The sequence below is a fragment of the Delphinus delphis genome, chromosome 1, assembly GCF_949987515.2.
Source record: "Delphinus delphis chromosome 1, mDelDel1.2, whole genome shotgun sequence".
Taxonomy (NCBI): domain Eukaryota; kingdom Metazoa; phylum Chordata; class Mammalia; order Artiodactyla; family Delphinidae; genus Delphinus; species Delphinus delphis.
In genome coordinates, this window is record NC_082683.1 from 18,507,806 (window position 1) to 18,648,571 (window position 140,766).

General features: G+C 51.0%; 3 protein-coding genes across 6 annotated transcripts; all 3 read right to left on the reverse strand.

Moving 5' to 3' along the window:
* Nucleotides 1-4,512: 4,512 nt before the first annotated feature.
* Nucleotides 4,513-57,014, reverse strand: MYOM3 (myomesin 3). The gene is made up of 38 exons (XM_059998573.1): nucleotides 56,910-57,014; nucleotides 52,024-52,151; nucleotides 49,489-49,667; nucleotides 49,125-49,205; nucleotides 48,243-48,402; nucleotides 47,376-47,533; nucleotides 43,655-43,750; nucleotides 41,939-42,027; nucleotides 40,242-40,286; nucleotides 39,616-39,756; nucleotides 38,021-38,182; nucleotides 37,254-37,395; nucleotides 36,081-36,280; nucleotides 35,352-35,405; nucleotides 34,836-34,963; nucleotides 31,887-32,070; nucleotides 28,943-29,117; nucleotides 26,658-26,779; nucleotides 26,074-26,261; nucleotides 25,713-25,839; nucleotides 24,394-24,572; nucleotides 21,224-21,338; nucleotides 20,154-20,310; nucleotides 19,343-19,452; nucleotides 17,628-17,672; nucleotides 16,799-16,935; nucleotides 15,310-15,454; nucleotides 15,111-15,170; nucleotides 14,644-14,711; nucleotides 13,461-13,571; nucleotides 11,624-11,711; nucleotides 11,078-11,116; nucleotides 10,721-10,829; nucleotides 9,419-9,582; nucleotides 9,158-9,194; nucleotides 8,958-8,980; nucleotides 7,294-7,349; nucleotides 4,513-6,048 (listed from the first exon to the last, which is right to left on the reverse strand). The coding sequence occupies exons 3-38, from the start codon at nucleotides 49,647-49,649 to the stop codon at nucleotides 5,788-5,790; spliced, it is 4,317 nt and encodes a 1,438-aa protein (XP_059854556.1). The 5' UTR covers nucleotides 49,650-49,667; nucleotides 52,024-52,151; nucleotides 56,910-57,014; the 3' UTR covers nucleotides 4,513-5,787.
* Nucleotides 57,015-58,952: 1,938 nt separating this feature from the next.
* On the reverse strand, nucleotides 58,953-77,569 carry IL22RA1 (interleukin 22 receptor subunit alpha 1). The gene is made up of 7 exons (XM_060016196.1): nucleotides 77,492-77,569; nucleotides 73,251-73,383; nucleotides 72,182-72,360; nucleotides 70,300-70,475; nucleotides 65,231-65,369; nucleotides 61,232-61,353; nucleotides 58,953-60,291 (listed from the first exon to the last, which is right to left on the reverse strand). The coding sequence occupies exons 1-7, from the start codon at nucleotides 77,532-77,534 to the stop codon at nucleotides 59,338-59,340; spliced, it is 1,746 nt and encodes a 581-aa protein (XP_059872179.1). The 5' UTR covers nucleotides 77,535-77,569; the 3' UTR covers nucleotides 58,953-59,337.
* A 6,873-nt stretch (nucleotides 77,570-84,442) lies between these two features.
* Nucleotides 84,443-106,920, reverse strand: IFNLR1 (interferon lambda receptor 1). Of its 4 annotated transcripts, none has more exons than XM_060016208.1 (7): nucleotides 106,812-106,920; nucleotides 103,053-103,176; nucleotides 95,644-95,828; nucleotides 91,159-91,301; nucleotides 89,270-89,429; nucleotides 88,834-88,967; nucleotides 84,443-87,838 (listed from the first exon to the last, which is right to left on the reverse strand). In XM_060016208.1, exons 1-7 carry the CDS (start codon nucleotides 106,918-106,920, stop codon nucleotides 87,092-87,094), a joined length of 1,602 nt encoding a protein of 533 aa, XP_059872191.1. In that variant the 3' UTR covers nucleotides 84,443-87,091. The 4 variants fall into 4 exon arrangements, with proteins under 4 accessions (XP_059872191.1, XP_059872216.1, XP_059872207.1 ...); XM_060016233.1 differs by lacking the exon at nucleotides 106,812-106,920 and adding an exon at nucleotides 102,214-102,388 and having other exon boundaries at nucleotides 103,053-103,105; XM_060016224.1 differs by lacking the exons at nucleotides 103,053-103,176; nucleotides 106,812-106,920 and adding an exon at nucleotides 102,214-102,628.
* Nucleotides 106,921-140,766: the final 33,846 nt, after the last annotated feature.

Sequence of the window (140,766 nt, forward strand, 5' to 3'; positions counted from 1 at the left end):
AAATAGCTACTCAATAAATATGTGTTGGATGATTGACTAACTTCTGATTTGTGTCCCTGAGGGGAAGGCCAGGGTACTATCCGTTAGTTCCCTTCCACTCCTGCCGTGTAGCTAGTCTGCTTTTGACCTAGTAACTCATGTCCTTTGACTCAGTAATTCCTCTTCTAGAATCTACACAAGAGAATTTTTCAGAGATGCAAGCAAAGATTTATATATGAGGATGTTCATCCCAGTCTCATTGACTAGTGAAAAATTGGAAACTATTTCTGGGAACATGGAAATGATACAAGTTACATGATAGATAAACACTGGAATGCTTTTTGGTGATGTGAGAAAATTTTTATGACATCATATCACAGGAAAAAAACTCAGAATGTAAAATTATATGTAAGACTTCTCAATTCTGTTAAGACTGGTAGGAAATACATCCAAAAAAATGTTAACAAATGGTGTGTGAATTGGGAATGCTTTTAGCTCACAGGATGGGAAAACCTGACTTACGGTGCCTTAGGCATAGAGGGATTTATTTTTCTCTCATAAGTTGTCTGGGGGTCTGAAGGCCTGGCATCAGCAGCATGGTGATGTTGGGCTGGCATCTCTGCAATCTGCTTTTTATAATCACAAGATGGCCGCCCAGCTTCAGGCACCGTGTCCACATTTGAGGCAGGAAGGAGGAAGGGGGGTTGTCTGGGGCTTGCAGTGTCTGTCCCTTCTATTGAGAACGTAAGCCTACCAAAGAGCCCCAGCAGATTTCTGTTTATGTCTCTTTGACCAGAACTGTGTCCTGTGGCTGCCCCCAGCTACAAGGGAGCCCGGGAAAGTGAATATCTCGTTTTCCAGTCTTGAGAGTGGAGGTGGCAATGGGGAAGGGTTGGAAATATCTGTTAGGCTAGTTAATAAACAGTGTCTTCCATTGTATTTATTTCTGGTTGGAGGGCTTATGGATATATTTTTAAAAAATTTTATTGAAGTATAGTTGACTTACAATGTTGTGTTAATTTCTGCTGTACAGAAAAGTGATTCAGTTATACGTATATACATTATTTTTCACATTCTTTTCCATGATGGTTTATCACAGGATATTGAATATAGTTCCCTGTGCTATACAGCAGGACCTTGTTGTTTATCCATCCTATATATAATGGTTTCTGTCTGCTAATCCCAAACTCCCAATCCTTCCCTCCCCTCCCTGGCAACCACAAGTCTGTTCAGTTTATGAATATTTTTACTTTTCTTCTTGGTTCTCTTCTGTCTCGTCCAATTTTTCTACAGCAGCCATTTATCATTTCTATCATTGGAAGAATACAACAGATGCTACTTTAAAAATCCCTTGTGAGGTTGTGGACTCCTATCTCTGGAAGTGTCTGTACTGTCATCAGTCAGAAAAGTGCAGAAGGAACTGTTGAATTCTGTGGGAGCTGGATTAGTCCATCTATCTTCCCCAGCAACTGAGACTACGGGGAATGGGTGGGTGGGGAAATCTGTCATTTATTTCGATCCTCTCAGGCACCACGCTAGCTACTCGGCAAGCGTCCCCTCATTTAATTCTCACAGCAGCCCTCCTTTACAGACGAGACACAGAAACTTTAAATTACTTAATTAAGGCACATATCAAGTAAAGCAAAGCTGGATCTCAGATGATAGCACCAAGCTTTAAATCTGTATATTCCTGCCACATAGTAAGCTCGGGAAACTTGTGCTGAATGAATGCAGTCAGCAAATCAATTGGATGTATAACGTTTTTTTTTAAACTACAGCCACGACTTGATAATTATTTCTTGTAGAACATCTCTGGTACCATTAATTTTAATTAGTGTGATTGAAAAATAGCTGGCTGTATACATTGCCTGCCAGAGAGGAACGCTGTGCTCACTCGCCTGTAACTAATGTCCTTGACTAATTGCTGGATGAGTAACTCATATGACTCCAGATGAAAAGACTGCCAAGGGTTTGTCTCCCTTGGCAATGGAGTCTTTAAGTATTTTTATCATGAAAAAAATTCCAAACATATACGAAAGTAGAGAGCATGGTACCCATGTACCCATCACCAGCTTCAAGAATCATCAATGTTTTGCTAACTTTTTCATTTATTTCTCTTTATTTCATTTATTTCTCTTCCTCTTACTTTTTTTTTTCTTCTTTTTTTAAACTGGAGTATTTTCAAGCAAACCCAAAGTCTCATTTCGCCATGAACATTTCTATAATTGGAATGAAAAGGCTTTTGTGTGGCCCCGCGTTTCTCTTTCTTTAGATCTGCTATAGCACAGGAAGCGGTGATATAGAAGTCAGCCCAGGGGCACAAGGGTTTCTGGGAGGCCCAGGAGAGGAGGGGCGCATTCCTCACGGGCTGTGCAATTTGTTTTGCTCTCAACCCAGGGCACTTCTTGGCTGAAACTCCTCCCGCCTCAGAATTGAAACTTTTCTCAAATGCTGAAAATAAACTATCTGGCTTCCTCTAGCTAGAGACATCTGGGAAGTGATGCTTCTGAAACTATTTTTGGCATGAAAATGTCACCCCGAGCTGCTGGAAGTGATTTGGAAGTTTTGAGGTATTGAAAGCATCTGATGAGAAGTGGCGGAGGCCAAGTGAGTAGAGGTTAATTATTACACAGGCCAGGCGTTTCCCATCAGGGTTCTTATTCGTCATGCTCCTCCTGTTTACGGCTCTCAATTCTTTAGGCCAAGGATGGCACTGGGGTTGGTATGTGAAAGGTGGCAGAACAGGTGTGGGGAGGGGCGGCAGGTATGATAAAGGGGGAACACACTGGCTGGCTGGCCTTCCTTCAGCCTGCACGCCCTGCCTGGCTCCCTGGAAGTCCAGCGTGCCAGGAGATCCACGGAGGGTTCCTGGAGAATGCCAGGACCATGTGTTCGCTGATGGGTTTCACGAGATAAGAGACAAAGTTTCTGACTTTCTGAGTCCCATGCAGGGTACCAGGGATCAGGCTGGACCAGCTGAGATGCTTCCCAGGATGAGCCAGTAAAGAACAACACAAGGAGCAAGTGGGAATTGTAAATATGGAAGAATCAGAGGGGTCCAGAAATGGGGATGCTGGAAGTGGCCCAGGCCAGGGGCAGGAGTGGAGGCCACTGGGAACAGGCTAAGGAGAGGAGAATAAAGTCAAGGCCAGTGAAAGATGTGAAGATGTGGAGTCTGGCTTTGTTGGATGATGGTGTGCCCCCGCTACCTACCCTGGGCTCAGGAAATATAGAATAGATGAAGATGGGAAAGACCCCTGGGGAGGTGGTTGATTCATAACTCTAGCTGGTTTGGCTCACAACACTTCGGACACCAAATGCGTGGGTAATTTTAACACCAACAACCAGTTCTCCAAATATCCAGATACCAACTGGGTGTCCTACAATTCAATTCAATTTTTTTTTTTTTTTTTTTTTCTTTTGCAGTACGCGGGCCTCTCACTGTTGTGGCCTCTCCTGTTGCAGAGCACAGGCTCCGGATGCGCAGGTTCGGCGGCCATGGCTCACGGGCCCAGCCGCTCCGCGGCACGTGGGACCTTCCCGGACCGGGGCACGAACCCGTGTCCCCTGCATCGGCAGGCAGACTCTCAACCACTGCGCCACCAGGGAAGCCCTTCAATTCAATTTTGACACTAACCACCCACAGGTAGAGTCAGACTCCACAAGGCTGTCACCTGTACTTCTGACCAACCGGCAATAAGTCGAGGGTTCCCTGGGAATCCTGTTGCTTAGCAGTTTTTAATGGAGCTTTCAGCACTTAGGCATGATTCTTTAAATCATTGGCCATTGGGGATTAACTCAACCTCTAGTCTCTCTCCCCTCTCCAGAGGGAAGTGGAGGTGGCTGGGGGCAAAAAGTTCCAACCCTCTAGTCCTGCCTTGGCCTTTCTGGTGACCAGCTCCCATCCTGAAGCTATCTAAGGGCCCCCAGTCACGCCATCTTATTAGTATACAAAAGACGCTCTTTTCACCCTGGAGATCCGAAGGGTTTTAGGAGCTGTGTGTCCCAAACCAAGAGCAAAGACCAGATATAAAATTTTTTAATTTTATCACAATGTCCTTTAGCAAGGTCCTTTCTTCCACCTGAGTGGCACTTGGGGTTTACTTGGGATTAAGTGGGGGGAGCTAAGACAGAGAACAGCGAAAGGTCTCAGGGACCTCCATCCCCACTGCCCCACCCTGGACCTGCCCTGTCCACAGTCTTCCTAGGTAGGAGGTAGTGTCAGCTGAAAGGACCCTCAAAAATGACCTTTTAGACTTCTTGCTTTATAGATGGGAAATTGAGGCCCAGACAAAGGAAAAAAAAATGCCCAAGATCACACAGTGAGTGCTTGGCTTCAAGCCTGGGTGTGTTTGCCTCTAAGACCTGCGTAATCCTCCATACTCCTTCCCAGCCAGGGCACGGCAGGACACCTGGCCCCCTCGCCCCCCTCACTGAACACCTGGCCTGACTGCACCTGTAGCTGCTGGGGGTATAAGTTACCCATCATGCCTTGATGCGCGTGTAGGTGGTAAATGTAGGAGTGATTCATTCTACCTTTAAACTCAGAAATCATTTCAGAAATCAGAGGTGGGTGTTATGTTTTGATGTTGGGAGTACAGATGAGTTTTATTTTCTCCTTCAACATTTTTAAGGTTTTCCAAAATTTTACAACAAACATCTCTAACTTTATAAACCCCACCCCTCCCAATCTGATTTAAAAAAAGAAGGAAACTGGAGGGTGGTGAAATGCCCAGCTCCGTACAGAGGTCCAGTAAGCAAGGCCAACCAGTATCTGTCCCGCCAGGCAGAGGCCCTGAGCTGGAAGTACTGAAGGTCATCCAACTCTCTAGCCTGGCATCCGGCCACCCAGGCAGCATCACCCCTACGCCTCACCTTTGCTCTCACCATCCCCTGCTCCTGAAATCTCTTCCCACGACCATCGCCAAATCCAACTTATTTTTTCCGGGCCCAACAACCAATTCTGCTAGTTCCGTGAAGGTGTTTTAAAGCTCACCTTCCGTAGTTGGGATGAACACCTCTCTCCCTCCTCTGACCACCCGTGGAACTTTACGTGGACCTGCTTTATAATCCTGATCATCTGACTTGTCCTGGAGTCGTTTGCACCCAGGTCTGACTCTCCTCCTAGGCTGAGGTGTCCTTGGGGGCGGGGTCTGCATATCATGTATCTTGGTGCTCCCAATGCCATCCGCAGCCTGGCACAGGCTAGACTTCACGTGAATGTTCGTTGAACTTAAGTGAATTGAAAATACAGTATCCAAAGGGGGGTATTGTGATAAATCCGTTTATGGGGGCGGGGTACATCAACCTCGGCACTATTGTCATTTAGGGTTGGATTCTATGCGGTGAGGAGCTGTCGTGTTTAGCGGCATCCCTGGCTGCTACCTACTAGACGCCAGTTGTGACAACCCAAAATTTGGACACTGCCAAATGTCCCCTGGGGGACGCAACTGCCTCCTGTTGAGTATCACCGGTGTACGGTTTCAAGTGTTTTCATAAACAATCCCTAGGAGTAGGAATTCCCATTTGATAGATGAGAAAGGCAAGGCTCGTGGAGAGTTTAGAGTTGGAACAGTTTTGCACGTAGGTCTCCCATTCCAAGTCCAGTGCTGAGGCCTGGAGGCCTCCCAGAACCCCAGCAAGGTCTATGCTTCTCCACTTTGGTGTAGCTACTCCCCTCCCATGTCCCGGGTCCCACAATGTCCAATCCCCCCGCCCCGCCTCCGTGGCTTGTGCCAGGCTGTGAGCCACTGGTTGACCCTTGTAGTCCATGCAGACCAGACCTCAGGCTGTGCCTGAATCCGACCGTCACATCTTCAGCACCTTGTCCTCCTCCCCGTGCTTGAACACGCTGATGGTGACCTGGCCCTTCTCGGAGCCATATTTGTTCTTGACGAAGACACCATAGCGCCCGCTGTCCTCACTGTTGACCCTCTCGATGGTGATGGTGACCTCCAACCCCTTCACCTCCATGTGGTAGCGGTCAAGGAAGGTGACGGGCTGGTCATTCTTCAGCCAGGAGACTTCAGGGATAGGATCTCCTGAGATGACGCAGGTCAGGCACAGGGTCTGTTTGAAAGGACAGGAAGGGAACGCTCAGTCCACACGCTTGGAATAACCCTTGGTAAAGTGTGAAGCTTATAAACCTTCGCACTCCCAGGGAGCTCCCAGTATAAGCTGCTCCTTGTGGTAAGTTCATTATGTGTGTTTTATTGTGACCCATAAAGTAATAACAGTAAAGGGAGATGTTCTACTCTAACCCCACATCCTCCATTCTCAACATTTCTACGGGAACACTTAACTATTTAGACTGTCGGGCCATTATTACTTTAGCAATTACCTGCCCCAGAATGGCCTGGACTTTGCTTTAATGCTTTTATTGTATATTTCATTATGATTTTACCATGCAAATAAGGCTAGATTGCTTTTTTTTTTTGCGATACGCGGGCCTCTCACTGTTGTGGCCTCTCCCATTGCGGAGCACAGGCTCCGGACGCACAGGCTCAGCGGCCATGGCTCACGGGCCCAGCCGCTCCGCGGCATGTGGGATCTTCGTGGACCGGGGCACGAACCCGTGTCCCCTGCATCGGCAGGTGGACTCTCAACCACTGCGCCTCCAGGGAAGCCCGGCTAGACTGCTTTAACATAAAGATTTAAGAATTGAGTTTGAAAATTCTCAACAGAGCAATTCTCACTGCAGAGGCACTCTAGTGTAATGGCCGTCTGGAGCTGGGCTGCCAGGCTGTGAATCTCAGCTCGGCTCCTTTAAGCTGTATGACCTTAGGTAAGTCTCTTAACCTTTCTGGGCCTCAGTTTCCTCAGCTATAAAGTATGGCTAGTAATAACACACTATTTCATGGGGTTGCCTTGATGGTTAAATAATGGAATAGTGTCTGGCACAAAGTAAGCAACATGAAAACGTTAGCCATCATTTTCTAGAACATTAGGCTTGAAAAACTTCAGTCCTCAAAGGGCTTTTTAGGTATCATCTAGTCAAACGCCTGTGGAAACTGAAGTTCACACAGAGAAGTCCGTGACACCCAGGGCCACCTGGAGAGATGGGGTAGAACTGGGGTGAGCACAGGCCTGTCACCGCCCCCCCCCCCCCCCCCCGCCACGGGCCTGACACCAGGCTCAGCGTCTTTCCTTTATACTACATGTGACCAGTGAGGTGTGGTCACTCGGCCAGACTCTGGTGCATCCAGCCCCTTCGGCTCTGGAATCCACGGTGCTGCGTTGCTTCGTGCTCTTGGATGGATACAGGAGGGAACCCAGGGTGGGACTGCCGGCTGTGGGCTGGGGAACAGTCAGTACCTTATCTTCCATGATCGTGGCCACGTCCGGCAGGCCCCTCACCACTTTGGCACGATCTGGAAGGGAAAAACGAGACCCCCAGTGATGAATGTTTTCCTGCCAGCTGCTTCCCAGCAGCAGGTTCCACGAAGTTGAGGTTTATTTTGAAGCAATGCTTCTTTTTCTTTTTGCATCATTTTGGGTGGACATCCTTAAACTTGTGTTACGTTACTTCCTTGCCTTTATAAACACAAGATAGGGACGTAATGTGTTTCTGTCGTTGACCTGAGGTTATTATTATGGCTGGTGGTACCTGGAGGTGACAGTGAGGTGCCCCTCCCCTGAGGACCGGGAGAGAAGGTGATAAGGTTGCTCTGAGCCTTAAACTGGCAAAATGCACACAACAGGTGTGACGAACCAGCTCAGGGAGTGAATAGGAAGGGAGCTTCCGGGACACTGACTCTGGTCAAGGGAGGGGACCTGGTGGCCATGGCGGCTGGGCAGGAAGAGACTGTGGTTGTAAATCACTGAGCAGAAAGCCAGCATGTCGCAGTCGAGGCTGTGGGAACGGACCCTAGACCACGATCAGGGATGTGCCAAGAGCCTGAAGTGGCTGGTGTCTGTGCAACAGAGGTAGGGGAGGAGGAGCCTGAATCAGGGTTGAAGGGGGAGGGGAAGGACGGCCCCAGAGATGGACACTGTTGTGGGAGGAACGTTCACCAGGCCCATCGTGGCGGGCGAAACAATCCACTTCCCCTGACTCTCAACTCGGCCAGCCCTAGCAAGCACAGGTGGTGAGCTTAGGCCCCTGTGTTAGGGTCCTGGGGGGGTGTCCTGTGCAGAGACTCGGCGTTCCAGGATGGGGGGGCAGGTGATTAGGAGGTGTGACGGGCTGAGTCAGGTCTGCAGGCTGCGCTCCGCCCACCGAGGTGGCCGCCCGCTGCGAGGGCTCCTCACTGCTCTTGGACCCCAGATGGCCCCCTCCCAGATGGCTATTATGAACGGCCTGCACTTCCCGCCAAGTGGGGACACTCAGGGACAAGACGCCACATAGGGCTCATGCCCCCTCCTACCAATGGCCCCAAAGGGTCAGTTTCCCTCCTCACTGTCAGGTTGAACGGGGCTGCTCTGCTCTGCTGCCAGGAGGCTTCCCCTCATGGAAGGTCCTCCACTGACCGGCTGGCTCACTGAGACCAGAAAGCCAGCCTCCGGGAACTGGGTGCTTTAGAACTGGTTGCAGGGACCCGGAGAAGCTCCAGTGCGTGGGCCTGGTGGTCCCCCTGGGCAACTCAGAGGCTGTGTCCTGGATTAGATGAGGCCCTAGGGCCCCACAGCCAGAACCAGCTTCAGCTTTGCAGTCGTCCCCTCCCGGGCCTCGCTTGGAAGACAGGGCCTCGGTCCTGTCTGCCCCTGCCTTTGGAGTCCCACCGACATCGGCCGTGTGCCTCCTCGCCACCAGGCCCGCACCAAGCACGTCCACATCCACGGTCTCAGGTATCCTCGGACTCCTCATCCACCTGTCTTCACGCTGCCACCATCCGGGTCTCCCGGCAGCTCTGTGACGGCCCAGAGCCACACAGACCCCATGGGAAACCGGGACTCCAGCTACCTGCCAGGAGGCGTGAGCAGCTGGGAAGCCGCCCCAAACTCAGAAGTGGAAACAACAGAAATATGGCTGGACTTACTCTTCTCGATGATGGCCAAGGCTCTGAAAAACGGAAATGGGAAAAAGCCTCGGTGTTTCATTTGTTAAAGGACAGTCCTGCCCGGGTAGGGGGGAGGGGGTGACGGGGGAAAGGTGGAGCTGTCCGGCCTCCCAGGAAGGGTCCTGTGCTCGTGCACCCCAGGGGCCTTGATCACACTGAGAAACGCCGAGGACACTTACTTCAGTCTCTGGTGCTCAGCCAGGGCGTCCTCAAAAGCTACAAGAAGGAAAAGGGGAAAAGGTGCGTCAGGGCATCTACCCCCAATCTCCCCCCTTCCTGCAACCCACAGGTATAGAGCTCAGCACTGACTGTTCCTTCACTCTGTTCCAGCATTCTCTTGGGGGCAGTGCTAGGATTGGGTGGGGAGATGGGAGCCCCCCCAAAAGACCATGGGGTTTTCTAAACAGGTTTCACTGAGGACAGACAGGCGGAGCGCTCACCTTGCCCCGAGAGATCAGCTGAGAGCTGCCGGACTTCCTTCCCGGCCGCTATCTCTAGGGTGTATTTGCCCTTGTCTGAGTCTTTGGGGTCCAGGATGTGGAGCCAGATGTCATCCAGGGTGGTACCAGCCCTCACCCGATCACCACTCTCCAGGCGCTTCTCTCTGAACGTGAGGGCGAAGAAATGGTTAACACAGCTCAGTCCGGGACGGGCTGTCCGCCCGCCCATCTACAGGCACCCCTGCCCCAAACTCCTCTCCCGGGGTTTTGTTCCCAGATGTGTGAGCTGAAAGTGGTGACCATGCATGAGATATTTGATATATATCTATCCACTCATCCCCTCATCATTCATTCATTCATCAAACCTTGTGGCCGCGCTGAGTCTATATTTGTGACATGTCCTGCAGGCTGGGACTTTGAGGAAATGGTGCTCCAGGGTCAGTGACCACCTCCCCACACCCCACCAGTGGGAGCCGCTTCCTCACTTCATCCTTTTCCTCATCGTAAAACCTCCGAGCATTTCTTCCCACAATCACTCTTACGTAATTCTTATAAACTATATAAACTCCTTTCCTTTACTTAAATTTCATTCCTAAAGACACCTGGCCCATGTCAGTGTTTTGTCACAGAAGTGACACCTCTGGGCTTCGTCATGGGGCTCAGAAACTCTAGAGAAGGAGCTTCACTGTTCTGAAATTCAGCCTGGCCTTGGTCTCACTCACATGACCAATTTGACTAAGTCCGTCTAGCCTTCTCCATAGAATGGGTGCAGTAATGTCTGCTCCACAAGGCTGAGGTTTGCAAGTAAGAAGCACTGGGAAAATTCTGCTCCCAAACTCTCTGGGGTCCCTTAGCTCCTGGCGGAGTCTCTGATACCTGATCCTGCCTTCAGGGCCTGGCCCTCAGTTAGTCGTCAGCCCCCCAGGTCCCTCTGCCTGCACCTCTCCCCTCAGCCTGGCTGCCTGAGTTTGCTAAGGCTGCAGAGACCCACAAGGGCACTTGATCATCTGGTTCCCCATCGTTCCTGCATCCTTCTCTCCCCCAGCTCCCAGATGGTGCTCTAAGACAATGGTCCTTCTCTGCCATGGATATTCTGGGAAAGTGATCTTAGCGCCAGGGTTCCCACCTTTCCTGGGGAGCCTCCCTTCTGTGCCTGTAACAGCTGTTCCCTGTCCCAGACTCCCTCTGTGGACAGCAGGACCGGCGAGAGACCTGTCTCTGCCAAGCCCTTGGGACTGGGCTCTGAGGCGGGTGCTGGGCCCCCTCCAGCCTGGCTAGGGCTCCAGGGCAAGGCCAACCTACTTGTGGAACCAGGTGGTTTTCATGTAGCTCGCGTTGTAGTACTTGACTCTGCTGAAGAGCCGGATCCCCTCCTCGGTCCCCTGGATTTTCAGTGGGGTCGCAGAGAGGGCTGGGGAGGCATGGGAGCAGGGTGAGTCTTCCCCAAGGCCCTTTGGGCAGCACATCTGGGGGGCAGCCAGCTCGCCCCTGCTTTGGGGCGTGGTGGGGGGAACACAGTGTGGTGAAGAGGCAGGAGCATCTCCCCCCAGTCTTTGAGGCTGGAAACTAACCCCACCCCCAGCAGCCAAGGATGGCTAGAGGTCCCCCGGAGGCTCTGTGGCATCACGGCAGCGCTGAGCAAGGAGGGGGCTTGCTTACCACCAATCCTGCCCAGCTCAGTGAAGATGGCATCCAGGGCTGGAGGGAGACAGAGGGAGTGGTCAGCTGATGCACCAGGTGGGGCCGTCCTTGGAAAAGGCTGGTGGACCTTATGAGCAGCTCTCAGAACACAGGCTTAGGGGTGGGGAGGGGATCTGGGGCACTGCGTGACTGATGGGGCAGGGGGGCAACACAGATGGAGGACGAATGGGCCGACACGACAGTCTTCCTGCAGGCTGAGACGACCAGCCTGGTGAGGAGCCTGGGGCCCGCTGGGGGTGGGGGCGGGGGGCAGAGCAGAGAACTCAGGCTCCGGGTCTGGAAGCCTGGGCTCGCCGTGGGATAGTGCAGTGAACATGGGCACCAGCGTCACACAGACCAGGCCCTGCCACTGACCAGCTGTGCAGCCATGGGCAGGTCACTTAACTCCCCTGGGCCTCAGTTGCCCCAAGTGAGGATCCCAGACAGTTTCCCCACAGGTCACACTGCATCTCTTGGTTCAGTGTGAGGCCCTCCTGGCCCGTCTCTGATGTCGCCGGCTCCTACCTTCACCTGTGAGGTCCAGGATGGTGTCGTCCTCCCCTCGCTCATCGGAAACCTCTGCTCTGTAAATGCCCTTGTCCTCTTTGGAAAGCTGGAAAGAAGGATGTGAGAAGGCGGTGTCAGCATGAGTTCCAGAAGGAGCGATGGACAGCAAGTCAGGAGGCCTGGGCTCTAGGTCTGCCGCTAACTCTCCTCCCTGGGCCTCAGTTTACCCCCCTGCAATGGGTGATCTCTGAGGCTCCTTCCAGCTCCAGAGCCCTTTGATCCCAAGCCCAGGGCTTGTCTGGGCCTGGAGGTGGGGCGAGAGGGGGAACTGAGGGCAGAAACAGACGCCCCGCATGTGATTCTCAGGCAGCTGCTCTGAGCAGAGCAAAGCGAGCCCTCCTAGCAGAGCTGGGCCGAGCAGGGCGCACCCTCCACCAGCGCTGCCCTGCTTCCCAGGGGCCCTGGATAGAGGGACCTCTCTGCATCTCTCAGAAGGAAGTGTGCTTTCTTTTGCTCAGGACAAGGGGGTCCTTACTGGCACATGCTTGTCAACCCCAAGTGAAGCCCGGGTCAACACTCAGCAAAGCAAGAACTTGGGTCATGCTTTGAAAGCAAGGTCAGAAGTCCGCTGTGCCCTCTCATTACACAGCATCTCCTCCAGGGGCTGCGGGGGTGGGAGCGTGATATCTGCCTCCCTGTCCCCTCAAAGGGCCCCTCTCACCCCAACCAACTCTACATAGTGTGTTTTGAGGCAGGATTCAAGGCAGAAGCATCTCTCAACTGGGGTATCAAAGGGCTGAAAACCCCAACAGTCTTCTCCCATGTCCCCTGCCCCCTCCCTCAGTGAAGGCTCCGAAGTCCCAGCCAAATTCCGGAGACAGTGCTTGGAGAAACTTCCGGCCCCGCTCTCAAGCTTTGTATCTTGGTATTTAAACCCTCTGAGCCTCAGTTTACTCATCTGTAAAATGGTGGCATAATCCTTGCCCTAGCTACATACTATAGTTGCTGTGAAGATCAAGGGAGATAACTTCGGAAGCCAGAAAGTTCTGCACCAATACGCTGGATGATTATGACAAGACTCAGTAGCTATAAAGCACCTACTCGATGCCAAGCCCTGTGTGAAGAGTTTGCACTGTGATGACAAAGGCCAACTTGCTATCGTCTTGGCCGGGATTTGGGAGAGGACCCTGAAATCATTATTTCCTTCCTAGTCTGCAAACCTGCATCTGCCATAGTCCTCCTTGGCACACGGTGGGGCCACAGAAATCAGGGACAAGGCAGAAAAACATGGAATGTTTAAGAATAAGTCTTGCATTTCTACCTTAACCAGGTCACACTCCTCCAAGGGCCATGGGGAGGTCGTGGGTGGGAGAAGTGAGCTCCAGGCCCTGTTTTGCTCTGCCCAGACCTGCCTCGCACGGAGACCGTCTCCCTGTCCTGAATCTCGGGCTGCGGGGGCAGGAAGGAATCTCTGAGAGAGCATCCCTCTGACCCGCTTGTGTAACAGATGAAAACTGAGGTCAGAGAGGGACAGTGACTAGCCCAGGGCCATGCAGTCAGCGGCAGGGCCAGGACTGGAATCCAACTAAAAGGAAAAGTCAGTATTACTGAGCCTGTTTTTATTTAAAGTTTTGGTATTGTTTTCCCTCGTGGTCTTTTTTTTGGGGCATGAATTTTGATCCTTAAAAATACTGCGTGAAATACTATTTATCTTGAGTACTGAGCCTGTCAGCGCTTCCTGAGAGTTTGTGCGTGAGGTCAGTGCCTCACTTGCCTCACCCTGGTCCTGACTCCCTGCCCAGTGCTCCTGGCACTGCCTGGAGGCTGTGAGCCCTGAAGTCAGAGCTGCACTTACCTCTTCCATGCAGAGAAGCCCTGTTCCAGTCTGCGGGTCGTACTGACCATCTGGGAACTCTTTCTTCTGGAAGAACCACTGGAAGCGGGTTTCTTTCTTGGTGTTGGTCACCTGAGGAAGGTGGGGAGTGAGGAGACTCCTTCAGGCTTTCTCTTTTAAGTGAAGACTCAGATCATCAGAACTTTTTTTTTTTTTTACAAACATGACTCCCCCCCCACCCCCAGGCTAAATCTCAGCCAACCCCTTCCTCACACCATATGTCTCCTCTGATGGTTTCTGGACTCAGGACTTGTGCTAATGCTATTCCCTCTGCTTCTTGATCCCTTTCCTACCCTACTTTTTCTTGTAAATGCCTGTGTCACCTCCTCCAGGAAGCCTTCCTTTATGCACCCCAGAGTGTGCCCCATTGTGAGTAATCAATTTCCTGCATGTCTCCATCACAGCAGGAGCTATGATGTTTTCGCCACGATCTTGCTTTGGACTGTGGGATCTTACAGGCCTAAGGAGACCGCTTCTTCACCCTTGTATGCCCAGTGCTTGCAGAGTGTGTTACACAGAGTAGGTACTTAGGTTTGCTGAATGGATAGGCTTCTAGGAGTGCACCTCCCCTCCCCTGCCCTCCCCCAGGTATCTAAAAGGCTGCAGGGTGCTGAGAAACAAAACCCGCTTTGGAGTCAGGCGCATCCGGTTAAAACCTGGGCTCTAGACTCGGCCTGTTACCATGTAGCCTTCAGCTAGTTCCCCACTTGGTTTTTCATCCTACAGTGGGGATTGTAACACCACTCTCACAGATGATTGTGAGGCAGATGAAATAAAATAATGCTCTGAAGTGCTGAGAACAGTGTCTGGCAGGGCTACTGACAGACACAGGGACTACCACTCAACGTATAGAGCCCTCACTTGCTCCCAGACCCGTGACCCCCAGAACCCCTCCCGGAGCAGCAGGGAGATCTAACTCAAGGCTGACTCAGCGCACTAATTCACACTAACTCTGCTCCCTGGGTTTTTGTTTTCCAGTTAAATGCAAAATCCCTGGGGCTACTTCCTCTGCTTGGGATCACACCAGCACAGGGTGTGGAGTTGCAGGGAGTGGGGCAAAAGACAGCCACGGGGCTTGGGGACAACCACAGGTCTTGCCCCACCGGGCCTGGGGGCAGGGCTGGAGGCGGGGGCGGGGCTTTGCCTTGCACATCAGCAGCACTTGGCAGTCCTCGGTGACCTTCCACTGCAAAGGCTCCTCGAAATACGGACCTATGAGGGCAAAACAGCAGGCCCAGCGGTCAGAGCGCCGGGCTCGGCCCGGGCGCCACCTGGTGGCGAGATAGGGGAAGGCAGCTGGGGAGAGGCACCTAATGACTACTGGCCCCTCGGATTCTGGGATTCCGCCCCCACGAGGGAGGGGACTGGGGTGAGGTATCTGGGAGGCATCTAGGGTGCAAAGTTTAGGGCGCGCCCTCTTGGGGCTGGGCAAGTGCTGTTTCGTTCTGGCACAGGGACAGCACTAGATCAAATGGCAGTGGCCCTCCCTCAGGGGGGTCCAGCAGGGCGGAGGGATCTATTAATCCACTTGCCCAGCGGTTCCCCGGCGCTGTCTGCTGGCCTGCTGGCCTGCTGGCCGAGGTGTTTGAACTTCGCCCGAGCAGTTCTTACCCTGCTTTCTCTTCCAGTCTCTTCTCTTAGCATCTGCCTCCCTTAGAAGTTTGTCGAACTCTGTGAACACAGAGGGGGGAACGGGTGTGAACCAGAAGTAGCGCAGGTCCAGAGGAGGGCGTCAGGATGGATAGAGACGCCCAGGCTGAGACCTGAGGCCGGGTGCATGGGGCAGGGCGGGGGTCAGGGCACAGCTGACCGTCATCCACCAGAGCCAGGGTGATCTGGTTCTTGGCTTTTCCGTCTTGGAGCTGAGCAGTATACGACCCTTTGTCGTCCTCAGTCAAGTTTTGGATGATAACTTCCACCAGGCCCTTCTCTCGGACAAAATTGATCTTGCGGTTCTGGGGAGAACAAAACCCGAAAGTCTTTCTGCCCTTTTCCAATCCCAGGGAATTTGTGCTGTGGGGTGCAAATCGGGGTGTGGTTGGACTTGGGGGTAATAAATGCAGAGTTAGAAGTCTTCAGAGACTGGGGAGGGGGCCCAAGGTACCCCTCTCCTGTGTATAGACTGGGCTTTTCTCACACCCGGCCCCTGAGAACACCCTGGGCCCGGCAGACACTGGAAAGAGTCTTGTGTGCTTGTATCAGTTGCAATTAATAATAATCCCCAACCTCCTACTGTGCCATGTTTTTGGGTTATTTTCTACTTCTTTTGCAATTTAATATAAAAAAAATCTCCCATAAAACTGTAAAGGATAATATAAAAAAGCCTGGGAACCTGCTGCCCAGAATTAGCACTTATTTACATTTTGTCACATTCTAACAGCTTTCAAACGTTTTATTTTCCACATTTAGGGTGTATGTGTGATTTGAGAGAAACGTCTAATTTGATTTCTCTGTAGCGGCACCTGCTAGTATCAGCGCTGTGTACCAAGAGTCCAGACTTTGTTACCCTGCCTCTACCATGAGCCAAGGTCATGCTTAATCTCTGTGCAGAACTTTCAGATCTATTTTTTTTCCAATTGCTCCTCCTGATTCTGGGGCAACCAACCCCATTGTACCGATGCAGAAACTGAGGCACAGAGAGGTAAAGAGACCTGCCCAAGGGCGCACAACCCACAGGAGATGAATATGAGTCTTCTGACATCTAGCCCTGAGCTCTTCCTCCTCTGTCAGAACCAGCTCCTCTCTTTATAACACACATTTTTTGATGGTCATCTGGAGATGAAATTCACAAATAAGATCTTCTCATGATTGAATCTCTCATGAGAGGTTTTACTCATGTACATCTTCATGAGTGCAAGAAGAACAGGAAAACGAATGAAAGAGCATAGGTAATGTGGCTAATAGAATAAAAACTCTCTATTCAGTGTATGTTAACACTGCAAAAAAAATTCTTTGTGTTTATATCTCAGAGTTAGGGTCTAGGCTTGGATAATTATAAGCATGAATGTAGGTTTTTCACCTTACAAATGTTTGACAGGACAGTGAACAATTGTGGGAGGTGTGGGAAGTTCTTTGTGGGAGTGTTCCTTGCGTTGGCAAGTGTCTAGCATCCCTACCACCCACCCCCCAGGTACTAAAATCCAGGTGTCCTCACCCCCCACCCTATCACTGTGACAGCCAAAGCTGGTGGCCGTTTCTGAAAAGTCTGCTCGGGGGAGGTGCAGCCAGTGGAGACCACTGCCTGTGAGACCACCTCCTGGGCCAGGAACCTCACTCAGGGATTCTGAGCCCCCAATTACCGGTGAGCTGAAAATTTCCTGCTCGTTGAAGATTAGATGCAGCTCAGCGGCTGGAGACAACTTTTCTACTTCCAGCCAAAGCCGCACCTCTCCTTGCTCGAGGATGTCAACGTTCCAGCCGGAGATCAGCTTGATCACTGGGAGGCAGAGGACAGGAAAGGGTGGGCAGGGAACCCTTCTCCCCTCCCCCCTCCCGACAGCCCCACCTTGTGCACACTGTGGGCATTTAATGTGCAAAATGTTTCAGAGTCTGACGCAGACACGACTGGGGATGAGGGGCTGGGGAGGGTTTCCCACATTCAGTCCCCCTAGATTGAATTCATCTCAGGGAATTCATCCTCTTCCCACAGCTTTGAGGTCATGCTTCTCACCCTGGCTGGACACTGGATCCCCAAGGGCTTTCAAAAACACCAGTGTCTGGCTCCAGACCCAGAGGTTCTGATTTGTTTGGGGTGTGGCCTGGGCATTGGGATTTTGAAAAGCTCCAGGGGTGATTCCAATATGCACCCAAATTTGCGACCCCTGTGCCAGGGCCTGCAAAAGCTACTCCTGGCCAATGGAGGGAAGCAGGGGTTTAGATGACCCACAATCCAAGAAGAAAAAACCAGCCACTCTGCCCTCCCTTGCATCCCATGTGCTCTCTGCTGGCCGCTCTGTTCCCTTCATGGACTGAGGACTCCCTGGGTCTCTGGCCTTCCAGCCCCAAGACATCCCCATCCTCCCCCCCCCCCCCCCGGCTAGTTTCTGGCTCTTGGCTGACTCAGCCCTGCTCAGAACACCCTGGTGGGCCTGGCGGGACTGCCCAAGGCTGCTGGCTTGGACCACTTACCTGGGTTTCTAATCTCATGGCTCAGCTTCTTCAGCCTGTTCAGCTCTGGGACAGGGAGGAGCAAGGAAGAAACCAAAGAGAATGACATACCCGGGCCGGTGGGGCCCGTGGAAGCCGTCCTAGCGTCCACACTGGGTGAAAGTCCCGAGAGACTCGGCTTGGGGTCACTTGGCTACTGAGGGGTTGATGATGACCACTGTGGGCCTTGGCTCTGGGGCACTGAGGGGGCTGCGGGGGCTGCCGCAGGCCACCCTGAGGTTGCTTATTCTCCTGTCCTTCAAGACCTGATCAAGTGCCACCTCCCCAGAGAAGCACCTACTGTGTGCCAGGCTCTGCGTGATCTCAGCCGTCCTCACACCATGCTGTGGGGTGAGCATTACTGTCTGTCTCCTGAGGCCCCTTGTTAACCCACTGAGCCATACTGTCCCAGCATCTGAGGGTCTGTTCTCCCCACTGAGCCATACTGTCCCAGCATCTGAGGGTCTGTTCTCCCCACTGAGCCATACTGTCCCAGCATCTGAGGGTCTGTTCTCCCCACTGAGCCATACTGTCCCAGCATCTGAGGGTCTGTTCTCCCCACTGAGCCATACTGTCGTAGTATCTGAGGGTCTGTTCTCCCCCACTGAGCCATACTGTCCTAGTATCTGAGGGTCTGCTCTCCCCACTGAGCATTTCAGTCTGCATGTGTCTAGGGCAGGTCAGCAGAGTGCTGTCTCACTGCTAACTGCTTCTTTGTGTTAGGTTTGTCTCTTCTGCTAAGCTGAGCTCTGGACCTGCATGGTATCTGGCACACAGTATGTGCTCAATAAATACGTGTTGCATGAATGAATTGGCAGGGCAGGGCTCATATCTCATTTTCTCTTATAAGCTCTAGAGTCCTTACCATGATGAGTCTGGACACATGGCAAGCATCGAGTCCAAAAAAAAAGCAAACCCCATTACTTTTGTGGATGGCTTTAGTTTGCATGGAATCATCTAAGTATATCTGCATAACATCATTGTTTCACTTAGGACAGCAGGGATTATAATCCCCCTTTACAGATGAGGAAACGGAGGCCCAGAGCGGTGTCATGACTTATCCAAGGTCAAGCAGCTAGGAAATTGTGGAACTGGAATTGCACTCTGGACCTACCTGGCTTCTGCCTCTTAACAAAATCAAATGGCCTCCAGTGCAATCATCAGGGAGGACAATGGGCTGTCCCAGTTGCTATGGAGACAGCAGAGGGTGAGTCTCATAGATGACCGCTGAGGCCTGGCATCCCCTCTCTGGTTTACCACAGTCCCCACTGCTCCCTTTTGCCATCCTCATTCCTCAGACTGACTGCCATTTGCAGTTTATCATTCTACTTATGCTGTCGTTTTTCTTAGGCTACGGAAGGAAGTGAAATAATTCACTGGTACCTTTGCTTTTTATCAAAAGTAGATAAAGTAAAGAGAGAGACAAGAAGAGCGTGAACTCCATCAGGCAGGGATTTCTGCCTGTTGAGTTCACTGATGTAATTCAGTGCCTAGGACAGTCTCTGGCATTTGGTCGGTGCTCAGCAGATACTTATTCACTGGCTGACTGACTGAATGAGTGGGTGAGGGCCTACTTCCCTGGAAATCTCTGCTTTACTCATCTTTATTGCTTCTTGCTGGCCTCTGGGGTATCTGTGCTTGGGACCCCATGTCTGGGTCGTCTCTCTGGGGAGGTGGCAGTGGAACAGGGGCATCACCTTCCTCCGTCAGCGTGTGGCTTGCTGAGATATCTTCGTCAGCATCGGTGACCACCACCGAGTAGGTGCCCAAATCCTCGAGGCCAGGTTCTTTCAGGATGATCTTGGACCTGCAGAGACAGGAGGGCAGAGGCTCTGAGAGGGGCCGTGTGCCCTGGAGGCCTGGGAGCTGGGGAGTCTCGGTCGGCTTTGCAAGCCCTGCACCCCAGCCCAGACCCCGGCCAAGCCAGTAAGCAGGGGTGGCAGCCTCCTTACACCTCTTTGGGGTCCCCCGCCCAGGGCACGTCTGGCCTGCCACCTTCAGTGGTCCTCACTAGCCAGGCTCTCTGGAATGGTCTTCGTGCTGGCCACATCCCCCAGGCCTGCCTCTCTCCACAGGTCTCAAGCCATCAGCTTTGTCTCCTGCTGGACAGGGCCAAGGCCAGAGCTGCTGGGGGTGGAGGAGGGAGACCTGGGGGCCCTTGACATCCTAACCCCTCTTTTACTGTTGAGGAAGCTGAACCCAGAGAACTTGCAAGAGCGAGTCGCTGGCACTCAGGCTAGAAACCAAGTCCTGAGCGTCTCCTCGGAGGCACACACTTTCCTTCCAGAAAAGGGTCTGCAAATGAACGGCACCGTTTCAGCCTCTCCAGGCACTCTCCCTCACTTCTCCCCGGGTGGCAGTCAGCATCCCTCAGGAGAGACCAAGCAGTCCTCTCAAGCTCGTTATCTGGGGGTCCTGCCGGATGGTCTCACCCACGAGCTTCTGCCCGACTCATCCGACAACGTCTGGGACCTGTGGACGAGTCGTGCTGCCCCTCCCTTCACTTACTTGTTAACTTCCTCCTCGACCTTGACCCTCTGTGGGTCCGGCGGGCCCTTGTAGTCCTTGGACCACTGAAACTCCGAGGAGTCGGGGGCCTCGGGGGCTTCGAAAGCCATGTAGATAAAGCCCTCATCGTCCACACCAACCTCGATCTCCCGAGCGTCTGAGGGCAGGATCCAATGGAGGGCAACAGACATTGAGAAACAATAAACCGGGTCAGCGCCCTCCCCTGCTTAACCCCTCCAGTGGCTGCCCATTGCTCTTGAATAAAATAAGAAACCCCAGACTCCTTGCTGTGGTCTCCAAGGCCTCGTATAATCAGGCTCCTTCTCAGCTCAAACGTCACCTCCTCAGACCACTGAGGCTAGCGTAAAGCCCACCCCGCCCTATCACCCTGTTGCACTTCCTTTATAGCACTTATCACTGACTTTTTCATCATTTACTTGTTTACTGTCCATTCGTCCTGCCCCTCCCCCCACCAGCGCAGGGACCTTGCTTTCTCATCACTGCCATGTCCCCAGTGCAGTGTGGGTGTCACCAAATACTTGCTGAATGAATGAATAATTAAAAGAATGGAAAAGAACACACTTTATAGTGAGGAGAGCTGAGTGATTCCATCGGATACTAGCTGCGTGACCTGGTCATTTAACTTCTCTGAGCTGCAATGAAATCAGTTCTAAAGTGGGGACAGTGACGGCTCCCTCAGGGGCTTATTGGGAGAGCCAGACAGTGTAAGGACCCAGCGCAGCATCTGGCGTATGTGGTAGGAGCGGACCTCGGGAGCCGTGACTGCAAGGCAGGCAAAGCCACACGGCATATCTGAAATAAAGTTGGCTGTTCTTCTAGATATCCACGGAGAGTTGTATGAGTTTAAGAATGTGGCACGTAAAGGATGGAAGACCCATCACATGGAAGGAAACCATATGTTCAAATCTTGGGATCCCACAGAAATAAACGAGAGCGTGGACGGGAGAGAAACAGGCAGGAAGGAATGAGGGGCAGGAAGGTGTGGCGGGGTGAGGGCCCAGCAGGTTCTGTCCTCCTGCTGCAGACAAGCGCCCTCCCCCTGCCCCTACCTGGCTTGTCCTCCAGGAGTATGGGGTCGGTGGGCATGGATGGCTGCCCTGGGCCCGCTGAATTCACAGCCTGTACATGGAACACGTAGGTCTTCCCCGGCTGTAAGTCAGAAACCTGGGGGAAGGGAGGGGGCAAGAGTGAGCACCGAGGATGGCAAAGACCCACCCTTCCTGCAGCCCTGGCCACGGGCTGCAGGGGACCCCCAGGAGGGCCAGGCTGCCCTGGGGGTGGGGGGCAGGCTAGGGGCACATTGCTCTCCTGAGTTCCAGCTTCAGGTGAGCCTCTCCCCTGAGATTACCTCCCACGCTTGTGATGCCTGGAACTCCACCTGCTCGGAACTTAACGCATCATCAGCCTCTCAACAAGAAAACCCTTTCTCTTCCTGCGCCCCGTGCCTCTCCTCCACCTGTCTCCCTAGAAAGGAGCTTGGTGATCATCGTCTTTGACATCTTTTTCTTGAGCCCTACACATCTAATCACCGAAGTTCCCATTTTATTTCCCTAACGTTTCTTGAACGTGGCCTGTCTGTGTCCCAGCCACGCCTTTGACTGCAGCTTTATTTCTTCTCTCCTGGATTAGTCCAACAGTTTCCTAAATGGCGCCTCTGCCTCTAGACCCTTCTTCCCGGTTTCTCTTTCCCTCTGCCAATGTTTCCAAGATGGCAGTCTGAGTACACTTAGCTCTTTCAGTGGCCTTCAGGGTAAAGTTCAGATTTCGAGGCTTGGTACCTAAATCCTTCCTCATCCGTCCATCCTCAGCCTTCTGTCCTCTTCTCCGCGCCCCCTTCACTCCCTGACTCCTCAGGGTCCCCCACGCATCACGTCGCTTCACGCCTCCCTGCCTTTGCCCTTGCTGAGCCCTCTGCCTGGAACACCCTCCCCTTCTCTTGGTCTAGCAACAACAGCTCACCCTTGGCCACTCAGCTTGGCCAGATGGGACGAGGCCAGGAGAGGCCTCTTACCTTCCTCCTTGGAGCTCCCAGAATCCCTCGGACCCTCCTTGATTGTACGGCACACAGTATTGTAATTGCCTGTTCCCTAAGGACTGTGACTATAGCTTTTTACATCCACAATCTAGTTCCGGATCTGGCACTAAGTAGGTGTCCAGAAGTGTTGAGTGAATGACTGAGTGAGTGAATGCCGGCCAACCACCCACATGCAGAAACGGTGCCAAGTCACCGAGGCTCCCCAGCCCTGGGCCAGCCTGCCTGGGGAGCAGAGGGACCATCCATCTTGCGTGGCTCTCTCAGGTCAGCTGTCCAGCACTGGCTGACTCTACTGTAGGGAGCCGAGCCCCGTGGTGGTGGAAACTGCACATCTCAGAGCATTCCATGGGCTGAAGCTTGCCCTTCTTCATTTGGTCTTTTTTAAAATAAATTTATTTATTTATTTATTTATTTTTGCTGCGTTGGGTCTTCGTTTCTGTGCGAGGGCTTTCTCTAGTTGCAGCGAGCAGGGGCCACTCTTCATCGCAGTGCGCGGGCTTCTCAGTTGCGGAGCACAGGCTCCAGACGCGCAGGCTCAGTAGCTGTGGCTCATGGGCCTAGTTGCTCCGCGGCACGTGGGATCTTCCCGGACCAGGGCTCGAGCCCGTGTCCCCTGCATTGCCAGGCGGACTCTCAACCACTGCGCCACCAGGGAAGCCCTTCTTCATTTGGTCTTAGATAGCCTTAATGTTATTGTTTCAAAAGGAGATACTTTTATTTTTTTCTGATTATGAAAGAAATTCATGTTTGTTGGAGGAGATATTAAAGCAACAGAAAAGAATATAAAATGAAGGGGTAAGGCTCTCCTGGCAGCCCCATTCCCAGAGATGACCAGAATTGACAATTTTGTAAAAGTCCATTTAGACTTGCACATGCACGTAAACCATGCAGAAACGTGACATGTGCCGTATTCTGCTCGTTAGTATCTTCTTTCCATGTTGTTTTGGGCCTCCCAAGCCTGCTTTCTTTCCTCTTGGTGCTAACAGAGTGCTAACGTGTGGTCTTGAAACCCACACACCCTCCTGCCTGCTGGTGAAAGATGCCTCAGGAAAATGAGGTGGAGAACATACTCCCTCTCTCCCTAGAGCTGCAGAAGAGAAAACCTAATACACATCACAGAACTTTCCTTACAAACTTTCCTTACACAAAGAAGGCCTGTGAGACATGCTGGCTTCAGAGATGGATGCTGTGAAGGCTGTGGTCCTGATGGATTGTCTGTTAGTAATTTGCGTCTGCTAAGAACGCTTCAGTGGACCCCTTTGTTTTCTGACATGACAAATGCGTGTGAGTTGTCTTTGTTATGCCAGGAGAGCACTGTTTGCGCTTTCCCTTCTACACGAGTGCAAGTGAAAACAACCACCACAGGTGAAGAAAACCGATGATTCTGCTAGATTTCTTATTTATCCAGAGAGTTTAGAGTTTGCTTCTCATTTAAATGAAGAAACGCACATATGCCTCTATGTTCATTAATATACAGCATGATAGACATGTTCAAATGTTATCTAACATATAAATATCCTGCTCTGTATTGTGCTTTTTTTTCTTAGCCACATGTGGTGGATATGTTTTTATGTCACAACATACACGTAGCTCTACCTCATTCTTTTTTTTTAATTTTTAAATTTATAATTTTTTTAGCTCTACCTCATTCTTTATATTATTGCCACTCCTTCAGCTACTGTAGCCTTTACACTCGCTGACACTGAGTCCACATTAAGGATACACTGTGATTTATTTAAGCAAACCCCCTACTGATGGACATTTAAGTTGTTTCCAAATTTTGCCTTTATAAACAACGCTACAACAAGCGTCACTGTCCTTAGGTCTTTGCACACTTGACTAATTATTTCTCTACAGTTCAATCCTAGAAGCAGAATTCCTAGCTCAAGGGATGTGCATATCCAAATGCTAATATACCTTGCTGATTATAAGTGAGGTTTTAGGGAGGAGTCTGCACAGCATGGAGCAGGTTAAGACCAACCACCGGCCAGACCTACTACCAACTCGCTGCGTGACCCTGGCTAAGCCACTCCCCCTCTCTGGTCCTCTGCTGCCATTAAGTGAGGGCAGTGATCTCTGAGGGTCGTTCCAGCTTCGGTGTTCTGTCGTCCTGCCATATCCTGTGGCAGGGAAGGCTTAGGGCGGGCCCATCCTTCATCAGAGGATGAAGGGGCAGGGACTCACCCTCAGGTGGGTGCCAGAGATGGGGTCTGGAGTGACCGGCTTCCATTGCTCAGAGCCTTCCTCCTGGACACTCAAGCAGTAGCCTGTGACCGGTCCGGCCCCTTGGTACAGTGGGGGCTCCCACGTCAGCATCAGGGATGTGGCCCGCACTTCAAACGCCCGCACGCCATACGGGGGTCCTGTGGGAAGACAGGGTAAGAGAAGGAGATGGATATCCAAATGGCCAGCCAGCCAGTCGGGCAGTGGGCGGGTGGCGAGTCAGCAAGCTTGTCAATCTTTCAGTCCCAGCCAGGCCTGGAAGTGCCTGCTCTGGACATGGTGGGGACCTGGCCGGCCTTGGCTTCATGGCAAAGCTTGGTCTGTGTCTGAACTAGAGTTAACTCTTCAAACTGTGCTCAGTATCACTTCCTCTGGGAAACATCCTTGACCCTCCCCATCCCTGTCCCAGACAGCATTAATCTTTCTAATCTCTTTGCCATTTCAGTGTTTAATGTAGAAGCTCAGGGTGTGGACTCCAGAGTCAGATCACTGGGGTTCATGTCCCAGCGAACACCCTTTTTCAGGCTATGGGGACTCTGGGCAAGTTACTTAGCCTCTATGTTCCTGTCTCCTCATCGGTAAAATGGGGCTAATACTAGTTCTTATAAAATAGTGCTGCTGTGAGCATTAATGACATAACTTATGCAAAGTGTCAGTACATAGGAAGTCCCCAACAAATAGCAGTTGTCTATAACTGTCGTTGTCTAAAGCATCACACGTAGTGATTATCTGCCATTCGGGTAAAGGTTTTGTACAGAAAACAGAACTGAGCTGAACAGAATGATGGAAGGTTGTCATCCTTCCTTCCTAAGGGGGAGATGAAGGGCTAGTGTGTGAGAAGGCTGATGGCGCTGCGGGAGTGGTGCAGAGGGGGACCAACCTGCCCTGTTTGTCCAGGATTGGGACACAGCTGGTAACACTGGGATGGTAATACTGCGGTGGTAACACTGGGAAAGCCCTGGGCAAACTGGGACGAGTTGGTCACCTAGCAGTGTGCCTTTGGGGTTTGAGATTGGTCTGTGTTGAGAATCGGAGCTCAGATGGGGTGTTGAGCTAGAGGATAGTTTGGATGGGGGTACAGGGCCAGTCAATGGCCAGGGTCAGGGCTCTCGACTTGGCAGAGTTAAGACTGTGTCAGAGGTTACAGGGGGCAGGGGTCTGGTGTTTGGGACCAACAGAGCAAGCTGGAATGCACAGCGAGCCCGGCGGTAGCGGTCATCTTGTTTGGGGGAGGGGAGGGGAGGGCAGGGGCTGGGCTTTGGCGCCTCCCAGCCGCTCACCTGGCTGAGGCATCGTCCACTTTTTGCACTCAAACAGGCTGCTGGGTGCCGACAGCTCTCCAACACCAGCCCAGTTTACTGCCCGGGCACGGAACTCATAGAAGTGGCCTTCATGAAGGTCACTGACCTTGAAGAGCAAAAGCACAGACCGTGAAGGCTGGGGCTGGGGAGGCAGGGGACGAGGTTCACAGCAGGAGGTCTATAGGAGCTTCACGTAAGACTGGTCTGCACTTGACAATCAGCTGGATTGTCGAGGCACCAAACCTGAGGCCTCTCTCAGCCTCAGGACCTCCAGCCCTGCCCCCCACTCTCCACCCACACAAATCAGGACACCAGGCCAGTGGCCGCATTCCAGCCTCACCTTGCACATCTGGGTGGGGATGGGCTGCTGGTTGACCGAGTGCCAGTCCAGTTGCTCTGAGTCGTGTTGGTCCAGGAAGTAGCCCAGGATCTTGCCCCCTCCACGCCGCTTAGGGGGTTTCCACCCAATGACCATATAATTTTCCCCACAGTTCAGGAGGGCGAAGTCATATGGAGCAGATGGTGCAGCTACGGGGAGGCAGGGGGTGAGGGCCACTGCTCCCGAGGGGCGGCCGGACTGGGCGGTGGGGCCCGAGGGAGGCAGTGAGCCTCCCCCAGTGGGTGCCCACCCTGCTCTGGGGCACGGACTTAGCCAGTAGCGTCCACTGGTAATGCTGACTCAGCTGCGTGCAGGGCACCTGGGCCTCCGAGCTGGTCAGACTTCACCCCATGGCCTCAGGCCGTTGCTACTTCCTCCCCAAAGGAAGGGGTGGTGGGGGTCAGCACCAGATCCCCTGAGAAGGCTTCTGCCCCATGGCCTCTGGAGTTGGACCCTCCAAGAGGTGGTGGATAAGCCCCCTGCTCTCTGCTCAGCCCAGGTCTGTCCCCAGAGGTGTGCAGGCTGCACCTGCCCCGTGGACTTACCCAGAGCCTGCTTGACCTTGACGGGTTCGGTGGCGGCTGAGCTCTCCCCAACTCCAGCCTCGCTGACTGACCTGATACAAAACTCATACTCCTTCCCTGTCCTCAGCCCGGGAACTGTAAACCTGGGAGAAAAATGTACAGCCTTCAGGAAGGGCCAAACCAGCAGCAGGGAGACATTCCTGAACTTTCTAGAACAACCTTGTGGGGATAAGTGGCCACCAGCGTGGTAGGAGTTGAGGCCTCAGTTCTTGCCTAAAGACCTTGCCCCTGCCCCCAGAGTGATGCCTGCCCCATGGAGGATGAGGTCCTTAAGGTTTTAAAGGATGTAGCTTCCAGAGCCCATCATTAAGGTGCGAATACGCTGGGAAAGTTACCAGTTGAAGGCCCAGGTAGCCAACCCCTAAACTGAGCAACTGGTACATCTCTAGGACTTTGGGCCTCGTCCTGGAAACACAACAAATGGCTCTTCTGATCTGTACGGTTGCTGTGACTGAAGCACAGAGTCCTTTTAAAGACCCCTGAATTACCAGCCAGAGACGTACAAGGACACTCTGCTTACAGAAAAATGTCCTCCCATCCTGTCTCTTCTTTTTTTTTTTTTTGTGGTAGGTGGGCCTCTCACTGCTGTGGCCTCTCCCGCTGCAGAGCACAGGCTCCGGATGCGCAGGCTCAGCGGCCATGGCTCACGGGCCCAGCCGCTCCACGGCATGTGCGATCTTCCCGGACCGGGGCACGAACCCGTGTCCCCTGCATCGGCAGGCGGACTCTCAACCACTGTGCCACCAGGGAAGCCCCTGTCTCTTCTTGATAAGATCCAAACTGTGAACCTCTTTTTTCCCTTTTCACTTATCAACATTTTCCTGTAGCAAATCTTGTTCTACAGGGAGCTTCCCTCGGCCAGTTGACCCCGAGGAGTTGAATGTTGGAATGTCAGAGGGGCCTTTATGGATCAAACCATTCAGTTTCTTCATTTTACAGGTAGGGAAGGGCTTCCCCAGAAGGAATGGGGTGAGCCAAGAGCACACAGCCAGTTAGGAACAACCTGGACCGAGCCCGGGTCTCCCGAATCCCAGCGCAGCGCCTGCCCGTTCAGTATTCATTCATTCAGGTCTTTTTTGAGCATCTCCTGTGAGCCAGGTTCTGAGGAGCTCATGGAACGGTGGTGGACCAGACCCTACCTCCCAGCTGAGCTCCCTTCACACCATCACCCCAGGCAGCACTGCTGGGCTGTTTAGCCTCTTTCCAGCCCTGACACATGTAACCGATGACATGCGCACATGTGACGAGGTCTCTGGACGTACCAGAGGATCACGCCACGCCCCACGTGTGGCACGTTCTTCCGACATGCCACTTTCATCACATGACTCTCCCTCAGCCCCTGTCCTCCCCTTCAGGGACGGACATCTGAATGCAAGTCAGGGGAGGGATGTCATCCTAGGGATAACCTGGACTCTGAGCTCATTTGTCCAAAACCCAATTAATTATTCTCCAACTGGAGAACTTTAGCAGTGACAAAGCATGAGTGACCGTGAGGCACCGTGTGCCAGAGGGGCACCAGGTCCTGTTCCCTTTTCTGGGTGAGATAATCTTGGGGCTCGCAGCCCAGGGTGAGGGGAGCCCACAGGTGTGCTCAGGGCCCAGCCGGTCGTCTGATGGAAAGGGAAGGGGGGGTGGGTGTCACCACCTGAGCCCCTGCCCCCACAGAGCCTCAAAACGGAGAGAAGTCATGAGTCCAGAAGCCTCGAGGGTTCTGCCTGCAAGGACCGGGGCCACCGAGTGAGGAGGGAGACTCAGAGGGGAGTGGGAGTGGCATAGGCAAGAGCACAGGAGTCTGGGCGGAGGGTCAGAGAGGGCGAGTCTCTGTGCAGAGGTGCCCGGAGAGTGAGGGGCGGGTGTGGAGCCTGAGCCCCAGCCGCCCTGGCTGCACTCTCTGCCTCTCTGTCTCTAAGCTCCTGGAAAGACAAGGCCTAGGCAGTCACCACTACCTGCAAACAGCACGCTCCTAGTGAGTGTTGCCGCAAAAGAGGCCGTCTGGGCCAAGTGCACTTACTAGCTAGGTGAGCTTTGGCAAACTCCGTAACTGCTCTGTGCCTCGGTTTCTTCATCTGTACAGTGATAATAGAAATAATAGTCCTAAGTTCAGAGGATTGCAGCTAGAACTGAATGACCTAATATATGAAAAGAGCTTAGAACAGTGCCCAATGCCCAACGTACCGTGAACGGCAGAGGCTTCATTATTATTCCGGCCCTGCCCTAGGGCAGGAAGGGGGTGGGGGCAGACTCACCTGCTGCCCTGGATGGGTTTGTTGTTAACTGTTTTCCACTCAGATGATCCTGCCTCCCGGGAGTAGATGTAATAACCCAGGAGCTCTGGGCTGTCTTTCACAGGATCCCAGGTCAGGGAGACAGAGGTCTGCGTGTCTCGGAAAGCTTGAACTTGAGTTGGAGGAGGGAGAGTGGCTAAAAATCAGAAGTGTGGACTGAGTGAAGATGCTGAGTTACACGGCTGGGGAGGGGGAGGTGTGTGGGAGAGGCGGGGAGGTGCGCACATGGCAATCAGGGGGGGCACGTGCGTTGCAGACATGCCCTGGGGCTTTGGGCAGCTCTTCCCTAGTCCCAGAGGTGTCCTCCAGACTCTTGTGTTCTGAAAGTCTTCTCTCATCTTACCTCCAAACATCTCCGCTTCCTCACTAAAATCCCCATTCATTAACCCTACTATCGCTCTCTCTCTCTTAAAAGTCACCAGATCTGACAATTTTCCTCAGCCTTATCTTTGATCTCTAGGAAACTTCATTTTATTTCCCTTGAAACTTTAACTTTCATGGCTCCCTGAGACTATGCTCCTTGAGGTAGGGTTTGCCATGATGTGTTAAATGGACAGATCTGGATGGATGGATGGATGAATGGATGGATGGACGGATGGATGGTTGAATGGATCAATAGACTAATGGATGGACAGGTGGATGAATAGATGGATAGACGGATGGATGTATGTATGTCAGATACAGGACCTTCCTAGTTCTCCTTTTCCTTCTCAAACTCCTTACACATCCTTTTGTGGCTCCCCCTCTTTCTTGTTGTTGTTTTTTTTTTTTTTTTTTTTTTTTTTTTTTTTTGCGGTACGCGGGACTCTCACTGTTGTGGCCTCTCCCGTTGTGGAGCACAGGCTCCGGACGCGCAGGCTCAGCGGCCGTGGCTCATGGGCCCAGCCGCTCCGCAGCATGTGGGATCTTCCCGGACCGGGGCACGAACCCGTGTCCCCTGCATCGGCAGGCGGACCCTCAACCACTGCGCCACCAGGGAAGCCCTCCCCCTCTTTCTTTTGTCACCACATGTGGGACTCCTCCAAGTGTCTGCTCCTTGACTTGCTCCATTTTTCTCCTCTTTTCTCATCTCAAGTGTCCACCTATTCCCATGTCTTCAGCCCTCACCTCTCTGCAGGCGACTCCCCAGGCTTTACCTCCAGGCCTGCTCTCTCTCCTGAATTCTAGAGCCTCATCTTCCATTTTTCCCTGGACGCCTCTCCTTGTGTTCTGGTGGTGCCTCAAAGTCAACAGGCAGAGGCTGAACTCAGCATCAATCCAACATAAATCCTGTAACTACTGAGTGCCTGCTCTGAGCCAGGCTCTGCATCTGGCCCAGGGGAAGTACTGAGAAACAGACTTGGGGTCCTGGGCTCAGGAAGGTCCTGTCAGCGACTTCAGCCTCTCAGGTTGAAGACAGGGTGACAGTGGATGAAGGCTGGGTGGTGGGAGAAGGTAGAAGGAGGGCACTCAGGGGCCCCATGTGTCCAAGAGACCTGATTCTACCCGTAGGCAAGAACTTGAGCTGAGGACATCCATGTAGGGAGTAGTACTCACGCACCAACATCATGATTTCAAGACCTGAGGATATGTTTGTGGTATAATGTTAATTGTAAGAGGTAGAATGCAAAGCTCTACACGTGGTTTGATTGGACTTTCAGAAAGATGCATTGGCGTGCATGCGTCAGAGACCAGAGGCCCAAGCGCCTAGATGTTCACAGTGGTTACCCTTGGTCAGCGGGATCCTCCCTCCCTCCCTCCCTCCCTTCCTCTCTCTCTCTCTCTCTCTCCCTCTCTCTCTCTCTCTCTCGCTTCTTTTGTATTTTCCCATTTTTGTACAATAACTTCACTTTCATAATACAAGTAAATGTCTTTTCTTTTTTCCTCTCCTCCCCTCCTCTCTCTTCTTTTCTTCTCCTTTCCTTTTCTGAACTGTACCAGAACCTTGCCCTAAGGCTGCCTTGTGGTCCAGAGACTGCCCACATCCAATCACAAACCAGTCACTGGCCAGGCCCCTGAGTCAAGACTAAATGTTAACCAGACCAGAATTAAAGAAAAACTCCATTTGCCCACCAACCTATTTATACTTACTATGAATATATATCTATATCTATATCTATATCTATATCTATATCTATATATTTTTTTCTACATTATTGAAACAGTACAAATCTAGGACTTTGGAATCTTCCCAAACAGGCCTTGCAGCGTATCAGGCTCTTTTCAGATGGGCAGCGCTACAGCTGGTTCCTTAAAGGACTAGCTGGTGATGGCAGGGAACCTTCTGATCTTATCAGAATCCAGAGGCCTGAGAGGAGAGAGGGAACCCCGGGAAGTCAGGACCAGGATGGAGCTGCCGCTGGGAGACTCGGGAAGGAGCCACAGGTGGGGGCGATAACCAGGCCTTCAGAACAGTGGGTTTGGCAGGTGAGGACACCGAGGTGCGCAGCTCAGAAATGACCTGCCCAGGCCCACGCTGTGCTGCAGATGAGAGGGGTCCCACCTGGTGAGGCGGATTGGGGTGGGACCAGGGAGAGGGCCGGAGGCCTGCCCTGGGGCTCACTCCTGGCTGCACAAGGTGGGTTCAGGCCCTGGTTGGAGACGTTTAGAACTGAGGGACCACTTGGTCACACTCAGACTCTGTGCTGGACCTGGCTGGATTCTGCAACCTGTGAATTGTTGATCTAGAAAAAAATGTCTATACTTTCAAGAGCCTCTTGCCCAGAGAAATGTATCAATAATTCTTGATGGTCTAAAGTTTTACAGGCCTGTGATCATGTTGCTTTTCAGCTTCGTGATAGGTAGAAGTGGTCAAGGACAGAGAAACGGGCACGGCTGCGTCCCTGCAGCCATGGGGTCCCGAGCCCCGGATGCTGACAGCCTGGTCTGGCCTGGCCTGGCCCCACCTCCTGCATCACACAGGTACCTGGCTTCCCCCTCAAGGCGATGGGCTCGCTGGGCTCCGAGGGATCGCTCATGCCGTACTGGTTTATCGCTCGCACTCTGAAGACGTACGACTTCCCTTTCTCCAGATCCAAAAGGGCGAATCTCGGGGATTTCACAGGCGTTTCTGAGTTGATGGCCTCCCAGGTGCCGCTACCTATGACCGACTGTGACAAGGGAGAGAAACTTGCCTTTGGTTAAGTGGTTGCCTTCCCACATGTGCTCTCACTAACTTCTATCCTTGGCCCAGGCTGCCCCTCAACACCTGAACTCTGGATCCACCTGCCTCCATGACGTCTCTACCTGGATGCTCATCGAGCATCTCACATTCAACAGAACTGACCCTGGAACTTGCTCCCCTGCCAATGCAGCCCACATCGAGTTAGTGGCACCCGTCCTTTCAGCTGCTCAGGCCAGAACCCTGGGAGCCATCCTGGACTCTTTCTCTCATTTCTCATCCCCCGAAGATGCTCTGTCAACAAACCCAGTTGGCTCTACCTTCGAAATTTATCCAGAGTCCAACCATGGCTTTTCACCCTCATGCTCCCCTCCACAGCCTTGATCCAAGCCACCATTGTCTCTCACCTGAGTTACCTCAATAGCCTCCTAACTGGTCTGCCTGTTTCTACCTTTAACTACCTTCAGTCTTTTCTCCAAATGACAGGCAGAGGCATCCTTTTACAACACAAGTCAGATCACATCCGTGTCTGCCCAGAACCCTCCCAAGCCCTGCATCTCCCTCAGAGTGAAATTCTCCATGGCTTGACTCCTGCCACCTGTCTGGCCACATTCCATGCCCCCCTTTGCCCACTCACCAGGCTCTGTGTCCCCCTGCTGTTCCTTGATGGTGCCGGGCCCAATCCCTGCCTCTGGGCCTTTGCACTTGCTGGTCCCTTTTCTTGGAATGTTCTTCCCCCAGAAATCTCTGGTTTGCCCCTCACTTCCTTTGGGTCTTTACTCAAAACTCACCTTCTCAGGGTGGCCTCCCCAGCACCGCCCCCCCATATGAAAGGTCAGCAGCCCCTCCCTCAACACTTCAAATCCCCTCCATGCTGTCTGTCTTTCTCCTAAGCTCCTACCATTAGCAAATGTGCCAAATACTTTTCGGATTCATCTTCTTTGTCATCCATCCCCCACCCCCTACTCCAATCTCAGCTCTGGAGACAGGAGCTTGTCTGTTTATCCACCACTGAGAACAGTACTGACGCATGAGAGGTGCTCAGTCTATGTTTGTGGGATGAATACATGAGTAAATGGATGAATTCTCACAATAACTCTGCAAAGTAAGGGTTAATTTCCCCACCAATGAGGAAATTCAGGTTCAGGAAGTTTTGGTAACTTGGCCACAAGTCACGCATCTAATAGCTGGCATATTTGGTATTTAAGCTCAGGTGTGGGTACCCCCAAACCTGCTCATTCTACACAGCATCAGGGGCCCCAAAGGCAGCCATAAATCCTGTGTCTCTGGGTAGATAGAGGGTGAAGAGCCGAGGGTGATGCAGGTTAATAGGCACCCAGAGGCCACTTCTGCCGAGTCTGGGTGTGAGAGTTAAAACCTAGAAGCCCTGGGGGGACCCACTGACCCTGCCCTCTCTGTGCTTTTCCCTCCCAAGGCCCACCTGGCTGTCAGTAGCCTAGAACCCAGGTAGGCTAAGAAATCACTACAAAAACCAAGGAACACGGCTGAGCACCCACTGCGTGCCAAGTTCTGTTCTAAGTCTTGACGTGCTTTAGTTAATTTGATTCTCACATCAACCCTATAAGATGTACAATTATTATGTCTATTTCATGGAAGAAGAAACTGAGGCACAGAGAGGTTAAATTTCTTGCCCAAGGTCACACAGCTAGTAAGTAGCAGAGACAAGATTAGAGCCCAGGCAGTCTGACTCCAAGGTCTTAACCATTATACGCTATAGCCTCACAAAACAAATCCTCCATTATCCATAGCTTTCCCATGTCGGAGAAATAGGATCACCTGTGAATGTGCAGAGAGGCCCATCTGGACAACGAGAGCCACAGACTCTTCCCTGGAACCTTTTTATTCCTTGATTCACTAAACCTGTACCGTCCACCTGCCATGTGCCAGGCACCGTGCTGGACCCAGCGAGTAATGAGAAGGTAAACCTGGTGTCTTCCTTTAGGGGGATCAGAGGCAAGAGCATCTCCTTGGGAAGGGTTTACAGTCCCAGGGCTGCGGGCCCTGGCTATGTGCTGCTTTTATTTCACCCTCACAGGGTAGGGTGTCCATTCTATGCTGGAGGGAACTGAGGCTCAGAGAACTTAGCAAAGGAGCTCACACAGCAGGTCAGGAATGAAATGGATCTTAACACCATGCTGTTTTTTACTCTGCCACAATGCCTCCCCTCCACTGTGAAATCCATTTCACATGAGCTGCCCCCCTCCCCAGTCTCCTGCCCCTACTCTGCCCCCAGGGAGAACCGCCTCCTGGTGCTACCCACCTCCACCCCCCATGCCCTGTATGTGCTGTCTGCCAATGACCCTGGCAGGTGGGCACCATCCTGGCTTCCCTCCCACCCTGGCCCTGGCGGAGGTTGGGTGTTCGACCCGATGTGTGACCAGGTGCCAGACAGACTTGGGGTGCGGGTGTGCGCAGGACATGGTGGACCTACTGTTGCTATTGTCTGTGTCTCTTGATTTTGTGTATTTCCGTGAACAGCTTCCGGAACTGCCATCAGTCACTGACCTCTCAGGGCTGGAGGTAACCTCGAAAGGTCATTTAATCCACCCGCCTGCCTCTGTGCGGGGCTATGCTCGAGCCTTCCAGGCAGGAAATTCTCTTCTCTTCAGGCCTCCCAGGGGACACTGTCGGGGTCTCCCAGCGCCTCCCTGAACACCCCCCGCCACGTCCTGGTAACACAGCGCGTCTGTTTCTCAGGCCGGCCTGGGGCTGGGGCCCTTGGGGTCTCCGTACCTTCTCCAGGAAGTACGTCAGTGGGGCTTTGCCCCGGGGTCTTGGCTTCTCCCAGCCCAGAACCACATAGGCCTCGTGGATCTCGCTGGCGTGGACATTGGTCGGGGGCGAGGGAATGGTCACGAAGTCTGGAATCAGAGCCATCGGGGGTGGGGGGAGATGTGTGGGCCGTCGGAGACCCCAGATCTCAGCCCCTCACTTCATTGAGGAGGGAACTGGGGCCCAGAGAGGGGCAGGAACTTGCTCCAGTCACCCAGCAAGGCCGGGCAGAGCCAGGGCCAGAACCCAGGTCTCCCCACGTCCTGCCGAGACTTTCCCCGACGTCTACTTCCTCCGCGAGGGGCGCAGTCGCCCACCAGAGAGCCTGGCCCCTCAGCCTGGATCCTGCCCGCGCTCGCCTCCCCGCACCCTGCACACGACAGCTTCTGCCTCTGGGTTCAGTTTGTGGCCCAGAGTTTCCAGAACCGCAAAGGGGGCTGGAGTCTTGAGACAAAGTGTCAGGAGGTTCACACGTACCTTCAGAATCATCTGTGCTGACCGTGATCGTTTTTCCTGTATCAAAGGGGATCTCTAGTGGGGAGAAGGGAACATGTTAGGGGAGAGCTAAGGGGTACAGGGTGTGTGTGGTGGGCGGGCTCAGCAGGCCACAGGGAAGGGCCTGCCCCACTCTGGGTGCTGATTCCTCCCCCGCTCCTGGTCCTGGCCTTCCGGCCCCTCACTGTGTGTCCTCAAGCAGGGCCACCTGGGCCCCAGCGATCTCAGGGGTCCAAAGTGCAGCACTGTTGCTCTTGGACCCCAAAGATGCTCTGTCCTCTCGGGACAGAGAGAAGTGATGGGGTCAGATCCCTAGGGCACGGCAAACCCAAATCAGGCTGACTCCTCAGAGCTGAGAGGGCTGTGTTCCCCCCACCGTGCAGGCTGGGGGCTTCTGAGGCGGGACGGTTTTCCTCCTTCAGATTAAGGGCATCCGAGGAGGGTGCTGTGGTTTTACCCCAGATTAGCATCTTGTGTGGACAGGTTTGTGTTTCTTCCATCAGACGCGCTGTACCTTCCCCCTCCAGCTAGGGGTTGCTAAGGACAGCACTGTCTCCTCCATCAGATTAGGGGTTCCTGAGGGCTGGGCTGTGTCTCCCCTCCTGGATCAGGGCTTGGCATGGGGGCTGTGCGCCTGTCTCCTGAGTGAGGCAGTCCTGAGCATGCCCTGACTGATGCTCTGGAATGTCCCTGCAGGGCCTCTGTGCCCACCTGTCTTCTTCCAGGCTTCCTCAGGGTCGCCCATGGCAACCGGTTCTGAAGCCTTGGAGGGGATGCTGCTGCCCGCTTTGCTGATGGCTCTCACCCGGAACCGATAGCTCTGGCCTTCGACAAGGCCTTGGATTGGGCACCGACAGGTCCCGCCGGGGGCCTGGTGGCAGGGCACCCATTGTTCGGACTCGCCCTGGCACCTGTGGGAGAGAGGCCTCGGCTGCAGCCCCTGCCCGTGACTCACATCTTCCCAGGGTGAGCCTCTTCCAGGGCCCTTCCCCCGCCCTGGGCTGCCGGCCCAGCTCATCTCTCTCCATTTAGAAGCCCGGCTCCAACCTCGGGCCCCAGGAGGCCTTCTCACCATCCTCCACCAAGCGCGATGCTAATCAAAATAGCTAGTGCCTCCCATGAGCTTTCCTGCGTGTCTGGAGCCATCTGTGTCCCTCCGCACCTGCTATCGCGTTTAATCCTGACGGTCCTCACGGTTAGGTGTGATTACCTTCACTCTACCAACGGGATCCGCGTTTAGAGAGTGAGACGACTTGCCCAAGGTCACATGGCTTGTGAGTGGGCAAGTTAGCCTTTCCCCAGAGGGCTGTCCACTCCCTGTCGGAGTGCCTTCCAGAGTGACCCTCGGAGTCTGGGCTCTCTGTGCCCCCCTGGGTGCCACTGTCCTCAGTACTGGCTGGATGGGGCCATGTACCTCAGTTTCCTCATCTGTAGAATGGGGCACTAGAGAGTCCCCCTGCCCCCTTAGATAGGGATTGTTGGAAGGATTCGAGTGGCTGGTTTAGCTTACCTCCAGCTAGGGTCCCGGAGCCGGCGGCAGGTGAGGGAGGGGGGGTGTTCTAGGCCTCCCCTTTCCTGGTGTGCCCCCTCCCTCCCGCGTCAGTGCTACTCTGTCTCCGGCACTCAGGGAGGACAGCATCCACACGTGCTCAGGTTTCAAGCACTGATGTTTGCCCCTCCCAGTGGCAGCTCCTGCTGTAAAGGGTCTAGAGGGCAGCGGCTGACTCCAGGGGCGGACACCCTTCTATTGCCCCTAAATAACACATTTACCTCCTGCCCTATTCCAAGGACAGGCATGGGGGTCCCTCTTTCCCGTGGCCCCCACGTTTATCCTCACAGAGCCATCTACCCCCATGGGCTCTGCCACTGAAGAGACCGACTCACAGCTCAATGGAGTAGCTGGTGATGGGGTTGCCACGTGTGTCGCTGGGCGGGGTCCACGTCAGGATGAGGCAGTCCCTGTTCACGTTCAGGCATCGAACATTCAGGGGGGATCCTGGAGCCCCGGGCTTCTCGGCTGCAGCATCTGAAGCCCGGGGTGGGCGGGGGTGGGAAGAGAGTGGGGGGAGGCTCTTCCCGTCAATGTCCACTTGGCGACAGACCCCCTCCCATTCTCACCCCTCATCCTCTTCTCATTCACCACCCCCCAGGGGCTCAGTTGGATCTCGAGGAGAACGACCTGAATAACAGCCTCTTCCTTTCAAACAACAGCATCTGGGGGTAGGGGTAGGAGTACCGTTTATTAGGGGCCCATTCTACGCCACACACCTGCACAATTGGCATAATTAATCTCTGAGTCCCGGCGCAACCCCCCATCTTGCAGGTGGGAAAACTGAGTGTCATAGAGGAGAAGTGAATTTCCCCAAATCACCCAGCTAGTGAAGTGGCAAAGCCAGGAGACAGAAATCAACCAGGACTAGAATGGTCCCAGCCCACGATCAGCCCTCCCTTTCCAGCTGGCTCCGCGTCTCAGACTCTCAGGCTGTGTCCCTTTGGAGGGTCATGGGATGCACAGGGATTCTTAGAGAGACTCTACCCCAGCACCCCCAATATATAGCATGGAAACCGAGGCCTCAAGGAGCAGGGATTCGCCCAAATGTCCCACAGCAAATCAGTCAAGGCAGAGCCCCGGTCCCCCACCGCCCCCTCACCTCTCACAAACACATAGGCGCTCTGCGCCCGGAGCCCAAAGGGCAAGGGCACCTGGACCGTGTAGAGACCCTCGTCCTCCTTATAGGCGCAGGACACCTTCAGGGACGCCTGGCGGTCTGCGTAGAGGATCTGCCGGTGGCTGGAGGACTTCAGCAGCCTCCCTGCAGAGGGAGGGGTCCAGGGTGAGCCCGTGGGGGATCTGGGCCTCACCTGGGAACACACAGATGCTCTGGGGGTCTAGGCAGAGGGGAGTTTGGCCTGGCTAGAGCCTGAGGCTCTGCTGGGCAGTTGGGGAGGGGGTGGTGACCTCCAGGACTCTGCCAACGTGGTCTCTGAACTCTCCTCTGCAGAAGGCTTGAGGCGGGCAGGGGGTGGCAGGGCCGGGCCCAGGGCAGGGGCTGGGGCTTCAGTGAGGTAATGAGGGTTCAGGGAAGTGGTCAGCGCTGGGTGAGCGGCTCGGTAAGGAGTCGGAGGTCCTGTGAAGAAGTGGGACCAAGAGAGATGGGGCCTGTGTGAGGGTCAGGGGCTCATTGGGACGCCTGGGGCTGGAGAAAGGAGGCGGGGCTCGGTGGGCAGGGGGTGTGAGCTTAATGGAGGGAGGGGTGCCAGTGAGGCGGGTGGGGACTGGGCAGGCGGGACCTTAGTGAGGGGAGGGGGAAGGGGCTCTGGGGCTCTAGGCCTCGCCCTGCGGTCCTGCTGTTGCACCACCCTGCTCTTTGTGCCACGCGAAGGCCCCTCCCTCCTGCCAGCGCCTCTGTTCCGGAAGACCTGCAGGTTTGGGAAAGCTCTTTGCCTGTTGTCGCAGCTGTTTCTCAGGGCTCGCGGCTTTCCCTCCACTCCTCCACTCCAGCCCCCAGCAGGGGCAGCTTCCCCAGGCTCAAGCTCTGGGGTGTCAGGGGGCTGTGCTCCTGGCCCTTTGGCTGCAGGTCTGGTCACGAATGGGGCAGGAAGCCCAGCTGTTCCTCTCCTCCCTGGCTGACCGGCCTTCCCCAGCCCTGGCCCATGACCCCCCGTGAACCTTCCAGCTCACGAGTAGCAGTTATGTACCTGCACCTACAACCCTGACTCTGAAAAGCCCGAGGCAATTGTCACAACCTGCCGTGACCCTCCTCAGGCTGACCTGCTCCTGGCCTTAGCCTCTGTTCTTGTTGCTTCAAATGTCATCACCTACCCCTAGGGTGCTGATGTCGAGTCCATAGATGTAAAGGGCTGGGCTGGTGCCTGGCCAACCACAGGCTCTCAATGGGCAGTGTGCAATTGTGTTCTGGCTTCCTGCTTCCTCCCGGATGGACAGCCCCTTGAGCTTACGCATGTCTGTTCCTAACCCTGCCCCGGCACCCAGCACAGGGCCTGGCACCACAGGTGCTCGGTGACACTTTGCAGGGTGACTTGATCTGAACCCACCTGGCTGTGCTCTGCTTCCCTCTACCTCATCAGCACCCATCGCCCAGCTTGTACCAGTTAGGGGGCGGGTATAGCTGAGTTCCTCTCTCCACCGGGGGTCCCAGGGGTGGGAATGGAGCCAGGGCTCTAGTCCCTCTCTGGCTTCCACCTCTGCCTCTGCAGGTAAGGGGCCAGGACTAGGGGTCCTCACCATCCCGGAACCACTGGATGTTCTGCTCGGCGTCTAATACATCTTCAGAAAATAGGCAGGACAGGGAGAAGGGTTCCTTCTCACGGGTGAAGACTGGTTTCAGCACCGATGTGAATTCCACGTTGGAGCCAAACATCAGTCCTGGGTGGGAACAGAGATTTAGGGCAGAAGTCTTCTAAGGCTGCCAGCTCAGCCTGGGGCTTAGATGCGAGTGAGGACCCTTCTGGGGTGTCCCCGCTCCTCCTCCCCGCTCAGGATTCACAGTTTTGCAGGTGGTGTTAACAAAGAGAAGAGGGGGCCTGATCCTGGGGGCCGGGGGTGGGGGAGAGATTTCTCTGGGTGGGACCAGATGAGCTGAAACGGCAAATACTGGTTTGTCTTTTTGGATTTGCCTTTTTCTCATTCAGTCTTGGCCACTGAGAGTGCAGCAGCTGGAGGCAGCTCTGGGGTGCCTAGGGACCCCAGAAACCAGTCTACAGGTATGAACAGTTTATAGGCAAACCACACGTGGACATCCCTTTGTGGGCAGTGGATGGCGATATTCTAAAGGGGACTGTTGGGGGCCCTGACGAGGAGCCCCAGACACCCTCCTCCCTGAGGGCCCATCCCTCCCCAAGCCTCCTTACTTTTAAAGATCTCCGAATCGAAGCCAGCATCCTTCCCCAGGTAAGCTGAAAACCCAGAGCAAATGGAGTTGGAGGAGGCTCAGAGCCCACGTTCCTACTGGATTTTGGAGGCATGGCCTTTGGTCATGGGTTTGAATCCTGATCTGGCAGTGGCTCCCCCTTCAGCTTGGGGAAAGTTCCCTAGCCTTTCTGTGCCTCAGTTCCTTATTGACTCCTCCCTGATGGTGGTGGCGGGGGGGTTCTGAATACATGAGTTCACATGAACAAAGCCCTCAGCAGGAACCTGGCATACAGTCAGTGCTCAATAAATGGTGGTTTCCTTCCTTTACCCAAATCCACCGCCAGAATCACAGTCCTACAGGTGGAGCCTGGTCAGGCTGGGATTTCTGGTGGGTCCAGGGCAGCGCTAAGAGAGCCTCCTGGAGGCTTCAGGGTGAAGTCCAAGGTGGTGTGGACACGGACCACCAGGGGATAGTGAGAACATTTTTATTCACATAGCGGGTACCACGTGCCGCTTATTAACTCGTTTAATCCACAGCAGCCTTGTCTGTTGTTGTCATTATTATCCTCTCATACAAATGAGGAAACTGAGGCATAATCACCTAGCGAGCACCCCAGCAGCCTGAAGCCAGGACATGACACTGGTCCCTGGGATGGCCTTGATGGAGGAGGGATGGGGATATGTGGATGAAATGATGGGAAGGACGGGTGGACAGAGGAAGGCAGGGCCCAAGGGCCTGATGCCTGACCTTGCAATCGACTCTGGGCACTGCCTATAGGGACGGCTCAGATTCCACCCAGAGAGCCTGGCCTGGCAGCGGGGACAGCTGCCTACCAAGAGCGATTTGGGGAACAAGGCAGAGGGGTGGAGAGGCTGTGAAGGACAGTTTAAGAAGGTCCGATGAGAGGCTGGGGACTGTCTGCTGCTCAGTGTGTGTGTGTGTGTGTGTGTGTGTGTGTGTGTGTGTGTGTGTGTTTGTGTGTGTGTGCAGCTTCTCTCAGGGCCCTGAGGGCAAAGCCTTGGGCTCAAAGGTGTGGCCTTCTGGGCTGGGCTCGGCCCTGATCCAGCCAAGTTTTACCTAAACCATCTCATTTAATCCACAGGAGTATCTGAGGGAGGCGGTAGGATGCCCCCTTTGCAGGTGGGGAGGTCAGGTAAGTGAGACGGCACCCAGGCTCACACGGCCGGTCAGCGCCAGAGGCAGCAGGTGGACGGGGGCCTGAAGGAGTCCTGAGTGTCTCCTCTGCCTCCTGCTGTGATTAACCTACAGGAGGGACCTGAGCCCACTGGGGAATATGCACCAGAAGCCAAAAGGGGCAGTGGGGGTCAGGAGGGGACTTGGTAGGCATCGACCTTTGCCCCTGAGGACCGCTGGTAGCCAGGCCGCCCTCCCAGAGGCCCTGAGATGGATCTGGACCCAAGCCCAGCTCGATGGGATGAGCATGCTCTTTGGGGACAGGCAGGTGGGGTCCCCTTGAACAGGGATATAGGTTGTACAGTCTGAGGGCGGAGGATCTCACTTGCTCTGAAGGCCCTGGGGAGCGGGAATCCCGGTGGCTGCCCTGGTCACCTGATCCCAGACCAAATACCCCTGGGCTGAGGGTCCCTCCCCGAGTCTGGCGCAGACTCATGTCCTCATCTGCTCATCTGGGGTTTGCTGTGGGCTTTCTGGCCTGTTGGTGATGGCAGGACTCACTGCGGACAAGGACTTTGGCGAAGGAGGAGGCCTGGCCGTAGGCGTTCTTGACCATCACTGTGTAGGTGCCTGCGTCCTCAATGGTGCATCTGAAAAGCAGGGAGGGAGATGTTCCCCCTGAGACGGCTGGGCTCCACGGGAAACTCAAGTCCCCGTGCAGGTGGGGTGTGGGGGGAAGGGGGGGGGTTAACAGGAAGGCCTGGGGGAGGACGTCAGGCTCTAGGTCAGGGCCTGCCTCTGAGAAGCTGGGGGCCTTTGGGCTGCCACTGTCCCTCTCCAGGCCTCCAGGTCCTCCTTTGAAAATCTCGGGATGTAACAGCAGCCTAAACCACCTCAGGTGAAAATACTTTGAAAATATGATTGTTATCAGAACACTTAAGCTAAGTGACTTGTCCAGAGTCCCAGAGCAACTGGAATTCAACCGAGCTTCGAGGGGACGAGCCCTCCCCCAGGCACGGCCTCTGGCCCTATCAACACCTCCAGAGCAGAACCCTGGAGCTGGAGCTGCCCCAGGTACACTGCCAGTCTGTGCCAGAACCGGGCTGGATGCCCAGGGGTTCTCAACCGCAGGCCTGGTTTTCACCACCAGCCAGGCCAGCCTTGTCTTGTTCCCAGTGGAGGCTTGAGCCAGCTCCACCCCAGGGCACCACGGTGGCAAAGAGGGTAGATGGTAGGACACAAGTCACACATCCAACCCCATCAGCAAGCAGAGAGGCCCTTCGGTGCCCCCTCCCCTCCCCTGGCTGCTCGGGGCAGGAATCCCTCTCGTTTCAAGGGCCGGTTCCATGTGTCCCTCCAGGCTGCCCAGCCCTGCATGCTCTCCCCAACTGTGCAGCCCACGGGGCGCCTCCCTTTGTAGCCTTGGATGGTCAGGTATTTATGTCCATGTAGCCTCACTTTGCTTTTCGAGGGTCCTGTTCATATTTGTGTCTCTGAAGCCCGAGTTGCTTGAGGTGGAGGGTTTGGTGTATTGGAAAGAACCCAGATGGAGAGAACTGACTCAAACCCAGGCCCTGCCCTGTACAGGCTGCGCAAGACACTTAATCTTTCAGAGCCTCCGTTTTCTCACCTGTAACACGGACAGAACAACGCTTCCCTGCATTGTGCAGAATGGTGGTGGGCATTATGTGTAAAGCAGCGAGCGCAGGGCTTAGCACCCGGAGGAATTCAACCCCTGGCAGCTCGTACGCATAATGCACACTTCGGGGCAGACTGCGCTCAAATGCTCCCTCCATACATCCTGCCTCTTCTTTTAAAACCATGCTTAAGACTCACCACCTCCTAAAAGGCCTGCCTAACTCTCTCCTTCCAGCTGCTCCCCCTTGCACGTGTGTGTGTGTGTGTGTGTGTGTGTATACGTGTGTTTTCTCTCCTCCAGCAAGGAGCTCTCCCTGCATGCCTAGCTCAGCATTCATTCAGTCCTTGCTGCTAGCCTCTGAGTCCAAATTTTTCACCGTGTATCCCAAGGCTTTAGAATCACATGGGGCTGTTTTTTAAATACAAATGCCTGGGCCGCACTTCAGAACTATTTAATCTGACTCTCTGAGGGCAAAAGGAGGGTACATCCCACAAATCAGTATTTTAACAAGCACCCCAGGTACTTCTGAAGATGAGGCTGACTTGGTTCATAGCTCCGAGGAAGGGTTTGGATTCATTGCTCTGGCTGTGGTAGTGCTAGGACTGGGGGCCGTGCGTCTCTAGGGCTCATGGTCCTACCTCCTAATCTCCAGTGTCAGCAGTCCATAGTTATTGGTGATTCGGTACTTTCCGGCAGGGAAGAGGCGGAGATCAATTCGCATGTCATTTTTGTACCTGTAGAGACACAGTGGTGTGTGGAAGGCAGTGTGATTCTGTGTGGGAAGGATCCCGAGCCTCTCAGACCTGGATTCCAACCTCGGCTTTGTGCTGCTTACCTGTGTGACCCAGGGCAGCACTTTCACTGCTCTGAACCTCAGTTTTCCTCATCTGTGAAATGGGAATAATAATTGCACTGACTTTGTAGGGTTGTTGTGATGATTAAATGGGATAAGATATGTAAAGCTTGAAGACTGTACATATCACTGGTCCCCAACCTTTTTGGCACCAGGGACCGGTTTCGTGGAAGACAATTTTTCCACAGACCGGGAGGGGTGGGGAGGGGGATGGTTCAGGGGTTGGGAATCCCTGCTGTAGATGCTCAAGGGTTCATTCTCTTCTGGAGGGCGAGAAGAGGGAGCTGTCATTAGGGGTATCTACCCCTCCCCCTACCAGTGGTATCCCCCAAAGACCAGGCCCCAGCTTTTCCTTCCTCTCTGAAGGGGGTACCAAGGAAAGTTCCCCATCCCTACCTTCTTGTCAACCCCAAGGACAGCAGTTCTTGATCTCAGTTCTTGTTAAAATCACTAGAGGAAGCTTTAACAATCTCCATGCTCAGAGTCTGAACATAAGCCTTTGAGAATTTGCACCAGAAACTGCTCATTGGTCTCCAGTAGCCATTCTCCCTCTTATTCTAAAGTAAATATGACATGTTTCTTAGCCTCTCTTTCTGCTAGGTGTGGCCATGTGACTAAACTAAGTCTTGTCAGCAGAAGGTAAGTACGAGCTTCTGATGACATCCTTTGCCCCTTTTCCCATCATCTTTCCCTCCATTCTGCGGCAAGAATATGGCCATGAGGGCTGCATCTCGAACCAGGAAGGCCTGTGCCCTGAAGCAGTGTGAGGGAACAGGCCTGCGTCCCTGAGGAATCTGTGGTGGAGTTGCCACAGCAGCCCTGCCCTGTCTACATCAGACATTTACATGAAAGAAAAAAAAGATCTATCTTATTTAAGCCTTAAAAAAATCTCCATGCCCAGTCTCAAGCCCAGATCAATGAAATCAGAGTTTCTGGGCATGGGAACTAGGTATCAGTAATTTTTAAAATTTCCCAGGTGATTCCCGAGTTTGGCCCCGCAGATCGCCCTGCCCCGCTCTACCCTGGATACTTCCTTTTGTTTTCTGTGAACTCTGGGATCTGGTTTTATCTGCCACAGGCACTGAACAATGAGGTGGCCTTGTGTCTGTCCACAGCCCACTGGGGTATGTTCTGGAGGCCTGAGGAGTCGGGGCTGGCGAGTGAATGTCTGTGAAAATTAGCTTGCTGTGTGACCTTGGGCAAATCAGTCCCCCTCTCTGGGCCTCTGTGTCCATGAGAACTTTGCATGAAAAGTCAGCCCCAGTGGTGGTTGAGTTCAAAGAGGAGGCCTTGGCCAAGAGAGGGCACCCCAACCTCAGTACATCACCTTCCTTGGACAGCACACACACCCCCCGCCCCCGTTTGTCTCCATGGCAACCAAACAGTGCTGTGCCCACGCCCCACTACACAGCCCCCAGGCTGTGACCTCTTCTGAAAGGAGCCCAACTAAGTCTCCTGTGGGGAGGATGGTGCCTAATCTGCATGCCCAATCTTTCCACATCTCCCAGGCCTGGGGGCCAAGGTCAGCCCCCCCACCCGCCAGCTGTCAGGAACATTCCAGACAACTCAGCCTGGCCAGCTTTCTGCCTTTCCCAGAAAAAGCAGCAGCTGCAGCTCTGGGCACAACCTGGGCAGCCAGAGACCTGAGGTCTCATTTTGCCCCCCTCTGGGCTTCAGTCTCCTGCCTGTGCGGCAGGCCCTTGAAGGATGAGGCTGAATGGCAGCCAATCATAAAACAGCATTAAGTGAGACAGCTAAGGCGAGGCACCCAGCCCAGAGCCTGGCTCAGAGAGGCCCACATAAAAGAGTGAGATTTTTATTATTTTTCTAGGTTTATTTTTCCCCTACATATTCTGGTGTGTTCCCCCCCCCTTTATTTTTTTAATTTTTAAGTTTTTGGCCATGCGGCTTGTGGGATCTTAGTTCCCCCACCAGGGATCGAACCTATGCCCCTGGCAGTGAAAGCGCCGAGTCCTACCACTGGCCAGCCAGGAATTCCCCATATTTTGGTGTGAGATTTTACTTTTGAAGGCGGCTTGGCCTGGGAGAGTGATTCTGACATTAATGAATTGTGGCCAGGGCCCACTTCTGCAGTATAAACATAGCCAGCCTGGGCCTTGCCTAACTCGCCTGAAGTTGCCCCTGCATTCAGGAAGTGCTCAATAATTGGTGAATGAATGGACTCGCCTGACAAGCCTGGGCAGCCAGTATCTTCCTGCTGACCGGGGGGCTGGGTCTCTACCAGGGCCCGGGCAGAGCTCTGGAGGCCAATCCCAGGATGATGTGTGGCCCTGCCGGAGGTGATTGATGAAGGGAAACCAGATCCCAAAGCCAGGAGCCCCGGGGGCCACCTGAGTCCCTCTGGCTGGAGGTGGGCCTGGCCTTGGCCTCTGCCACTTACAGAGAATGCTCAGCTCCTTGTTGTGGCAACCTTGCTGGCAAGGGTGGAAACAAGACTCCCTCCCAAGAGGCTCCCATGGCATGGCTTAGATGTGGGCCTCAGTGCCAGGGCAGGGCAGGGCTTAGCTGCCAGGCCAGGCCAGCTGAGCAGCTGACCCCCACTTAGCCCAGGCTGGCTGTTGGGAGCAGTCCTCCTACCGGACTGCCTTGGTTCCCAAGGAATGTGAATGAATGCCACCTGGCAACGGCCAGCCCCAAGGCCACCTCCCTCAGAACACTTTTCTTGATTGCTCTTGGCCTAAGCTCTTTTTCTTTCTCTGACTTCCAAGGTATTATATATGCTTTAAGGAAAAAAAAAAAGAAAAGAAAAGCCAACTGGAATGATCACTTTCCTACTCTCCACCCCCACCTCCACCAGGCCCATTCAGGAGGCTCCTGCCTCTGCCCGCCTCCGCCAGCAAGGCTTCGACTCTGTGGTTCTGTCACGGGTTCACTCCCAGGATCGGCACCTCCTGCTTTCCCAGCACCTTTCAAGTTCTGAGGGCTTCCACGTTGTCGTGGCATTAAATCCTCACCACGTGCAAGCCGGACAGGAGGTCTTCAACCCATTTTACAGAACAGGATATGGAGGCAGGACCAGAGAGGTTAAGAGCCATAGTTGAGACCACACACCAAATTGGCAGAAAGAAAGCGAGGCCTGAGCTCCTTCTCACTGCAGGGCCCCTGCCCTCCCTGCCTCCCCCCATCTTCCTGCAGCCCCAGGGATGTCCAGCTCAGAGCAGCTGCCTTCACATGCCACCAGAATCATATTTTTACAAGCGCTGGCTCCCCAGGCAGCCCAGACTTCTAGCCCCAGGCTGGCTGGGAGGCAGCTAAGAATAACCCCTCTTGAGCCTCCCCAGCAGCTGCTGCTCTGTTTGGGGAGGGCAGAGCTCAGGGTCTGTGGGTCTGCAGCTTTTCTAAGGCGGCAGGAACTTCTAGGGGAGGGGCCGGGTCCCTGGAAGGGAGGTGTTAGGTGTAAGGAACTCACACTCAGGGAACCCCCAGAGGCCCAGAGCATGGGGGCAGGGCAAGGACCCCTTCTCTCCTGCCCCCTGGGGGCTTACCAGGTGACCTGGGGTGGAGGCGAGGCCTGGACGGTGCAGGTCAGTAGGACCGTGGTGTGCTCCCAGACGGCGTGGGAGCGCAGCGGGATCCAGAACCAGGGCCCGCGTCCGGAACACAGATCCCTCAGCTCCTTGGCCTCCCGGACCTTCTTCTCTGTCTGGAGGTGGGAGGGGGCCTGTGACTTCTATGAGCCAGGGCACCACCTCTCCCCAGTCTTTGCTGTTACCTTTTCCCCGACACCCAGGCTCTGGAGTTGGGCCCACGTGGGCTAGAGCCGCGCACCCCCCCAACCAGCGGCTGAGAGGCAGCGTGCCACAGAGGGCAGGGCGTGGGGTCAAGGCCAAACGCTGCTACTTACTAGCTGTGAGACCATAGGCCAGTCCTCCATTTCCTTATCTGTAAAATGGGGATGATAATAATATTCCCCCACCCTCCTGTGGGGTTGCAGTGAGGATTAAATGAGTTAATATGTGAAAAACATAGGCACTGATAACACCCATGTAAGTATTACAGCTATTGTTGTCCTGCCCAGGGAGGGGGTATGGAATTGGCTTCAGATCCCTGACGTTTGTTAGGAGTAGCATTCCCTGAGGGTCTTCTGTGTTCCAGGCACTGGGAAAGTGACTTTACCAGCTTGATCTCATTTACTTCCCACCTCGACACCAAGCATTGGTACCACATACACCCATTTTACAAATGAGAAAACCGAGGCTCAGTTAGAATTATTGCTTGACCAAGGTCACGCAGCTAGAGGGTAGGGGCACTGGGATGTCCAGCTCTTCTTGAGAAGGGGGTAGGTTGAGTTGGCTGGCGTGTGATGGGTCTCAGTTTTCAGGGCCCTGGAGGCCCCAGTCCATCCCTCTCACCTGCCATCTCAGCGCCTTCCGGTCTCGCCTCTGGCGCAGCAGCCACTGGGTCCGTAGGAAGGCGATCTCCGTCCTCTCCCACTCATTGCCGAAGCCCACCCGCTTCTGCCCTCTCTCCTCCAGCTGCACGGTGCTGGTCTGGCGCCTCAGCTGGGCCTCCCTGCGGTGACGGAGGCCATCAGGGGTGGAGACCCTGGGGGTGGTGATGTGGGGACGCCCTGGCCCTGCCTTCCCCACGCCCAGCACTGCCGGCCACACTTAAAGCTTCTTGAGGACAAGGGCAACTTTTAATCCTCTCTTGCCTCCAGAATGCCCTGCGTGGGTCCGGCTTTTAGAAGGTGCGTAATGAATATGATTGATCCAGTTCATGAGGCTCTTTCACAAGCCATCGTTCCTCTTGTTTTCACTGCAAGCAGGTGGACAGGTCTTAGTCTCCCCATTCTACAGGGTAGGGACCTGAGGCTGGGTAACCTGCTCCAGGCCAGCCAGGACCAGGACCCAGGCCTCCTGATGCTCTCAGGCTCAGAGGCCTTCCCATCTCGGGCCTCGTGTCCAAAACGTGGGCTGCTTTCCTTGTTCCTCCTCTCCCCATCCCCGCCTCCTTCCCCGCCACGGAAGCCGGGTGGTGAAGTACAGACCCCCACCAGCCTCTCCCCCGGGGACGCTCCCTCACTACCGCCTGAGGGCTCATCCAGAGGGTGGTGCGGCGGGCCTTGTGGTCAGTCAGCCCCGGGCTTAAACCTCCGACTAGCCGCTTACTCTAGATGTGTAACTTCGGGCAGGTTCTTTAAGCTGAGTGTGGGAGCCCAGTGGGGAGGCAGAGGACTGGACAGGACGACCTCTTCCCGGCCCAGGGCTCTCTGGCAAGGTCACCTGACTTACCACGACGTCTCTGAGGAGGCCGTCAGAGCCAGGGCTGCTGCGAGGGCGTAGTCTGCCGCGCTGAACCGATACTCTTCCTCGCTGCCCCCGGGAAAAGAGAGGTCATGGCTCCTGCAGGTTTGGCTGGGGGTCTGGCTGGGGGATCCATCCTCCTACCTCGGGGTACTAGCAGGCACCCTCGTTCCTCACACCGGGCTCTCAGAAAGCAGGGCTGTGCCTGTCTCCTCAAACTCAAGTACACAGAGGTCAGGGCTACGCCTCCCCCCGCAGACCGGGGCCTCCAGAGAGCAGAGCTGCGCCTCCCCGGCGGGCCGAGGGCCCTGGGGGCAGCGCAGGGGCTGGGCTGGGTCCCCGAGGCTCCCACCTGCTGCGGAAGGTCCGTTTCCGCGCGGAGGAGCCCATCCGCAGGCTGTGCTGCTGCTCAGATTTCTGCTCTTCCTCGTGGCGGTGCTCCAGCCTGTGCATCGCCACGGCCTGGGGTGCCCGGGGCTCCCCCACACCTCCCGGGCTCTGAGGCAGAGTCATGGCTGCAAGAGCGACGACCTGCCGAGCCAAGGTACACGGTCACTCCACCAGGCGGCCACCCGCCCCTTCCCCGTGGGGTCCGCCAGCATCTCTGGAGGTTTGCCGGTAGGGGTTCTCTCTCCCGTGGGCAGACAGGGGAGCTCAGGCCCGATGCGGGGTGACAGAGGCAGGCTTTGTGCTCTCAGCCTGGCTTGTCCACCACTCCATGTGCTGCCCCAGTGGCTCCTGGCTTCCAGCGGCACCTGCCCCCAGCCCCCACCCCCCCGCCACATGACCTGGGCAAGGCCCTCCCTTCTCCGGCTCTCAGCTTCCCAGACGGTGAGGGATTGAGCACTCTGATGTCCAGGATGTGGAGAGGCAGGCGAGGAGAGTGGGGGACCCCCAGCTAGCTAGCTCTGGGTTCTTTGCACTAAATTCCTTCCCAGATCTGGGGTGCGGTGTCACCAGCAGGCCTCTGAGGGCCCTCTGGTGCTGAAGCTCTAGGATGCCTGGTGGAAGCCCTGGAATGGCTTCCAGTCCTTCTCCAGGTGGGAATTCGGGGCCAGGCCTCTGACCTGGGAGGCCCTGAGGTAGACCCTGGCCGTGAAGGCGGAGGAATAAGGGGGGCCCACCCCCTCAGCCCTCTCCTGTCTGCTTCCATGAGGCCCGGCTCTGCCCTGTCCGTGCCTCTCCCTCGGGGCCTGTTGGCTACGGCGGAGTGTGTGTGCGGGACTGTGTTCTGACCTGGGTGTGAACTTGCCCGTGGGGGACCATTTCTCTAAGTCCATGATGTGGTAGGTGGGCCCGCTGACCTCATCAGAGATCCTTGGCCTCAAAGGGCCTGTTCTGAGGTGTCGGGGGGCTCAGGCTGCCAAGGGTCAATTTTATTGGGATTTGATCCTTCCGGGTCCTAAAAGTTTGCTCACTTTGGGCACCCACAAAGGACACCCAAGGCAGACTGGGTTGCTGCGGAGTGTTCGCCGAGACCAAGGGCTGCCCGTGAGGCTTCTGGCCTCCCACAGTGACCTCAGCTGAACACAACGGCACAGGCACACCTTGGGCTTCCCATCCGCTTCCTCCTGAGAAGGAGGGTCTGCCTGCACCCAGAGAATGACTGGCCTGCCCTTTCTGTCCCTTCCTCCTCACAGCCAAGGAGAGAGCCGCTGGGTACCACCCTGCGGAGGGAGGCCCCTGGCTTTCCTGGGACACATGGCCCCGGCCCCAGCAGCTGAGGGTTAACGTTCCCTGGCATCAGCTGCTGGCTCCCTTCCCCGGATGCTCTGCTCCTGATTGGCGCAGCCGGCGGGCCTGGCGCTCATCCCTGACCTCCAGGGCCGCCTGCAACCAGACCCCTGGCTTTAGTGGATGAGCCATCGATTCTTTTTAAAGCGATGACTGAGGCTAAGGATTAGGCAGCAAGGAGGAGATCACAGCTTCCCAGTCCTGTCCCCAGAGTGCCGTGCGCCTGCTGCGGAGGGGTCAGCAGGGTGTGGTCGGCCAGAAAGGGAAATCGTCCCCCGTGCCCGCCCCAGAGGGTGCAAAGCCGCGGGCCAGGGGTCCTGCTGTGTGACTTTCCCCACCCACTCCACTTTCCTCCCAAGCCTCGGTCTGTCTGCCGCCCACCAGCCCTGCCCCGCCCAGTCCCCTGACAGCATCCCTCAGTGAGAAGGGGCAAGGAGGCCTCTCCTATTCCTCAGGAGTGAAAGAGACGTGCACCAAGCCACAGTGACTCAGAGCCCTGATGGCAGAAAGCTGGGTCCTGTGGGCGGGAGCGGAGACACAGGCTGCCCAGCCTGGGATGTGCTCTTAATGCTCCCACCAGCTTCCGAGGCTGGAGTGCTGGCCTCGGTTTCGTACCAGCGAGCCCAGGCTGGATGAACGCCCTCCCCGCCTTGCCGTGCGGGCCCTCCGGGCTTGCGCTCATCCCCTGCCTGCCGGGCCGGCCAAGCAGGGCTCCGCCAGGACTGCTCTAGGTTTGCTGGACCTGCCGGTCCACCCCGGTCCCTGCTGATGCCTGCTTCCTGCAGGAAAGCCTCCACTGCTCAGGGCATCCCCAAGCGATGTGTGCGCGCGCGTGTGTGTGCTTTGTAGCTTTCGCATCACAGAAGGCTCAGCTCAGAAGACCCAGGGCCACACAGAACAGTGTGATGGGGCAGAGATTTTTTCTAGAATCCCCTCTCATTTCCACTTGGGATGATACCCAAGCACATGTATACTTTTGCTTTCCAAATCTCCCAGGATCCTTTCCCAACACACACACACACACACACACACACACGCACACGCACACGCACACGCACACACACACACACACACTCCACTTGCCAAAGGAAAGCTGAGGGTCTCATTATCTGGAGGTCTCCCTCCCCACCCCTGATCCCTGGAGGTGACTCACAGAAGCAGCCGTGCCCGCTTAGTGTCTCTGGGGAGAAGATTCCAGAGGATGAGAGGGTCCTTGATTTCTTCTTGCCCTGGACTCAGCGAGGACCGGGAGAAGAATGTGATCTTGGAGCCTGCACGGGCCTTAAATATAGCAGCGCTGAAGCAGTGTGATGATAATGGATGAGAACTATGGTGGGGGGGGGGGGGGGTGCCGACAGAGGGAGGGGCCGTTCCCTGGGTCCAGCATTGCCAAGACGGCAGCAACAGGTGGAGCTGTCCCCACCCCCACCCCCACCCAAAGACAGCTCCTCCCCTCGGCTCCATCCCCACTGCAGTGGAAAGGAGCTCATAGCTCAGGCCTGGTTGTATGGAAAACAGATCAGGGGAGGTTTTCTCAGCTGCTGGGAGCTCTGATCTGAATTCCACCTCCCCCCGCCCTGCCCACCACCGTGACAGGTGCTTTGGGAAAGACCCTCAGCTTCTCTCATCTGATTCCCCTTCTGAAAATGGAGATAGTGAGGCTGGGCCCCCAGACTTTGTGAAGACATGGAGGGGATGTGACCTAAAAATGAGTCTTCAGTGCTCATAAGTTATCACTGGTGAAAATGGAAGTGGGTTTCTTCTCATGTCTCTACACAGCCCCCTCCAGCAGCTGCTGACCAGCCCCGCCCGGCCACACTGGGGTATGTGCGAGGGTGTGTGCAGGGGTGTGGCACAGGCAGGACAGGAGGGGAAGCCTTTTCCTCCTTCACTGTCCAAAGTTCTCAGGCTTCCCGAGTGGCCACTGTGGGAACTTTCTTCCCCATCTTTGCTCGCCCTGCTCCCATCTCAATTTTTTCCCCTCATGTTCATTCATACCTAGGCCTGGTGGGCACTGGGGATGCAGAAGGGAAAAGATAAGATGCCTGACGTTAGGAAATAAGCCCTAATCTAGACGGGGACACAGGCAGTTACAACAGGACGTGATGAGGAAGATACACCTGAGCCAGGTCTCGGGGGATGAGCAGGTTTGGGGGAGGCTGCGCCCCAGTGCAGAGACACAGCTTCCCTCCTGGCCTCCTCCTGGGACCTCAGGGGGGCCCAGCAGCACTGTGCCTGTCATTCTTCCTAGTGCCTTGGGGACCCCTCAGGAGAGGGTGTTGGGGAGAGAATACACAAGTGAGCTCTTCAGACAAAATCTCAGTCTCCTAAAACAGAACCCTCACGCACTACTGGTAAGAATGCAAATTGGTGCAGCCACTATGGAAAACTGTATGGAGGTTCCTTGAAAAATTCAATAGAACTACCATATGATCCAGCAATTCCACTCCTGGGAATATATTTAAAAAATGAAAACATTAATTCGAAAAGATACATGCACCCCAGTGTTCATGGCAGCATTATTTACAATTGCCAAGATATGGGAGCAACCTAAGTGTCCATCAACAGATGACAGGATAAAGAAGGTGTGGTGTATGTATACAATGGAATACTACTGAGCCATAACAAAGAATGAAATTTTGCCATTTGCAGCAACATGGATGGACTTGGAGGGCATTACGCTAAGTGAAATAAGTCAGACAGAGAAAGAAAAATGCTGAATGATATCACTTATATGTGGAATCTAAAAAATAAAACGAACTAGTGAATATAACAAAAAAGAAACAGACTCACACATATAGAGAACAAACTAGTGGTTACCAGTGGGGAGAGAGAAGGGGGGAGGGGGAAGATAAAGGTAGGGGATTAAGAGGTAAAAACTACTGTGTATAAAATAAATAAGCTACAAAGGTATATTGTATAACACAGGGAATATGCAGTATTTTATAATAACTATAAATGGACTATAACCTCTAAAGTTGTGAATCACTATATTGTACACCTGAAACTTATGTAATATTGTACATCAAATATACTTCAATAAAAAATATTAAAATAGGGCCTCCCTGGTGGTGCAGTGGTTGAGATTCCGCCTGCCGTTGCAGGGGACACGGGTTCGTGCCCTGGTCTGGGAAGATCCCACATGCCGCGGAGCGGCTAGGCCCGTGAGCCATGGCCGCTGAGCCTGCGCGTCCGGAGCCTGTGCTCTGCAACGGGAGAGGCCACAACAGTGAGAGGCCCACGTACCGCAAAAAAAAAAAAAAAAAAAAAATAATAATTTAAAAAAAAATTCTCAGTCTCCTGCCCTATTTGAAACCCCCTTCCTACGCATCTCCCTTCCTTCCTGGATGCAGCATTAAGAGCATCTTTGGGTGGAGACCATTTGATGGCTCTCTCCCATTTTTTTTTTTAATTTATAAATTTATTTATTTTTGGCTGCATTGGGTCTTCGTTGTTGCACGCGGGCTTTTCTCTAGTTGCGGCGAGCGGGGTGCTACTCTTCATTGTGGTACGCAGGCTTCTCATTGCAGTGGTTTCTCTTGTTGCGGAGCACGGGCTCCAGGCACGTGGGCTGCAGTAGTTGTGGCACACGGGCTCAGTAGTTGTGGCTCACGGACTCTAGAGCGCAGGCTCAGTAGTTGTGGCGCACGGGCTTAGTTGTTCCGTGGCATGTGGGATCTTCCTGGACCAGGGCTTGAACCCGTGTCCCCTGCATTGGCAGGCGGATTCGTAACCACTGCACCACCAGGGAAGCCCTCTCTCCCATTTTATACTGGCCCAACATAGGAAGGGATTTCCAAGACCCACATTTATACATTCATTGTGAGGAATGAGTGTGAATCTGTTTTACAGCCAAGAGGTGTGGGCTTCCAATCCAGCACGAGACAGACATTTAAACTGGTTCTATAACCCCTTCCCCCCAAAGCAGCCTGATGGAGGTGCCCCCACCTACTGGCTCTATGACCTTGGGCAAGTCACTTAGCCATTTTGGTTTTATCACCTGTGCAGTGGGCTCAATGATGCCTGCTTTGCAGTCTGATTGCAAAGATTCAAATAGGGAATGTGGAGCCTGTGGTGCAATGTCTGGCACCCAGCAACATTTGCTAAGTGAGAGCTCCACCAATAACTGCACGACTCTAGGCGTGCTGAGAGCTTTCTCTGCCCCTCCTTCTGGGTGTGGGATTCCCATGTACTCCATGTACCCTAACCCAATGATGGCCTCCCTCCTCCTGATGTGCCTTAATGTGAGCACAGCTAGCCCTCAGGCCATGAGGCTGAGCAGAGGTCAGACTTGGAGGTATAGGAACCTTGGTTTAAATCCCAACCTCAGGACTTCCCTGGTGGTCCAGTGGTTAAGAATCTGCGCACCCAATGCAGGGGGCCTGGGTTCGATCCCTGGTCAGAGAACTAGATCCCGCATGTCACAACCAAAAGCCTGAATGCTGCAACGAAGATCCCGCATGCTGCAACTAAGACCTGGCGCAGCCAGATAAATAAATATTAAAAAAAAAAAAAATCCCCACCTCTGGCACCTGTACTAATGGGGGGATCTTGGCCTCCTTTCTGGGCCGTTTCTTTATCTGCAAATTGTATGCAAGCTCTAAGACAACAGGGAACTTGCCTGCCTGTCTTGTTCACTGTATCCCTAGCCCCAGGAACAGTGCCTGGCATACAACTGGGTCCTTGATATATGCTTTTTTCCTTTCTTTCTTTTTTTTTGGTCACGCCATGTGGGATCTTAGTGCCCCGACCAGGGATGGAACCCGTGTGTGCCCCCTGCAGTGGAAGTGCGGAGTCCTAACCACTGGGCCGCCAGGGAATTCCCCGTGTATGCTTGTCAAAAATGAACGAATGAATACCTATCTTGCAGAATGTTTATGATACTCAAATGAGGTTAAAATGCATGAAATGCCTGGTATAGTATTTAACTCATGGCTAGTACTTCTTAAATATTTCATTCTTTCTCCCCTCCTTTTCCCTTTCGTTGCCCTCCCTGGACTTATGAATATTACGGACAATCATTTGAACCCTATTCCACCTGCCAACCACCCTGAACCTCCACACCATTGTCTGACAGCAACCAAACTGTTTTTGGCTGATGGCCCCACCTGGTGGTCAAGTGGAGAACTGTCTGGTCCAATGCGTTCTCCCGCTACCTCCTTTCTCCCTGCTTTAGTCTCCCTTCCCTCCCTCTGCTGTTCTCACACTTCAGTTAATTCCAGTTACTGTTCTTCTCATACTAGCAGGTCAAAACGCATTTTCCTTATGCCCCTTCCTCCTTAGAGTGGGAAGGGAAGATCAGCTGAGGGCCTGAGGGTGTGGGGATGGGGTCTCAGAGTTGTGTCCCTCTGTCCAGGCTGACACTCAGACTGCGGATGGGCACAGAGGGATCCGGCCTTGCCCTCCAGGACTCTGGAGGAGCCCTCGTCCCCGACAGCCCTATTCTTTGGGTGGAAATTCAGGCAACCCCTGTGTGTTCTTGGGGCTGGGGGTTTGGGAGGCCAGGGATCTGTAGCCATCCCAGGGTGAAATACCACCCCTTGTTGCAGCTCCCCAGCTCCCATACAGGGGAGGAGATGGGGGTGGCTCTAGGGGGATGATTTGAGGCCACAAGGTAGGACAACTATTGGTATAAGAGCATGGTTCCCTCCACTTGCCTAAGAGGAATCGTCAAAGGAGTTTACTGAGAATCCGGATTCCCCAGTCGCTATGGATTCAGCAGGTCTGGGTTAGGGCTGAAGAAGCTGAATTTTTAGTAAGCTCCTCAGGGGATTCTCATGGTGAGGCAAGTTTAGGAAACCATCTTGGGCAAGAAACCCCTCTGAGCCACATTTTCCTCCTCTGTAAAATATCTGTAATTCGGCCTATTAGGGCAGGTGAATGGAAGAACGAGGCAGCGAGGACAGGAACTTCCCAGCAGCGGGGTCGAGTTCCTCCTCCTCTGACTTCTCCTTGTGCAGCCACTGCTGGACTACTATTCGTTTGCTCCTGGGCTGGGTTCTGCCTGCCTTGGAGGCAGGTGATACCTCGCAGACTCACCTTTCTCTGGACTGCGCGGGGCAAGGCTGTGGAGAGTCCTGGTGGTGGAGTCAAAGCCTAGGACACTCAGGAATGCCAGCGTCCCCACCCAGCTCTGGGGCCTTGGACACTCTGTCCCCTAGCTGGTAGCCTGAGCTGCCTGCCTGGGAGGCCAGAGACCTGAGCGGGTGTGCAGCCTGGTGGGGACAGGGCCAGCCTGAGGAGGGTCACAGGACCCAGAGAGTCATGGACTGTAGGAACGACTGTCGCCCCAAGGAGCTTAGAGAGCTTTGTGGCTTGTGAGTTGGAAGAGGTGTTTATGACTTTTAGTAAAAAATCCTCTGACACCCTGGCCCTCTCACCTGGTGAGAACAGTCCAACTGTTAAGCTGTTTTCCACGACTAAACAAGGTGAGACAGTCAACCTTTGGCCAAGTTCACCCTGAGTGACAGGAAGCCGGCTTGTTTGTAGTTTGGGGGAAGGGAGCAGTCATTAGGGCCAACGTAGAAGCTGCCGGGAGGAGAAAGGGCTGGGGGTGTTGGAGAGGGCGGTCCCTCCCTCTGCTATGGAGATATTGGGTCTAAACCAGTGACCCTGAAGAGATGTTAAATATTAATTACAAACAGATAAGGACAGTGCTCCCGGGTGCTGTGTGGCAGGGAGGGGAGGGGTGAAGAGGAGGGGGCACGTACTGGGTACAGAGGAGGGAGGCATTGCAGGCTCCGGAAAGGGTCTCACCGGGGCAACTGGACTTTAGTGCTGTTTCTCAGAAATGTTCAGACAGGGCTTTGGGACAGGATGGGGTTGGGGGTGCTTGCCCCTCGGGGACCCCATGGGGGCCTCCCCTCCTGATGCCCCAGGAGTCTCATCCTACAAGAATCCAGACTGGTGTGGAAAGTTCCTTCTCTTGATGAAGACAAAAATTGCTAGGTTTGAGCTCCAGCTGTGTCACGGCCTCAGTGGGTGCCTGTGGGGGGGAGCCCCTTCTCCTCTCTGGGCCTCAGTTTCCTCGTCCTAGTGGTCACGTGAGATGCAATGATACAAAGGATGTGACGGCTTGCTGAAAGCTCGGACAAGGACCCTGTGCCAGGGCAGGAGGACAGGGTAGCCCTGTGCTGCCTCTGGTGGGGTGTCGGGGAAGAAGGTCCTCTGAGAATGCTGCTGCCACGCCCAAAACGGCTTCCACCTATGAACTCAAGGAGAAGGTTCCATGTGTCCCTGGACCCTGTTTCCTGCAATCCCTTCCCTCGCCCCCTCCTAGACAATCCAGCTCCTTCAGCTTGGCCTGGAGCAATCCTGAGGAAATCAGGATAATTTAAGCCCATGAGAAAATGCCTGATTCAAAATCAAGCTGAATTGGGGGAGTGGGTCACTCCTGTACTGTCCTATTTTTTAAAAATCACAACAAGAAATACTACGGTGTATTGGGCACTGCCCATGAGCCAGGCGCTATGAAACACTTTGCCGGCATTATTTAATTTCATCCTCACCACAACCCTGTGAGGTCAGTGTTATTATCCCCATGACACAGATGAGGAAACTGAGATTTTGAGTGATTCATTTGCTTGAAGTCACATGGCTTTTAAGTACAAAGTCCGGAATTTGAACCCAGGTGGGCTGAATCCAAGGCTGAGTTTCCAAAGTTGTGAAGTAGGTACAGTTTGTAGTTGTGTCTCCTTCAGTTGCCCCATGGCCCTATGTTCCTTTCAAACCCCGCTGCCAGGATAGGGTCTGAAACTCCTGTCGACAGAAGAGGCTTCTGTGTTCTCCCTCCCTGGTGGACCTGCATTTCACTTGGGATAAAGCCTCTAGCAGAGGAATGAAACTGAAATGGTGCAATTCCAGGCAGCAGCCTCGGTTGGGGATGAGCCGCAGGCCGCACCCCTCCCTGGAATCTTGCCATCAGGCTGCCTCTGGACTTGGCAGAAGTGCAGGTTGTTCTGGTTCTGCCCAGTCTGCTATGAGGTGTCCTTTTTCAGGCTCCTTTTCTCACCTTTGGGGAACCACAGAGGAGGCAGAGGCCTCACGCTGCTGAACTAGATTATGAAAGTGGCCGGGAATGAAGAGAGGTAGGCTCATGGAGAACTTTGCGTCCAGCGTATTAGGATCCTGGGCCCTGGATCTCCGGGAGGTTCCCCATGTTAGCTCCTGCACTCTGACTGCCCGTCCTGTCCTGCAGAACTTGGCGAGCACATGCTCATTTGCACTCGCTCGTTTGTATATGAGGCACTTCTGTAACTTCTCTGGCTGGAGCCCTTCTCATGCCTGTTTCTCCAAAGGGAGCTCAGCCACGGCAGGGGTCCGGCATCCTCCTTCTGCTGGTTCCTCAAGGGCATTCACCCGGGGCTGGGCTGCAGAGTGCGCAGCGCCGCTGGGTGCAGGAGTGACGGCCAAGGATGCGAGGTGAGGGTGGGGACAGGAAGAAGCCCCAGGCTCACCCTGTTCCCGCTCAGGTCTCCCACTGCACCGTCAGGGCCAGGCCTCTGAACAGAGAGTCCAGCTCCATGGGCGACTCCAGGTCTGGGGCCCGAGGGCCTGGGCTCTGGGCCTCAGTCTCGGTTGTTGGACCCTCATCACTGGGACACACGAGGGACTCCAGCAAGCCCCAGGGACTCGGACCCTTGTCTGTGGGGGAACATGGGCGGGAAGCAGTCTGCAAAGGGAGGGACACGGGGTGACCCTCGATCTGGACAGAGGAGAGGAGGGGCAGCTGGCCCTTTACATAGCTTCGTGTCCTTGGCTCTCCTCTGCGTACGACATCAGAGTCAGGTTCTCTGTCCGTGTGAACCCCCAGATGTTGGTGGAAGGATTTTACTTCTTGGGGGTCCTCCATAGTTAAGGAGGTCACCTGCTGCAGAGAAAGGCCACCTGGGCTGCAGCTTCCAGCTGGTGCCTCTTTCTGGAGCTGACCTTTGGTTCCGAGGTGTTTGGGACCAGAGGGTGTCATAGGTGGGGGGTCTCTGCCAGAGCCTTCCCCGCATATCCCGTAGGAAGGAGGCCAGCTGTCCGGAGTGGCCTGAGGGGTGTAGGAAGGAGGCTGGGCCTCGGAGATGGCCTGGGGAGTGTAGGAGGGGGGTTTAGTTTGGGGGGTTACCTGAGGTGCATAGGACAGGGGCCCGCCCTCAGGGGCAGCCTGGGGGGCATAGGGCAGTGGGGGGAGTGTCTGGAGAGGTGGCCCGCCAGAGGGCCGGAGGATGGAGAGGTCCGGCTGCCCAAGGTAGGCGACCTCAGACAGGCTGTGTCGCGGTGGGGCTCCTGGAGGCTCGATGGGCCCGGAGACCTTGACTTGGGAATACTGGACAGGCTGCGTCAGGCCGCTCGGGCCACTGAGGTCAAAGACGGGGCTTAAGATGTGCTCCTGGATGAACTGCAGAGGCTGGAAGGTCAGTACGTGCTGGACATCCTGTGCAGGGAGAACAGTGTGCCCGTTAGGGTGTGTTCAAGCTCCCCGAGGGTGCCGTGTGTGCCGCGGTCCTCCGCAGGGCTGGGGGTGGAGGGGAAGGGGTAGACCACCTGGGGGCTTTTCCACGATGTGTGAGCCCTGTATCCCTTCCCAGGGATTCCTCTAAGTGCTGGAGCCTCTGTGAAGGGACGGGGCTCCCGGCCTGTTAGCTGAGGGCCGCTTCCAGAGGCTGGTTGTCTAGGGAGAGCAGGTAGGCTGTGGTTTCTCTAGGAGGCGGGCACTCTGGAAGCAGCTGGCTCGGGTTTGGAGTGCCCTTGGGGAATGCTCTCCAGGTGCTGGCTCAACTGCTCCTGAGCTCTGGGTCCCTAAGGGCCTCACGCGGGGAGAAAGGTGGGGAAGAATGGGGGACAGGGGAGGCCCGGAGAGTTCTACAGGAAATGGCTCATCTGGTCTTTGACTTGGAGGGGCGGATGGGCGTGAGCCGTCTCTGCGAGCCCCAGACTGTGCAGGCTCTGCAGCGGGCATGGCTGCTTTAACGAAGATGCAGCTCTGGTGGCCAGACTTGGGCTGCCAATGTGACGTGTATGGTTTGCAGGGGTTTAGTTTAAAAAAATTAAACTAAGATTTGAAACATGGGAGATTTCACATTACAATCTGAAATTCTGACTTCGCTGGAGAAAATGTGAAGATGTGGCAACAGTGGGCCTGCGATCCCAGGTGGCAGTACCTGGGCTGCCGGTTCAGACAGGGTGTGCGCCCCCTTGAAGCCAGGTGGGTTTTCTATTCCATGCCTTGTCTTCCTTCTCCCTAGATCTCTTCCGCACACCAGGGGAGTTGCCAGCCACATCTTTAGGTTGGAGGGAGAAATGAGGGAGAGCCAGGGTCCCGGGGCCCGTGCCCTCCCCTCGGCCTCTCCATCCTCCCCGGGGCCCCTGCTCACCAGGGAGTTGGGAGGCGGAGGCGGCTTGGTGATGTATCTGTAGCTCAGGTAGCAGAGCCCTGCGACCAGGAAGCCCATGGAGAACAGGAAGGCGCCGGAAAAGGAGTAGGTCCACGTCTGATCTAGGTGAGTAAGAGGTCAGAACAGGAAGGGTGAGGCTGCCATTGTGGGTACCGCCAACTTGGGCATTTTCCTCCCCTGCCTCTCGGGCCAGGCTTGGGAAGGCCTCTCCTATCCCCAGTACTTACAGGGCCCGGCGCAAATGGAGGGCCACACACCATACGTCTAAATATTCGGAATTTCATCATGTTTTTACATTGTTAAATAAAATACGTTCTGTGCTCCCACCTTGACAGATATACTTTTCATAACAACCCAGAAGGCTTGACTTTTGATTCTTGGACGCCTCAGGGTGCTGTGCGGAAAGGTGGAGGTGTAGGGGGAAGCTCCCACAGGCCCAGCCTGGCTCCCGCCCACACCGCCAGGGGCCTCACGCCCAAGGATATGGGCTCATGGCCAAGCTCATCCACGCCGCCTACAAATACCCACCCGCTGGCCACCCTTTGGGCCGAGGGCCTAAACATCAACAGAGTGTCTGCCCTCTGGAAAAAAGACCCAAGGAGGAGATCTGCCGAGACTGGACATAGGCTCTGGCCATCTGTATAGGGAATTTCAGAGCTCACAGGTTCCATGGGGATATGCCCATGTGGACCTAAGGACTCTTCATCTTGCGGGGAGGGCCACGGCCAGAGCGGGGCTGGAGCGGGGCCCTCTAAGGTGCGGGGCTCAGAAAAGGGTCCCTCTTGCCTGGGTCTAAGGACAGTCCTGCCTTCCTGGTGGGGGCAGGGGAAAGAGGCAAAGGGAGGGGGGATGTGACAATGGGAGAGGTCTGTCCTCCCCACCTGTCTACCAAGATCTGAGCTGGGAAGACCTCACTCAGGAGGGAGCCTGGGGAGGCACCACCTTTTTGAAAACGGAAGGAGAGGATGGCTAAGGGCTCTATGCTGAGCCTCTTCCCTATGGCCCTGCATCTTTGGGATGGGTGTGTGCAGCCAGGTCTTGGCATGACACACTTCCTGTCACCAATTCAAGTGGGACTGGCGAGTGGCTTGGTAAGGAAGAGGTAGCTGGAGTTTTTGTTAAAACTGGAGGTTTGTATTACCTGGGGGTCTTGACTCTCCAAGTCACCCTCCTTCTGTTCCTGGCCCCTGTGTGGCTTCAGCTTGGGGAGTTGATCATCAGTTGCCAGTGACCTTGGCAATGACTGTGAACCCTGGGAATTGCTGGAGCCTTTACTTCTAGCCCACTCCTCGCTCCTCCCCCAGCCCCTGTGGCTTGGGCCTCTCTCGTCAGCTTCCCACTTCAGCTTCCCACTTCCCCTGTCACATGTACTTCCACCAGGGAGAAGACAGGACCCAAATGTCTCTACATGACATGCCTAATGTAACTGGAAAACTGTTGCTCCCTGTACCAGGACAGGACAGGGACTTGGAACATTTCTGCCATTTCACTCACAGGGAAGTAGGAAGAAATAATGGAAGCAACACTGGAATGTGGGGCGTTAGAGGTCTGGCTCAGCCACTGATGAGACCCTCATCTTCTGCACGACCCTCTCTGGCCTCCATTTATTAATAACAGTAGCCAGCGATGATTGAACTCTTTCTACATGCCATGCACTGTGTGGGGTGCTCTACCAATGTTATCCCACCAAACAGATGGCCATGGATGCTCGCTCCTTACAGATAATGAAGCTGAGTCTCAGAGAGGTTAAGTGACTTGAACAAGGTCACACAGCTACTCAGTGGAGAAGCCAGGATTGACATGTATAATTCCAAAGCTCATTCTCACAGCCACTACACAATGATGACTCCGTTTCCTCTCTGTAAAATTAAGATATGGGGTGGGCCAACACATAGAGCCCTTTCCAGCATCAAGATGCTGTGATGGGGCTTCCCTGGTGGCGCAGCGGTTGGGAGTCCGCCTGCCGATGCAGGGGACATGGGTTCGTGCCCCGGTCCGGGAAGACCCCACATGCCGCAGAGCGGCTGGGCCCGTGAGCCATGGCCGCTGAGCCTGCGCGTCCAGAGCCTGTGCTCCACGACGGGAGAGGCCGCAGCAGTGAGAGGCCCGCGTACCGCAGAAAAAAAAAAAAAAAAAAAAAAAGATGCTGGGATGATGGTCCAACACATTCTGAGAGGTAGATAAAGGAGGGCTTCTGGGCTCTGGGGATAAGACAGACCCCTGGATACACGGTCAAGGGCAGGACGTTTCATTATGATACGGAAGTAAGAGGAATAAATGTGCAGTAGAGGGCATAGGCTCTAAACAAAATGGCCAAGTGGTGATTAGAGCCCAGGCTTCAGGATCAGATGAACTTAACTAGGTTCACTGACCAGCTGTGTGGTCACCGGCAAGTTGCTTAACCTGTCTGAGCCAGAGCTCCTCCTCTGTAAAAGGGGGATAATGCTATACAACTTGCGGGATTGTTATAAGGGTTCAATGGGATAATATACGGAAAGAATTTAACACAGTGTTTGGCAATAGAGTAGGTACTTAATAAATGGTAGGAATTGTTATTAATATACTTGATTATAAAGGATAAGGTGCTTTCTATATGTCACCAAGAAATAGCCACCATGAAGTATGATTCATTTAAAAGCAGCTACAGTCTTAGAGAAAAATGATATATCATGAGCTAGATCACGTAAGGACAAACGAACAGAAGGATATGGGTGGAGTGGCCCACATGTTGTCAATAAGCAGGAGGGCAGGGGCGGGTCAGGAATGAATGACAGTTATCTAGAAGGTCCAGGGGAGAGTCACAAATCATATACACGCTCCCAAGTCAGTGCCTGTGAAGTTGGTTTCCTTTTTCTAGTTCTCTTATTGCCAAGTTCTATTCTGGTCTTCATGTGGCCCTTTCCCTGGGAAGGGCATGCCCCGTGCAAGAGGTCAGTGCTGGCTGTTCTTCCGCCAGGCATATCTTCCCATGAAAACAAATGCACTGGGGCTCAGGGGGAGAACTCAGTCTCTTGTGGGCTTTTGGGGAAACCGATGAGCTGAGTTTCTGATCAAAGCTGAGAACCAGAACCTACCCTATGATGTTTCTACCAAGCTGCAGTTATACCCTCGGGTCCAGCCTCTAGCAGCTGCCTCGCTTCTATTCATCAGAACAGAAATCACCTACTGACATCATTAATCTAAACAAGATGACTAAAGTAGAGACTGTTTTCCAAATCCATCCAGTCCAATGCGATCGCTTTTTTCATCCTCTAAACTTGGAGCATTACATTTCTATCTCTATGAAAATAAGCAGTAATAAAAACATCATGATGCTTACGATGAGAGTCGAGTTTCAATATGCTAGAGTCGAGTGGGATGGGACACCATCCCGCTGAGCCAATGACTCAAAACTCTTTCTATGGTAGTGCAGTGGTGAGAACGTGTTCTCTGGAATTAGGCCTAGTTCCATTCCTCACCACCTGTGCAATCTTGGGCAAGTTACTTAACCACTCTGAACCTCAGTTTCCTCAATGGAACAAAGATGCTTCACAGAAGCACGAGAACTGTGTTTCGTAGTGTCTGGTCCCTGGTTGGCACTGCAGAAATGCTATTATAATCACTGTTATTTTTATTTGACTTTAGAAGGTCCTGAGGGATCTTTGTTATCTTCTCTGCTCTCCCATCTGCAGATTATTTCCTGCGATCTCTCACTTGAGTTAACATCAAGGTGAATTTGCTTTGCCAGGATACACATGCAGCTTGCCAGAGAGAGGAAATTCAGACATAGGCTGGAGGGTGTAGATTAAACATTTGCTACGACAACCCAACAGCTAACTCGTTTACGAATAAACAAAGATTGACTTTAATAATACACTAGTAATCCTTCTGTGGTTTTCTAGAGCACTGTCAAGCCTCACCTTGGTTACAGGGGGGAAAGCACAGAGTCAAGGTTTGAATTCAGGAGTCCCAGTTCCCTCTGGCTTCAGCTGAACTTACCTGGCAGCGTCTTCGCTCGGTACATGTAGGGGATGCTCTTCTTGGACCAGGTTGGAACTAAACTCATGATGGTCCCAAGGAACTCCGTGTCAGGGGTCAGGCCAAAGAACTCAAATTCTCTCTGCTTGCCTCCAAGGTGCTGAATTTGACAGAGAACACAGAACAGCATCTCTTACACACCAGCCTCTATGTGGAGCCTGCCTACACCTCTGCCTGGGTTACTGCACTTAGTAAAATGGTACCACCAGCTGCCCAAACCATAAACGGGTAGGTCAGCCTGCAGTGCTCCATTTCCATTCCCCTACCTTCGCTTTCTCCCTAAATCCAATCAGATGTGAGCTTCACGCACTGTCCCTTGGACAGTTTCTGGCACACAGCATGCGCTCTCTAAATACTAGCTGCTGTTATTATCACCACCATCATCAACACCCCACCATTCTTCCTTCTTCCAGTTCTCCTCTTCCCCCCCTTTTTCAAAATAAAATATCAAAAACGCTTTGAATATCCATCCCTCTCTTGTCTCCTCATTGCTTCTGCCTTAACTGGGCCTCAATATCTTTGGCCTGGACTCTTGCAGTGGCCTCCTTACTGGTCACCAGTCTCTGGTTTTGTCCCTGTCTACTTCCAACTTTGTCCTGGCGCCACAGTGATCTTTCTAAACAATTAACATAATTACAAAGCTCCTCTGTTGAAAATCCTTTGATGGCCCGGGTCATATTACAGGTCCTTGCTCCCTTTGTACACTCTTCGCTCCCTAGAGCCCGCTTGGTCCTTTAGGTTCTGGTGATGTTGAATGCCCATCGCTCCTGCAAACACTCTGCTTCTGAAGTAAGCCCTTGCTCCTTTGCATCTGCCCATCCTTCCGCTAGAGCTTCTTCTCAGTTCTTGCCCTCTTGTATGTCTCGAACCTCTCTGACCTTGAACTCTTCCCTCGGCTGCCTCATTCCATCATTCTGGTTCTCCTCCTACCTCTCCGATTGTTCTTTTACTGGTTTCAGCCCCTCGGTGTTGTTCTGCAAGTTTCACTCTTCACCCGTTCTTTCTTCTCTTTCCACATATTTTCTCACTTAGTGATCTTTTCTGGACCCGTGGCTCTGGTGATCACCAATGTGCGGATAACCCCAAACTGACCTAAGAGCTATGGAGTTCCTGGCACACACACACAGCAGTCCGTGGGCATCTCTAACTTGACATGTCCAAACATCCTGATCTCCTCTCTCTGGGTCCTGCCCCATCTCCAACCCCAAACCCGCACCTGTGTTTGATTCCCTAATTCTGTTCATAATGTCCCTCTTGTTCTAATCTCCAAGGCTCAAACCTTAAAACCATTCTTGACAAAGCCCTCTCAAATCCTTTGTATCTGATTACCCTGAAATAATCCATAAACTTTTCTTTAAAGGGCCAGGAGCTATGTTCTTGGGAGCTTAAAAGCTAAGAATTTTCTTTTTGGTCCTTTGCGTTTCAGCTATGCCTTCTCTTTTCCGGGCACATGGTGGCCAAGATTTAGGGTTATTTGTTGTTTTTTCTTTTGAAGGGGGTGAAAGTGGGTGAAGAAGTGCATGAATGGATTTAACAGCTTATTGTTTTGTGGAACTCATATGGTTGAAATTAACCCCAGTAGAGTTGTCAAGGCCCCAAGAGTCCTCCTTCCCCTGGTGTTCACTGCCGCCCCCCTGGTTCAGGCCCTTCTCATTTCCAGTCTAGTACCATTGCAATAGCCCCCCTGACTTCCCACCCTGATCACTCTTTCATTTTTACATTTGATCTCTCCTCTTCCTGCTCCCAGTAATTTATAGCTTCTATTGGACCAACCTTCCATAAAATAACAGCTATAAACTCTGGCCAAAATAAAAACTACCTATAGGCATTGGAAAGTAAGTAAAAGCAGGCAGATACCAGAGAAAGGAGGAAGGGAATGGCACTGAATGAGTCTCTCTCTCTTTTTTAATGTCCTCTAGCCTGGAGGCAGGCCCCCATTTATACCATGTGGAGTGGGTGAAACCTAGATTAAAAACCTTGTAATCTTACTGGTTTGAGTAACCAGAAGACAGAGTTCAGGGCAATCACAAAAGTGGGAAAGTGAGGGAGAAATCACAGATAGGAGAGGTTCATAGAGAGAGAGCCTGAATTCTGTGTATAAACTTTGCCCAAATCCCTGGCTGGTGCCTGAAGTATGCATGAGCAGGGTAGACTCCAAGCAGCCCAGCTAAAGTTTCAACTGGACTTTACTGAACTGAGATTTTGGAGTTTGAAGTTCAGCCAAATTCACTGCCTACTAAGACAAAGAAACAAACAAAAATCAATACTCTTTGAAGGAATATGACAGAATCCAGAGTCCTTTCAACATATCATTCACAATGTCCAGGATGCGTTCCAAAATTTTTAGACACATAGAGAAAGAGAAAATGTAATCCATGTTCAGGAGAAAAGACAGTTAATGGTGACCTATCCCAAGATGACCAAAATGTTTGAATTATCAGACAGTGTTAAAGTGGCTAGTATAACTATGCTCAGGAAGTGAAGGAAAACGTGCTCATAATGACAGAATGACTAGGAATTTTCAGTAGCGTAAACTATAAATACTAGAGATTATAAAAACTAGAAACTATAAAAATTAGAGAATTTAGAACTGAAAAATACAATATCTAAAGTAAAAATTCCCACGGAATGGTTTTAACAACAGATTGGAGATGACAGAAGAGTCAGAGAACCTGAAAATAGAATAGAGAGAGTTAAATGGTGGTGACGGTTGGACAACTTCTTCAATATACTAAAAACCACTGAATCCTACACTTTACAGGGGTGAAGTTTGTGGTATGTGGATTATGTCTCAAATTTTAAAAAGGGAAAGACTGTCAGAATGCTGTCTACAAGAGATACACTTTAAATATAAAGGCACAGGTAGGTTGAAAATAGATGGACGTAAAAAGATATACAATGAAAATGATAAATATGAGAAGGCTAGAGTAACTATATTAACAGCAGATAAGGTAGAGTTCAATAGAAAAAAGTATTAGTAGTGATAAAAAGGGACATTTCCTAATGATAAAAGGGTCAATTCACCAGGAGGCAATAACAATCATAAAGGTGTATGTGTCTGATAATAAACCTTCAGATATGCACAGAATTAAAAGGGAAAACAGACAAATCCACAATCAGAGCTGGAGATGGTAATACTCTCGGCAATTAAGAGAATAACAGACCTCCCCCACATCAGGAAAGACATAGAAGATATGAATACTACTATTAGCCACCTTTATCTCATGGATATTTATAGAGCACTCCACCAAACACCCGCAAAATACATATTCTTTTCAAGTGCACGTGGAACATTCACCACGATAGCCCATATACTGGACCATAAAACAAGTCTCCATAAAGGACTGAAATCATACGGAATATGTTCTCTGATCACAAACTGAATTAAGTGATAAATCAATAACAATAAAATATTCAAATATTTCAAATATTCAAATAATTCAAATATTTGCCAAAAATTAGTTGTGATAAAGACTCTCCCTGCTCTGTAATCTCTAATCGCTCCCCGACTACTGAAATAAATAAAGATTCCCCCATCCGCCCTCCCGACCTCTATGGCATGGTCCCAGCCTGTCTTCTTAGGGTTAGCATTGTTCCTCTCCATCAGTGTTTCTCAAACTTCAGAGTGAGTAAGAAGCACTGGGTTGCTCACTAAAATTCAGATCCCAGGGGTGCAACGCTAGAATTTGATGAAGCGGATTATAAGGGGGCCCAAGAACCTGCATTTTATGGGTTTTTTGTTTGTTTGTTTTTTGGCCGTGAGGCATGTGGGATCTTAGCTCCCCAACCAGGAATCGAACTCGCACCCCCTGCATTGGAAGGCGAAGTCTTAACCACTGGACCGCCAGGGAAGTCCCCAAGAACCTGCATTTTAAACAAAGGCTGCAGGAGATTCTGATGCCATTGGTTTGGGACCATGTTTTGAGAAACTATTCTACATGTCCCTACACTTCAGCCCAAATGGGCAGTTTTGTGCTTTCCAACAATATCCTAAGCGTTCCTGCTTCTCTCTCTGATCACTGTGGGACAGTGTAGGCCAGTGGAGCAGGGAGGGGAGGAATGTGGGCTTGGAACAAAGCTGGATTTGAATCTTGACTATGCTATTATTTGCTGAACAATCTTGAGGAAGTGACTTAGCCTCTCTGAACCTCTGTTTTCTCATTCAGAAAAGGAGATAAGAGCAACTACCTCATAGGTTTTGTGACGAAGATTAAATGACACAATAAGCATATATTACCTGGCACACCTCAGAAATTGATATCAGCACCAGAAAGTTTTCTGTTCTAGAGGTCCTTCCAGATCTCTCTGAGCTGACATCTCCTCTCTCCCCTCCCAGTCTCCATTCTGTCCCACACAACTCTCTTATTTCCCTCTACCTATAGCTGTATGAATCTGAACTCTTGTTTTAACTCTCTCCCCACCCATTAGGTTATAAGCTCCTTGAGTGCAGGAATAGTCATTCAATGTAATTATCAATTAGTGGCACACACTGCCGGGGGAAACACTACGTATTTTATCTTTTGAATACAAAAAGAAATGTATAACATTTGACAATTTATGCCTTTGCCTTCCACCTTTCAGTATTCCCGATCTTAAGACACTGTCTGTATCCAGTTCCCACGGAAAGTGGAGAACCAGCAGAAAGAACTGCAGCAGTAGAAATTGATTCCAGCATTTTCCAAATTGGACACCTGAGGATGTTAATAGAAGTTGTTCCCCTGGATGTTAGAAGGCATTAGGCAAGAAAAAAATACATGTAATGCAAAATAAAAGGAGTTTCTCTGATCAAATACATGCGAGAGAAGTTGCATTAAGCAAATTGAAACTGGAGTCTTGACTTTGCAGTACTTGTCAGAGGCTTTAGCATGCTATTGTGTGTGTGCATCTACAAGAGGTAGGCTGTAGACGTGTTTTGGGAAACGCTGATTTATAGAACACATCTCCTTTCTACTTGAAGCAATGCAGAGAGGGAAATGGGTTTCTGAGGCAGGGAAGGACCAAGGTGGCACATATATTTACCCTTCATTTACCATTTGGTAGGTGTGGTTGATGTGCAGATCTAAGTGATAGAACAGGTCCTGGAAGATATCCTCCAGGGTTAGCCGGTGGCCATTCCCTGTGTGGATGGGCGTGTAGGTGGGATGGACAATCAACTGGATGGATCTCACCTTGGGGATACAAGTCACATCAGGTGGTTTGATGATAGCTGGAAAAAGGGAGAGAGAAAAAAGAAATGAAAAGTTAGAATCAGCCAGGAGTGTCTGAGAGGTTGCCTTGGACCTTGGGAAATGACTGCTTTCCACCCCCTCCCACCCCAACCCCAGCCATGCTTCTGAAAGCATCAGCTAAATGAACAGGTGAGAAGAGAAGCAACTGGTGTTTGGGTGTAAGGCTGGCAAAGGGGTGACCAAGGGTGAGTGGGAAGAGCCCAGGGAGAGGGGCCCTGGACCCCTAGGCTGATCATACCCTTGTCCCAGCCTCCACACATCCCTACCTGAGTCTTCCAGGAGCACCTGCCCCCTAGTCTACTGGCAATGACAGCTTTGGGGACTGATGGTTCAACTACATATCCAAACAATGTTTGCAGTGCCCAATATTACTGATTCAGCCTCAAAGGGCCTAAACTTCAACCTCTCTCAAGATGGAATTTCCAAATAACCAAACGACCTTGACTGGTTTATAGACCCCTTTGGGAATTTGAATGCTATGGTTTGAATGCTATGGTTCTTTTCTCCCCCAAAGTGTACATATATAAAAATCTTGCACTCAGTTTCAGGGTTTCATGAACCTCACTCCCCCGAAGCTAATTTATAGAAAGTCCCCAAGAGTCCATTGACCTCCAGGATTAAAAAGATCTGAGCTAGAAGAATGTTCGTTTCAGTGTTGTTTATAAAACTGAGTTAAGGGTCCTCCAAAAAGGAATTAGGGAAGTCAATTAGAGTACCTCCATAGAATGGATCATGTTTGCAGCCGTGAAATATCGTGTTGTGGAGAAATATTTAATGACATGGGAAAAGGTTCACGATACCATCATATAAAAAACAACTAACCAACCAACCAGATCACAAAAGAGTAGATACAGTTGCTAGTAGCTGCGGTTATGTTTAAGTGTTCAGATTAGTTGGGCCTACTTTTATTTTTCTTTGTGTATTTCTATATTTTCCAAATTTTCTACAATAAGTATGCATTAACTGAACAAGCCAAGAAACAATATAAAATAACTTGTTTAACTTTATTTTCTTAAGAAACCCTGTGGCTTTTAAATCAGTTAGTGAACGTCACCTACTTAACATGTGTGAGGAGTTTGGCAACTCATCCATCCGTCCATCCATCCATCCACTCAATCCTTCATCAACTGCGTATTGAGCATCTCCCACGTGCCAGGTGCTATGCTAAGGGCTGGGAACACAGGGGGTTCCGCTGCCACACACGCCCTCATGGAGCTCCCTTTCAGTAAGGGAGGCAGATGATGTAAATGCCAGCAAAGCCAGTAACTGCAGACTGTGATCTGAGCTCTGAAGCCAGCGAACAGTTCATGGCGACGGAGAATAGCAGACGATGACCTAGTGAAACGGGGTTGTTGAGGCTGGCGGTGGGGATGCTCACGTAGGAGGTGATGTTGAAGCCGAGACCAAGACCAAGGATCGGAAAAGAGTCAAGGCAGGAGTAGGAGCACCGAGTTAGGGGGGCCTTGGTTGCACTCAAGTGGCAAGATTAAGGTGGTCTGAACTAGGGAGGTGGGGATGGAGATGGAGAAAGATGAAAGACCACACTGGGGATGCTGTCCAGTTGAGGGCGCCTTCCCTAAAAAGCCACATCCCTAACTGGCCCTGGGAGGCAGAGCCCTTCTGGGCCCTAAGAGGCCATCCTTTTCCCGTCCCGCACCCGTTGCAATGAGGGGCTGGCACTCACTGTGCTGCAGTGAGCTGAACCGGTCGGTCATCTTAGTGGCGGACTGGCCTCCCGCGTCGATGGCGGTGACCCGGGCGTAGTAGAAATCCGTAAGGTTGCCTGTCTCCATGGTAAGGTTGCAGGATTTCCGGGTGATCCGCTGGCAGCCCTCCTTTGCCTGCCACTCTGTCTCTCCATAACTGTGGACAAGGGAAGGGCCAGAGCACACCTTTCGTGAACAGGCTTGGAACCAAGCCTGTCATTTATTAATAATGATAACGATATTGAATATTTACTTAGCACGTGTACCCAGGCCCTTTATGCGGGTGATCCTCACTACGGTGCTGTGAGGTTCATGCATTATTCTCCCTCCTTTTCAAGTAGGGGAGCTGGGGGTTAAGGAAGTAAAATTTGCCCAGGCGTTTGAGGCATGCATGCAGGGAACCAGGATGTGAACCCAGCCAGCCTGAGTTCACCTTCTGCGCACTGTTAGCTCCATCGACAGATGAGGGACCTGGGCCTCGGAGGGGGCAAGTGCCTTGCCACAGGATGAAGTGGCAGGACCAGGAATGGAACCCAGGTTTGCAGACTCCTGAGCCCATGTACCCTCCTCTCCTGCCTGGGAGAGGAGATGAGCGGGAACGGGGCGGGGTGGGGGCCCGGGAGGGGGTGGGCACGACTTTTCGTTGACCCAGTCTAACCCAGTATAAAGCAATGATTGGGGGCTTGTTGTTTGCCAGGCACACGTGCTGATGAATGTCTCATGGAACCCACCTAACAACCCTATGAGGAAGGTACTATTGCTAACTTTACTTCATGGATGAGGAAATGTAGGCTTGGTGAGGTTACCCAACCGCCCGGAGTTATAGGGAGAGAGCTGGCGTCTGTCCTCAGAGCCCGTACTTGTAACCATTATCCTAACCTCCCCCTGCAGAAGAAACATAAAGGAGCAAAGCTATGTCTGGGGGAGGGTCGCTGTGTGACACCAGTCCGGGCGGGGGGCGTGGGGACATAGGAACAAGGAAGGGTTTTCTTGGAGGGGTTGGTTCCAGAGCAGAGTCAAAAGGGCTTGTGTTGGAGGGACGCCTACGTCTTATACTGCACACTGTAGACGGTGTCTGGGGCACTCTCCGGCCTGCTGTCCCACGTCAGGATGTTTTCGAAGTTGCTGGACTGGAATTTCACGTGCTGAAGAAGATCTGAGGTGTCCTCAGCGAAGTGAGCTGCAGAAAGTGAGAGAAGGGTGAGCAGAAGGGCACAAAGACTCTGCCCCAGCCCTGTAGCAAGCTGCCCACCCTGAGGGGCGCGCCAGCACTCACTCGGCGGAGAATGTGCTAACTGACCAGCCCCGCTCCCCTTCACTTCTTTTTTCCTTGGTACTGAGCTATGATTCTCATTCCATGAAATGCACCACTTTAGAGCACACAATTCTGTGGTTTCCTAATATATTCACAAAATTGTGCAACTGTTGCGGCTAATCTAGTCCCAGGATGTGTTCATCGCCCACAAAGAAACCTTGTATCCGTGAGCAGTACTCCCACCCCTCCCCTCCTCCCAGCCTCAGCAGCCAATAATCTGCTTCCTCGGTGGATTTGCCTGTGTGGACATTTCCTGTAAAGAGGCCTCCAGTATGCAGCCTTTTGTGTCTGGCTTCTTTCACTGAACATCATGTTTTCAAGGCCCATCCATATTACAGCATGAATTGGGCACTTATTTCCTTCTATGGCTGAATCATGTTCCACCGCGTGGATAGACCACATTCTGTTTATCTTCTCATCAGTCGATGGACATTTGGGTTGTTTCCACTTTTTGGCTATTTTGAATAATGCTGCTGTGAACGTTTGTGCACAAGTTTTTAAGTGGACACATGTTTTCAGTCCTCTTGGGTATACAGCTAGGAGTGGGATTTCTGGGTCGAACGGTGATCGTATGCTGAACTTTTTGAAGACCTGCCAAACTGTTTTCCAAAGCGGCAGCTGCACCATCTCCTATTCCCACCAGCAAAGTTTAAGTGGTGCAATGATTCCATAGCCTTGCCAACACATGCTGTTGTGTTCATTCATTTCTCAACACCATCTGAAGTTAGCGTCCTCACCAATGGAATTTTCTTTTTTTTTTTTTTTTTTTTTGCGATACGCGGGCCTCTCGCTGCTGTGGTCTCTCCCGTTGCGGGGCACAGGCTCCGGACGCACAGGCTCAGCGACCATGGCTCACAGGCCCAGCCGCTCCGCGGCATGTGGGATCTTCCCGGACCAGGGCACGAACCCGTGTCCCCTGCATCGGCAGGCGGACTCCCAACCACTGCGCCACCAGGGAAGCCCATCCAATGGAATATTTTAGAGGTATTCAACTAAATGTTGACTGTCGAAGAAGTAACTTGCCCAGAGTCAGTAATTTCGGACAACGGTGGAGAAGATGTCTGTGAATTCCTGACTCTCTGCTGCTTGAACCAATCCCTGCCCACCCTCCACATTCCTTCTGAGGAGGGCAAAGGCACCTTCCCCTGCCACACGGATTTCGTAGGAGGTGGATTCTGACTGAGGCTACATATGGGCAGCATGACCTTGGGGAAGCTGTTTAAGCAGCTAGAACTTCAATTTCTTCAGCTCTAAAATGGGAATAATTGGACTTACCTAAAGATAAACAATAATGACCACAGCAGCAGCTGACATGTCTGAAATGCACGTAAAGTGCCGGGCACTGGGCTAAGTCTCCTTATCAAATCCTCCTGACAACCTGATGAGGCAGGTACTATCATTATGCCCATTTAATGGATGAGAAAAACTGAGGCTCAGAGAGGCGGCCTGCAATGCCCATCACAGCGTTAGGCCGCCTGTGGGGTGGATACAGTGGGGCAAGGAAGGGGCAGCAAAGGCCAGAGCCCCAAGAAGAGGAGCCGGGAGGGGGCATTGCCCCCAAAGCAATCTTCACTGTAAATGAGAGCCCTCGATTTACAAATCTCTTCTCTCAGCCCTCCTGGCTCGGTCTGTGGAAAGGAAGAGGGCGCACGAAAATGGCGGCCAGAGTCGGCAGCTGGCTCTGCGCGTGCTCAGAGGTTGACGGGGGTGGGAAATGAACAGGTGCAGATCCGGTTGAGTCAAGGCCTTGAGGTCTGAGGGTACACGTGTCTTTGGTATGATGTGTGTGTACCTCCCTTCCCCCACTCCCCCGTGACCGTGTGCACCAGCAGGTCCAGAGTGTGAGGGAGTGGAGGGTTATTCACCCCTCCACCCCAAGTCTACATACAGTATTTCTGTAAGGGAGGCATTTGTGGGGAAGGGGAAGTATATTAGGACAGTCCAACCCTGCTGTGCATCCACATGTTAGACCTAAGGCCACATTCCTCTTTCAATCTGGGTTGACCAGGCCCAGCAGCTGCAGAACTCTTTGTGTTCCAGGCTTCCTGGAGCCCCCAGAACGGGGCCTAGGGCACCAGGGGGTTCCTTCTGCCTCTAGCCAACGTGATGGATGTGTGCCGAGACTCGAGTTGTGGCTGGTACCTTGTTTGGACCCGAGTCCGGGCAGAATTGGGGTCTGTTCTGGAGGGAGGGGCGTGGGTTCAGGGCTGGGTCTTAAGTTGAGGGAGGGAGTGCACTTGAAGTCCGAGCTCAATGGTGGCTTTTGGCGAGGTGGTGAGGTCAAGGGCAGGCAAGAGAGAGGGTGGGATTTGAGAGAAGGCCAGGGTGTGTCTGGGGGTGGGCTTGGCTAGGGTCTGCAGTGGGAGGGTTGCTGGTTAGGGTCCGTGTCCTGGGGGCGCATGTGGGTTTGCAGGAGGTGAGTGGCTGAGGTTGGGACATGCTTGGGTGGTGAAGGGCCCAGGTTGGGTGGAAGTGGGCGCCACGTTTCAGGAGGGAACTCAAGTTGGCTTCCTGAAGTTGTGTGGGTGGACCTTGGCTGGCCCCTCTCTTTGAGGAGGCGTTGAGGGCTAACAAGATCTTCTGTCTCCTCTCGCCCACTCATTCCTTTTCCTCCTCAAATCCGTCACCGGTTCCTCAGCCCACGTCGGTTCTGCACTTCCTGGGTGAAAGTCTACATTGTGAAATCGTGGGGAGATATGTATTGTCTAGAAACTGACAGCCTGGGAGATGTGATCAAAGGAAGTTTTCTCATTTGCTTGAAAAAAACAAGTCTATGTCAACTAGGTGGGAAGCTAAGGACAAACAAACAAACAAAATCAGTTCAAACATGTTCTGGAATCAGCCTAAGAATGCCGGGGGTGAAGGCACCTGGGGCTCTAGAGTGACCTTACTGACTCCTAACAACCTCCTAAGGGCTGCTTCCCCTGTGTCCCCCATCGTAAAGGGCCAAGAGCCTCTAAGTCTTCCAACCGGAATGGGTGAGGGTCTGGAAGGACATGTCTGAGGTCTCTTGGGAGGTGCATCAAGTCTCCCTAGATCACAATGAGTCCAGTGTGCTGTGAATGTTCCGTTTGATGCCAGGGGGAGGACGGACTGGAGAGCCCGGGTGGCAGCTGAAAGCGCTGTGGACCTGGTCAGCACCTGCAGGGCACAGCTGTGGCCCTTTATGGCCTCCATCCTGCACTTAAGGTAGAAGGGGCCTTGCAGAGGCCAGCCCTCTCCGTTCTTCAGTCAGGACTATGCGTTCACTTCCTCAGAAATTTCCCTGAATTTTTTAAACATCTCAGGGAGCAGAGAGACAACTAGGATCTCATGCATTGGTCTGGAAGTTCTCCATAATGATACATCAAAACAATCCACTTTATTGGATTTGAAAACTGTGCCCTTTCGTCCTGTTTTCATAAGAGCTCTGGTCTTTTAAGACCTATTAACGCAGCAGACCTGGGCCCTCTGGGAGAAAATGCTCTTTCAGGTCTGGCACGAGGGGCTGGAAGAGGCCCCCTCAGGGGCGTGGCAGGAGGCAATGGCTGGACTCAAGCTTTGTCCTTCCTGACGCCCCCTCACCTCCCCATGTGAGGCCAGTGCCAGCCAGAAGCAGAGGAACAGAGGTACAGTCTCTACCAGAAAGATTGGAGGGATCCAGGGATGTCTAACTCCCTTAAGCTAATTCTCCATCCACTGGAGTCGGGGGGGGAGTGATCCACACCCCCAGTTCAGACACGTGGCTGTATCCCCAGAGTCTTGAGGGTCAGCTGAGTCTCTGAAGAACCCAGGGTCTGAGGGACCCTCTCACCCTTCCCAGTAACCTGAGCTGGCATCTACTTCTCCAGGGAAACTCGGCACCCAGGTCAGCCCAGCAGAGAAGAAATTGAAACTCGTCGTGCTGGGGCTGGATGCAGTCCTGGGGGAGACGACTCTGATCATTGGCTCCTGGATGGGGGTCAGGTCTGACCACAGGGTGACCGGCACTCACCGACTAGGGATCCCGCCGCCAGGATGACCAGCAGCATCCTCATCGGACCCGGCACACAGCCCTCTTTTGGTCTCCACTCTGGACTGAGCACAGAGGGAGGGCTGGGAAGCTTTGGCGCCCTGGCAGCTGGCTCCACCCAGGCATGAGGGCGGGGAAAGGAGGGGAAGGTGGGACCTGAGCCACGCAGAGCTGGGTACAAAGGTACCTGGCCCATTGCTTCGGAATTCCAGGTTCTGGGCGGGATCCAAGGGAGTTGCCTTCTTAGTTGCAGAAAACAGCAACAGTGACAGACTGGCTTGTTTATCTGGTCTGGTGGCTGATTCATCCCAAGATTCTTCAGTCCTTATTAGAGAACTGAGAGGCAGAAAATGTAAAAATAATCCACGACATACAGCCTTATCAGAGAGCAGCTTGGCACTGGGTATCAGAAGCCTGCAACTTACAAATACCTTTTGCCTCACTGATTCCATCCTCAGGAATTCACCCTGAGGAAAACAACTGGAGCAGATGAAGGAGCAGAAAATATGTTCCGGAATGTTCCTGGTGGCAGAGGAAGAGCTAGACTCCTCGGCTTCGTTCTGGTAGGAGGAGATATAGGGTGTCTGCTGCCCCTGCTTATGCCGCGTATTAAAGCAGGTCCGCCATGCTGGATGCTTGAGGGTCAAGGGGGATGGCACTCCTCCTAGAGAGGCTGCTGGGGGTGAGAAGTCCAGGCACTCCTACACTGAACCTTTGGGGTCTGGGAACTGCAAAACGTTAGGAAAAAATGGAACAGAGATTTCAGTGACTCTTACTGCTGTGCTAGAGATGGGGGCAACATTCAGGAATGGGCCTTCGGTTTGTGACGATGAAGGCTCAAACTGCTCGCCCAAGCTTTTCCACCATGTGGAGGTGTATCTACAGGGATAACATGAAATCCACTGGGATGGGTGTTTAGGAAATGATTTTCCTCTTCTTGCTGGGCCTCAAGAGAAGACTGAAGGGGCCTGGACTCTGGTTAGGGTCGACATGATCAGAGATCTCGGCCTCTGGGGAGAGTCTGGCCGGCCCCAGCCACACAACAGCAGGCTGAGTCCTATAGCAGGACAGCCAGACCCTCAGGGAGGCTCTAGAGGGCTTGGCTTTAGGATGTAGTAGGCCGTGATATCCAGGGATCTGTATTTAAGTTTTTCTTTTCCGTGTTGTAATTGTTTTCTGTCATCTCTGAGTCTTTGGCAAAGTTAGACAGCACGGCCACATTTGAGCTGTGCTTTGGGGGGATTAAGGTACGATATTGTGCCAGTCCTTTCCTATTAATTGCAGGAAACTACATTTCCCAGGCTCCTTTGTCAATGGTTTCCTGTTAGGTCCAGCCAATGGGAGGCACTGGAGGACAGCCAGGGAGCTGGAGGAGGGAAGTCAGGGTATTTCTCCCCTTCTTCCTCAGCTCTGAGTGGCATCCCCTACAATGGCTGTGTCTCTTCGGGAGCTGCAGCTGCCACCATTTCTCTGTCAGGTGGCCTGGGCTCTGATAACAACATCTCCTCCTATTCTCCCCTTTAGCTCAAAGGACAGAGCAGCTTCCTGCTGTGGTGACTTTCTGGGCTGCTTCCCATCCAGGATTGGATTCTCAGCTCTTCCATCACCTGGGTAACCAGTTCCCCTTTGTGAAAGTCTCTTGGTGTGAAAGACTCAGTGGGTTTCTGTGTTCCTGAATGGACTATGATGGATGGGGGGCCTTTGATGACTTTTGGGACAAAGGGGTGTGGGGAGATCATGGCCAGAGAAAGAGGTTACAAAATGCCAAGAAGGGCCCGTCGGGAGAGGTGCAGTTGCTGGAGCAAGCTGGGCTGGCTGGCCGAGAGGACAAGCTGCAAGCCAGCTTGTCTGGGTCTGTGGAACACGAGGTCTTCCTTGGGGACTCTCAGAAGCACCTGGAGGAAGGAACCTATGAAAGAATTAGGCCCCCCATAGTCATGAGGAACAATGATTGTGGGACTATTAATGACAAGGAAGACACCTGGATTATTTTTATTTATTTATTTATTTAGACTGCATTGGGTCTTCGTTGCTGCGCGCGGGGTTTCTCTAGTTGTGGCGAGTGGGGGCTACTCTTTGTTGCAGTGAGCGGGCTTCTCATTGCGGTGGCTTCTCTTGTTTTGGAGCACGGGCTCTAGGCGCGCGGGCTTCAGTAGTTGTGGCACGCAGGCTCGGTAGTTGTGGCACACGGGCTTAGCTGCTCCGCAGCATGTGGGATCTTCCTGGACCAGGGCTTGAACCTGTGTCCCCTGCATCGGCAGACGGATTCTTAACCACTGCGCCACCAGGGAAACCCCTGACACCTGGATTATTAAAGAACTTGGGAACATCCAGACATCATTTCTAATAGTAAAAAGAATAAAAGTAGAAGAGAACAGCAGCCATGTCTGACAGTAGGGGTTTGGCTAAATGCATAATGGTGAGTCCATCCAATGCAAGGCGAATGCAGCCTTCAAAATAACCCTGGAGAAGACTGTTTCGTGGCCTGGTAAAGAGTCACCATAGTTTGTTAAATGAAAAGAAGCATGGGGAATTCCCTGGCGGTCCAGCAGTGGTTAGGACCCCGCGCTTTCACCGCTAAGGGAACTGCTCGGGGAACTAAGAAGCATGCAACAAACTATGTACAGTACAGGCTCGTTAAAACACATACACACGTAGAGAAACAAGTCTGAAGGATATATGTGAAAATATTCATGGAATTATCTCTGGGTGGTAGTAGAATTAAAGGTATTTTTATTTTCCTTCCTTTGCTCATCTGCATTTTCTAAAGTTCTTACAGGAAATGTATTATTTTATACTAAGGAATAGTAAGGTGACTACACAAGACAAGTAGACTGAAGGAGTGCCTTTATCTGGGCTGGACCCGTCTCTGGGGACGCCATTTCTTCTCCCTCAGCCAGAGTCCCTCTTCTTCAAAGCCAGCTGGGATGATTTCTCCTCCTGCAAGATGCTCGTGACAACTCCAGCTCACCACAGATTCACTCAAAAAAATCCTTCTAGAAGATGTGGTATATATATACAATGGAATATTACTCAGCTATAAAAATGAATGAAATAATGCCATTGGCAGCAACATGGATGGATCTAGACATCATCATACTAAGTGAAGTAAGTCAGACAGACAAAGACAAATATATGATATCACTTATATGTGGAATCTAAAAAAATAATGTTATTTACAAAACAGACTCACAGACTTAGAAAACAAACTTATGGTTACAAAAGGGGAAAGGTTGGGGTAGGGATAAATTAGGAGGTTGGGACTGGCATATACACCCTACTATATATAAAATACATGATCAACAGGGACCTACTGCATAGCACAGGGAATGCTATTCAATACTCCGTAGTGACCTGTATGGGAATCTGAAAAAGAATAGATATATGTATGTGTATAGCTAAATCACTTTGCTGTACACCTGAAAGTAACACAGCATTGTAAATTAACTATATCCCGATATAAAAGAAATATTTAAAAACTCCTTCTAGAGCTCTGGTCTGCTGTGCACTTGGCATCGTCCAATATTTTTCTTCAGTTATGCTCACATTTATGACTGGAAAGAAGAGACTCGGGTGGGGGCGATGTAAGGCGCCAGCACCATCTGCAAGTATCGGAGGGGCTGCTGCGTGGAGAAGGGTCGAGCCCATTTTTGTGTAGCTACCCCTAAACAGGAAAACCAGGGTGGGTAGTAAGAGGACATATTAAGGAGGCAAATTTCTTTTCTTTTTTTCAAAGATTTTTTGACGTGGACCATTTTTAAAGTCTTTATTGAATTTGTTACAATACTGGTTCTGTTTTATGATTTGGTTTTTTGGCTGCGAGGCATGTGGGAACCTAACTCCCCGACCAAGGATCAGACCTGCACCCCCTGCATTGGAAGGTGAAGTCTTAACCACTTGACCGCCAGGGAAGTCCCGCAAATCTCTTTTGATTTAAGGAAATAGCTCTCCCTACGAAGGTGTGGCTGCCTTTAGGATGGGCTGCTCTTGGTTGTGGGGGGTATTCAGTGAGAAACTGTGACCAGTGGTAGATGTTCCCTAGATAACCTCATTTATGGTCATAAATGTCTCCTTAGAAGTTTGAGTTGGTGGTAGTTTCTGAGGCCAAATTCCAAGGATGGGGGAAGTAAGGGCATTGCATCCTGCAGTTTAGGCTTTGAGGCTGGATTAGAGCTATTTAGAGGAGGCATATCCCATGAAAGGGCCTGGAACTCAAAGATGGGATTTGGAGTGGGGGATTCTGAGCCCCTGTTGGAATCTGGCTTCCACGACATCCATTTAGTGTCCAGAGAAGCCAAGGCTTGGAGTGGGGTGGGATGTGTCTAGCAGCACCCAGGAATGGATGGGACTCACCCTGGAGGGATCGGCTCCTGGAGAGGGGCCTCCCACCCCTTGCTGATGGTTTTTCCCACCAGGAGAGTGTACTCTGAGGCATTCTTGCCTTGGGATCCCCACCTTCTTCTCCTAACCCACTTAAAGAGGCGGTAAGGGGAAAAACAGACTATTGATAATTTATAAATTGCAGTCACACGCCTGCATCCTATATCACCATAAGCCAAGGGGTGGGGTACCCTGGGCTGGAATGGGTCCTGGCGCCAACCAGTATCTCTTGAGTAATTGATTCATGGAACTGACTCACTCATTTAGATAAAGTATAACTTCTAGTGTTTTTTTTAACCCCCTCAAACTCCCATCGCTTTAGCCTAATTTTGTGCACACAGGAATGAGTCTCCCACTTCTGCCCCCTCCCTCACCATTTCACTCACTGAACAGCACTGATACCCGCTTGGAGCAGACGCTGGGTTGAGGGAGGACAGTCATCCACATGTGATAGGATCTGGGATCTGGGATAGAATCTAGTGCAAGCTCTCTGGCTGCTTTATATGTAAGTCAGCCACAGCCAGCCCCTTACTGACTCCAATTCATATACCAGTTCACTCATTCATTCCTTCGTTCACTTATTTAATATCAAGTTTCCACCCTGTGCCAGATGCTGGCACCGGGAAGAAAACAGTCCCTTCCCTAAAGGAATTCTCAGGATGTAGCATCCATTACCCCAACGCTGCCCATTCTCAGCGGCTCCGAGCACCGTGCTTTTAAGAACCTGTGCAATTGGCAGCCCTGCCATCCCACCACTGTCCAGAAGGTGGCAGCAAACAGGCAAAGAGGAGCTCAAAAGGTGAGGCGGGCAGGGTGGAGGCCCTTGGGGATCACCTGGAGAGGAAGTTCTGCCCTGGTTTCTGGAAAGGACCTACTGCACACCCATTCAAGGGGGCAGATGCCCCAACCTGACTACAAGCCGCAATATGCATGAAATGTGAATTGGCAAGGATATTTGGTTATGAGTAATAGAAGGCTCTGAAAGTTGGCTTAAAACTAGGATGCAGGGGGCTTCCCTGCTGGCGCAGTGGTTGAGAGTCCGCCTACCGATGCAGGGGACAGGGGTTAGTGTCCCGGTCTGGGAAGATCCCACATGCCGCGGAGCGGCTGGGCCCGTGAGCCATGGCCACTGAGCCTGCGCGTCCGGAGCCTGTGGTCCGCAACGGGAGAGGCCACAACAGTGAGAGGCCCGCGTACCGCCAAAACAAACAAACAAACAAAAAAACCAAAATACAAAAAACTAGGATGCAGGGAAGCCGAGGACAGGGCTGCAGCTGGGCCTCAGGAATGGACTGGATCCAGTCCGTTTCTCATCCTGGAGGCTCATGTGGAGGTCCCATTGTCGTCTTTGTACCCTGAGCTTTCCTGTTCTTTGGAGTGGGAAATAGTGTCAGAGCCGGTTGGAACTTAATTGTTCCAGGCCAAGCCAGCCAAGAAGACATCTGAATGCCAGGGAAAGGGACTTGTTGGATTAGCTCATCTTGGGTCTAGAGCCTGCCCTGGCATTAGTAAATGATGACAGTCCGCAAGCACAGTTCTGGGCAGTGTGAAAATGAACGGAAACCTCATTTCAGATGGAGTTGGGAGGACTGAAGGGAGAACTCTCAAGCTCTCGCTGTCAATTGCAGACTCAACAGAAAGAGACATACCTTTGCATCTCCAACAGGAGGAGGGTTACTATTTTACTACCCAGCAGGAGGAGGAATTTCTCTTTGCCTGGCAACAGCCTAGCCAATAAGAGACTGTAGTAACTCAGCCAATGAAAAGCAGTACACTTCAAACTCTCAGTTTGCTCCAATAGACTCTGTGTTTATAACGGCCCCTCCCAACTAACCTCTTTTCCCCTATAAAGGAACATTCCTCTCCGTGTTCTCTGGACTTGCCTGTGGTTCACCATAGATTGCGTGTCCCAAATTGCAATTCTTTGCTGTTCCTGAATAAACCCGTTTTGCTGGTAAAATAACAGGCTGTTTTATTATTTTTAGGTCTTCAGCTGTTACCTTGTGGGAGAATTGGTGGGACCTGGGAGACCCTCCCCAGTAGAGATCTACTGGAATGAGTTTGGGTTGCAAGGCTGCCACATAGGATTTTCTGTATCCTTCCATGGACCATTGTTGCAATAGGGTGAGCTGCCAGGTGGTAGGTACACCTCTGGCTTCGTTGTAGCACCCTTCTCATGTCCTCAGCTTGATGGATTCCAACTGCAAGTACCTGCAGCTCCCTGGGAGGGAGTGGCTCTCTACACAGGACTGATGGGAGTTGGATAAGCCTCCCAGCTCCTGTCCCTGGCAGGGGAACAAATCTGGAGGGTCCAACACTGAACTCCCAAAGCTCCCTAGGAGGACTGAACCCTAGTTGCCCAGAGCCATGACCTGTTTGATTATGCATCTGGACTGGCTGCCTCCCCTCCCTCTCTTCCCACTCCCCTATTGATGCTTTCTGGAATCGCCGCACTGCTTTATACCCCCCAGTCCTCGCCTCTGGGTCTGCTGCTGGGCACCCAACCCAAGACCCTGTAGTCTTAACGGCGAGAAGAGTGGTGAGGAAACTTTGAGAAATGAGAGCACACGCTTTTCCATTCAATTTTGCCCTTTTCTCTAAAAATAAAGCTCTTTATTTAAAACAGTTTAGGGTAGGCCCCAACAAACATTAGGAAATTATCTAAATATGACATAAACATAAAATAAAATTAGAAATAACTACAAATATCTTAGAACAATATATAATCTCCTCACTACCCTAAAGAACGGGAATGTTGCTTTCACCCGGGCATCACCCACTCTGCCCCTGACATCTTTCACGCGTGGCCCTGGAGTTTCCACTATGCAGTTCCTGCCTGCTGGGGACATGAAAGGGCTTTGTAAACAGTTCAGTGCTGAGCACACCTGACAAATGATAATATTGAATAGCATGCTCTTTCCTAAAGCTGCCCAGTTTTTTGTTTATGACTTAATGACCATAAAGGAGCTGGAGTTTAGAATTAATAGAAAGCTCAGTGTCTGTCAGAAATTAAACTTTAAAAAAATGCTTAAAAAACACACAAGGTTTCAGAACAGAGAGAAAGTGGTTCCTTCACACAAGCCTAAGACAATAGTGAGGATAGCTTTTAGTTATTTGGAATTTACTTCCACGAAGCAGCTCGGCTGGTTCCAGAAAGGACACTGGGCTTGGTCTGGGTATTCTCCTAGGAACTGGCCGTGAGCCACAGCCCTCCCCAGCTCCATGGTTCCAGTTTGTTCTTCCTCTTCTGTGCTCAATCATGGATGTAGACAAGCCTCATTGCAGGGAAACCCCTGCAGAAATGCATGTACGTGTGTGAGTCCCAGCAGTGGTGAAGGCCTCCTGCCAGCCTCGTGCCCCTTGGAAACCCTTGCCGAGACCTCAGTACTGTTTACATGGCCAAGGGGACGGGGGTTGGCCCAGCTGGCCAGAGACCGACAGTCTCACCCTCAGAGACGTACACAGTAAGTCAACATTTTAGCTTCCTCGTTTGAAACAAAAGACAGGTGTTCAATTTAAAAAGGGGTTTGCTGACGTTTTCTTTAGCAGTTGAAACTCCTAAGCACAATCTTACGTAGAGGGCCACCAGAGAAAATCAGGGCCCAGGGAGGCTGCTCTGGTTGCGCTGCGGGGATCCTACAGCCCACGGCTCCCCCCGAGATTGAGACGCCTCCTGTGAAGCCCAAGGCCTTTTGGGAACACAGTTTGAGAACCCCTGGACCAGATGCCTTCGAGAAGCTTTTCCAGATCTTCCATTAATGTTCCACCCTTGCGTTGCCTTCAAAACACAGCCCCGTGGATAAAATGCTTATGAAGATGCTTTTTACACAAATGGAGGAACTTAAGTCCTGGCAGGTGAAATGGCAGAGCCAAAGATGTTCGGATTCCTGTGGTCCCTGCAGGGCCACAAAACTGACAAAACCTTGGTCTAACGGGTGAAGACTCAGCTCTGCTCGTCCATATACTGGTGGGTGTAGGTTAATAAAGCGGTCGTTTGAGAACATCCATCACTACCCTCAGGTAAGGACAGTCACCTGTTTCCAGAAGACAGTGGTTTCTCAAAACTGGAAGAGGAAATGGGATGTCTTTACAACCACAATGGTCACCTAAAGGGTCTGAAGTGCTAAGTTGGGATCACGGGCCCAGGGGTCCAACTCCCTGCTGGGTTGCTACCCCACCACCAATTAATCAGACCCCCTAGAAGGTGGGCCATTTGGTATTTTCTTTGCTGGGAAAAGGGAGAGGGACCCTTGGCTGGGCTCCAGCTTCTGAGAACTGTTTCCTGACCAGGAGGCAGGGGTCAGTGAGGGCAGGAGGCAGGAGAAAGACTAAAGGTGGGAACTCCAGTCACTCTGAGTTTAGGGTCACAGGTGGGAGATGCCCAGCAGTCCCCTCAGAGCCTGGGTGGATGGAGAATCCTACCAGCCACCACGTGGTGAGTGCCAATGGTGTGGCAGGCATCACACGTCTCTGTCGGAACCCTCACCGTGCCCCAGGTGGTAGCTGTAGAAAGGAGACTCGGGTACAGAGAAGGAAGGTATCTCCCCTAAGGCCACACAACTGAGAAATGGCAGAGCTGGGATTTGGACCCAGGCCTCTTTGATAATGGAAATAGTGCAATGCCTGACCCAGAGACTGGGATTTGAAGGACATGCCTTTCCTCTTCCTCTCCAACACCCTCAGCCAACTGGATTTTTCTTCACTGGGGCCCACCCTAGGGGACTCATAAATCAGGATGCCGAGCCTCGGGGAGGAGGGAGCCCAGCGGGTGCTGGAGAGAGGCGTTGAGTCCTGCTACACTTGGTCTGCCTCCGGATTTCTTCCCTCCCCAAATCCAGATGGGCCCTTGTGCTGTCAGCCTTCAATGTCCCCTGTGACCTGACCTCGCCTGTTTCATGTTGTGCAGGGATGACTTTTCCAACTGGCCTGTCACCCCAGGGACAGTGGTGTGGTCTGACACCCAACCAACCTCTGACCTCCGCCCATCCCTGTCTCCACCCCTCTTGGCTCTCGGCCCAAAGCTCGCAGGTCATAGGACGGGGTGGCTTCTGACTGCTCAACCTGGCGGACACCTCTAGCCGGGTTCCCCGAGGTGCCGTAAGAACCCGCTGCTGCCCCGGCGATGATGCTCTCAGGATTTCAAGTCTTGGTGGCATGCTGGGTCCCCAGAAAGCTCAGGAGCACCAGACTGGGAGGGACGGCTCACCTGGCCAAGTAGTGCCCCAGTGTCCTACCTCTGACCTCGATCCTCTGGAGGCTCTTAGCCCCGCAGCTGCCGTCACTGCTGTCCTCACTTTCTGATTCCCCCCCACCCTCTTCTTCTTCCTCGGGGCTGCTGTCCCAGCAGAAGGTCAGTGTCTGAAGAGAAACTGGGGGCTCCCTGGGAACCAGAATCAGCCCTGGGGACGGTAAGCCCCAGCTGACCCAGGAGGACGGGTTGTCTTCTGGGGGCTCTTCCAGGGAACTCGAGTCCTCGGAGAATTCGGGTGGTGGGAGAGGCTTCTGGAACTCCTTCCCACCCGGTCCTCGGCCTGGCCTCTTCTTGGCCAAGTAACCAGATGATCCAGCCTCGTCCCAGGTGGAGGAGCCCACAGTGCTGGCCCAGCTTCTGTCTGAAGAATCGCAAGCAGAGGAGCCTTCGACCTGGACCAGAGGAGTCCAAGGCCCTCCTGCCTCCGCCTGCCCCGGGCTCTGGTGTTCCTGCCCCAGGAAGGGGGGTGGTTCAGTGTAGGGCTGGAAGCTGACACCATCGTCCGAGCTCTCCTCGTCGGCCTCCTCCTCCTCAGCACTGTCCTCTGATCCTGCCTGGACGGTGGCTGGGGCCCTGACTCTAGGGGTCAGCCTGACCCTTCTGGTCTGTTCCTTTTGGGGACAGAGGATCAAGACATGCAGGCACTCTGGGCCACTGGGTTGAAAGGTTGCCCCGGGGTGTCTGTGTCCAGAGAGGTCCTGATCGGGGGAAGGGGGAGAAGAACAGAAGATTCAGCCTTTCTGGAAGAGTGACCGTTCTAATTTGGGTTCCCCTGGAAATAGACTCTGAGACAAGGATTCAAATGTAAGTAGTTTCTTTGGGAAGTGATCCCAGGAAGTGTCAGCAAGGCCTAGCAGCCGATAGCGGGGTGTTATCAGGCAAGTTACCCCGAGGGCAGCTGGAACTTAGCCCCGCCGGGGACACAGGCCTCAGAGCACCATCGGGTGAGGCATGGAGGGGTGGTGGCAGTGTGAATTCTCTGCCACATGCAGCTGCTGATGTGCACGGGCAGAGCGGACACCAGAGGCCAGAGAAAGCCTCCAGGTTTCAGGTGCCAGCTGCAGGGGGTCGAGCTGGTAACTTACCACATAATGGGAAGGCAGAGGGATAGGGCAAGGTGCAGACCCATCTAACACAGAGGTTGTCCTTCAGTTAGTGGGAATTCCGTGCAGGTTCCATATCCAGGAACGTTGAAACAGTCCCGTGTGGCAGGGACTCTCAGAATCCCTCCTCAAAGCCCCCACCGGACCCGAGTGCCCACTGAGCATCTCCCACAGCCTCACTTTCCAGGCCTTCATCTGAACAAGTCTGACCTCTCCAGGCTTCCCCTGTCCCAGCTGGCCCCAGGTTCTAAGCAAGCGAGCTGGCAGTCCGGTGGGGAAATTCCAGCGTCTGCCTGGGCAAGACTGACCCTCGGTTAGATTGTGAATGAAGTGCTGGGACTCTTTTAAGATGTCCCCTTTAGGTGCCACCCTCCCGCCTCCCCTCTGGGCATCTCTCCTGAAGCATATTTGCTATTTTAGTTTGGTGCCAAAGGAATGAATTACTAATGGTGAAAATTTAGACAGGAAGATAGATGTTTCGCAGTCTGGGCCATCTTGATATTCTAGCTGAACTATCTCTAAGTCTAGCTCCACTTCCTTGCTCTTCGACAACCCTCCCTCTCTGTCGCACACCCCCAGATTTGCCATACCAGGGCCTGTGGCATCTTTGCCTGATGAAACCAGGGGTTCCCCCTGAAGCTCTTCCAGATCACAGGCCCAGTGGCAACGACCAACAGCAGTGGCAGCAGAAGGGGTAGCAGTACCAGGAGTGCCCAGTTGGATCCTAGGAAGAAAAACATAATAACAACTAGAGAAGCAGGGGCTCCTGTCTATCAACGGCATCTGTGCTGTGGGCTTCACGTACATTATCCTATTTAATCCTCATCAGAGTAAACCCATCCTACAGCGTGTGGAAAGCAAGGTTCAGAGAGGTTATGTAAGCTGCCCAAAGATACAGTGAGTGGGGTGGAGCTGGGATTTTAATCGAGGTGAGTCTGTCTCTAGACTTGCGCTCTTAACCACCATATTATGAAGATCCTAACGCCCAGGGGAAAAGTCCCCACTTCTGTACCACTTTGCACACACCTGGGGCCTCCAGGAAGAAGCAGGTGGGCTCAGAGAACTTGCTGTATTTAGGGGAGCCAAAGGTGTATATAGTTCTGGCGCTGAGGCAGTGGTGTCCGCTGGTGTCTGGTTGGAGAGAAATCTGGACTGGCTGGCCATGGGGAGTGGCTGGAAAACTGGCCTGTTTGGAGAGAGAAGCAGAGGTGGGTGGACCTGCTGGGGGGCGCTGGCTCCATGCAGCCAGGACAGGGTGGGGTTGGCAGGACACAGCGGTGACTCCTACACCTTTTCTTGCATTAAGGCTTAAGCATTCAGGGAGCACGTCCCCACACTCTCTGGTTTCTCTTCCACGGAGTTTCGAGGTAGAGATGGTCTGGGTTCAAAAGCAGCCCTGCCACTCAGGGTCACTCCCATGCACACCCCACCAGGGCCCACAGGCCCTCACTTTCAGGGACAGATGCCTCAGGCTTCCTGCCCTCAGAGCGTGTCAATCAATTAGGGCGGGGGCAGTGGTCACTCAGCCATTACAGACACAGAAAACTCTAGGGCTGCCTGTCTAACACAGTAGCCACTGGCCACAGGTGGTGCTTGAGCCCTTGAAGTGTGGCTGGTACCAACTGAGATGTGCTCTAAGTGTAAAATACACACTGGCTTTCACGAAAAAAGAACATAAAACTTCTCAGTAATTTTTATATTAACTACAGGTTGAGAAGATAACATTCTATTGGATGAAATAAAACCTACTATGAAAATAAATTCACTTGTTTCTTTTTACTTAATTTAATGTGGAACGCTTAAATGACACGATGTGGCTTGCATTATGTTTCTACTGGACAGTGCTGGTTGAGAATATCTGTGAGGTTCTTGAAGGTGAGGACCACATCGGATGAAGATCTATCAACGTGTCTCTGGGATCCAGAGTGTGCAGGAGGTTAGGAGTGGGAGCATTGGTTCGGTAAAAGACAGAATGGACAAGAACGGGGGTCCGTAGACTACAGCCCCATCTTTTTTTTTTTTTTTTTTTTTTTTTGTGGTACGCGGGCCTCTCACCGCCGCGGCCTCTCCGGTCGCAGAGCACAGGCTCCGGACGCGCAGGCTCAGCGGCCACGGCTCACGGGCTCAGCCGCTCCGCGGCATGTGGGATCTTCCCGGACCGGGGCATGAACCGTGTCCCCTGCATTGGCAGGCGGACTCCCAACCATTGCGCCACCAGGGAAGCCCCCATCTTTTGTTTTAAATAGAGTTTTCCTGGAACACAGCTATGCCTGTTCATGTACCTATTTACTTATGGCTCCTTTTGTGTTACAGATGGAGTTGAATAGAGGTGACAGACGATAAGGCCTGCAAAGCCAAAAGTATTTACTATCTGGCCAATTACAGAAAAAGTTTGCCAACCCCTGCCATAAATAAATATATACAGACATATGCACACGCATACACAGAAACAAGTCTGAAATTGGATATATACCACATAGTTATTTGCGATCATCTCTGTGTACTTTTGGTTTTCTTCCTAGAATTTATCTGTATTTTCTAGGTTTTTTTTCTAATGAATCTGGTGGCTTAACAAGTAGGCTAAGTAGGTTCTTGGAGACTGTCATACTTCAGTCAGATTAAAAAAAAAAAAGGTTTCATAATTTTAAAAAAAATTAGGTAGAAAACTGCTGTTTATTACCTGTAATGTGCAGGGGAAGGATGTCCCGAACTTGGCCTCTTAGGGGGAGGGGGGCAGAGGTGGGCCACAGGCCACTCACACTGTGCAGAGTCAAGGGGTGACTGCCAGGAGTGAGGGGTATGCAGGGAAGGCTTCCTGGAGGAGGCTTTCAGGGCTTGGAGGGTGAAGGGCACTGGGGTTTGGTGGGAGAATGAGGAAGGGGACCCAGCCTGGGGGCATGAAAGGGGTTTCTCACCTCATTCCCGGTCCCCTCTTTCCAGAAATACACCTCATAGCTCAGATCTGGTTGGGGCATGCAGTGGGGCAGCTGGTACGTGGCATTGACACTCAGGATCTCGTCTGTCCGGGTGAATACCAGGACAGGTGGGGCTGGCTCCACTGGCAGAAACAGAACAGGACCCATCAGGACCTTCTGGGGGCCACAGGGCATCCATCCCCCAGCCTCCAGGCAGGCCTGTTCCTCACCCAGCCCAGAAACAGTTAACCTCCCTTTACTCATGTCATCCCTTCCACTTGGGTGCCCTTCACATGTCACTGGTCTGTCAGCATCCTGTTCATTTGTATTAGTTTTTGCTGCTGCCATAACATATGACCATGAACTTAGTGGCTTAAATCAACACAGATTTATTATCTCTCAGTTCTGTAGGTCAGAGTCTGGGTGGGCTTGATGGGGTCCTCAACTCTGGGTGGAAATCAAGATGTCAGATGGCCTGGGCTCTTATCTGGAATTTTGGGGGAGAATTCACTTCCACGCTCATTCATGCTGTCAGCAGAATTCAGTTCCTTGTGGTTGTGAGACTGAGGTTTATTTCTATGCTGTTGTTAGCTGGGACCCTCTCTCAGCTCCTGAGGGCACCTGCATTTTTTTTTTTTTTTTTAAATTTTGGCCGCGCTGCACAGCATGTGGGATCTTAGTTCCCTGACCAGGGATTGAACCCGAACCCCCTGCAGTTGAAGCACAGAGTCTTTATTGGACTGCCAGGGAAGTCCTGCCACCTGCATTTCTAATCACGTTGCCCCTTCATCTTCAAAGCAGAAACACCATGTTGAATCCTTCTCACACCTCAACTCTCTCTGATTTTCCCTTCTTCTACACCTCTTCTGCCTCCAGCTGGAGAAAGTTCTCTGCTTTTAAGGGTTCATGGGATTAGATTGAGCCCATTTGGATAATCCAAGATAATCTCACTACTTTAACACCCATAACCTTAATTAAAATCCCTTTTGCCATTTAATAGTAACATCTAACATATTCAGAAGTTCAGGGATTAGAGCATGAATATCTTTGGGGAAGTCATTCTGTCTATCATGGTCCTCCCTCTGACTCCTTGAAAATCATGTCCCTCTCCAATGCAACATACATTCTCCCCATCCCAAGGTACCCCAGGGTCTCATCCCATTACAGCATCAACTCAAGTTCTAAAATCTCATCATCTAACGTATCTAAATCAGGTTCAGGTGAGACTTTGGGTACAATCCATTCAGTACAACTCCTGGGACACAATTCCTATCCATTTGTGGACCAGTGAAAATAAAGTACAAGTTATCTGCTCCCAATATAAGGTGGTGGGATAGGCGCTGGATAATAGTTATAGACATTTTGGTTCAAACAGGGAGAAATAGGAGGTAAAAAGGAGTCACTGGGCTGAAGCAGTTTTGAAATCCAGCTACACAAACTGTACTAGGTTTTAAGGCTTGGGAACTACTTCTCCTTGGCTTTCAGCACTGCTCTCTGGGCTCTTGGTTCCACCCTCTGAATCATCCTTCCTTTTCATGAAAGGTAGCAGGTATTTGCAGCTAAGTAGTTTTACCAGTCTGCTTCCTTCCAGTAGAAATTGGGGGACCAGTAGCCTTCTTTCTTTTCTTGTCCTCTCTGTCCCTTTCCGTTCAAGCTGGCAGTGTTTCTGCCGATATAAAATTCTCAAGAATTTTATGGGTCTCCTGTGGATGTCATGGGGACCCACTCCATTAGACAGAAGTCAGTTCCACAAATCTTTTTGAGATAAGCCCTTCTCTATTTTTGGCTTTAGCGGAGCTGGCTGAGGGATAACACTTCAGCTTTCTAGAGGCCCTTTGATTTGACTGAGGGGAACTGAACTGTGTGTCAGACCCTTAAATCTCTTCAAAGAGTCTTTTTCTTGATTAAACACTTTGATCTTTCTGAGGTTTTAGGAAATGATCGCACAGCCGCACACTTGGCTGTTTCTCTATGTCACACTCTTGGAAGCAATTTCTTTAGTATCTTTTGCCATCTGTAGAGGTTAAGAATTTCCCAAATCTTCAAGTCCTGGTTCCTTTTCGTTTATGCTCTTTCCTCAATTTCTCTCTCTCCTCCTTGCATTTTGCTATGATTACCAGGAATAAACCAGGCCATGCCTTCAACACAACATTTATCAAATCTCCTTGATAAATGTCCAGATTCATCATTTACAAGTTCTGCTTTCCACATACCGACAGGACACAATTTTGCTAATCTTTTTGCCAGTATATAAGAGGCATTCCCCCTTCCTGAATTTTTCAATAATAACATATTCCTCACTTCCTTCTGTGAGGCAGTGCTTTTAGCATCCAGACTTCTACTAACAGTCTGTTCGTGATGATTTAAGAATTCTTGAAGGAGATTTAGATTTTCTCTATGATGCTCCTCGCTTGCTTCTGAGCTCTCACTGGCAGAGTCTTTAATGTCCATTTCTAATGACAGTCTGTACAAGGTCATCTAGGTTTGACTGATGGTTTGAAGATGGTGGGGGCAGTGAGTTGAAATAAAGTGGCAAGAGAAAATTAATACACCATTGTTCAAGATCCAGCTGAAATGCCACTTCTTCCATGCAGCCCTCCCTGAGTACCAGCCAGCAGGAGCTCTGGCCACACTGGTCATCCCTGTCCTGTGTTTGTGCTCAGGGAAAAGGTGTGGCTTCCACAAGGTGCCACTACTTATGTGTTCAGGAAATATCCACGGGACACTGATATGTATTAAGCCCTGGGCAGGGAGCTGAGGGGAGTGGGGAGATGAGGCCTCCATAAATCTTGACCTCAAGGAGTTGGAAGAATTTAGGGGGAAATGAAATACATAAACTACCAAAACTCAAGAGAGAGAGTGACCAGGGTCACCACAGCTGAGGGCAGAAATAGGAAGGAAGGGTCACTCAAGCTTGAGGTGTGCTGCAGGAGAATCAGAATATTATTCAGGGAGGAGGAGGCAAAAAAAAAAAGTAGCCTCCTTTCTGCATCTTTCCCTCTGTTGTTCTAATTCTTATTCCTATTCATCCAGCCTCTGCAGTGGTTCATCCATCATTCTTCTAGCCAGACAGCCTTTCTGTCTGCCTTCGCATCTTTCTTTTCCTTTCTATCCATCCATCCATCCTTCCCAACTATGCTTCTTTTCCTTCCCATCCACGCATCCTTCTCAACCATCCTTCCTTCTTCCTAAGCATCCTGTCTTTCTTTCTTTCCAATTGACATTTCTTCCTTCCTATCCACCCTGTCTTCCTGTTCATTTATACTTTCTTCCTTCCTTGTATCTAGCCAATCAGCCTACTTTTCTACTCCTCCATCCTTCCTATCCATCCATTCTTTTCTTTCCATACATCTTTCCTTCCTGTTTTTCCTTTCTCCTTTGCCTCTCCTTCCCTTTTACCCTTCCTTCCCTTCCCAGGCAGCCAGCTTCCTTCTGTACTCACTACCCACTGATCCATCTGTCTGCCTTTCGTTCCTATCCTCCACTTCTCCATCCATACTGGCTTCTTCATGGTAAGCATTTACTCATCCATCTAGCCTCCTCCTTCCCACTCATCCATCACTTCTTCCCCATCCTCTCCACACTTCTTTTCTTCTTACCCATCCATCCTTTTCCTCCTTTCGTCCATCCAACCAGCCAGCTTCCTTCCATCCAAATCATCTCTTCTTCCTTCTCTGCCATTTTCTCCTGCCATCCTTCGTTAAATCCCTTCCTCATCCCCCTTCAAGCCCTATTTTGTCCTCAAACATTTTGAGAAGCCTGGGTGATAAGTTACAGATCTCAGCTCCATGAGCCTATTGTCTGAGTATTTATCCTCCCCTCCTTACTCCTGACCTGATCGAGCACCTTGTCCCAGATCAGAAAGAGCCATTTCACATCCCGTGTCCATCACTTACTAGCTGGCAAGTTCCTTAACTTCTGTGAGTCTTGCTTTATATATTTTTAAAAAATGGGGTGATGAAAATGAACCCCACAGGTCTGTTATGAGGATTAGAAATAAAATACATTGGGGGAAGAAAAGCACTCTCCTCACTCAATGTTAACACTGGTGATTTATGAAGGCTGTAAGCATGGGGAATGTTTTCCTCTCTATTTTCATCTCCTTTCCCCCCCAAATTTCTACCGTGTACAGAAATTACTATTGCAACCAGAATTTTTAAAAATTGTTTCTTAAAGAGAGAGATTGAACCTTAAAAAAGTAGGAATAAATATATAAAGTGCCTTGTGTAGTTCATGACCAAGGTTGTGCTCAAAAGAAGATCATGAACCTCATTAGGAGGAGGTACAAACTGAACTGCTGGGGCTGGTGAACTCCCCTAACTCCCTGCCACGAAGTCAGGCTACTTGGACATGGGCCAGGGCCCGTGGCAGGTGGCCCCAGAGAGCTGCCCACTGCTTTGGGGAAGTGGGAGACAGATGGCCAGGATAGCAGTGCCTCTGAGCCAGGCTCCTGAGCAGACGGCCTCCCACAGGTCCTTCACTTACCTTCAAAAAAGTAATCCATGGACTTGGACTCCACCCAGGGTGACCTGGCTCTGGGAGAAACCGCTCGCACACGCCCCTTGAACTTATTGCACAGGTCTTGTTTCTCCAGGCACATCAGAGAACACTGTAGCTCTTTGGTTCCTGCACACATTTTTACTCTCCGCCACTGTTTGGGGGTTGCAGAGCTGAGGGAGGAGACAGGAGGGTCATGGATTCAGCCTCTTGGGGGTGAGAAAACTTAGAGAACATGCGATCACTCGTCCCTCCATCCCACCTGATCATCCATCCATCCATCTGTCCAGCCAGCCAGCCATCGGCTGAGACAGAATGAGAACAGTCCAGTCAAGAGCTTGGGCTCTGGAATGATAGACAAGGGGGGGAACCCTGGCTCTGCCCCTCACTAGCTCTGGGGCCTTAACGCAGGTCACTGTCCCTAAGCCTCAGTGTCCCCATCTGTCATGGCTCCCCCACAGGATCGTCGTGCTAGTAACCATTTTCCCCGCGTTTATTCATTCAGGCATTTATGGACCCCCTGCCGTGTACCAGGCCCGGTGCCAGGCGCTATGCGGATGTCAGAGGGGAACCCACAGGTCCATGACTACGACCTTCTGAGAACACTGAGGTCCAAAGGAGGGACCTGCGTGCTGGGCATTATTCTTGGGCAATCGGCAACTCATGACAGATAGGTCCTGCCCTCGGGAACTTACACTCTGGAGGGAGGGGATGAGAGACCATCACATCAACAAGATAAATCCAGGAGCTGGTAAATGCAGTGGTCATAGGGTAGTGCGGGGGTGACTGCTCTCTGAAGGTGGCTCAGGAAAGGCCAGGAAGACAGTGCTGAAGCTGAGGCCGGGATGCTGAGAAGGGAGCCAAGAGAAGGCCTGGGGGAAGGAAACGCAAAAGCAAAAGCCTTGCAATGGGAAGGGACTTGATCTGTCCAGACAAAAACAAGGCCAGGGCAGCCAAAGCCCAGTGGACAAGGCCGGGAGAGGGCGGACAGACTGGACGTGAGGGTGGAGGGGCGTGGGCAGAGCAGGCAGGGTCTTGCCATCTTGGCAAGGGGCTCGGATTTTATTCCAAGTGTCAGAGGAAGCTATCAGAAGGTTCTAAAGAGAGGAACTGAGGTCATCTAATTTATGTTTTTAAAATATCACTCTGATAAACTAGCTAGGAGGCTGCAGCAGTGGTCCAAGAGAGAATGATGGGTGAGATGGCAAGAAAAGGTTGGGTGTAGGATGCATTTTGGAGGTAAAGCTGATGAGACTTGCTCATGGATTGGATGTGGAATGTGAGGGAAAGGAGAATTGAGGACTCTTCCTGGGTTTGGAGACTGAGCAACAGGTGACCAGAAAAGGCTGAGATACAGGTAGGCAAAGAGAGCAGATCTGGGGGAAGAATTCCCCTGTTTTGTTTTTTGGTGAAGTTATACTAGGTAAACATCAACGAAAAAAGGAACTGGTGTAGGCATATTAATATGAGACAAAATAGAAACTTCAAAGTCCAAAGCGTTAGTAAAGGTGAAAAGGACCACTACACAGTAGTGAATGATTCCACTTACCAGGAAGATATACAAATTCTAACTTATACGTGCCTATTAAATAGCTTCAAACTATATTCAGCAAAAATAGATAAAACTACAGGAAGAAAAAGAAAATCCACAATTACGATGGGAAATTTTTAATATATCTCACTCAGTAATCAACAGTGGAATAAAGAAAAATTATTAGTACATATGTTAAAAAAATGAACAACATAATTATCAAAGTTCGTCTAATGAACATATACAGAACAAACAAGAAACTGGTTGAGCCACATACGAACCCTAAACAAAATATTATCAAAAATATTAACAAAAATAAAGCAGCTCTCAAATTTCAAAGAATAGGTATCTCTCAAACTATTTCCTCTAACTGCAAATAATCCAGTTAAAAATCATTAACAAAAAGAGAACTAAAGGAAGTTTGAATATTTTAAAATGTTTTAAAATGACTCATGGATCAAATATTTGCAAATGATGCAACCAACAAGGGATTAATTTCCAAAATATACAAACAGCTTATACAACTCAATCAAAAAGACAAACGACACAATCAAAAATGGGCAGAAGACCAAAATAGACATTTCTCCAAAGAAGACATACAGATGGTCAACAGGCACATGAAAAGACGCTCAACATCTCTAATTATCGAGAGATGCAAATCAAAACTACAACAAGGTATCATCTCACACCAGTCAGAATGGCCATCATCAAAAAGTCTACAAATAGTAAATGCTGGAGAGGGTGTGGAGAAGAGGGGACCCTCCTATACTGTTGGTAGGAATGTAAATTGGTGCAGTCACTATGGAGAACAGTATGGAGGTTCCCTAAAAAACTAAAAATAGAGTTCCATATGATCCAGTAATCCCACTCCTGGGCATAGATCTGAAAAAGACCAAAACTCTAATTTGAAAAGATACATGCACCCCAGTGTTCATAGCAGCACTACTGACAACAGCCAAGACATGGAAGCAACCTGATGTCCATCAACGGATGAATGGTATGTATGTATGTATGTGTGTGTATACATATATACGGGAATACTACTCAGCCATAAAAAAGAATGAAATAATGCCATCTGCAGCAACATGGATGGACCTAGAGATTATCATACTAAGTGAATTAAGTCAGACAAAGACAAATATCATATGATATCATTTATATGTGGAATCTTAAAAAAATGATACAAACTTATTTACAAAACAGAAATAGACTCACAGGCACAGAAAATAAATTTATGGTTACCAAAGGGGAAAGGGGACCGGGGAGGGATAAATTAGGAGTCTGGGATTAATATATACACACTACCATATATAAAATAGATAAACAGTAAGGTCCTACTGTATAGCATAGAGAACTATATTCAATATCTTGTAATAACCTATAATGGAAAAGAATCTGAAAAGGAATATATATATATATATATATATATATATATATATATATATACCTGAACCACGGTGCTGTACACTTGAAACTAACACATCATTGTAAGTCAACTATACTTCAAACAAAAAGACAGGAGACTCAAAAATCACATATTGGAAAATAAAATAAAATGACTCATGGATCAAAGAAAGAATTATGATGGAAGTTAGTAAATCTCTAAAACTGAATGATCAAAAATATAACACAAATAAAAATTTATGAGATGTAGTTAAGCATATAGCTTTAAATATTTATAACAGAAAATAAGGAAGGATAGAAATTAATAAGCTAAGCGATCAACTGAATGAGTCAGAAAACACATGCTAAAAACATATCTGTGAACAGATTGAAACTGTAAACTACTACTTCAAAATGGATTATAAAAGACATTTTAAAATGATATAAGACATGGAAGAACACAAAACAGAATCAGAGAAACTCAGAAAGGAGATAACAGAACACAGGAGTCAGACAAGAAACAATAACAACCACATTTCATAAACGAAGAATAAATCAGAAGAACAATAAGAGCAAATTAATACAGCAGATAATGCCTTAAAAGAAACAGAAAGTGAAAAGAGAGAAAGTTTCAAAAAATAAAAGAGAACTGGGGGCTTCCCTGGTGGCGCAGTGGTTGAGAGTCCCCCTGCTGATGCAGGGGACACAGGTTTGTGCCCCGGTCCGGGAAGATCCCACATGCCGTGGAGCGGCTAGGCCCGTGAGCCATGGCCGCTGAGCCTGTGCATCCGGAGCCTGTGCTCTGCAACGGGAGAGGCCACAACAGTGAGAGGCCCGCGTACCGCAAATAAATAAATAAATAAAAATAAAAGAGAACTGAAATGTAAATGCTAAAGTTTGAAAACTTCTAGAAGAAAGCACAGAAGAGGATCTTCGTGACCTTGAGTCAAGCAAACATTTCTTAGGACACTGGGAGAAAAGAAACCTGATGTGTTAGTCTGCCAGGGCTGCGGTGACAAAATGCCAGGCTTGGGGGCTTAAACCACAGAAATGTCTCTCTCACAGTTCTGGAGGCTGGAAGTCCAAGATCAAGGTGTCTGCAGGTTTGCTCTCTCCTGAGACCTCTCTCAGGAGATGGTTACCTTCTCTCTGTGTCCTCACCTGGCCTTTTCTCTGTGTGTGAGCAGCCCTGCTGTCCCTCTTCTCATAAAGGCACTAGTTCTATTGGATTAGGGCCTCACCCTTAGGACCACATTTAATCTTAATTACCTCTTTAAAGGCCCCATGTCCAAATACAGTCACATGGGTGTTAGGGCTTTAACATATGAATGACTAAGGGGGGGAACACAATTCAGTCCATAACAGGGAATTATGAATTAAGCTGCTATGAAAGTTTGTATACAAGTCTTTGTTTGGACATATGTTTTCATGTCTCATGGATAAAGATCTAGGAGTAGAATCTGGGAAACTCAGTTACTGAATGTGTAACTTTACAAGAAACTGTCAAGCTGTTTTCCAAAGTGATCGTACCACTGTATTTCCCATCAACAATATACAGTCAGTGTCCACAGGGGATTGGTTCTAGGCCCCCTGGGAGATACAGAAACCTGTGGATGTTAAGGTCCCTTATATAAAATGGTCTCGTATGTGCATATAATGTATGCACATCCTCCCATGTACTTTAAATCATCTCTAGATTACTTATGATACTTAATACAATGTAAATGATATGTAAATGGTTGTAAATACAATGCAAATGCTATGTAAATAGCTGCTAGTGTATGGCAAATTCAAGTTTAGCTTTTGGCACTTTACGGATTTATTTTTCTTTCTGGATTTTTTTTTTTTTTTTTTTTTTTTTGCAGTACGCGGGCCTCTCACTGTTGTGGCCTCTCCCGTTGCGGAGCACAGGCTCCGGACGCGCAGGCCCAGCGGCCATGGCTCACGGGCCAAGCCGCTCCGTGGCACGTGGGATCTTCCCGGACCGGGGCACGAACCCGTGTCCCCTGCATCGGCAGGCGGACTCTCAACCACTGCACCACCAAGGAAGCCCCTGGATTTTTTTAAAAAATATTTTTGATCCATGGTTGGTTGAATCTGTGGCTGCAAAACCCCAGAATATGGAGGGCCATCTCCATGAGAGTTACTCCACATGTTTGTCTATGCTTAGTGTCATCAGACCTTTTAACTTTAACCATTCTAGTGAGTGTGAAGTAGTATTTCCTTGTAGCTTTAATTTGTACTTCTCTAATGACTAATGATGTTGAACATCTTTTCATGTGCTTATTGGCCATTTATATATCTTCTTTTGTGAAGTGACTATTCAAATATTTGGGGGGTGATTTGTCTTCTTATTTTTGAGATGTAGGAGTTCTTCATTTTGGATATAAGTTCTTTGTCAGTGTTTATACTATGAATATATTTTTCTCAGTGGCTGGCTTTTTCATTTTCTTTGGGCTTTTTTTTTTTCTTTTAAAGAACAAAATTTTAAATTTGGTGAAATCCAGCTAATCAGCATTATTGACTAAATTGTGCACACACATCCCCCACCCAATTCATATGTTGAAGCCCTAACACCCATGTGACTGTATTTGGAGATGGGCCCTTTAAAGAGGTAATTAAGATTAAATGTGGTCCTAAGGGTGAGGCCCTTATCCAATAGGACTAGTGCCTTTATGAGAAGAGGAAGGGACACCAGGGCTGTTCTCCCACAGAGAAAAGGCCAGGTGAGGACACAGAAGGTGACCATCTCCTGAGAGAGGCCTCAGGAGAGAGCAAACCTGCTGACACCTTGATCTTGGACTTCCAGCCTTCAGAACTGTGAGAGAAAAACTTCTCTTGTTTAAGCCCCCAGTCTGTGATATTTTGTTATGGCAGCCCTAGTTAATGAACACAGATTTTGGTACCATAAGTGAGGTGCCAATGTAACCAATATCTAAAATTGTGTTAGTAGCTTTGCAGCTGGGTAACAGAGGCTGAAAGAGTTTTGAGGTTCATGTGAGAAAAAGTCTAAATTGCCTTGAAAAGACTGTTCGTCAGAATATAGATGTTAAAGGTGATTCTGGGATCATCCCAGTTGGAAAGGAGGAATGTCTTACTGGAAACTGGAAGAAAATTGATCCTTGTTATAAAGTGGCAAAGAACTTGACTGAATTACGTCCTAGTGTTTTATGGAAAATCAGAAGTGGAAAGTGATGAACTTGGATACTTAGCTGAGGAGATTTCTAAGCAAAGCGTTGAAGATGTGACCTGGTTTCTCCTTACTGCTTATAGTAAAATGAGAGAGGAGAGAGAGAGAGATAGAAGGAATTGTTAAGCAAAAAGGAACCAGAAATTGAAGATTTGGAAAATTCTCAGCCTATGCATATTGCAAAAAATGAGAAAGCGTGTTCTGGAGAGAATACCAAGGTTGTGGCTGGAAAATCATTTGATAAGGAGATCGTGGGTGCAACTCACGGATTTAATCAGCCACCTCAGTAGAAGCCAGGGATAGGGATGGGATTATTACGTGTATCACCCTAATTCTGTTCACTGAAAAGATCTCAGAGCAATAGTTCTGCCTCCTGATACAGTTCTATACCATTCTTTCTTTTTAAAGCTCTCTCACAGTCTGTCCTTTCCCAAGCCAGGCCCCCATCACTCACATCTGGATGCTCCAGATGGAGGGACTGTAATAGAACAGGAAGAGCACAAGCTTTGGGGTCAGACAGACTTGGGTTTTTCTTCTGGTTCCATCACTGGCTTCCTTGGGCAGGTCACAGCACCTGAGTTGTTTCCTCGCCTCTAGAACAGGGGAAATGCACGGTCTGCCTGGTGATACTGGGAGGAAGAAGGGAAATGCTCATGCAAGGCTCCTAGCACTCAGCCTGGCACAGGGTGGGTCCTGAGTACGTGGCAGTTTCTTCTCCTTTCTGCTTCCTCCTTCTCACCAATTCTAGATTAATCCTCCTGAGTATCTGCTTTCATTAGCTTGCTCTCTTACTAAAGAACTTCAGATGATTTCCATCTATGTGCAAAGATGGCAAATCAGCTTTCATTTGCAAACTCCTCTGCATCAGCAGTGGCTGCCTGGGCTGCCAAGGTGAGAAGGACTCCAAGACTCCGTGCAGGCTCCGTGGGGAAAAGGGTAATCATCTAGCGATGCCTAACATGGCTCTGCAAGAGATACACCTGCCTCCCTTATCTGCTGGAATGCCAAGCACCTCATCCAGGCCCTCAAGAATTCCCTCACTGGGTCCTCACAGCTCCATCCAAGCTCTGCTCTGACTTTTCTCAAAGACCTGACCCCACCCCCGGCAGGTCTTTCACCTGGGCGCTGTTCTCCATCAAGCATCATCCCCACCTCCAGAGCTTTATCAAACGCCCTCTCCCAATACCTGCTGCAGGCCGTCCCCCGTGGACACAGAGAACCAAGCCCCTCCGGCCCCTGCCCACCTCCTCGGTCTCCCCCTATCATCCCACCAGCCCGGAGGTGCCCCTCCACCTTTGATAGGCCACAAAATAGGTCATGTTCTGGGGGTTGCCAGGTCCTGGGAGCCACGTCAGGTACACACTGAAGTCCCAGGAGAGCAGCGTCACGTTCTGGGGAGGGGCCAGAAGGGGCCTCCCTGTGGTGGAGAAAGAGGCCATGAAGTCTGGAGCCATTCCGAGCAGTGCGGGCGGGCAGTCGGGTGCTCACCGAGTTTAAGAACCAGGAGTTATCTGGGGTGGCTTAAGTATAGGGGATGTGATGTAGGCTGGGAACCTGGGGTGTGGGATTCCAGTCACAGCCATGCCACCGACTGGCTGTACTGCAGCCCCTTCCCCTCCTTAGACCTCAGCAGCCCATCTGTGACATGATGGGAAGCCCACCCTGGCACCTGAGGGTTCCGGCAAAACAGCGCAGCACAGGACCATCTAATAGATTCCTGGACTCCAGGAGGGAACGGCCCTGAGGGTCTCAAGGAGCAGAGGCTCTGGCTTGTTCTCAGCCATGTCCCCAGAGCCTGCCTGCAATGGTCCCTGGCACATAGTAGGTACACAATAAAAATCTGTTGAGTGAATGAATGAATACTGTGATGACTTGGATTATTCCTAAGGTCTCCTAACTGGTCTCCCTGCTTCCAACCTTGTGCCCACAATCCATTCTCCATATAGCAGCAAGGGTTAAAATGAAAGTCACATCACGTCACTCTTTTGCTTTAAACCTCCAGTGGCTTCTGTTTCATTCAAGGTAAAATCCAAAGTCTTTACAATCACCCTCAAGACCCTACCCTATCCAACCCATGACTCCCCTTGCTGGCTCCTCTCCAGCCATTCTGGCCCTTTCCTGTTCCTAGAGCATGCCGGGCACACACCCACCTCTAGGCCTTTTCACGAGCTGTTCCCTCCGCCTAGACTGTTCTCCCCACGGCTGTCCATCTGGCTCACTCCTCTGCTTCCTTCCCATCTTTACTCAGATGTCATTGTCTCAGTGATTCTTTCCCTGACCACCTCTCACTGGCCCCTACTTCCCTCCTTGGCACCTCCTCCCTGCTAACCCTCATCTTCTGAAATATGCATCTGATTACACAGCTGCCCAGTTTCTGCCCTTCCCTTGTCCTCAGAATAAAGTCTATGCTCCTTATCAGGATACGTGAAGCCCTGCCCAGCTTGGCCTGGCTGGGCCATCTCGTTGACCTCTTCCTGACAGCTCACCTACATACGTCACCAGGCTGCAGCCAGTCTTCTTTCTCGCCCTTCTCAAACCACCTCATTCTTCTGTGTGTCTTTGAACCCAGGTGTCTTTGACAGCGTGGTATTCACCATCGAATCTTTTAAAGACTTGATTCAAATGTCACTTCCTGACATCTTTCAGAAGTGGTGGTAATGCTGCAGATGATAATAATAGCAGCTAATGTGTACTGTGCCCTAACTACGTGCCAGGCACCACGCAAAGCACGTTACCTGCACTTCCTCCTTCAGTGCGCCCCACATCCCTAGGAGGTAGGTACTAATTAGGATCATCACATTACAGATGAGGAAACTGAGGCCCCCTCAGCTAATAAGTTGTAGAAACAGAATTCAAATCCAGGCCTAGCCACCCCCAAAGTCTGAGTTTTTTGGGTTTTTTTTAACATCTTTATTGGAGTATAATTGCTTTACAATGGTGTGTTAGTTTCTGCTGTATAACAAAGTGAATCAGCTATACATATACCTATATCCTCATATCTCCTCCCTCTTGCGTCTCCCTCCCACCCCCTAGGCGGACACAAAGCACCGAGCTCATCTCCCTGTGCTATGCGGCTGCTTCCCACTAGCTATCTATTTTACGTTTGGTAGTGTATATATTCCACGCCACTCTCTCACTTTGTCCCAGCTTACCCTTCCCCCTCCCCGTGTCCTCAAGTCCATTCTCTACGTCTGCAAAGTCTGAGTTCTTGATCACACTTCCTCCCCTGGGTTCTCGTGGGGCCTGTTCAGTCTTATTCTTCCAACATCTTTGGATCATTATTGGTCAAAGACATCTATTGATCACTGCGTGCCAGAGGGTTCCGAGAGGACTACAGCTCCACTCCTCCCCTTTAGGAGCTCATGGTCCCATGGAGAAGGCAGTGCCTTGAAGTGTCACATGGGTCATGATGGAAATCCATACAGGTTATAGAACGGCCTCAGGGAGGGAGGGCCCTTTCTGCTGGTGGCGCTCAGCTCGGCTCCACATCCCTGGCCTTTCAGACCACCCCACCCCGTGTCCTCTAGCTGGAACTGCGTCACCAGGATGCCAATGCCGACATTGCCCCAGCTTCTGGACTTCCTAGCAGGTGGCTGGCATGAGGCCAAAATCTGTCTACAATCGTCTTATTTGAGGACAGGCCTCAATTCTGAGCTTGGCCACAGTGGAGAAATAGCAGCTAGAGTAGTTACCTCCTGATGAGGCTTCGAAGGGTGCCGGGCATCGGTGTGAAACTTTATACACAAAACCTCATTCAATCCTCAGGACAAACCACCCTGTGGAGTAGGTGTCCTTCCCTTCCACAGAAGGCACTAGGCTCGGATACAGATGGTGAGTAATTTGCCTGAGACTACACGGCCAGTATGTGTGCGAGCCAGGATGAGAACCTGGATCCCGCTGCGCTTCACCCTAAACCTTCACACCATAGTTTGTGTTGTGTACACTAAATATTCCTCGGGTGTAAGGATAGCTAGCTCTAGACAGCAAAACTATTGAGTTTGATGGTGAAAAAGGGGTACAGAGGAACCCCTCCTCTCCTCCCTGCATAGGTCCACTGTCCCTCATCAGCTGCAGTAACACTGCTGCGGAGGCTCCAGGGGCTGGGGCATCCCTGAGCTGACCTGGGTGGGTGGGCCGCCCTGTGCCAGCTTTCCATCCCACGGCCAAAGTTGGCCATGCTCACTTCAGCTTGTCTTCTCTGTTCTGTGTGTCTCGCCAATGCCTTCCTTCTTGGGTAATTCCCCTTAATTGCTCTGAGCCTCAGTTTCCCCCTCTGAAACGGGAGGAAATAATACCTATCTTCTAGGACAGTTGGGTTGTGATGCTAAACTAGAATAACGTGGTGCCCAAGAAGTTTCTCAAACAAATGCTGGCGTTTAACCTTAGTATTAGATGATGTCCAAGGGCCCTTCTAGCTCTTAAATTATTAGTCTAAGACTAGGGACATATCCTGGGGGCATTTTGGTGTCCTTCTCCCTGGATTGGTTGGGGTTTGGTGGTTGGTTCCTATCCCAAGGTATTCTGTACCCTGTCACCTTATTTACCAGTGAGAGCTCAGAAAAAAAGGTGGCTTGTTAGAATGACAGCACAGCAGGGGCTAAGCTGGCACTCCTTCCCCTCAGGCCTGGGTGGAACTTCTGACAGCCCGAGTCGGGAGGAAGGGGAGGGCACCCCTGGCGACGGCAGGGCGCTTCTGCTTAATTTCCCCTACTGCAGCGGATAGGGCTTTCAGGAAACCTTAAAAACCACTTTATAAACAAATGCAGCTGACTTTTGAACGGCCACTATCTTTTTTTCTGTTCGTCTGAGGCTGAACTGGCATTAGGAAGCTGGCTCAGTTCCTTCCCGGAAAGGAATTTCAAAGACCCGGGTCTGTTTAGTCCTCGGAAAAAGAAAACTGGTGCTGGGTGGGCTCTGCTAATTCGCACGGGTTGCGGCGCACAGACTGATGCCCAAGGCACTCCCTCCCCGGAGCTCTGGGTCGGAAGGTGGGTGCGGACCGGATGGGGCACCCCGCGGCCCCACGCCCACCCCGCGGCCCCGTGCCCTTACCTGAAGTGGACTGCAGCAGGCACAGGAGCAACGAGGCCCACCGCGGGGCCCCGGTCATGCCGGTCTTCCTGTGGCCCAGGGTAGGACCAGGTCCCTCCTCCAGGCCCATCCAAGGCAGGTGACGCGACTGGCAGCCAATGGGAGGCCGGGCCGCGGGCCCGCCCCTTCGGGGCCAGGACTGGGAAGCTCCCGGGACTTCCCTTGCGGCTGCCGGGCTCAAACCCTCCGGTAGCTCCCAGGGCCTCTACTTCATTTTGTTCTGCCCGGTCCCGGGGGTGGGAGGTGAGGGGGTATCAGTAAATCCGTGTGTGGAGGGAGGAGAGAAGAGGAAAACTGTTTATTATTAATAATCACAGTTAGGAATTCCAATACGAGACTTTTAACAGGACAGTCGAGTTCAGGGCCAGTTTAAGAACGTGGTCTCAGGCACCATTGGCTGTATCCGAGAACGTTCTAAGTTCCAGGTTCTAGGCCAAGCACTTTCCCGTATTATCTACTTCAACCGCCGCGAGAATCTGGTGGGTCTGTCGTGTTATTCTCTACATCCTTCACGCAGGGAGTGACAACCTCCAGAGCTTCACGGGCTTGCTCCCGGGAAAGCTGGTCCCTCTGGGGCCAAAGCCTGTGGTGTGTTTGTTACCAGTCACCTGAACAGTAATCGCTTTCAAATAGTGGAACCAGCCGCCCCACAGGATAGTCTACAGCCATTAAAAACGATGTTGCCAAGGCATATGTAGTGACTCAGGGATGTTTATAATACACTCAGCAGCAGAAAAGCAAGTACCGAAATATGGGCCCATTAAAGAAATGTGTGCCTATAGGTATGGGTCGTTTTGGAAGGATATACATCAATATGTCAGTGGTTGTTATCTCTCGGTGATGAGGGTATTTTTAAAAGGGTTTCTTCTTTTTGTTCATGTTTAATTTCAAATTTAAGTAAGTAATCCTAAACTAAATTAGTCAAGTTAGTTTCTAATTAATATGTCTTGCTTTTCCAATAAGAAAAGTCACTTTATTCTATAAATCATCATAGCTCTTCTTTATTAAATATGTTATTTTCTGTTCTTCCACAACTCTCAAAGGAGGTATTGCTTCCTCGTTTCAGATGAGGAAACTGCCATTCTGAGACCCCAGAGAGCTCATGCAGGTGGTGGATTCTGGATTCAGACCCAGGCCCGTCTGACTCCAAGGCCACACTGCCTCTGGGTAAATGCTCTGTTCATTCTCTGGGTCTCAGTGACGGGCCTGGTGACCGTTGGTCAGTTGTGACCCAGCCCGGCTATTAATATCTTTTTTAACAGGTGAAACTCTGAGAGGTAACATTGCTTGCCCAAGATCACCCAGCTAGTTAGTGACAGGGCTGGGATTTGGTCCTCAGTCTGGCTGTCCTCAAAGCCTGTGGGTATAAAACTTCTGCTACTCAGCCTTCTGATGGTTAAGGGCAGACAAAAATAAAATGTCCCAGTCTTGATCCCTTCCTGATTTGCAAAGATCATAGCATTAAACTCTCACCAGTGCTGCAGTACCAGCTTCCTCTTTGGTGGAAGCAGTGGTGCTGGTAAATGTTTAATGCCTGGGTCTTGTGGGGCAGGGAGAGGCCCTGCTTGGTAGCGTTTGCCAGTTTCTGTGGTATAGATATCTCCACCAAGGTCAATTTCAATTTGAGGCCCTAAACACAAAGTTGGGAAGAAGTGCACACAATGGGCTCTCCTGAGTCTGCAGGAGCCTGCTTCAACACAACACAGGGTGGAAGAACCAGACCTGAGCTCTTCCATGTTTAGAACAAACCACATCCCAAGCCCTGAGTGGCACATGGGGCTCGTATTGAAGTCTCTGGTCCATAGCGTGAGACTCATAATCTCTTACGTGGCAGTCAAAGGTTTTTACAACGGGGCCTCCACCTACCTTTTGAACCTCCCTCCAGTTCTCTGTGCTGCACCCACACAGAGAGTCCTCCTGGCGTCTCTCTCTGTCTCACTCTCGCTCTCTGTCTCATTCTCGCTCTCTCTCACTCTCGTTCTTTCTCTCTCTCTCTCTCATCTTTCAAACACGGTTTCCGGGATTCCCTTCCCAGGCTTATCTTTCCCCTAGTCTTCTAGACGTTTAGCCAACTCCTATTCTTGCTTCCTGTCTCAGCTCATGAGTCACTTTCTCAGGGAACGTTCCTTAACCCCTGACACTGATTTGTTCCCAATCCCTATATATGTCTCCTTTGGCAGTACTTAATCACCATTTCATAGAAATCATTTTTCTGCCTTTAATGTCTCTCCTCCTGGATATATCCTCAAGGCCTGGCACATAGTAGGTATTCAGTGACGAGTGAGTAATAGACTTTTAATGTCTGGGGCTTAGTCAACACATTTCCAGATGCCCAAGACAACTCAGCCCCACTCCTGGCTCTTAGCTGGCACAAGGTAATCACTCTGTAAATATTTACTAAGCTGAACTTGGCATATGACTGATAATTGAAAGACATCAGTATCTCTTCTGAAAGTATGACTTCACAGTCATACCTCCCTCCATAGATGGGATTTTACAATCACACCTCTTCCATTGACCCCAAGAAAAATGTGTAAAACATTACTGTATGATGGGTTACAGCTTCCCTCTTTCCTTCCTGGGCCAGCAAAGGGTCCAGGAATGTTGGATCAGTGGACATTGGAAAAGGTAGGTGAGGAGGAAAAAGCTAAGAGCCGACTGGGGCTTAGGTGTTTGGAGAAGAAGGAAGCAAGCTTAGTAGACAGCTACCATGACTATGAGATGAAGAGAGAGATGGAGAAAATGGAGTTTAAAACTTTTTGTTCTGTGTTAGGACTGGAATATGTTTTGGCAGTTTTTTTTTTCAAGAGACTAAAGATTTTAAATGGGTTGAAACTACTGTTGTTTTGACTGCTGTTTTCCTTGCTCTTGTTTTAATGCAATGCTGTCGGGGGTTGGGGGGAGGCAGGCCTCAAAACGAGAACAGGAAAGCCCATTTTTATATGGTAGTATTACTGAAGACTTTATCCGTGGTAGGGACATAAACCCCAAAATGGCTTAAGCCAAAAAGGAATTCTGCAGGCTCACCAGATTGGGAAATTGAAGAATGGATGTGGCTTTGGGATGGCTCTCGCAGAAAAAGATTCTGATTGGCCTGGCTTGGGTCACATGCCATTCCCTGAACCAATCAATGCGGTCAGGGAGAATAGACTAGTCTAACTGGCTAGTCTAGGTATTGTGCCCTGGGGTGCGAGGGATGAATGGAATACCCTGACTTACAGCACCTCCAACCACGTGGAGTGGAAGATGGGCAACTCCCCAAAGAATGGATGCAGAGGAGACAAACAGGCCATAGCCACTACAGAGGGTTACATAAGAGGAGACCTCAGAGATCACCCACACCAACTTCCTACCCTGGAAAGACAGGCATCCAGGTGCTGCTTGGAATCCTCCAGTGATGGACCCTCACTACCTTTCGGGGCTGTCAGTTCTGTTTCTGAACAGTTCCAGTTGGGAAATTCTCCCTTAAATTGATCTAGCTCCTTGTAATTTTCGCCAGTCATCTGACTCTTCCTTTTGAGGCCTCCCAAAATAAAACAAAGCCTTCCTTTCCATGGCAACATTTCAAATGTTAAGGTCTCTGGAACATTCTTATTGGATGGTGCAGGGCTGGCAGCCAGTTTCCTTGGGGTAAAAGCAGCAGCCTGGAAATCTGGAGGCCGGAGCTCCAGCCCTCATTCTACCTTTCATGCAGAATAGTGGCCACCCTGGGAGCAGGTGTATGCTGTTCCCATTTTACAGATGATTATACCCAAAATTCATATTTGAAATCCTAACCCCCAAAGTGGTGGAATTTTGAGATGGTGCCTTTGGGAGGTAATAAGGTCATGAAGGTGGAGCCCTCATGAATGGGATTAGCACCCTAAGAAGAAGAGATACAAGAGAGATCATTTTTCTCTCGGCCATATGGGGATATGAGAAGACTTCTGCCATCTGCAAACCACGAAAAGTGCTCTCAGCAGGAATAGAATTGGCTGACACTTGATCTTGGATTTCCCAGCCTCCAGAGCTGTGAGAAATAAATGTTGTTTAAGCCATCCAATCTATGGTATTTTGTTATAGCAGCCCGAAGTGACTAAGACAGATACTGAAGTAAAGGGAGGTTAAAGGACATGCCCAAGGTCACACAATTGGAAATGGGGAAGCTGGAATTTGCAGCCAGGACCACATGATTCCAAAGCTTCCAGTCTTTATCACCCTATGGCCTTAAGCAAGTTACATCCTTTCTCTGGGTCTCAGTTTTCTCATCTGTAATTTGGGAACTTTAGTGTGCATTAGAACCACCTGGAGGGTTTGTTAAACCACAGATTGCTGGGGCTCATCCCTAGAGTCCCTGATTCAGTGTTTCTGAGGTGGGGCCTGAGGATTTGCATTTTAACAAGTTCCCAGGTGCTGCCAGTCTGGGTTCCACACTTTGAAAACCACCATAGTAATTGATTCCAGCTCTAACATACAAGTTGCAGGGTGGGAGAATTTTTACTTTTCCACTTAGCTTGGCTTAGTCCTTTATTAAATGGGGTGTGTGTGTGTGTGTGTGTGTGTGTGTGCGTGTGTGTGTATGAGAGAGAGAGGGAGAGAGAGAGAGAGAGAGAGAGAGAGAGAGAGAGAGAGAGAGAGAGAGAGAAACAGAGAGCGCAGGCAGCAGGAACTTTGCTCCACAGTAAAGTTAATTGAAGGGAAATTCAAGAAGTAGGTAAATAAATGGGGACAATGTGGAGTAGATGCCCAGTCAGATTTGAAGGGAATCAAAAGGAACAGGCTGAGAATCCTATAGGTTTTCTAATTATAATAATTCCACTTATTGAGCACCTGCTATGTGCTACTGCTTTCATTACTTTATCTCAGCTAACTCTTGCAGCCAGTCTATAAGGTAAGTATCAATACTGCTGCTTTGCTAATGGGAAACTGAGGGTCAGAAAGGTTAAGAAACTGAGCTAATGGGAATATAATAAGGTACAGCTGCTGTAGAACACATTCTGGTGGTTCCTCAAAAGGTTACATATACAGTTATGATATGACTCAGCAATTCCACTCTTAGGTACATACCCAAGAGAACTGAAAACATGTCCACTCAAAACCTGTACATGAATGTTCAAAACAGCATTCTTCATAATAGCCCCAAAACTGGAAGCAGCCCAACTTTCCATCAACTGACGAAAGGATGAACAAAATGTGGTATATTCATACAACGGAATGCTACCCAGTAATAAAAGGAAGTAGGTATTGATACATACTACAACATGGGTGAACTTTGAAAACATTATGCTAAGTGAAAGAAGCCAGCACAAAAGGCCACATGTTGTATTCCACATGTATATCCCGTTTTTTTAAAATGTGGACCATTTTTAAAGTCTTTATTGAATTTGTTACAATATTGCTTCCATTTTATGTTTTTTTTGTTTTTTTGGCCACAAGGCATGTGGGATCTTAGCTCCCCAACCAGGGATTGAACCCACACCCCCTGCGTTGGAAGACTAAGTCTTTAACCACTGGACCTCCAGGGAAGTCCCTGTGTATCCCATTTATATGAAATGTCCAGAATAGGCAAATCTATAGAGACATTAAGTATATTAGTGGTTGCCAGGGGCTGGGGGGAGGCAGGAGAATGGGGGAGTGGCTGCTAGTGGCTATGGGTGTTTTTTCTTCAGGTGATTAAAATGTTCTGGAATTGGTGGTGATGGTTGCAATGACTTTCTGAATATATTAAACATTGTACACTTTAAAAGGGTGAGTTTTATAGTAGGTGGATTATATCTCAAATAAAGAGGGGGTAAGCGTTCCTAAGGGTACACAGGTAGAGGGAGGTGGGGCTGGCATTTGAACCCAGGAGCTCATGGCAGCCTGGAAAGAGGCCGTGGTTACCCATCTTGGCTCAACCCTTAATCTTTGTCTAGGCCCCTCCTCCTTCCCTTCTGGCCTCAACCTCTCCTGCTTCGGGCTGAGGGGCGCTGGAACATTCTGGCCCTGAGGTGAGAGGACTCCAAGTCTGGCGCTGCCCCATTCGATGGGCCCGGGCGGGGGCGCAGAGGGAGTGGGGGAGAAGGGGCAGGATCGCTTTCATCTGAGAACACCCTGTCCCTTTCCTGTAAGAACAGCCAGGCTCATTCCAAACCTGCCTTTATCGCTCCTTACAGGCCTGGGAAAGCCCCCAGGCACTCAACAGCGGTTCCCAGGTGTGCAGGCCGGCGGGCGTGCAGGGACCGAGGCTGCGCATGCAGAGACCCGGCAGCCCGCCCCTCCTTCTGGGAAAGTGGAGGCGGCCAGGCGGGCACCTGAGGCCCCAAATCCACACATCTCCGCGCCGGAACCTCGGCTCCCACCCGCTTCTTCCATCCGCCCCCCTTGCCGACCTACTGTGTGCTATATCCTCCTGGGGTCTCCTTCCTCCCTTTTATTCTTTCTTTCTCTCGTATCTGTTTATTTTTAATAATGAATTTTTAATTACACACGCAATAGATGAATACGTTTTCCTTTTAACACATAACCCTCTGTCCTTTCTCCTCCGCTCCCCACCCGCCATACACACCCAAGGTAACTGCTATGATCAGTTTGGGGGTGATTTTTCCTGAACCCATAGAAAATATATGTGTGTCTTTGTGCATCGTTTTCATATACATTATTTCCTATAAATTGTCCTACTCTATCATTTTGCAACCTGCTTCTGGAATTTTTCACTCAACAAAACTTCGTAGAGAGCTTTCCACATTGGTACATAGAAACCTTTTTTTTTCTTCATTGCTCAAAGTATTTCACAGTCTGGATATGCCATATTTTATTTAACTGATCTCCAATTGATGGATATTTAGAACGTTTTTACTTTTTTCACGATGACAAACAGCCTCCACGATCACCTTTGTACACCATGCATGCTTGGGCAGATGCTCCCTGGGGTAGGTAACAGAGATGTAGATCTACTGGGTCACAGGGTGTGTACATGTCATAATTTAACAGATACTGCAAATTGCTCTTCACAGGACTGAACCAATCTATTTCCTATCTGTAGTATACATGAGATTCTCCTCTCCCCAACATCCTTCTCAACCTTTGATCTCGTCAAACTTAAATTTTTTTTGCCAATAGTGTTTTCTTACTGTTGTGCTAATTTGCATTTGTACGGGAGTTTTCTGAAAGTTCCGGGTTGCTGGTGTGGGGAAAGAACCCAGGAATTGGAATTAGGTGGCCTGAACACTAAACCCACTCTGTCAACGTCTGCTGTGTGACCTTGAGCATACAAGTTACCTCTCTGATCCAGGGCATGTTCGTATACACGATCTCTCTGCAACCTGTATTTCTCTTGCTGCCTGAGAATCTTGGTTATAATCTTTCTTTTGGGATCCCTGTTTCTTTGTTTCTGGGACCTAAGGTTTCTGGGTCCCCAAGGAACCCCTTCCTCCCTCTCTGCTCGCTGCCAGGACTCTGAAATGCATGGATAAGGCATGGTGTCCAGAAGTTCCCATTAGAATGCACATATGTGCCCACCAGTGGACAAATCTTCAACTTGCCTATTCTTCACTGAATTTCGACCAGCTTGCAGCAGGCAACAGGGGCAGGACACCAGGTAGAAAGGGCTTTATTATTATTTTTTCTTTTGTAAAATTTTACTGTAGAAAAGTAAAATGCGCTAGGTGTAGAAAATTATAAAGAAAATTTTAAAAACACAATCTCATTCCCTAAAGAGACTCACTGCTGTCATTTGTGTGTCTATCTTTGATTTATGTGTACATAGATAGGTATTTTTATACACATTTTGGTACTAGTTTTTCACTTAGCATTATATAATGAACATGTCATTTAAAACCTGTTTTTAAATCTTAATTTTTTTTTTTTTTTTTTTTACGACTGCTTTCAGAAAAGTTGTACCAATTTGGACTCCCATGAGAAGGTGTGGATGGGTAAGCTTTGAAAGGAGCAGCATGGCCCTCACCCACTTGGACACACACTCTGGTCTCTAAGGAACAGAAGGCTATCTGGGAGGGAACTCCTCTGAGAGGGCAGTCAGAAGAGCCCCAGGTAGGACCTCCACCCTTCAAGCGCACTGGATCCCCCAAAAGCTTTCTTAGAAAATCAACTGCATTTCACAAGCGTGAGCACCAGGGGGAACCACACACCAAAAGAAAGTGACCCTGACTGTGAGAAGCTGTGTTGGACGGAGAGCTTTCTGGAAGCACTCCAAGGTAGAGAGAAGGCCATTTCTCCCAACTTCCTTGACATTCTCCTTACTGGACCTCCTGCACCCTCTGGGGAGGGTTACCCTCAGATGTGCCCATAGGAAGCTCTGGGAGTTGGAGCAGCACGTCTGGGAGCGCCAAGGCAGTGTACAGGATAGTGGTAGGAGCCTGGTCTGCAGCTTCCCCATTGTGTGTCTTTGGGTCAATTACATCACTGTTCTCAGTTTTTCTCATCTGTCGAGTGGGGGTGATAATTCACTGTCCTTTTTTACTGTGTGTGTGTGTGTAACTTATGTAAAAGTAGTTTGAAAACCAGGAAGGCCTATGGATTTCATCTGCAGTGTAGACTAGAGTGTAGAGGGTAAGGGTGGGTGTGTGTAGCAAGACTGGTTAGGTGGCTGCTATGCCAGTCCAGGGCAGATGATGGTGCTGGGAGCTGTGGAGGTGATGAGCAGCAGTTGGATTCTGGATATATTTCAAAGGTAGAACCAATGAGATTTGTTGAAAGATTGGTTATGGGGTGTGAAAAGGAGAGAGGGTCAAGGGTGATACCAGAGCTTCTGGCTTGAGCAAACAGAGACCAGTGATGCCTGCTGCTTAGATGGGGAAGGTGGTGGGAGGATGGCTCGGAGGTGTACATCAAGTTCTCATATTTGGACATGATAAGTTTGAGATGCCTTTTAGATCACTGAGTAAATGAGCGAAGATAGAGGTCAGAAGGTTGAGCCCTGGGACTTCCCTGGTGGTCCAGTGGTTAAGAATCCGCTTTCCAATGGAGGGGATGCGGGTTAGATCCCTGGCTGGGGAACTAAGATCCCACATGCCTCAGGGCAGCTAAGCCCGTGTGCCGCAACCACTGAGCACATGGGCTGCAATTACTGAGCACGCAGGCCACAATTAGAGAGCCCAAGTGCTGCAGCTACAGAGCCCATGCACTCTGGAGCCCGTGTGCCACAACTAGAGAGCCCATGCACTGCAACTAGAAAGAAACCTGCACGCCACAACAGGGAGCCCACGTGCCACAGCAGAGGATCCGCATATCACAACGAAGATCCCGCGTACTGCAGCTAAGACCCAATGCAGTCAAAAATTAAATAAATAAATAAATAAATAAATAAATAAGATTGAGCCCTAACCCCTTTCTTGGGAGTACTGAAAAAAATCACTCTACATGGTAGGTTAGACTATATCAGAGATGAAAACATACTTGACATACACTCTGCCACATCCCTTGCAGCATCCCTGGCGGACATCATTGATTCATCATGACACTCAGAATCCTTCTCAACCCAGGGTTTTACCAGCCAAGTGGAGGTGATACAAAGGGGAAATCTCTCTATCACCCTTGGACTTGACAGGCATGCCGAGAATGTAGATAATAAAACCATAGGTTTTTGAGTCAGAGAGACCTGGGCTAGAAAGCTAATCTTGCTACAAACTAACTTGAGACCTCAGAAAGAGTAATTTATCCTTTCTGCCTCAGTTTCCTCATTCGAAAAATGGGGTGAATTATAATTCCTATCTCATAGGTTTGTTGTGAAGGTTAAATGAGATAATATAAGAGGTGTACTTAGCACAGCACCTGGGACACAATCAGCAATCCAGAAAAGCAGCAGCAGCAGTAATAGTTACTGGCCTGTATTAGTCCAGCTCGAACATTCTAGAACATATCCCCCTTCCTTGCTATTTCTTACCTCCAGGACAGAGATGTTGTAATGCTGGGGCTTTCCAGCAGGAGGCACTGTTGACATTTACATCTCTATTGCCCGCAGAGATTCAGGAAGTGGGGAGAAATTTCCTCTGGAAGAGTGTCCTCCAAGGACTGTCCTGGCAGCCACTTAGACCCCTTTTTCCTAGTACAATAAACTGAGCTCTTTGTTCCTCCCAAACAACAGTGTCTCAGCATTCTTCACTGAGTCTGGTCCTATTTTCTCAGATACGGTTCCTGGCCTCCTCCTGCTTACGGATTCAAGCCAAACCATTGAACCTGGCATCCCAGGCCCCAGCCAGCCTCTCCTCACTGTCTGGCCTCCCAGCTGCTGCTGATTTCCTGAAAGTGACCAGGCATGTGCCGGCGGCCTTCCTTTTGCATGTTGTGTCCATTTGGAATGTGTCCCATGTCCTCTCCCTTCCCCTCAACTCTGTAGAAACCCTTTTCCCAATTCTTCCTCTTCCAAGCAGGAAAGAGATGGAGGTGGGTTCCACTAACCCCACTGAGCGGACGGGACGGAAGCCAGACCATGTTCCATGAACCGCCCAGGCTCGGGTCATGGGCGAGCTCAAGGAGAAACCAGAAGCCGGGTCTCCCCAGCCTCAGGCTTGAGTGAGTCACTTGCCACCCAGACCTCATTCATCTTCAGACTCAGGCTCTCATTTGGCCTGTGATGAGCACCTGTGACTTGCCAGGCCATGTGCCCGGAGCTGGGCTAGCCTGAGATGGAAGCAGACCCTGTGCCAGGCCTCAAGGGGCATGGCCCTGGGGGGGGCGGTGAGACAGCACTGCAGTGGGCCATGACAGTGCAGAGCAAATGTGCTATAACGGAAGGACGGGCCACCAGGGTGCTGGGAAGGGGGTAATTTCTGGATACCTGTGGTAACCCTCCACACTAGAGCCTCATCAAAGCACATGCCTGTTTTAAAGGGTCCATTTTGGGTCCAACTTTCTCCACACTCAATGGACAAAATGGACTCTTCCTCAAACTCCATATCCCTTTCTTGGCCAAATATCACCTCCTCCCTGCTGCCTTTAGCACCCCCAACACATGCACAGGCACATACACACACACACACACACACACACACACACATACACACTGCCGCTTAGAGTAAGATGACCTCGTGGTAAGGCCCTGGAAGAGGGCCAGTCAGCTGGGAAGCAGCCTCTGAACCCGCACTGCTTTTTCCCACCCCTCCTGCTTCACTGCCCACTACCCCCATCCACGGGTCCCCTCCATGGTTTCGCATCCAAGTCCTGGAAAGTATCTGTCCCCAACCTTTATCCCTCTCCACTGGCAACCCCAGTTTGTACACAGGAGATGCCAGGACTTATGGCCTGCTGAACTACTGCATGCCTCTGCCACCTGCCCTCCCTCCCTCCGTGTATGAAAGCTGCAATCTTCGGCCATGTGCTTGTTACACAGAACGCCACCAGTAAGTCATCAGCTGTCATGACAAACAAACGAGAAAAAGAAAACAATGAACAAATGAGAAAAAGAAAATGGGAAGCGGGCCGCTTCTCAGGGCTCTGGTGCCCCAAACCACAATGACACACCTGGTGGTTTTCGGTGGAAGGCGGCATGTCACATGAGTCAGCTGAGTTGGGTAGTAGTTATTCTATAGGTTAATAAAAATAATTTCTTTACTTCTTTTTAAAAATTAAATTTAATTAATTAAATTAATTAATTAATTTATTTTTGGCTGTGTTGGGTCTTCATTGCCGTGTGCGGGTTTTCTCTAGTTGCAGCGAGCAGTGGCTACTCTTCGTTGCCGTGTGCAGGCTTCTCATTGCGGTGGCTTCTCTTGTTGTGGAGCGTAGGCTGTAGGCATGCGGGCTTCGGTAGTTGTGGCTCGTGGGCTCTAGAGCACAGGCTCAGTAGTTGTGGCACATGGGTTCAGTTGTTCCATGGCATGTGGGATCTTCCCGGACCAGGGATCAAACCTGTGTCGCCTGCAGTGGCAGGCGGATTCTTTACCACTGTGGCACCAGGGAAGCCCCTCTTTATTTCTTCACAAAAAGATACACATTAGCTGTTAGAAAAATTAGGAACTAGACATTTTAGATACAGCAAACTAAAAGCAAAGACGTATGGGTCACCCCACCATGTAGAAATGATCAATTCCTGGGAATTACACACAGATCACACACGTTTTTTTTTTTCTTTTTCTTTTACACAATGAACTCTTACTGTAGACATTGTTTTAGAACCTGCCTTTAAAAAAAATTGAGCAATATATTATGAGTGAAAATAGCTAACACTTGCTGAGACTGACTCTGTGTCAGGCGCTGTGGAAGCACTTTGCATGCGGAGTTGCATTTAGTCCACCTTGTGGGGTTGGTCATTTACTGCCCTATGTTACAGATCAGAAAATCAGAGTTAAGTGTTCTTTCGACCCTAAGAGGCAGTTAAAAGACCAGCCTCACAGTTAAGAGGCCTAGCCTGGGAGGCGGGAGGTGAGATTCCAGCTCATCTCCCTGGTTCAGGGCCTCAGTCTTCTCATCTGAGAAATGGGAGTGCAGGGCTGGAATGACCTTCTCCAGTGGAGGGGGGCTGAAGACCCCTTCCCCACTTTCAGAGGCCACCTCCTCCGAGGCCTCACTTTATCATCTGCCTGAAGCTGACGGCAATCGCTAATATTCACTGAGCCACCTGCCAGGCCATTCTAAGGACTTTGTTTAATTCTCCCAACAGTCCTTTTTAAAAAAGGTCTGGGTTATTTTTATCCCCCCTTTACAGGTGAGGAAACTGAGGCACGGAGAGCTAGACTGCCTTGCCCAATGTCATTCCATGAGTAAGGGGCAGTGTCAAGATTCAAACCCAGATCCATCCAGTCCCAGACCTGTGTTCTTAATGATTCCCAGTAGCTTTCCAATGTTTCCTCACCCACAGAAAAACAGACATTTCACATCCTAACTCAGTAAACACACGTGATATCAAAATTTAACTGGAGTACAGATTTCATGAGCTAAAAACATATCTGTACCACGTGAGATGCTCTCAATATTGTTTTACTCTTTTTTTTTTTTTTTGTGGTATGCGGGCCTCTAGCCATTGTGGCCTCTCCTGTTGCGGAGCACAGGCTCCGGACGTGCAGGCTCAGCAGCCATGGCTCAGGGGCCCAGCCACTCCACGTCATGTGGGATCCTCCTGGACCGGGGCACGAACCCGTGTCCCCTGCATTGGCAGGCGGACTTTCAACCACTGCGCCCCCAGGGAAGCCCTCAATATTGTTTTTTCTAGTCCACAAAGAAAAAAAAAATCCTGGCTGCAGCAGCTACATTGGGCTCAAAATGGGTCGTGACCTGTAGTTTGAAAATCATTGCTTGTGCTGTCCCTTCTCTGCCCTGGGGAAGGCCTTTTTAATGGGTTCAAGGTCTTTCTCATTTGATCCTAGGAAGTAGCCAGCACAGGCACTGTGACCCTATTTCAGAGAGGACGGAACTGAGCGCCAGAGAGGGGTAGGGCAGTTCCTGCCGGGGGTACCCAGAGAGCTCTGGGATTCCCATCTAGAGACAGGTCGAGGCAGATTTGGGCCAGCTGACACAGCAACTTTATTGAGCACCTGCTGTTTGCAGGGTGTCACATACCTTACAGCACAAGGTTTAGGTCAGTTAAACTTCTCAGCAAGCCAGGTGTGGGGGGAGGTTAGGGATACCTTGTTACAGTTGAGGCAACTGAGGCTCAGCGAAGTTGAGTGACTTGGCTAAGGCCACACAGCCCGTTAGAAGCCAGGCCTGGTTAGGGTCCCTACTTTGTTCCCGGAACCAAGCTCAGGGCCTGAAACCTAACAGACACTCAGAGAACGTGTCCCTCTGGCTGGCCCCAGAGCCCTCTCCCTCTGCCAGGGCTCTGTGATTTCTGCCTTGGCCCCCTTTCTGGGAAGCACGGCCCTGGGCAGGGCTGGCTCCAGGGTAGTTCGGGGCTTGCTGGGGTTCCACCTGGGCAAGGGTCCCTGGGGTGCGTACTCTGCTGAGTTTCAGTTCCAGGTCCCTACACGCGCTCCTGGCCCTGCCCTGTCAGCTGAGAGGGAGGGATTCAGACCACTCCCCTGGGCTTGGGGTGGAGGAGCCCTGCCAGCGCCTGTGCTCACTGGGCCTCTCCCACCAGCCGCTCCCTGCTCACCTCTCACTCCCAGGCCCAGCTCTGGGGCCTCTGGTGAAGCCCAAGCCCTCTCTGGTCCTGCCTCCAGCCTGGGTCGGGGTCCCACTCCCAGGGCTCCCTCCTCGGCCTGCACTTTCCCTTGAGGGAGAGACTATGGTGAGAGGGTTGAGCCCGGGGTTGATCCCCGGGGCTGAGGTCATGCTTCCCTGGTGGAGAAGAGCAGACACGGAACCTTGCACTCTCCGTCCTTTTCGGGCTGTGCATTGTCCCTGCCCCAGAGGAGGGAAGGAGGGGACCCTGGAGTCCTAAAGCTAAGCCTCCCTTCCCAGAGCAGGAAGGGGTCTCCCTTCCCAGAGCAGGAAGGGGACCCACCCCCTAGCAGGAAGCCCAGAGCTGACTCAGGAGGCGGTTCTAGACGTGGGAGGGGAGGAAGCCAGGGCAGAGCGCCAACAGCTGGGCTTTGACATGGCTCTGCATGGTGTGGAAGGTGCCAAGTGTTCAAGGGGAGTGCCATTTTCACCTCCACCCTTCTCCCTGCCCATCTGGGCCTCACCCCTCCTAAAAAAGAGCTGGCTCAACACTCCCTTCCTCCAGGAAGCCTTCCCGGGTTGACCCCACCTCACACTGCCTGACATCACTTTGCATCTTCCACAAGGGAAGGAGGTGAGACTAAGACGAGCGTGGTGTAAACTCGCTGTGCATCTGGGAGCTTACACATCTCAGAAGGCTTGGTCCGCCTTCCATGTCATGCACAAATGATGGGTCCTTCTTTGAAAATGACCCTCAGGACCAGTTTGCAGATGAAACATACACACACACCCACACACACAGAGACACACAAGTACATCTATCATCTATCATTACTTGACCATCCTATCTTGTTTTTGGCCAGGAAGAGTAGATGTTTCCAAAGTGAATTCTGGACGATGCCCATCGATGTTAACCCACCCGCCTGACTCTCCTACCAGAACAAGAGAGTCCCGTGGTCAGATAGATTTGGAACCCTGAGATTTAGGGGTTAAACAATGCTAATCTTATTTCTGTACTGCAGGCTTTCAACGATCTTTTACTAGTCAATGCACATTGTGAATCTCCAAGTATCTGCAGTTTCCCAAATTTACTTGACCTTAGAATTTTTTTTTATAGTGGAGCCTCTCATGGGCCTAGAGTGCTACTGGGCACCCTTTGGGAAATGCTGGGGTATAGAATATTCTAGAAAGGGCAGACCCAGCTGAGCAACAACTTATATCAACAATACAGCATACTTCCATGGATGGAGGGCTTACTCTATGTCAGGTGCTAAGCCTTTATGTGATAAATCTCAGCAAATTCTCAAAACAACTGCTGAGATGAATATTATTCTGGAAGCAAAGAGGGCTATCTAAGTCATTTGATGGGTTAATTCATGATAATCTCCCAAGCTATGATTCTGCATTATCTGGAGTGATATTCAAAATATTTACCAACCTACATGGCACTGACCAATTGATTGGAGATCTTATTTCAAATGACAAAAGCAAGCAACATTCCTCATGGATGACTTTTGCAGAGGGCTGCACCAACCAGGAGCTGCCTCTGCCCCCTGGGTGGCCTTGGCCATTACCTTCTCGGTGGGAATGGCCTAGGCCATTGGTGAATGAGCTGCCTGCCCACTGCCCACCGGTCAGTCCAGGGGAGGCCTGGGTCTCCTATCCAGAGCAGCACCGCCTCAAGGCCAGTCACCTGGAGACGAGGGCTGGCCAGGCTTGCCACCCACTTCCCGGAGCAAACAGTTGGGTGTGATCCCCAGAGGAGTGGTGCATACAGCATGCTCCCAGCTAATGGACCCAACATGCCTATCACTGCCCAGATGAGGCCTAGTTAATTACTGACCAGAGAACAGAGGTGATTGAATCCTTGACATACACTCCTGCGCTTCGACAGTCTGGGGGTCTTTGCAGCCTGGAGGCCAGTTTCTTTGCCCACCCTGCGAAGAGGTGCGTTCACCATTAACTCTGGCAAGAGGGAGTTGGTTCAGTTCTCTGGGTGTTGAGACCTTGGGATGGGAGCCCTGGGGAGCCACAGGAATTTTCTCTGCATGGCCGAGAAGAGAAGCTGCACCTGCCCATCTCAGTTGGCTTGAGGTGTGACCTGGCTTCAGAGGCAGAGGCGTGGATGGCCTGGGTGCTCTGAGGAGTGCACGATGGGCAGCATGTGTGGCCGAGCCCCGGCTGGGCCTGCAAGGATCCCTGGATAAGTCACTTTTCCTCTCTGGCCTCAGTGTTCCCATCTCTCTGATGAAGGTTCTGGAGACATGATTGCTGGGGTCCCTCAGCCTGCTTTTTGGCCCTTCTCCCATCGTTGAGCACTGCCCCATTCCTCCCTCTGCCCCTCAACCAATACCCTCTCGCCTAACCAGACCCTGGCCTGTGTCTACCCTGACCATTCTCCTCTCTCCTCTCCACAAAGCCCTCTCCACTTTCCTTCTCCCAGGCAAATGCCTGATTAAACTCCCTTCTCCTCCATGAAGTCTAAAGTACCTCCGGCTACACCAGCCCTTATGCGTCTCATTCTCTCCAATGGTTCCCACATGTGGAAGCACAGCCTCTGAACTTCTTCCAGTTTTCTGGAAGACTGACAGCGGCTCACACTATGCATCACTGCCTACGTGCCAGGCACCGGAGTAAACCTCATTTGAATGTTAACTCATTTAATCTTCATGACAACTCTGCTCTTATTCCCAATTTACAGATGGGGAAGGTGAGTCTAGATTGGTTATGTAACCCTCCCACAGACACACAACAAGGATGTGTTGAAGCTGGGATACAAACCCAGGCAGTGTGGCTCTAGGGCTGTGCTGTCCAATAGGGGAGGCTCCAACCACATGTGGCTGTTGAGCCCTGGAAGTAAGTTTAGCCTGAACTGAGATGTGCTGTAAGCATTCAATGCACAGCAGGTTTTGAAGGTATGGTATGACACAAAGGATGTAAGATATCACATTAATATTTTTTGCATTGATTACATGGTGAAATGTTATTTTAGACATACTGAATTAAATAAAATAGATCATTAAAATTAATTTCACTTTTCTTGTTACTTCTTGATGTGACTACTCAAAAATTTAAAATTATATATGTGGCTCATATATATTTCTATTGGGCAGTGCTGCTCTAAATTCCGTGCTCAGAAGCACTGTGTTGAACTGTCTACTTCTTGGGTGAAGCGGGTGGGGCAGGTGAGGAGAGTGGTGATGGTGGTGATGGTGATGATGGTATGTTGATGGTGGTGGTGATGGTGGTGGTGGTGGTGATGAGGATGGTGATGGTGGTGGTGGTGATGTTGGTGATGGTGATGGTGGTGATGGTGGTGGTGGTGGTGGTGACGGGGATGGTGGTGATGGTGGTGATGGTGATGGTGGGGATGGTGATGGTGGTGATGATGGTAATGGTGATGGTAGTGATGGTGATTGTGGTGATGGTGATGGTGGTGATGGTGGTAATGGTGATGGTAGTGATGGTGATGGTGGTGATGGTGATGGTGGTGATGGTAGTGGTGATGGTGGTGGTGATGGTGATGATGGTGATGGTGATGGTGGTGATGGTGGTAATGGTGATGTAGTGGTGGTGATGGCGATGGTGGCGATGGTGGTGGTGATGGTGGTGATGGTGATGGTGGTGGAGGAGGTAAGGACAGTGGGATGGAGGTGATCGTGGGGTGGTGATGGATGAAGCCATCTCATTTATAGCATCTAATATTTGAAAAGAAACATCTGTTTTTCTTAAAAAAACATATCCATTGTAAAAAATAATTCAAACAATAGAGTGAAAATCTCCCTCTATTCTTTCGCTTCAGAGATTGCCAGTGGTTTAGTGGGGTGCAATCTTCCAGCCTTTCTGTAAACAGAAACATGAGGAGGATATAAACTTAAAAAATTGATGGTTTGAATTTGTAGCAGCATGGATGGACTCGGAGGGCATTATGCTAAGGGAAATAAATCAGATAGAGAAAGACAAATACTGTATGATATCACTTATATGTGAGATCTCAAAAATACAACAAACTAGTGAACAGAACAAAAAAGAAGCAGACTCACAGATATAGAGAACAAACTAGTGGTTACGAGTTGCAGGGTGGAATACAGGGATGGGGGAGGGGGAGGTATATGTTATTGGGTGTAAGATAGGCTCAAGGATGTATTGTACAACATGGGAAATATGGCCAATATCTTGTAATAACTGTAAGTGGAGTGTAAAAATTTAAAAATTGATGGTTTGATAATATATATGCTGTTCTGTAACCTGTTTTTTTCCTCACTTAGCAATGTATTGTGTCTATTTTTCTCTATCAGTACAGATGAACTTAATTCATTCTTTTTACCAGCTGTATAGTACCATTGCATGGTTCTGTCCAAGTTACTTAACAAGCCCCCTATTAGTGTCCATTTGAGTTGTTTCTAATTTTTACTATTTTAAGCAGTGATACAATGAACATCTTGTACACCTGGTCTATCTTTGAACTTTTGTGCCAGCATTTCTGTAGGATTGATTTGTCACAGCAGAGCTACTTCACTGAGGTGTCCACACAGTTACTATTTTGCTCAGATTGCCAGTGGCCCCGCAGAAACTACCCTCCAGAACACAGCACATGCAAGTTCCTGCCCCTCGTTGTAGCTTTAGCGGCTTTTGCTAGGATGTGTGTAGAGCCTCTCCACTGTCTTCCCACATTCACCCTGCTACCCTCCAGTTTTTCTCCTCACGATAGCCAGAGATGCCTTTTCAAAATACAAATCTGATCATGTCATTACCTGCCACCTCCCCCAAGAAAGCCCCTTTGAGGTCACACTGCCCTTGGGTTAAAGACAGAATCCTTCCAACACCCTAGAAGGCCCTGCAGGATGTGGCCCCCACCCACCTCCCCAGCTCCTTCTGCTGCATGTTCCACTCAATCTCTGCAGTCACACCGGTTCTCTTTGAGTGCCCTGCATCCTCTGTGTTCCTTCCCATCTCAGGGCCTTTGCACGAGCTTTATCCTCTGCCTGGAACACGCTTTCCAGCCCTCATTCCACCCCTTCACCTATTTAACTCCTGCTTATCCTCCATCTCCCAGCCCAAATGGCACTTCCTCAGGGAAGCCCTCCCTGATGCACCCCCAGACTAGGGTCTCAGAGGACACCCCGCCCCCACTCCTCACTACTGATGAGCGCACATCTGTCTGTGTGATTATCCTCCTCTTTGAAGACCAGGGCCACTCCCCACTCCCCATGACAGCACAATGTCTGGCTGCCAGACATTCAGTAAAGATTTGCTGGATTTTTTTTTTTTACCACGTGCTTGTTCATAAAACCCTAACCCGTATAATGTGTTCTTGTTTGACCCTCCCTGTGACCTTGCAAAGTTAGCGGGTTTGGAGTATTGTAGCCATTTTATGCAGGAGGAAACTGAGGTTTTGAAGAGCAAACTGCTTTGGCTAAGATCCCTCAGCAGGTAAATGGTCCGGGCATGGGATTCGAACCCAGCTCTCCCACCGATACTTCTCACACCTCGACTCTCCTGGGGCTCCCATTCCTTCCTTTACTATCTGTAGAAAATTCCATCTTTTTTAAAAAAAAAAAATTTATTTATTTATTTATTTTTGGCTGCATTGGGTCTTTGTTGCTGCACACAGGTTTTCTCTAGTTCCAGCGAGCAGGGGCTACTCTTTTTGTGGCGCGTGGGCTTCTCATTGCGGTGGCTTCTCTTGTTGCGGAGCACAGGCTCTAGGCGCACGGGCTTCAGTAGTTGTGGCATGCGGGCTCAGTAGTTGTGGCATGTGGGCTCTAGAGCGCAGGCTCAGTAGTGGCGCAATGGGCTTAGTTACTCCGCGGCATGTGGGATCTTCCCAGGCCAGGGATCGAACCCGTGTCCCCTGCATTGGCAGGCAGATTCTTAACCACTTGCGCCACCAGGGAAGTCCCAGAAAATTACATCTTTATCATTTTTCTTTTGCATCTATTGCTGATCTTCCATCTGGGCTTTCATGGTTCTGAACAAGCAGAGAGTCACAGCCAGTGTTAGAGGTGAAGGGGTCTTGCAGGTGAAGCTCAGGTGCCTCATTTTCCTCACAACAGAACCAGGGTGCAGAGAGGGCCTGCAACCGGCCTGCCATGACCCCCCTCGGAGCTTCTTCATTCCCTAGTGAACAAACACACGCTGAGCACCTACTTCTGTGCTGAGGACACGGCAGGGAACGAGACTCAGTCCTTGATCTCAAGTTGCTGACATTCTACAGGGGAAAGACAATCAATAAACCTGACCATTTCAGAATATGAGAGGTTTTATGCATTTTTTTTTACAGAAAAAAAGGGACAGGGAGTGATTATCCATGGTGGTCGTAGAGGGTCTCTCCGAGGAGATAAGACAAAAATGACGGGAAGGAGGGAGCTATGGGAAGTTCTGCAGGGAGAGCATTCCAGAGAGAGGAGACAACGTAGAAGGCACAGACAGCAGGGCCACATGCTTAACGCTCAGTGAGCAGGAGTGACGGGGGAGGGAAGGGGGTGTTGATGCAGAAGGAGAGGTAAGCAGGGACCAGATCAGACAGGATCTTGAGGTCGTGATGAGAAGTGTGGCTTTTATTTCTAGTGCGATGGGAAGCCAGGGGGAAGTTCTGAGCAGTGGAGTCATACAATCTGATTTATAGCCTTACAATACCACTCTGGCCACTGTGTGCAGATGGACTGTGGAAGAGCAAGGGTAGATGGGAGAGCAGGTTAGAAATGATTGGTGATTTGGACTGGGCTGATGGGGGTGGCAAGAAGTGGGGTCAGATGTGGGGTACATTTTGACAGCAGACCTACAGGAGGTGCTGATAGATAGGATGTGGGGCATGAGGGAAAGAAGAATGACTCCTGGACTCTTGCCCTGAGCACCACTTGCTGGGCTGCAGAGCCCGGGGAATGATCAGGGATGGGGTGATGATCAGAGTTTGGTTTGGGACAAGTTTGAGATGCTAATGAAACATCCAAGTGGCCCAGTGAGTGAGCAGGTGGATATATGAACCCAGCCTGTGGCGGGGGTCTGAGGAGGTACACACTTGGGAATCACCAGCTTAGAAGCGGAATCAGGGAGGTTACCTGCCTCCTGAGTCCTGGCCCAGTCCTTTTTCCACCGTTTCTCTCTCTGTCTGGCCCTTTCTTGCCTTCTCAGCTTCCTGGCAGATCCTCCCCGGAGCAGGCAGACAAGGTGGGCCTCTGGGGCGACACAGAGCTCTGCCCTCTCTTTTCCCCGCCTGCCCTGGCCCCGTCCCTTTGGCAAACAGCCCTGGGCCTCCTAGGCTGCTGTATTTCAGAAAAGCGTTCCAGTTTGGCAAAGCAAATAGAGCTGAGGAGAAAGGCAACACCTTGCAAAATAGCACCAGGCCCCCAAAGGAGAGTTTTCTTGGTCTTTTCTTTAACTTTCTCAACTGGCCTCAAGCCAAGAATGTGTCCTGTATTTTCTTCCTTGGTCCCTCCCCACCACCCACCCCATCCCTGGTGTCTACAATTCCCAGAGTGTTAATCTCCCATCGCCAAGAGTGGGAAATCTCAGAAACAGCCTGGAGGTGCACAGCTGTCCTGGGCCCTCCTCTGCCCTCCCACAAAGCCCTGGGCTTCCAGTGGAATGGTGGGAAGGAGCGTGGGCTCTGAAGTGGGATTTCCTGGATTTCAGTCCTAGAGTGACGGCTGTGTAACCTTCGGCAAGTTACTTCCCTCTCTGTGCCTCAGTCTCCTAATCTGTAAAGTGGGGCCAATAATAGTACCACCTGACAGGATTGTCGTGAGGAGTGAATGAATTAGTATCAAGCTTAAAATGGTGATGATTATGATATCCTTGGGCTGGTCAAGATAAAGAATACAGGCCCCAGACCAGCAATGCCTGAGTTCAAGTCCCAGCTCCACGACTTACCACTTAAGCCCTGAGTGCCTTGGGTCTTGTGTAGAACAGAACTGTCCTCACAGGTGTGGGGGCCTTGTGCAGGTGGAGCCCTTACCAGTGCCTGACATGGAGTCCTGAGTGCTCTGTGGATGTTGACTTGATGGAAAATCAGTGCACTTCCTTACCTGGGCTTCCTAAATCTGGCCCAGGCCTCTGACCTCGTCAGCCCAGGCTGAGATCACTCACTGGCAGGCTTCTCTGCCTGGACTCATCCTGATGATGCCTGAAATTCCACCATTATTGCTTCACTTCTTTGGCTGAACACTTTGTCATCATTAAAATACAGATAGCCCAGGAAAGGGTCACCAGTTCCGTCTTCCATCATCTGTCACTTAGTGTGAGGACATTTATCAGCTGTTTTCCTGAGAGGGATACGGGAAGGAAAAGCATGCTCTCCCATTGTGCCCCTCCCCTGGGCCTGACCCTCAGGCCCTCCTGTTGCCCCTGAGGGGAGTCCAGGTTCCTTGCCCTGGCCTGTCAGGATCTGGTCCGAACCCACCTCTCACTGTCCATGCCCCACATGACCCCTTGGCCAACCTGGATGTCTTCTCACCCAAAATTTGGGCTGTCTGGCCCCAGTGCCTTTGTTCATTCGAGTCCCATCACCAAAATCACCCCCCCCCGCATCTTCCCATCCCCACTCACGCTGATCTTTGCCTCTCTTGGATAGTCTATGTCAGGGTTTCTGACCCTCAGCACTCCTGACATTTGGGATGGGGTAATTCTTTGTTGTGGAGACTGTTCTACAACAGTGCAGCATCCCTGGCTTCTGCCCACTAGAAGACTGTTGCACCTCTCCAGTTGTGACAGTCCTAAATGTCTCCAGACATTGCCCAATGTCCCCTGGGGTGGGGTGGGGTGTGGTTGAGAACCACTGGCTTATAATGTATGGCAAGGGGCTGGGAGTCGGCTAGACCTTGGGTTCACGCCCCCCTCTGCTCCTGCTAAGTGGGGAACTGGGCGGGAACTACCACAGCCTTGGTTTGCCTGGCTGCAGATCGGGCACCGGAGAGCCTGTCTCACAGGTGACGTTGTTTGAAACCACAACTGTTGCAAGGTTACCATGATAGCTGCTTGAAAAAGTGAAGCTAAAATTCAAATGACAACCATGCCATCTGCTCAGACTAAATTCCTCCTCCCAGTTTCCTTATTGCAGGAAATGGCAGCCCTGGCCCTCCACCCAGTACAGGCAGGCCCCCAACTCGAGAGTCTTCTTAGAGTCCTTCCACACCCTCATCTGTCCACCAGCAAATGCTCTGGGCGCCTCCCAGGCCAGCCGCAGTCCAGCCTTCTCCCGACTTCCACTCCTCTCACCCCAAATCACTGTGGGCATCGCAGCAGCCTCCTCACTGGCCTCCCGATTCCACGCCGTCTAATCCACTGTCCACACGGCAGTTGGCGGGTTCTTCTTCCAGCAAACTCAAGTCAAACCCTAGTTAATTGCAAACTCCGCACCAGGGCCTCTACAGCCTCGCTGGCTGGCCCTGCCTCCCCTCACCCTGCCCAGGGGGCACCATCCTCCCTGGTCTTTCCCTGTTCCTCAGACAGAATTGCGACCACCGCTATCTCACTCTGGCCCTGACGCTGCTGGACACCCTGCCCGGCCCTCGGCGCTCACCTGGCTGGCACCTTCGCACCCATCACAACCCTGCTCCAGTGCCGTCTGGGGGCCTCAACAGACCCCACCTACAACAACCTTCCCCCGCCCCCCCCGCCAGTTACACGTGGTCCCCTTAGCCCACTTTATCCTCTTCACAGCCTTTATCAGGATCGGAAACTATGCTCTTTATTTACGTAGAACCTTGCCTATTAATAGTCTTCCCCAACCAGAATGGTTAGCTTCTTGGGAGAGGAGCCATGTTCTGTCCACTGCTGCATCCTCAGGGCCAAAGACAGTACCTGGCGCACAGCAGGCATCTGATAAATTCTCGGGGGATATGTGAGTCCAGCTGTAAAGTGTTGCCATCTTTAAAATGCAGCTCAGAGGCCACCTGCCCCACCCTATCCCTCCACGGAAGCCATATTTCCCTCCCGTGAGCCTCCGAAGGATCTGTATCTCTCTCCCCTGGCCGAGTCACTTGGCCCTCTCACTTCTTTATGGAACACGGCCCATTTTCCCAGACCCGCTGTGAGCTGCCGGAGGGCAGGGACTAGGAAAGTCTTATTTCTGTGTCGCCCACAGAGCCTGGCACAAAGAAGCTTCTGAATAAATACATATGGGGACAGTGGGTGCCTAGGGAGGGGTAAGAAGGGCCCTGTTGATTTGCTGATTATTTCCGGAGCTTGGCAGACAAACTTCATCTCCCCTGCTGTAGCAGTTTAAAGATGACTGCAAATTCTCTGACATTTCTCCTGTGGAGAGGTGGGGTCGAGGTCCCCTTCCCTTGAACCTGGGTGGGCCTGTGACTGCTTTGACAGACAGAAGACAGCAGAAGTGGTGCCCTTCTGGGTCCTGGCTCAGGCCTTGAGAGACTGCAGCTTCTACTTGCTGGCAGGTGGAGTTTTGAGCTGCCGCGTGGACAGGTCTTACTACACTGGCCGGTGAAATCACGTGCAGAGGCCCCGAGACCTCGTGGAGAGGGAGAGCGGCCCAGCTGTGCCCAGCCTTGCAGCAGTCTCCACCCAGCTGCCAGGGATGTGGGTGAAGCTGATGGACCCTTCAGATGAGCCCCGCTGCCGGCTGAATCAAGCAACCTCAGTAATACCACATGGAGCCAAAGTACTGCCCCGCCGACCCCTGCCTGAATTCCTAACCCACAAAACCAGGAGATGTAATAAAATGCTTGTTTTAAACCACTAACTTTGGGAAATTCCCTGGCGGTCTAGCGGTTAGGACTCTCACTGTCGGGTCCCAGGTTTGATCCCTGCTCGGGGAACTGAGATCCTGCAAGGGGTCTGTGATCTATGAGTGAGGTCTGCCATGGGTACAGGGGAGAAGATGAGGAGATACCTGTGCTACACGTTTCATATTCCTGGCAAATTCATGTTGAATACAGCAAGACGTGATTTCATTTAATCCTCACAGGTAGGGCTTATCATCTCCATTTTATAAATACGGAAACTGAGGAACAGAAAAGCTACATAGCTTGCCTATTCGTTTACTCAGCTAATAGGGGCAGAGCAGATTCTGGGCCTCCGAAATCCACTAAACAAGGCAAGAACACAGGTGTTTTCTCCCATCTGTCCTGATTGATGGCTGACCCCTCACCCCATCTTCTGTTTGCTAGCCCTCATTCTGGCTTTACTCTGGGGCTGAGGATAGCTGGCACCTGGCCAGCGTCACCAGGGCCCCAGAACAGCTGGGTTTCCCCCTCTGTCATGGGAGGCTGCTGCTTAGGTATCTCTCAAGGGTGGAACCATCTAAGTTTGTAAAGAGCTAAGGAAATACCAGTTTCATGTCTCCTGAAACCAGGAAAAGACAAGCACTCCATTCAGGGTTCTTAGAGAGCAGTTACGAAAAGCTTTCTTGGGGAATTCAGGAGCCCAGGATGGGGGAGGGTGTGAGAGGGGTTGAGAGCTCAGGCCCAGCTCCACCCCTTCCTTGAGGTGTGATCCTGAACAAGTGATTTCACCATGCTGACTCTCAGTTTTTTCATCTGTCAAGTGGGTGTTATTAGACTTACCCTGTGTGGTAATTTTGAAGATAAAGGGATTTAATGTAAGTAAATTTCCAGAGCCATGCTTGACACACATGGGTGCTTATTCAGTATTTCTCGATGAATGAGGGAATGAACAATGAACAGGTGGATAACACTTTACCAAGCTGAGGTGTGTACTCAGTTCTGGATCTCAGCTGGCTGGCTCCCTGTACCCACTGTGCCTGGCACAGTGTAGGCACCTAATGTGTATTTGCTAAAATAATTCTTCCAAGTCCAACCTAAGGAAGTCGTTTCCAGGCACCAAAAAAACATGACAAAAAACAACAAAAAAAACAATACAGTACATTCCAAAGCAGACAGAATTTATTCAGGTGATGATAATACCTACCCTCTTCAGACCCCATATCAGGCAGCCTCATCTGTGAACCAGGAAATAAGCAAACAAAGAACTCTGAACACACGAAACAGACAGTATACAGTTCATGCTCCAGTACCTACGACTTTTCTCCTAGAAGTACCCTCTGGTCTTCATTTTTAACCTAGTTACCCTTGGTTTACAAACAAATCCAATACGTATCACATGGTGGTTTTGAAGCCCACCTTTCTCAGACGAGAAGAAACAAGCTAGAGATGAAGAAGCCCTCAAAGATGGAGAAGCACTCAGGCAGAAATGATTCCAATGGGAAATTGGGCTTCTCATCCATACGATAGGATGATAATGAAATTCAATAATACCCATGATAATGCAAGTTCTGGTAAACTGCAACTGGCTCCTGGTCCCCTGGAAGCTACGACCAGCTAGCTATGCAGACAGCTCTAACTTTGCAACACGCAATCTTGCATTTCACATGATTGATTCTAACGCCCACCACCAGCCCATGAGATGGGTTTTATCATCCCCTTATTACAGAGCAGGGTTTCTCCACCTTGGCACTAGTGATATTTAGGCATGAATAAATATCACTAGTGGGGGCCGTCCTGTGCATTGTAGAATGTTTAACAGCATCCCTGGCCTCTCCCCACTAGATGCCAGAAGCACCATCCCACCCCTGAGTTGTGACAACCAAAAATGTCTCCAGACATTACCAAATGCCCCTGGGGCAGAATTGCCCCCATGGAGAACCTCTGTTAGAGACTTAGGAATTGAGTGTCAGCGAGAGTGAGAGTTCCCCAAGGTCACACAAGTCCATGGGCAGCCTAAGCTCTGAGCCCCTAAAAATTATGCCAAGTTACCCCACAGAGACTGTTGTGAGGCTCCAATGAGATCATATCCTGGAATAAAGGTCACAAATAGCTGTTCTTAAGCCATCAGTGACTGACCCGAATCCTTGCAGATGACCTTTGTACTTGGGGATGTATTTCCCTGAGCTGCACCCTTGGCTTCCCCGGCCCTCTCCTCTCCTGCCTTGATAGCATCTGCATCCCTCTGGGCCTCACTCTCTGTGATCTGGACCTGGAGGAGTCTAGGTGGAGCGTTCTCTTGGGGTGTGGAGTGGGGGGCCTCTTGCACACAGAGGTAGACAGGGAGCTGGGCATTTACTGAGGTCACTGAACCCAAAGCTGAGGGAGCATGGCATGTGACACAGAGACCTTAGCAGCGTGATGCTGTCCGTGCTTATTTCCCTCTGATCCCCCCCTCCCGGCCTTAGTAGCATCTTGTTTAAAGGGTCTCAGCTGTGCTGTGGGGAATGCAGGCGAGAACTCTAAGGCCACGCTCTAAGCAGACCGTCAAAGGGAGCGCTATGGTTCCCTCCCCAAGACAGCAGGGATCTGTGAGAGGGTGAGGCTGGAACCACAGGACTTGGAGCTGCCCTGCTCTGCGGCCAACTTTAGAGGCTGTGGGCTTTGGCAGGCAGATTCCTTATAAAACACCGCCCCAGGGCTTCCCTGGTGGCGCAGTGGTTGAGAGTCCGCCTGCCGATGCAGGGGACACGGGTTCGTGTCCCGGTCCGGGAAGATCCTACATGCCGCGGAGCGGCTGGGCCCGTGAGCCATGGCCGCTGAGCCTGCACGTCCGGAGCCTGTGCTCCGCAACGGGAGAGGCCACAACAGTGAGAGGCCCGCGTACCGCAAAAAACAAACAAACAAACAAAAACACCGCCCTCCCCCAGATTAGGGGCTGGTTCAGATCTTGAGTGGGAGGGATCTGGGAAGTGTCTGAACACAACTGCACCCTTATGGCTCCCATATACACATCACAGCCCCAGGTGAACATTTTAAACAGCTCACTGGGTATGGTGGTCACAGACCCTGGATATTCAGGGCAGCTGCTTTCAAATAGTCAGGTGCTTTATTCCAAATTGTTAAATGATGAAAGTTTTGAAACAGTGATAAGCATGAACTTTTTCTTGATGTGAATTTTCATTCAACAATTCATTAAATAACTGTTTATTGAGCATATCTGTATGATGTGTTAAGGGGAAAGAATAAAGCAGAGAAGAGTTGGTGAGGGGGGATGTAACATTTTAAATGAGGGAGATGACAATGAGAAGGTGATTGTTGAGTAAAATTCTGAAGGACACGAGGGTACCAGCCAAGGGATATGAAGGGAAGAGCATTCCAGGCAGAGGAGACAGCAAGTGCAAAGGCCCTGGGGTGGGAGTGTGTCTGCCTCATAAGAGGAACATCTGGAAGTCTGAGCAGAGTGAGTGAGGGGGAGGGTGGGTGGGTGGGGGCAGAGAAGCGACAGGCCCAGGCCATGTTGTGACCACAGGGTGTGGTAGAGAATCTGAATTTTCCTCTCACTACAGAGGCCATGCTACACAATGTTAACAGTGTTTTTTCCTAGGAAGTAGAATCGTGGGTAATCTGTCTTTACTCTGTGTGTTTGCCTCTAAATACAATGAATATATATTGCTTTTAGAGAAAGAAAGGAAGCCAAATAGCTTTTTAGTTTTAAAAATGTATATTTTTGCTGAGTTTTGTGTTTTCCCCGTTTTAAAGCAATTCTTAAGTGCATCACAAAATTTGACTTGTATTTTGAAAGATTTTTCACTTAAGTAAAAACCACCTGAAGTCTTTTATGGAATGAAGCGGGTACAAATAATTGTATTAAGAATACAAGGTAGAGTACATTTATAAGGCGGGAAATATGTTTTCCTCCAATCTAGTTATTGAGGGTGTTCCCAGAGTATAAGGGATGCCTAGCAGGGTGAATGGAGCTGCAGAGAGCCTGGGGCAGTGGCTAAGGGCACTGCTGGGAAGCTGACTGCCACGTTTTACTGCTTATTCCCACTCTGTGGCCATGGTAGTTTTCCTAACCACCTGAGGCTCAGTTTTCTCATCTATAAAAAGGGAATAATAATCATGCCAGTATTAGTACAGGAAACAAAAGCCATTCAATGTATGTTAAACAATAGGGATTTAACACAGGGAACTGGGGACTTACAGAATTGCTGGAAGGACCAAAGGCAAAAGCTCTAGGCTGGAATTCTGGGAACTGTGTCCAGAATTGACCCACCAGGAGAGCTATAGCCTCTAAGACCATGTTCAAGCCACACACCCCTACTTGCCAATCACAGGACAGGAAAGCAGATTTTGAAGGCACCATTGCAGTTGCTTCCTGGCACCCATGCTTAAGGGGCATAGAAATCTGCTGCAGAAAACCTCGTATTTTCGCAAACTTTGCTGGCCAGAAGAAAAAACTAAAGGCAGAGGAAAAGGGGATCCTGCCTCTCTTCCACCTACAAATATCTCACTAGAGCAACTAATTGGCAGAATCTAAGTCATAACCAGAACCCTAGGTGCGAGGGAGTCTGGGAAATATAGTTTTTAGCTTTCCAACCTTTTCACAAAAGGTAAGGTAGTCTAGGTCCTCTGAGAAGCAGAGGCCAAGACAGAATTAAACATGCAAGGGTTTTATTAGGGGAAATGCATGAGTAGAGAAAATAGGTAAAGAGCCAGGTGAGGTCGGGAGAGCTGTCAGGTTGCAAAGCAAGTTGACTCAAGTGAAGGGGAGATGGAGAGAAAGTTGGGTGGAAGCATCTAAGGAAGTTTCAGCAAAGCCATCGGAGGAAACCTGAACCAACGTTGGTCTACAAAGTAGTTCATGTCTCCAAGGAAGGAGTCTGTCTTAGTATCCCCATTACAGTCAGTCATTAATGGAACCATCCCATGGGGATGGGTTTCAAAACACAACTCTTGGGGCCCTTAGGCAATTATACTCCCTGTAGTAAGAAGTTCTAGGCATGTTCTCATGGCCACCCCAGAATAGTGGAATGGAGGTCAATCCACAGAGCCTACCCCGATAAAAATACCCGTTTCCTAGGGTCATTTGAGGGTTAAATGAGGTAATAGAAGTAAAGCACTTAGAACAGTACTTGCCACAGAGTAAGTGCTCAGCAAATGTTAGGAGCAGGTTGGAGATTGAAAACCAAGGAGGCCCCTTCTGGCCCTCAAGGCCCTCTCTGCCCTCTCAGGGAGACCATGCCAAGCATCCTGGAAACAAATAATGAGAGGACACTGTGCTACAGGCAGGGATGGTGTACATGGCTGTACATGTGCCTTTATCATGATACAGACTCTAGGCCCCACCCTGGAAGTGCTGATTCAGCTGGTGGGAGGTGGGACCTGAACATACAGAGACTGATCATGAGACCTGGGGTTCTGAGACCAGCCAGGCTTGGGATCCCAGCTGTAGGTGTCAGAGGAAGGAGTGCTTAGCTGTGTGGAGGATGAGGAAAGGAAGGTAAGAAAGACTTTGAAGAAGAGATGGAGCCTGAATAGGGTCTTGAAGGATGAATAGGAGCTGAAAGTGAAGGAGCAGAGGACATTCCAAATGGAGTGAACAGTGCACATGAAGGCAGAGTAGCTTCAAGGACCTCAGGGTGTTTGGGAACCCATAAAGTTTGGTGCGATCAGGTCAAGGGTATTTTTTGCTTTTATTGAACATTTGCTAGTGGCCAGGCTCAGTGCTAAGGATTTAACAAGCTTTACGTCACTGAGTCCTCACAACAAGTCTATGAGGTCGGTATTATTATCCCTCCTATTTTGCAGATGAGGCTCAGAGAGGTTGAGTGACTTCCCCGAAGTCACAGAGCTATTTTAAGACGAAGTCAAGGTTGGAATCTATTTGTGTCCACAGCCTGTGCTGTTGACATTCTTGGGAGAAGAGGCTGAAGGAACAGGCAGGCATCTGTTGGGACACATGTGCATGTACAATGTGGCACCTAGGAACTCAGTCTTTGGTGTCATCAGAAGTGGGTTCAAACTGCCCCTACTGTCTCTGTGGCTTTGGGCACGTTAGTTAGCCTCTCCAAGCCTTGTTTTCTTCATCTGTAAAATGAGGAAGTGAGGCCCACCTTAGGGTAGGTCATGAGATGGGATGAGTTATGATATTAAGCACCTAACACAGTGCCTGGTTCTTAGTAAGCACATGGTAATTGGGAGCTTTTATTATTAACTCATGCAAATGTGTTGGGACTTCAACTTGTAGAAGATGGGGAAGCTAGAGGGTTTAAGCTGGAAGATTGTAAATATCTCGAGAAGGTCCATTAGGGAGCAAAGCCCTAAGTTCAAGGAATGCTGCTCAAATGGTGAGCTTTCAGGCACTAACCAGTAGTCCAGGAGGCTTTGGGGGTAGATGTGACCATGGCAGCACATGGCATTGTGGGTATTCTGGAAGTCTCACCACGTGGTCAGTTACCCACTGCCTGGTCCATCAGAGAGCAACTTACGTTACTTTGGAAAGTCTCAGAAGGGGCTTCCTGGGCTGAGCTGGGGGTGAAAGACATCTCGTGGTGCCCACTGCTATAATGTTGGGGTCACGACTTTGTAAAGACTCAATTCCCCAAATATTAGGACAAACACCAAAAAGCGACATATATGTATTCCTCGGGTGTTGGAATCATTGAGGATTCCTTTTCATCCCCTTGTGTTTTTGCATGTTTTCCACCCTGAGTTTGTGCTGATTTCTGGTTTTTGAAATAGCAAAATAAGTGTTATTTAAAAGGAAAAAACTAGCCCTCACGTAGGGAGGCTGACTCACGTCTCCTGCAGCAGCCCAGTGAGAAGGACTGATCACAGCCTGCCCCTCCCAGAGCAGCTCCATCAGAGCCATCGGGGCTGGCGACTCCTTTGTCCTTATCTGCAAGCCTGTGGTGGGGTGTGTGTGTGTGTGTGTCTGTGTGTGTCTGTGTGTCTGTGGTTAGGAGACCAGTTCTCAGACTTAGTCTCAGGACCAATTTACGCTCTTAAAAATTATTGAGGGGTTTTGCGGGTTATATCCATTGCTAATTTTCAAAATAGAAATTGAACCTGAGACATTTTAGTAATATTTATTTATTAACCCATTCAAAGCAGTGGTTGCCAATCAGGGGCAATTTTGCCTCCCAGAGGGACACTTGGCAATGTCGGGAGACATTTTTGTCTCCAACTGGGGGCTAGGGGCTGCTACCGGCATCTAGTGGGCAGAGGCCAGGGACGCTGCCAACATCCTACAGTGCACTGGATGGTCCCCACAGCAGAGGATTACTGTGGTCAATGTTGCCAAGGCTGTGAAACCCTAAATTAAAGTAAGGATAATAATATCATTACATGCTAACATAAAAACGTATTTTCATAAAAAAAGCAAAATTTTTCCATATTAAAAAAAATTTAGCGAGAATAGTGGCATTGTTTTAGATTTTTGCAGATCTCTTCCATGTCTGGTTTAACAGAAGATGGCTGGATTCTTGTATCCACAACTGCATTCACTCTGTTGTAACATCACATGTCACGTAGCTTCCGGAAAATTCCAGAGAATTAGTTTTGTCAGAGAATGAGAGTGAAAAAGACAAATAACAAAACTATTATGAAAATAGTTTTACCTTGTAGACCCCCTCGAAGGGTCTCTAGGACCCTTTTGAGAACCGCTGCTGTAGGCAGACTCTCCCAGACTATTTCCAGAAAGAACCATTGTGAGCTGGGTGTGAACACATCTGGCCCGCCGTCCAGGGGGGAAGGGACTGGTGAAAAGCCAAATGTGTGTTCAGTGCCCCCAAACGCAGCCCCCTTCTCTCACCGCCTTACCGTGTCAGCTGCTAGACTATCATGGTAATTTCTAATGACAGCTCTCACGTTTCACCTCGGGTGAGAAAACAACAGGCCAGACAAGTGGGGATAAAAGGAAAGAGGAGAAAAGGTGGAGGAGGTGGGCTTTGCTGGCTGCTCTGAGGGGCAGAAGCGGGAGTGGGGGTTCTCTGTGGCTTTGAGGTCCCTGCGGGATGTGGGTGTGTGTGGACGGCCCACGCCTTGGCCTTGCCTGGGAGCCCGGCCCTGGGAGCAGCCGTTGAGGTGGCCTGCCGTATCTCTGAGTCACCCACCAGAGTTTCACAGGATGCAATAGGCTACTTTGGGGAAGGAGAGAGGGAGCCCCAGCCTCGGAGACCCAGGTGGGGTAAGCCTCACCCCTTGTCTCAGAAGGAGCCATGAATCCAAGTCAGGAAGCCTGGCTCCCCGGGTCCCCCCTCTGGGCCACACTCTTCACTGTCCCCATGCCCCCGAGGGGGTGGAGGGTTCCAGCTGCCGCTCTATGGGGGCCGAGGAAACAGGAGCACGAGGGCATTTATGGAGTGCTTGCTGTCTGCGGTGGGCTCTGAGCTAATCCCTTCCAGCGCCTGGTGCATTTAACCCTCACAGTAACCTGCACTGTGGGAGCTGCTATTATTCCCTTTCTATCTGTGAGGATACAAGGCCCAAGGAGGGAATAACTTGTCCACGCGCCAAGCTAGGGACTGGAGCTGGGATTGGTCTAGGTTTCTCTAGATCCACAGCCCAGACCTGTAACCTCTCCTCTATAAATCGCTGTGCTAAGAGTCAGGCATTTACTAACGTACCAGATTACTGAACACTGCGCTAGGTGCCCCGACACAGATGAATGAAACACTCCCCTGCTCTCCTCCCAGCGGGCCGTCTCCTTGGCCGGGATGTGCGGGGTGTGTGAGGGCTGAGCAAGCAAACAGGCGATGGCACCTTGTTGTGCCAAGTGCTGTGATGGGGTGAGCAGTGCGAGGGAGCCAGAGGACGTCCTGACCCAGACCGGGGAGGGGGTGGGCAAGGATGGCTTCCTGGAGGAGGTGGCATGTAAGTGAGAGACAAGTTGGGGACCCACAAGCAAGGAGGAGGAGGCTCCGTGGAGGAATAAATAGCATCTTAGGGGCACACAGCTGGTGACCCCGCTCCCCGTTTTGACTTGTTACTGGGACACTGCCTCCTAGCCCAGGAGGAGCTCCAGGATTTCTACCACGAGCCCTGTCCCCTGTTTACATTCTATTTCTGGGGTAAGAATCAGATGGGGCAGCAGCTGGGACAGTAACAGCAGCCGCTTCCCCTTTATGGAAGCTGGGGCCAGTGATGGCGGATAGGGTCTCAGGGTGGCTTCCAGGCCCCAGGGTCAGGAGGTCAAGCCACTTTTAGAAATA

Excerpts from the sequence above, each read along its gene's own strand:
- MYOM3 (XM_059998573.1), bottom strand. The coding sequence starts at position 49,649 with ATGACTCTGCCTCAGAGCCCGGGAGGTGTGGGGGAGCCCCGGGCACCC. Across the intron at positions 38,183-39,615 it reads CATCCAGTGGTTCCGGGATG|GGAGGCTGCTGAAGTCCTCC; the intron begins GTGAGGACCCCT and ends CTCCCTCTGCAG. Across the intron at positions 15,455-16,798 it reads AGGAAATTTTCAGCTCACCG|AACCGCAAGATCAATTTTGT; the intron begins GTAATTGGGGGC and ends TGTTCTCCCCAG.
- IL22RA1 (XM_060016196.1), bottom strand. The coding sequence starts at position 77,534 with ATGAGGATGCTGCTGGTCATCCTGGCGGCGGGATCCCTAGTCG. Across the intron at positions 73,384-77,491 it reads GGCGGCGGGATCCCTAGTCG|CTCACTTCGCTGAGGACACC; the intron begins GTGAGTGCCGGT and ends CACTTTCTGCAG. Across the intron at positions 65,370-70,299 it reads TCAACCACACCTACCAAATG|CACCTTGGAGGCAAGCAGAG; the intron begins GTAAATGAAGGG and ends TGTCAAATTCAG.
- IFNLR1 (XM_060016208.1), bottom strand. The coding sequence starts at position 106,920 with ATGGGCCTGGAGGAGGGACCTGGTCCTACCCTGGGCCACAGGAAGACC. Across the intron at positions 91,302-95,643 it reads CATGGATTACTTTTTTGAAG|TGGAGCCAGCCCCACCTGTC; the intron begins GTAAGTGAAGGA and ends TGTTTCTGCCAG. Across the intron at positions 87,839-88,833 it reads CAAAGATGCCACAGGCCCTG|GACCTCTCTGGACACAGACA; the intron begins GTATGGCAAATC and ends TCCCCCGATCAG.